This window comes from Ochotona curzoniae, unplaced genomic scaffold (assembly GCF_017591425.1).
Source record: "Ochotona curzoniae isolate NIBS_2020 unplaced genomic scaffold, NIBS_Ocur_1.0 contig_2754, whole genome shotgun sequence".
In the NCBI taxonomy this organism is placed as follows: Eukaryota; Metazoa; Chordata; class Mammalia; order Lagomorpha; family Ochotonidae; genus Ochotona; species Ochotona curzoniae.
This window is the reverse complement of record NW_024465582.1, coordinates 13,357,775-13,479,670: the sequence shown is the minus strand read 5'-3', so window position 1 is coordinate 13,479,670 and position 121,896 is coordinate 13,357,775. Positions and strand designations below refer to the sequence as shown.

General features: G+C 39.8%; 1 protein-coding gene across 2 annotated transcripts; it reads right to left on the bottom strand.

The window, feature by feature from the left end:
* Window positions 1-7,203: 7,203 nt before the first annotated feature.
* Window positions 7,204-65,302, bottom strand: CDH6 (cadherin 6). 2 transcript variants are annotated; one of them, XM_040977654.1, is made up of 11 exons: window positions 65,075-65,302; window positions 32,363-32,657; window positions 28,740-28,859; window positions 26,758-26,925; window positions 23,998-24,185; window positions 21,814-22,067; window positions 16,963-17,099; window positions 13,913-14,034; window positions 12,802-12,919; window positions 12,405-12,656; window positions 7,204-8,302 (listed from the first exon to the last, which is right to left on the bottom strand). In XM_040977654.1, exons 1-11 carry the CDS (start codon window positions 65,300-65,302, stop codon window positions 7,812-7,814), a joined length of 2,373 nt encoding a protein of 790 aa, XP_040833588.1. In that variant the 3' UTR covers window positions 7,204-7,811. The 2 variants fall into 2 exon arrangements, with proteins under 2 accessions (XP_040833588.1, XP_040833589.1); XM_040977655.1 differs by lacking the exon at window positions 28,740-28,859 and having other exon boundaries at window positions 65,075-65,143.
* Window positions 65,303-121,896: the final 56,594 nt, after the last annotated feature.

Here is a 121,896-nt window from a genome sequence, read left to right as displayed (position 1 = left end):
GGAGATTGTGGATTTTTTCCATTGTGGGTGTTAGGGTTGCTTACTCTGATACACACATACTAAAAATTATTATGGAGTGGGGGTGGTTTGTTATGCTGACTGGAAAGGGTTTCCCATATCTACGTGTTTATAGTACTCGGCTTCTTGAAATCTCACTGTGTTTGTTGACTGTGTTATCACTGGGTCAGGGAACTTTCCCAGTGTCCTACAGATTCTGGTGGCTCTATCTGCCTCAGAGGAGCCATGGTCTTACAGGTTGTACAAAGTTGGAGCTGTGTGGGGTGGGGGGGGGGGCTTGACTCTAGAGCAGTATGCATTTTATTCATACAATGCATGTATCCTTCAAAAATCTAATATCTGCATACTTAAAGATTTTCATTTATTTGAGGAAGAGAGAAAATGAGAATGCACTCACACTTACTGGCGTACTGTATGAATTGTAGCCTATGGCTGGGACTGAGAAGAGTGGAAGCCAGTAGCCAAAAACTCAATGCCGGTATCAAATCCTTGAAGCATCACCTGAATTTAATTGCCTGTGCCATCACCATTCCCTCCCTCCCACACCTTAAGTCTGCATTAGCCAGGGGCTGGAGTCAGGAGAGAACTGGGACTCAAACTGAGGCACTGCAGGGTGGGTTATGGGTATCTTTACTGCTGGCTTAACCACTAAATCAGTTGCTGGCCCATGTAGTATGTATATTTGACCATGTTATTGCCTTCTCTGGGTTTCAGTTTCCAACCAAGTTGAATTTAAACCAAATGTCAAAAACCAAAAGCTGGGGCTGGGGCTGGGGCCATGGCACAACATGTTAGGCCTCTGCTTGCAGCACCAGCATTCCATATGGGCACTGGGTTGACCTTGGCTGGTCTACTTCTATCCAGCTCACTACTAGCATGCCTGGAAAGGCAGTGGAGTATGGCCCAAGTGCCTGGGCTCCTGCACATTGCGGGAAACCCAGAGGAAGCTCCTGGTTTTGGACAGTTCCAGCTCTGGCCATTGTGGCCATTTGGGGAATGAACCTATGGATGGGAGTTCTTTCTGTCTCTCTTTCTTTCTCTGCTGTAACTCTGCTTTTTAAATAAAAATAAAATGAATATAAAAAAATGGCAAACCAAAAAGTGTCTAGCTTGCATGGTTTCAAGATCCTCCTGTTCTGATGCTGCGTGACCAGTTACATTGCTAATGTAGCCTCTCTTTTGTCCTGCTATTCTTTCAGATTTCTTGCCTGCTTGATCTCAGTTTCAGTCATTCTTAAGCACCTACTCCCAGCCCCTCCCCATCCTTCAGTCCTTCCCCATCCTCCGCCCCCTCCCCACCTGGCAGAATACTGTCATCTTCCTACAAGGCCTCTCTGAAGACTTTTTCCCAGTGGGTATGGACGTTGTGAGATTGTGGCCCCACCTCCTCAACCAGGAGCTTCCAGGGAGGAGGGAAACCCTCCTCCTGTGGCTTCTTGTCCTGTGGCACACCACGCAGCAGGGTACCCAATAGATATGGAAGCCATGAATGCATATTGGAAAATCTCCTTCGCAAAGCAATGAATTTTCCCAGTTTTTTTTTTTTAAATTATAAAATAGCCTCTGTAGGCAGGAGAAGCAGCTGAAAAGAACGAACATGTAAAATATGATAGCTCTGAATATGCTAACAACATTTTATTTACTCATAATATCAGAAGGTTAGGAGAATTTGCTTCGTATTTCAATCTGATCTGGCTCTTGCTTTTGCTTTTGTTAAATCAGAGATCCACAGACAGTTGTTTTCATGGGAGCGAAATAAAGGGTGGAGATTTGGGAGGAGCAAAATGTATACAACTGTCCTTTTTTTTCCCCCTTTGTTTTATCCAAAGCAATTACCATGAGGATAAACAGCTTTCTTCTTAATACAGCACCATCATAAATAACAATAGAATTCTTCATGTCCCAGCAATAAGAAGTCTGGCGGGCAGTACCAGTGATACATGTTGCTGGCTGGGAGAAGCTATTGTTTACAAGCTAATTACCGTATAACAAGTCTGCTTTAGTTAGCTAGCTGAGAGGTTAGAACAGCAGATTCAGAAAGATAAAGTATGTCAGTGTGAATATTAAAAAAAAAAAACCTGTGATTACAAACAATGGTTTGAGAGAATTGCAAAAAAAAAAAAAAAAACCCAGATAGAAAAAAAACAGTTTATTAAGGAGTATCATATAAATAACTTGTTACAAAAATTGATTTGCAAAAGGCATATTTACTGTATGAGCAATTGCTTTTTAAATCGCATTCTGTTCAAATTCATAAGTCTAAGAAAACAAAGCAAAATGAAAGAAGCCATTTGAAGGAGTGTATATTTGCCATTGGACTACGAACAAAAGACCCGGCCACGCTAACAGGCAACTGTCGCGACCCCATTCTTCTGGTGCACAAACTTTCTCATGGACGCCGTGAAGTGATGAGATTCTCCCTAACAGGGACCGTGGATGGAAGCTGAGCAGGAATGTTTGTCCACCCGGCCTCATGTTGCCTAAGACTTGAGCGACACTGGAAAAGGCAACATGAACGCAGCACCCTGTTCATCTTCATTGGTGGCATCAGGCTCAATTGATACATGGAAGTGTTTCTCATTAAAAATAATCGATACCAAAGAGCTTTTATTTCCTGGGTTGAAAATCACAAATCACAGTGGGAGAATGCCAAGTTGCTTTAGCTCTGTACTACTGGAGACGCGCATAGCATTTATTATAAGGCCTATCCCTACGCAGTTTACTCTCATGGCAATGAAAATAATCACAAACAAAACAGTGCGGTGGGTCAGAAGTGTTCCTGTGTTTCTTCTGAGCCAGATCTGTGGTGTATTTGCTACACAGCATCACCCCCAAATGCCTAGTGAGTCTATACATTTGATTCTTTAATAAAGACTAAACTAATAAGATCATAGAAAACTAAAAGCTTATAGAAGGTGCCTGCAGACATATTTACATAAATAGCATAGTCTCACAAGAAAGACCAAGATCTCATTATAGCAGAAGGCTTTTTCCACAATGCTGGGTCCATGCCTCATTTGTCAAATTAACCCCAGTGGAGGAGGAGAAATTTGAGTTTGTGGTCTATGGTTTTTTTTTTTTTTTTAAATGGAATTAAAGCAACTTGTAAAAGCCCTTTTTAAAATTAATCTAATTACCTAGTGGCTCATTGGCTAAGTGCCCCGGTCCTGTCTGAAATATCGTGGGTAATGGCCTTTGTTTTCATCTGACCTCCTTGCTACATGTTCATCCATGGCTCTGTCGGACCACTGTGCCCACCCCAAATTAAAAAACGAAAATGCATCATAAATAAGATATTACAAAATGGGGAGTGGATTAAAGATTGTCTCAGCAATGTTTAAATTAAATCAACGATGCAGAGACCATAAACTTGTGGCTTTAAAAATGAGCTATTTCTTTATTAACTTTTAACAAGTGTATGAGTCAATGTATTTCCTTTCTCAGAGTGTTTTGCTCTCCATGTTAAATATGGCTGGGGCCTGATATTTTTAGTAGAGAATTATCCCTCTAGAAAATCATCCCATAAAGATGCCAAAGGGAGATTAAAAATGCTGCAGCTGTAATAGCCACCGAACTTTTAAGGAGACCACGCTGTAATTCCGCATTCTCTGGAAAGGAAAGCTGCTTGTTAGAGCCTGGGAGACAGTCCATCTTCCTGAAGAATCATCAACCGCACCTTTTCTACTTTTGAGATATGATAAAGAAGGCTGGGCCCTCGTGTGTTAAGCTGAACACTACAGGCTGCTTGGATTTTGAATCCCCTGCCAGAATGTCACCATTCAAGAAAAGATTTCAAGAGAATTAAAATGGTGCTAACATGATCCGTTTCAGAGGCTACACTTTAAAATGCTGGGGATCATGTTTTTGCAGAGTGTTCTTTCAGAGTAATTGTACCGCGGCACAACCAGTGGCTAGGAAAGGAAAATGTGTTTCTGTTCCTGGAGAGGGTGCATTCAGACGATGGAGTGCCTGATCGGAATGCTCCTTTTGCTTCTAGGAACCAACCCCACTCTTGCCTTTCAGCTGTGTTCTTTTTCTGGTTCTCAAGGAAACAGAATCTAGGAGTGCCACATTCTTAGTCTGCTTCTCTCTCCTCCTAGGAAATCTGTGTTTCAAAGCCAACCATTTGATGGAAGATACTATTGAGCAAATCACGACATCTAAAATTTAGGTACTTAAAAATGAAAGTAATGAAAGCATTCTGAAGTTGTTTTGGGACCATAAAATTTGGATGTTCCTAGGACACAGATTCAATTTTGAAGACTATCTTGGACAGCTTTTCAGGAGCTGAAAAATGAAAATGAAACTACATGCTTTTATACTGGGTTAAAATCGAGTCACAACATTTGTTGTACTCGAAAATGGAGCAAGGTGGTAGCTGAACCTTGGGAAAAGTCTTAAACTAGAAAGAAAGGAAGAAAGGAAGAGAGAAAGGAAAAAAGGAAGGAAGGAAGAGAGGAAGGAAGGAAGAAAACAGAAAAGAAAGAAAGGAAAGAAAGAAGAAAGAAAGACGTCCCATGTTTACTCTGACTTGATTCTCCCTCTCTCTGATTCTGGGGGACACCACTGTTGCTTCATTTTCTTACCTGGGGACAAACACATTTCATCTCTCATTTGCTTTGTTATCTGGGGACAAGTGTTTTTAAGGCTTTTCGGGTCCCAAAGTGAAGGGGTCTGCAGTGGGAAAATGGTTTCAAAATTTCAGCTTGTTCCACAGGATATGCTAATGAGTTAAGAAACAGGCCAAAAAAAAAAAAAAAAAAGCCTCTTCCCTTAGAAGAGAGGGGAAAAGTGTCAGAAAGGTCTTAACATCTTCTGAAGCAACAACATGTAAGCACGTGTAAAAGCAGCCTGCTTGTGTTGAGTGAGTTTATGCTTCTCGGTAGTTCAGGCACATTTGAACATTTTTGTTCCATTGAAACATTTCTGTTTCCATCTTTTTTGCATCACTGCCATCTGAAATCAGGGCACAAACTTGTGAAAACTGAGCCAAAGACTTTTTTCCTCTCCAGAAACCAGCAATTTTCCAAATTTGCCCAAGGCCGTGTGTGTGTGTGTGTGTGTGAGTATGGAATGGTATTTGGACCTGCTGTTTTGGTGAGACGGAGCTGCAAGAGGGAGCTTGATGGAACTGTGGCTGTTATTTCCATGATGCTCGAGTGTTAAAGGGAAATATCACTCCAGCTTGATACTTACAGGACCCTAGTATGAGATATTCTGTTCCGGTTTCAAATGATCCAATTTCCTGTAGATTTACTTCATAATCTACAGCTTTTGTAACAAAGAGATGAAACAAGTATTTCAATATTTAGTCATATTTAGTATACTCTTCTTAGTATCCTGTGTCATCTTCAGGGATGGATAAAATACCCTGCCAGTTACATCTCAAATATTCTGCTATACAGCGACTTATTTTCACTTATAAGAGAAAATAAAGTTTAATTTGGAACTCTAGTGTCAACTCTCGGAAATTCCATTTAGTGTCAAAAGTTTGAACAGATAAACTTTTGATGATATCTTACTTTATAGGAGACTGTCCTTGTTTCCTTTATCACCTCTCAGGAAACATAGCATAAAGTACCCTTTAATTTATAGTAAACAATGTGATCAAGGTGCTATTCTATTGAAATAAATGACTAATTCGTTTTAATTTTACTAAACTATTTTTCTTCCAACACTTACCTGTGACTTTGATATGTATACAGATTCATTACAGTGAAGCTTTCTAGTAGTGGTTTATTTGCATTTCTTGTGTGTATATATGTGTGTGTGTCTTTGTATTTGAACTAAAAAAGAAAACCACAGAAAGAAGATATAGCCCAGACATGAAACATGTGATAATATTCAGGGCCATCTGTTACAAAGTAAGAAAGCATTCAGGAAAGTGAAGGAATAATATGTTTGTAAAATGATTTCGCTCTTACTGAGTGACCCAAGGTTCTCTTGCTTGGAAGGTGCGGTGCTTACTTGCTGGAGAGCGTATCTATGGAAAACTTGGCAACAGTGCGTTTCCAAACAGAAAATAAGTTCAGAGAAGACGTTACCCCAAGTGGAAATGACTTTGAGATTATCTGAAGAAAAGGAACATTAAAAATAAATCCCTAAGACTAATAAGTGAAGCCAGCCTATTCTTGAGTATATTATATATATATATATGTAGCATATATATATGTACAAAGTCTTTAAAGTTTGAAAAACAAGGATGTTTTCATTACAGTACTTTGGAAATTTCTGATGACTGCACAATCTGAGATTCTAATGATGAAAGCCATTAGAACAACCACATGAAATAAATGATTTGAACCTGATGACACAATAGTTCAGTTCAGTTGGGGCCCTCTGGATCATAAGTGGCTATGCTGCTACTTGCATAATTAGAGAAATAATAGGTTGACTGGATTTTGCATTACTGTTTCTGTTGTAGTTTGAGATCATTTCCTTATCATTAACTCAAACACAAGGTTGGCACAGTTGCCAGGGAAACGAAGTTAAAAACAATGAAGTTATATTGATACTGTTGAAAGTCAACTCTCAGTTTAATCATTTGAAATGCTGTTTTTGAAGGGAATGCACTTTCCTGTTGTAAGCATTTTCTGAACATGGACTGTGAAGCTTTCACCACGATCTGCATGTGTTCATGCACATCTTTGTTGGTACAAAAATAAGCAGAGGTTTCTGGCTGTAATGAGCTGGAACTTCTAAGGTGGCGCTAACCTCTTCATTGAACTTGGAGAAAAGGCTTGAATTTTTTTTTTTTTTTGATTTTCCTAATTCAACATAATTGGGTAAGAAGTATCTGGAAAATACGAAATATACCTCACACTGCTACTTTCAAGTCTAATAGAATAATACTGATGACAACTACAGACAGGGAGTTAAATTTGTCTCAGGAAAATTCCCTTATGATCTTAAACACACTCATTTGTCATTAACCTACTAGTAGTTGAAAGAATTTCAAGTGATCCATGATATATTTGGTGGCCAAAAGTTGAAGTATGCTAAATGTTTCCTTTGTTAATATTATTAGCTGTTCTCTTTCCCTTTCTAAAATATAACAGCAGACTTTTGCAAGTCTAATGTATAACAGATTATGACTTTGTAGCAAGAAATGAGGACTTGTTAAATTTTTGTTGTTGTCTTTCAATGTTACCAATCAGTTTGCTTGTACCTTTTTTTTTTAGGGGAATAGGAAGCTTAAACAGTGGTGATTTTGATGTTTGAAATGGTAGTTGGCGCCAGAAAGAGTTCTTGAAGAGCAAACAGGATGGGCAGATGTCACTTTAGGTTCTTTGTGACAGAAACACACACCCTCCCAGAGCTCATTCCAACCTTGCGAGCTGACACATCAGGAGCGACTCCACCGTTATCCCTCACTTATTTGTATTTCCCCAATAAAGCACACCCCCTTGTCCCATTGGCTTGTAGAATGTACAGTCAGAGCAGTTAGCTGACCTGAGTTGGAGTGTGTGAAACTCCAGGCCAGTGTTAATGAGCATGTTCTAAACCTGTCCCCAGACAGTACAGGAGAAGGCAGCTCCTTGGTCCCTCCTCCGGCTCGCACCTGTTGCACTGACTTGGTTAACAGGATGCACTAAAAAATAAAAATTTGCCTCGTGGAAGCTCATAAAAGTGTACTAGAAAAAAGTCTCTAACATTGGATCCGCGGGGACTGCAGCCATTGGCTTTTGGATCGGGCTGGAATAGAGAACCCTTCACAGAGTACTGGATAAATAGAAGGAAATAGCCATGTCACATATTTCAGTGTCGTACTGGAAAATGAAAAAGGCAACAGATTAGGAGTCTTTGTCACTGTCCACCCCTCCATACATATCTGCCAGCTTTTTGAATCGAGGGCCCCAGTCACTAAGATAATCATAGTCCTGGTCTCCATCTGTGGTCACCGACTCCAGCGAGCTCAGGGAATCGGCCACGGAGCCAGTGCCCTCATAGGCATAGGTGGCCAAGGAGTCGTAGGGCGGAGCGGTGGGGTCTGTGTCATTTTCCTTTAACCTTTGGTTAATGAAATCTCTGACGTCGGTGTTGTCACGTGCTGTTGGAGTCCGTCGGGGTAGAAAAAGGGTTTCGGGCACGATGTCCCTGCGTAATTTGTTGTCCTCTATGGCTTCGGGATTCCTCAGGGTACCGATATCAAAGGCCTGAGTGTCCTCTTCTCCACCACCTTCATCATTGTAGCTGACAATGTTATCTCTGATGTCCTCTTTGGAAATGATCAAAGGTTCTTTTTTTCTCTGCCGCCTCAGAGCTGCAAACAACACCACTGTCACTGGATGCAGAAAAACAAAACAGAAAGAGAAGGGAGAGTTAATTTGGCACCCAATTAATGTCAGCAAAAAAATACTGTGTTCAAATGTGAAGTTTTTCAAGTTTTCTAGAAAAGACAAACTCAACTTTGGTTTCTCTAAGGATGTACTTGCCTCCATCCATAATCAAAGGAGCAGCCGGAAGATGGAGTAAATATTTGCAGGAAGGTTATGATTTAGGTAGGGGATAAAACATTGTCACATTTGATCAGTAGTGTCTTTTTGCTTTGAATTGGCACATCCGTTTCAAGGTAAGGAAAAATCAAATCATAATAGAAAGCTCAGCTACAGTGAAAGTATCGTGAGAAGCGTGCAAATTATACTGAACACCTACAAAGCTCTGACACTGGTTATGAGGACAAGACTGGCACCTTGAGGGATGTGTGAGGGCTTTGCATAACTCCACACCTAAAATAACTTTTGCACTATGCTCTTTTTTTCCCCCTTTTTGTGACAAGTATAAAATTGGTTGAAAACTCAAAGTACAGATATTAATATTTACAAAGCACAGATGTGAGTATGAGCACATCTTTCCAACACATAAAGTAACATTACAGGTAATACTTAAATCCAGAAGGCAGTGAGAACTTTATTTTTCAAAGGTTCATGTTTTTTTTTTTATAAGTTTGTTGCCCCAAATGTTTGTTCTTTTTTTTTTTTTCTGCTCCTAACACAAATTAGAGGCAACTCAAGAGTTGTGTTGAAAGAATTCCTGATCTTTCGTCACAGTCAGTTTAGTATAACACCAAACACTATGCCACCGGTAGAAAGACATATCTGTCTACAGATGGGTGGATGTATGGTTGGGGAGATAAGAAAACAAAGCAACAGCTTCAAGTGAAAAAAGCCACCCAGGGCTGAAAATGCATTTATCCTAGGGAGTTTATCACAGGGAACACTAGTAACATCTTTTTACAATCTCCCCCATAAATGCCCCAAGGTTTATGAGCTGGAAAAACTGAATTATCACACCAAGAATCATAATAATGACTTCTTCATGGTGAGTGTATCTGTCTGCCTAATAGGCAGGTGTGTGCATTCTTACATATCTCCGTGTTACATTTCCGACATTAATGGTATGAATCATTCCAACTAGTTTCCTCTTGAGGACCTTCTGGGTGCCAAGTACTGTGTTCAGTGCTCCAATGTACTGAATCTCATTTAGTTATTCTAATAACTGTACAGAGAAGGTGCCATCATGTATAATGCCATTCCATTTAGGAGGAAATTGATGTTTAGAGATGTCATAAGTACAAGCAATGCAAATCCACGTTGGTCACTCTCAAATACCCACCCTCTTAAGGGACTTGCATCCTCAAAGCATGTTGCAGGCATATACTATTTCTGAAGGAAATGCAATTTTCCCATTGTGTTGAGTAATTATACACATTCTCTTTTGGTGCCAAAGAGTATCCTAACACCCCATTTGTCACATCCACTCAAGACATTCAAGAAAGAAACCCCATTTGTCACATCCACTCAAGACATTCAAGAAAGAAATGGCATTCTTTCAAGAAATGGTAGGTAGTGACCATTCTGTACCTTGTGTGGTTCTAGGCACCATCAATGGGAAACATGGAAAAAGAGCAAGTTGGTGGAGGGAGCAGTGGGATGGAGACATGAAATAAATGCCAGGTAAATAAGCAAGGAAAGTATTAGAAGATGGTGAGTGGAACATAAACAAGAAAGTAGGGAGGGTGGGGAGTGCTTCTGTGTGTGGTTGAGGGGATGATTATGCTGTTTGTGCAGAGTTTGCATCACCTGAGCAGAGTCAGGGAGAGTTATCCAAGAGCTTTCTGGAATGTGCCTGGCATGTTTGGGAAGAAGCCAGGATCCCTGCTGCTGGGTCAGAGGGAACTGGGCAGTGGTAGGGAGGAGAGAGGGGTTGCATCCCTGGCCCTTGGAGACTTCTGTGTACCACTCACCTTCTGCAGGGGAATGGGGGTTGGGGGACAGAGAACCACAGCCTTCCCTTCTGGTTCTGATGTGATGTATACATGTCTTAACTAGTGCTGCAACCCCTAGGCCAAATAGCTGTCCCTAAAGTTTACTTTTTATTTTTCTGTGAAATTCTTGAAATATCCTGGTAAATGTGAAAGTTTTGCAAATGTTAAGACACCAGGTAGACATGAAATGTAGTACTTTAATTGTATTATTATTTATTTTTTATAAAAACAAGATGCCACACAATCCACTTTTTTGACTCTATATTTTTTTCATATATCAATGTCTGTCTTCTCTTACAAATGCTCATATTTCTCTCTCTTTTCTTCAGTCATCCCATTCCAACTCTGGGCTCCCTTTCAGCCTTGGAAATTGCCCTACATTCTGTAAACTTACAACTCAGAGGAAAGGCCCATGTGGCAGAAGAGCAGGGCTTGGAACTTAGTTGTATCACCTGTTAGAATTGGCTGCATGGTTCTCTATCTTGGAGCCTCAGTTTGCATATTTAAGATGCAGATAAATATACACCAGATGGCTCTGAGGATTAGGCATGAAACAAAGCGTTCATACCTTAGTTGGACCTATAGTGTGAACTCAGTAAAAGGTTAAGTTCTGTTTTCCTCCTTTTTTATTAGGTACTGACTACCAAAGAGATGAGACAAGTTGTGAGAAGCATTGAGGCCAATTAGCAGGGATGAAGAGACAGTGAATTCATTGCAGGAGGGAAATAAAAGGGAAAGACAGAGTTGGTTGGGAGGAAGGGGGAAGATGATGAGGGGAAGAGTCACCTTTGTCAGATGAGACTCAACTCTCCTTCCATGGATCATCCATGGGGTCCATGGCTTCCATTTGGGAAAATCCCTGAAGATCCAGGGCTTCCAAAAAAGAACCATTTTGATCAAAAAGAACATTCATATGCTCCTCTTCCAAAAGAATTTTTACAGACTCACACCATTAGAAACACTGATTTGTCTTTGCACACTGTCAGTTTTTATTTAACCTCGTATCTTAAAATACTTTCCCCAAATCTTAGTTGACAAAAAGAATCACAGTTCTCCAGTTGAGTTTCAAGGTGTCTGCTATAATTAGCAAGGTTGATTGGGAATGTGACGTTCTCGAGCAGGGATCCCTTGGTATTCATTCTTTTCTTGGTGAAATGAAGGTCCTCTTCGACTTTTCTGAGAGTTATTCTGTCTTTATTGCCTTTTGGAAAAAGTTTTCTTCTTTGTCATCTAAGTTAACTTTAATATCTTACTTTTTTTCTTTTCCTTTGAATAGGCATGCTTTGCAGATCTTGCTTTTATTTTTGAAAGGACTGTATTATTAAGTTACATTTTGATTTCTCAGTTCACAATGGTCAAGGGCCTTTTGAGCAATTAAGAGTTCAATTTGTAAGCTTAATTAGTTGGCTGGGGATAGAAATTTCATTGAATCATTTCATTTTTTATTACATTCATTTCTTTGGGGTCCCAGATTTATTTCTCTAATCACAGGTATTTTGTATGAGAGTCCAAGATATGAGTATAATAGACATTATGTGGTAATCAGCGAACAGTGGTTTCTTATTAGTAGACTTGAAGTAGATAGATTAAAATAAATTTGCCAGGCTAAAGAGCATTTCATAGCTTACTTTCCTGCAGGAGAGAGAAAAAGTCAATATACTCCTCTTCCTACTTTCCTATTGATCTTGAAACTTTACCTTTGTAGAAAGGGCTTCTTCATAAGTCTCCATGCTGGACAACTTTCACTCTTTAAAATTTAACAATGTTTGCTAAGTTAAATGTTAAACAACAAACAAAATGAAAAGGACATATTTATATTGTTCTCAAATCCTTTTGAGATTCACTCCCAGACTGATACACGAAAGTTTCTTTGGGTAGGATGATTCCAAAGGCAAGCAAAAACAGGTAAGGTCCACATCTGTTCATTCTCCAAAGCCATTTTTTTTTTCCAAGAAAGAAATAAGTTCATCATTGAACAATATAGATTCTCAGCATTTGACACTACTCACCTAGATCAGGCTGTAAGCCTTAATGGGGGAGGCAGAAAAATCTAGAGTGTCACAGTAACAGTGGGTGCCCCTTCCCATGGAGAGATAGGATGCAGGGAGAAGCAGTTTACCTAGTAGGATCACGATGCACAGAAGGATGGCAACCAGAGCCCCCGTGCTCAGTCCCGTGGGGTGGATGAGGGCCTCAGCATGGCAGGACTGCATGTTCCCGTGGTGGTCACATGCACAGACCCGGACAGTCACTGTCCCAGTGCTGCTTTGAACTGGGTAGTCGTTGTCCGAAATGACCACAGGCAGCAGGTAGGTGCTCATCTCGTGTCTGTTATAGCCATTTTTCCGAGTTAGGATTCCTGCAGTGTTGTCTGGAACCGGAAAGCAAATTGGTAAATATGTGCGAACATGGCATTGTATATTGGACCCGTTGCTCTAGGGAATGTTTGTTTATACACACACATACAGGTGTTGATCTAGCTGTACAGAGAGCAGAGGTAACGTGAGCTTCTTTACCTTTGTTGTCTCGAATGGTAAAGTTTGAACCAGCAGCTGCTTCAGGGGCCAAAGAGAATGAGAATTGGTGCCCACTGAATGGGTCATCCTTGTCAACAGCACGGAGGGTCTGAATCAACTACAAAAAAGCCATAAAGCTGTGATCAAACTTTGCGAACTCAACAATATTTCTTAAATAGTTTTCCAGCAAATGACTTGACTGAAGAGTGTTAGTTGTAATGAAAGATGATAGCCTTTGAAACAATACAATGAATCTGCTCTATCAGTAAGCCTATGGATCAGGAAGTTACATACAAAGCAATAACCCTTTGTTGTACAGGAGTGCCCGGTGTGACCATCAAAAATGTCTTCAAATGTTCCTAAAGATTGCTGGGGAACGAAATCGCTGTGGTGGAGAAACATGACCCTAGAGGGATTCAAGACTATAAAACATTGTGACAATCTGTGATAGCTTTGCCAATTAACAAAACAGAGGCACCTCTTGGACAGCCTGCCCAGAAGAGCAATCTTGGCATAAGCATAAATTATCAGATGGCAAAAAAGCTAAAGAGCAAATGAAAATTCCAAACACAGTTAACTTTGGCTTCCCATTCGCTTATACACTTTGGTAGCGCATATGCTGTGACATAATTTTTATATCACTGGCAGCAAGGACTTATTTCAGGTAGGGACAAATGTGTAAGATAGTAAAACATTCATGAATTTGTATTACTTGTACAGATGGGCCATGTAAATAAGTGAAACTGAATTATAGGCAATTGCAAAATATATTCTAGTTATTACTCTCAAGTACATATGGTAATTAAGCTATCTGTTCACCAATAAGGATTTTTCCAGTAAAGCTGAGACTAATGTATTTTAATGAAAAGTTAAGAAGAATTTGGAATTGGTATCTGTCTTGGAGACTGATGAGCTTGCAGTGCTTAAAAACTGTTTGCCCTCTTATACAAGTTAAACACTCGTGCTGGCTCTTATTTATCGTATTCATTTTCTTAGCATCCCCTTCATAGATAATTCAAAACTAGTTCTCAGTTCTGTGTATCATCTGAGTCCTTAGCAGGGATAAGTTAACCCGACTCTGACCATGAACATGCCTGTCTGGGAGACTTACCTGGTCTGCCTTGGCTTTTTCACAAACAAAGGTTTCGTAGAACTCAGCAAATTCTGGGGCGTTGTCATTCACGTCTAGAACTTTAATGTAGAGAGGTACTCGGCTGCTCTGCTTTGGGTTATCTATCACATGCCAAAAGAAACACATAAGCATCTCTGTATGTTAACTGCCTGTGTCCTTGAAACAACATTCATTCACTCATGCCCAATTTCCAAAAGCTGCTGCAAATAATACAGGACATTAAGTAGCCATGTGGTGGCAAAAAAAAAAAAATTAGATTATTTGATACTTCTGGAGTTGGATACACCTACAGAAATGTCCAGAAAACAAAACTCCTCATGTTGATATCCTACAACTGCATAATAAGCCCTGAAGTAACACCAAGTCAAAAAGGGATTGTTGGGGGTAGGTTTTTAAGGAAGCAGGCACATGAAAAAAAATATGGCCAAAAGGAAAAAAAAGTAGGGAACAAATGACCCAGCAGGAGATCAAAGCATGGTTTTCCAGTCTGAGTAGTGAATAAGCAAGTGCTGGGTACTATGCTGAGTGCTTTGTTGTACTGTCTTAATGAACCCTGACAGAATTCTAAGGTTGACAGTTACTATCCCAACTTTTTATATGAGAAAACTGAGGCAAAAAGTTCAGGTATCTGCGCTCATAGAGTTAATGTGGGGTGTTAGCTAGATCTGTCTGACTCCAACACCCTGGCGTTCGCCCAAAATAATAATTCAAGGGTACTTCCAAAAGTTCCTAAAAGAAAATTTCCAGGAAAAGTTCATTTTTTTTTGTAAGAAAATAAACACAAGTTTTGATTTCAGTTTTCCACAGACTTTGAAGTCTGCTTATATCAGTGGAAGAACCGAGATGAGAAAGTGGTCTTCTGTGCTAATCTCCTGGGTTGCCTGAGATATAAGAAAGAGACCTTGGAATCACTCCTCTCCGTGCTCTTCACTTACTCTACTCATGTGTTTCTTCACTTGATAAATATTTAAATGCTTTCAAGCAGTCAGCTCCGTTTGCCCCAGCATTCAGAGCCTGACAGAAGACTTTTTCTCCTAGAAAATGAATCAGTTTCTATGCTGCAAGTTCACTCCTGAAATGGAACACAGGGACTAATGAAATTGTTATTGTGCAGTAATTTTAGATATTACTCCATAAGGTATTTTAATAATAGAATCTAGCTAGTGATCATCTAATGCCCATTATGTGCTGGCCAATAGTTGAAGTGCGGTGACCACAGGGAACACAGCAAAAACACATTGCTCCAGGAGCTTTGCTCTTCTGGGAGTAGACAAACTGGAGTCACAGAGATGCACAGTAAACAAAGGTACATGATGCAGAGACATCAAAAAAGAAAAACAGGCTTGAGAGAGACAGGTGCTGTGATGAATGGGATGTGTACAGATGATCTCTCTGATAAGCATTTGGCTCAGCCAGAGACATAGATGTAGAGAAAGACAGAGTCTGGTGAGTATTTCTGGCTCTTCAGGTAGAGGAACAGCAAGTGGAAAGGCCTGGGGAGGGAGTGCGCTGGCGTTACGCAAGCTCTGGATTCAGTGACATCAGAGGCCCCTTGCAGGTTTGACAATAGGACTCCTAAGAGCTCTTGCATCTGTAATTCTAAAGTTAGAGCTGCTGAATATGAACTTTTAAAAGGTCTTAGTTCTGGGATTCAGTTGCACAGAAGAGAAACTACAGATAATGTTAATGTAGTGTGTATTTCTGTATTTGAAAGAACCAGAGGACAGAATTTTGTGTTTTCACCATAAAGAAATGTTAAATGTTTGGGCAGATAATATATTTACCCTGATTTGACATTGTTCAGCATATATAGATGCCAAAATATCACATAGTACCCCAAAAAGCTGTAATAACTTTTATATCTGTTAGATTCAAAAACTATTAAAAGGATCTTAATCACTAATTCTTTAACATATACCATAGAAACTTTAAATCTAATACATTTTCAGACATACAGCTCAAAGTATTTATGAAATGATTATTCATTGAAATGTAAAATTTCATACTAAAACGGCTCTTTTCAGTGGGAGATTTCATGATTTTAAAGTTTTAAGGGTCTGCTTTTATTGGTATGCACAACACTACCTTGGCAAAAATTCTGAAGAGCAAATTCCCATCTAAAAGTGTCTAATGAGGTATCCTTTTCACTTTCAAAAAGCAAAGCCTTGTTTTTGCCTGTGTTGGATATTTATTTTTCTACCCAGTATACTTCAGCCACTTCCAATCTCATGTGTTATTTTGAAAAACAATACAACTGAAAAACCGTTTTATGTGGAACATTTCATTCTAGAAACTCACTGAGATAACAATGTTTAGAACTTTTAATATTAAAAAACCCATAACATAAGCCATGATTTAGCTCTGCTTTTAAACATCAAAGTACCATTTAAAATATAATTTTCCTTTAAATACTTCATTGCATGCATTGTTTGTAATATGCATTCATATTCATTGTGTATAATCAATTTATTTGCCCTGTGTTTCATGGAGACTACCATAAAATTCATCCTAAACATTTTATTGATTACCTTGTAGCTTATATTGCTTACATTGTTATACCACAGCTAAGTAAGGCTCTGTGTCTCTTATGACTGCAAAGACTTTGAAATTACATTTTGTAGAAAGTGGGAGAATAACCAAAGGCTTCTAAATAATGCCCATATTTTAGAATCTATGCAACCCCTCTTGTGCCTTACTCCTATACATAATGGCTGAGAGTCCATTTTTCTTCCTAGCTTTTTCAGTAACGCTCTGATTTAAAAGCTTTTAGGAAAAAAAATCCTACAAGTACCAATTTAATCTCATTGGTATATATGAGAGATAAATACACCAGTGCATTGTCTCCCTACTGCAGAACTTCCATGGCTTTCTCTGCATTTATGATTGAATAGAAGGAATGGCACTGCACACCACACTAGGGCTCTTTCCCTCATCGCCATGTGCTGATTGGTCTCCACCACGCTCCTTAGCCCATGCTGGGACACTCACTCCACCAGTCCAGGAAGGCAGCTGCATGAGGTCACACTTACTAATTTCTGTTGCAATCACGGTAATGTTGTGCCACAACAGTGTTTCTCGGTCAAGAAGTTTCGATGTAAAAATGGAGCCATTTCCAGAATCAATGTTGAATATTCTGTCCATATCTGTGTGTCGATCCACAGAGTACCTGAAAATGCAGAACGGAATTTGGAAAGACTTTGTATTTGCTGTTCTCACATCTTACAACCATTCCCAGAATGTATGTGAAGAGATTTTCCCCACTACTTGCAGGGTATATTGAACATCTGTAATTTTACATCAACTTAAATATTCTGAGCAATATGTTGTTTAAAGATGAGCTCGTAGCAGTAAACACACTGTATGAGTTGCATCATTTTGAAAATCACCACTAAGTTTCTTTTTTAAAATCTATATTTTGGATCATGTTTATGTATTCATTCTTAAAGTTTTAACACAAACTTTTAAGCAGAATGTGTGTGTGTGTGTGTGTGTGTGTGTGTGCGCGCTTGTGTAGAATACTGGCTTTTATTCTGTTAGCCATTTTATTGTAAACATCATAGTATTGAAAGAGGGCAAAGATGACCAGGATGGCTAATGTAAGGGATTGAAGAGAGATCCAGAATCCAGACTGCAGAAGATTGGCTGGCTATGGAGAGGAGACGGACTTGATCCTAAAGGCAAAGTAACTCCAAGAGCACTCTAAGTAGGGAAATGGCACAATCTAAACACTGTTTAACAGAGACCACTGGGTGACTTGAGAAGAACGGACAGTTGGCACCAATACAAACTGATGGAAGAGAAGTGTTGAAAAACTCTTCTTGGGGAAGACCCTGAATTCTGTTTTTCATAATTTTGAGGCTGAGGTGCCCGAATAAAATCTAGGAGGAGTTAGTCTGTAGCTTAACAGAAATGTCTGAGTTAACCTAGATTTCCTACTCAATTGTCCAGGAAAGGCTGCCCACCGAGGAGAGAGAAATATCAGGACAGGGTCCCCTGGAGCACCTCCGGAGACAGAGAGCTCCAGGAGGGCAAAGAGCAGAGTGAGTCCTGGGCAGAGTGAGGACATGTTGGAAAAGGAGTTTGTAGAAATTCTAAGAAAACCAAGAGAGGTATCAGAGAAACTGAAGAGGGGCATTCTTCAACCCTGAAACTGATGAGCAGATTTGGAGAAATGTTATGTTGTTTGTAAACACATCATTTATTTTTAGAACAGGCATGGAAGGGGAAAAACATATGTATACATTTATGAATGAGAGAATGCATCGAAGAGAAAAGTCTGAGGAAAGTTGTTAAGCCGTTAGAAAAAAATGCCCATTTCAATTAAATTCTCAAAACCTATTATGATAGGTTTTAAAATGTCATCTTGGTGGAAATACAATTTAAAGCAAATGACATAATGAGCCAAACAAGTGTAGAATCGCTTTAGATATCCTAAGGAAAATAGTAATTCACAATAGCATACTATGTAAAAAATTCTAGTTAAATTCTTTGTTTTTGCTTGAAATATGGTAAAGTTATAATAAATAATGCTTCATCTTAATAAAATGTACTTTTGGCACTTATGCAGATGATCAAATGAAATAACATCCAATTATTATAGAATATGTCAATCTAATTTTAAAGAGAATAAAGTTCACAGGGATATATGTGTGTGTTCGTATATCCCATTGGTTGAAATTTTGGTTTTGATGTATATAAATTAATTTGTTTTTTTTTTCCAGAAAGATTAAAACAGCTAGAACAGCTAGTGACCTTTTGTTAACACTTGTGGAGTGAATCAACATTTATTAAGGATTTAAGTAATAGCATTGATCTTACTTGGTCACCTACCTCCAATTTTAATTCGAGGATGATAAATACTTATGACACATAGTCACCAATAAAAGAAAACTCAATATTATGGGACATCGTGAGAAATTTAATAATTATCTTTGCACATTTCATTCTGCTGATGAAAAAAGACAAACTGAAGATGCACGCTCCTTTTGTTTATGCACATCGCTCTCATCTACAGCAAGAACGTCATTTTCTTTTGTCTGTTTTCTTCCTTTATAGTTTTATGTTTTATGAGTTTCACTTTCCCATCAAGGGTAAGAGGTGAGCTTTAGGTGAGGGCAGCTTTGATTTCAAAGGGAAAGCAACTACTTAGAAAACACCAATATTTGGTGTCATTTCCCCCCCCCCTTAGATTTAAAAATTATTAGGAAACCTAAGATGCCCCCATCATTCGGGAGAGGGGCTTGCACACAAAGTGTTACTTATTTGTCATTTCCTTCCAAAAGTAGTTCCAATGCGTGGCAGGAGTATCATCTGTGCTAAGGACAGTTCCTGTTCGCTCTCATTAATGGTGAGCATCTTGGCTCAGGAACAAAGTGATTGATGTCATCATGATTACAGTGGATCTTCTGGCCAGTGCAGCTCTTCGCTTTTCTTCTGGGATGTCTCTTGCTCTGTTATTTAAATTATCTGCTAGCATATCTTCAAGTCAGGAAGATGTGTGTGTTGAGAAAGAAAGTCTGGTTGCATGTAACATTTTCATAAAATGTACTTAGGATGATGTAAAACTTTCATGGATATCAGAGTATTTCTGGTAAAGTTACTGTAAAAATAATTTATGTAATTGAAGAGTTAAAGGCTTATGCCTCCAAAACAGCAAGTCAGTATTTGAAGAAAATTTTCTAAAAGATTAACTGCACATCTAACAAATTGTCTAATGCCTACTTGTTTGATATATGTGTCTTGGATAACCAAAAACCATGTATGCATGTACTTTCCAAAATAAGAATGAATTTTATCTTATAAAGGAAATTGCTGGAGTAAGCATTGATATGCCAATATATCTGTGCACATTTCTAGCCTTATATCTAAATCTGTATGCCAAATTCACATGCACTAAGGGAAAGCTGGCAGCAAAAAAATTTTCAAAATTAGCTAACAGCCAACCTAATCTGACACCCTATTTTCTTTCATAAAATGTAAAGTAACATAGTGGGTAAAAATGGTGTTTGGTATGAAAAGTAATATAGACATGGAAAGAAATACAGCCCGAATTCTCAGAACACATAATCTCTTTCCATTAACATCATGTTGCTGTATCAAAAGGTAAAGGAAGCACCTATTTGTAAACCTCTAGCATTAACACCTTTAAATTGGATTTGATACTGGTCTCCTACTACATTTTCTTTGTGTAAACTCCAAATGAGAGAACAGTTGTGAAATTAAAGTCTGTGTGCCATATGAATAAAGGTACATGTAAATGGAGAAACATATGGAGCTCCCACACGACTTTGCTGGTCACAGTTCAGATGCAAGGACTTCTTGAGATTCTAGTAGACTGATCAAACATATCTGATTGCCCAGGGATTTAAAATTATTTTCTGAAAGTAAGCTGGCATTTTTTACGTCTGAAGTATAGAGTTTATCATAAAGTTTCATTTTAAGAAAAAGTTCAGAAGTTAGAAAATGATGGCCTTGGACCTTCACATTTATTTACCTGTAATAACATGTTGTCAATTAATATGAATAATATTAATATCTATAGTTCTTATCCATCAGTCAGTGTGATCCTTTAAAGATGAAATCTTTGATAATTCTTCAACTCAAATCTTTTCAATAGCTTTTCCCCTCCATCAGAATAGATTTTAGCTTTTGTGTGGCAAAGCCCTGTAGCACATGCTACACTCACCACTTACCAAGCCCTCCCTGTTGCCTCCTGCTCCATCAATCCTTCCTGTAACTGAGTCCTCTTGCTCCATCAATCCTGCATCTAACTGTGCAGTTCTCCTTACTACTCCAACTTGCCAAGCCAGCCCCGATAGCACATCATATCCTTGCTCATTCCTCTTGGAATGGCCTTTTCCCAGCTAGAAGGCTGAGCTTGACCACATGATCTAAAATAGTATCACAGGTACTTTTCACTCCTATACTCCACTTAGCATTGTTTTCCACTTCAACCATTTCTCCAACACATACTTATGGCTGAGTGATTTCTGTCTGCTATAATAGGTATGTAAAATCTATGAAATCAGGACTTGCCACTTGCCACATTCCATAGTGTAGAATATGTCTGTCTCATGACAGGTGCCCTGGTCAGAAGATACTTATGTAATCACTAGCAAGAGTTTCTCTAACTTTTCTGTTTATTTATGGGGAAAATTTACACAGCATTTGGATTTGATGTTTTTCCATTTTGTCAACCAAGTCACTGATTCCAGTGTTTTCATGAGAACATTCTAGAACACCCAAGAGTTTGCCCTTCCAAAGAGCAAGGAGAATTTATTTTTACACCGTGATATACAAGTCAGGTGTAAGGAAAGCACAGGGAAAACAGTTTGCATACCCAGCATAAATTTGGATTCTAGTCTATTACTTTTCCCAGGATTTCACAGACATATATCATCATAGAGCTTGTTTTCCCACCGGTCTCCAAGAGGAAAACATGTATCCAAACGGAGCATTGTTCTGCCTCTAAGTGTTACATCGTAGGTTTTTCCACACTTGAAAAACAAGCTCTCAAGTTTGTGCCTGGCTGGTTTGTTTCTTTACAACACTGCTTGGGAAAGCTCAAGCCCGAGAAAAGTCTCCTCTTTGGAACAGAATTCTAGGCCATTCAGCTACCGCACTACCTTCTTTTGCATGTATGCAGGCAACAAACTCCTGGTAACTGGCCTTTGCCCTGTCACATTAGGTCTTTTGGATTTCTGTGGCTACTAAAATAATACATATATGCAATGAGAAATGGAGGTGAAAAGTGCTTTGTAGAGGAGTCTTTTAGGAAAACAAGATGGTCTGCTTAGAAAGAAAAGATTTCTCTTGAGTACAGACAGCTGACCACAAACTGATTGTAGCTTACTAGGAGATATGCAGCCCGTGGAGCTTACCGGACAGGATTCCTGGTAGCGTCTGGATCCTGAGCTGCGACTGAACCTATTGTAGTGTTCACTTGAGCATCTTCTCTCACTTGCATGACATAGGCTGTTTTGCTGAAGACAGGAGGCTCATCTACATCCTCCACCATGATTCTGACTGTGGCTGAATCTTTGAATGGACCCAGGCGGTCGAACTTGGGCTCCACGTAAGGATTGTAGGCATCCACCTTGAAAGTGTATATTTTCTTCTTTTCGAAGTCTAAGAGCTTGGGGAGGAAAGTGACATGATTACAGTGGCCAATGCAAGAAAGTCAAGCTACTAGTCATGTTTGGCACAAGTCACAGATCAGTACATTGTGATCAGATCGCTTAGGGAAATCTACTACCAGAGTGGGATATGAGACAAAGGCAGGGAAGACAAGGAGTGATGGCTTTCCCTGGTCTGAATGGAAGTTGGCCTGAAACCAAGCCTGCTCTTAACAGTGGTTGCCAAAGCACAGGGCATGGCACTGGGAAGGTTGGGTGAGGGGACAAAGGGGAGCAAAGAGGGAGCAGGGATTAGTTAGGGCAACTCTGGCTGCTTTGAAAAACTCCGTATTTGAGTGTATTTCCAAAAGTTCACGGAAAATAGAATTCAAAGGTATATTTATTTTGGTGCAGAGTATTTGAAGTACGTGCATTTTCTCACACTGTGCATTCCCCAGGAACTTTTGGAAGATCCGTCATATTTGACTGGGGGAATGACCAGGGCTAAATGGCAACTATGCAGAGTGTTCCAGGTCAGATGTTCTCGCATCTGACTTTAGTTGCCTCACCCTGCACCTTCACCCACTGCATCTGAGATGGAGAAGATAATCTTATCCTCAAATCCTTCTTGAGTCTTCTAAGTTGCAGCCAACATTGTGAGCCTTGGGTTTTTCCTTTTCCTCACTGAGACTAAATGACTTTTTTTCTCTTTTTACATGGAGTAAAACAATATTGCACATGGCACTCTGATAAGGGCCTGGGCTAATTATTTACTAGAGAAAGCAACGATCCCTGTTGTCAGGAGTCTGTAGGAAATCTCTGCTTTGTGGAGACACGGTAAAGTGGAGGCTTATCGCTGACTTGAAGTTTTCGAGGGTAACATGACGAGGCTCCCTGGGAACACAGTTCATCTGGATGTTAGTGCATGTGATTTCGTCAGCTAGGCAAAATTTCAGTTTGAATCTGATAAGGCCCCAAGAAAATTAAAAAGGTTAATGCACACTAATGGGCTGCCTAATTATATTATTTTACAAAGCACCGGTCTTATTGCATTTCTAGATACTAAGATATGTAATCCAAGGCTTAATGGGAAAATTTTTTCTTGTTTTTTTTTTTTTTACATCTACTTATATTTATTCTAAAACATGATAGTGCTAAAGGAGAGATGCTATACCATGCATTTTGAGAGTAAAATGGAAAAACATAATACTGTTATTCTGAGGTTTAATGCACACTGCTGCTGATTTTAAAATTTTTGCCATAGTCTTTATATATTGCTCTGTGATGCTGATTAATTTTGGGGGTCAAGTAACGCCTGAGTACACTGGAGAAAAATGCCAATTGTGTTCCACTAAGTAGCTAAAGAGTTTTCAGCAAATATCTGTAATAGAATTCAAATCTGTGTTCATTATACACTTCATTCAGGTCATCTTGACTATGGCTTGCATCCCTCTTCCTTCAGAGGAAGTGTCACAATTTGCAGTTAGACAATTGTTTATTTGTCCACTTCCTTCTTTATCTTTTTCCTCCTTGGACTGAAGGATCCATGGGAGAACAGGTCATCTGTTGTAGGTACCACGATTCCTCCAGTTCCCCTTAGCAGTGTCAGGCCCTGTGTATGTCTGTTCATTGTTCATCTATGTTATTTAGTTCATGCATCCATATATATATATATATATATATACACACACATAAAATATGCCATTGGTTTATATTACTCATTTACTTACAGAGCTCTAAATGAAACATTATTGAAAAGATAAAGTTAATAAGTGGATAAGATTACCGTGGGCCACAAAAAACAAGCTCGAATACCACAGTGTAATTAAGTCAGTGTTTTTAAGAGCAAAGCTAGTGAAATAAGAATTGCCAGGAATGTCCTTGTCCCTGGTCCTTTGGAAAACATAGTCACACACATTTGCTTGCATAATATTTAAGATGTGGCATTACCTTTTTGACGGTTATAATCCCTTCCTGGGTTTCCTTGTCAGTGATGACATCAAACATGCCCAGGCCCTCTTCGTCTGTAATGCTATACACAATTTCAGCATTTTCTCCCTCGTCAGCATCACTGGCTTTGATTCTGCCAATTTGTGTACCAGGTGGAGAAGATTCAGGGGTTTTAAACTCATAGGTACCTATCAATTACCAGAAAGACAGAAGTCAAGTCCAAATTAAATGTACATTATCAGAATACAGCAGTGGACCCTTGTCATCCCTCAGAGATGCATTCCACGACCCCTGATACACGCCGGAAGCTGGGTCATGCCTGACCCTCTACACAATATACTATGCTTGTAGACATACTTTTAATAAAGCTTAATTTATGAATCAGGCATATCAAGGGTTGACAATAGTGGTTATTAGTGAAAATGATTATGACGATATATTGTAATAAAAGTTATTTAAAACTTAGAAATTCAGAGGAATTACCATGGATGCAGGCAGATTGATGCTTTTCCCAAAATAATTAGCATCATCTCCTATGTGTTTTACTATTTAAGAACATACTGATGTATTTGAGTGGGAGAAAGGAGAGAAGGGTCTCAAATGGTGCAACAACTAGGGTTGAGCCAGGCTAAAGTCAGGAGCCAGGAGCTTAATTCAGGCTCTCAAAATGGGTGGAGGGGGCACAAGGACTTGGCTGTCCCTGCCGCCTCCTGGGATCTGTGTTAAGGAAGAAGCTGGAGTGAGATACTGGAGGCAGGAATTGAACCTAGGCACTCTGACATGGACACTGTTGTCTTAAGTACCAGTACAAATGCCTGCCCCTCAAATTGTTTCTTTCATGATTGTTAAGATCGATTCTTCTATTTCATAACAAGTTTCCTTGCTAGTGGGGAGTGCTTTTGTCATCCTGTATTCAGGCTTCCACATTTATGGTGCAGTTATGGGAATGACTGAACCTCTAGAGGAAGCTACAGAAAGTTTCAAAGCTCCCTGGTAACATGATGTTACAGAAGGGAGAAAGAAGAATTTAACCTGAATTGCCACTTGAAGCCAATTACTAGGTATTCATTAAAACAGTTCTTTCTGCTACTGCTAATAATAGCTGAAGGCGGAAATAAATTGCAGCACTTTGGAGAATGTACCCAAGAAAGGACCTTTTTCCACTCTCACGTAGAACTGGCTCTAGTTAGAGTCAGACACAGCTAAATACACCGAGTGATAAAGCTCTTAATTTATTTTTCATATACTCATTCTTTGAAAGATTATGGCAGTGTTTTGCCATGCTTAGGCTTCTCTCATATGCATATTTTTATATTAATAATTCAAAATCTGTGGCTCATAGATAGAAACTTAGGTATTCTGGTTACACAATTCATTTAAGATGAGTGCCACTGAATTTTAGTTAAGACCTGGCAGGTCAACATGTACTTACAACCCCCCAAAATAAAAAAAACTTGATCTATTCTCTTGTATTACACTTTCATACAAATGATTTTGGAGAAAAACTTTAGCTATGCTACCATTGAAAAATAGGCCTTCAGTAATGCTAATTCCCTAAGTATTTTGCTGACCCTTGGCAAAGTAATAAAAGGGGGTAGTTATTTTCCAATGTGTCCAGCTTCGATTTCCAAGGCCACATGTTCCTTTTCTTCTTCTCCTTTTCCTCCCCTCCCTTGCCTTGGCACCTTGTCCAGTAAACAAGTCACAGGCTAATAAGAGATGAATAGGGTAAGCTGCAAATCCACCTGGTACCAAGTAGATGATGAGTATTATACTCCCCAGGGCATCTCATTGCTGAAAAAGAAGTTTAGGGGGAGCAAAGTACTGTTGATTTTGTCATTTTCATTTTGGTCCTCTGTGGCGGAAATATGAAGGCTTACAAAACCTTTCTATTACTCATTGTATAGAAAGTAATTGTTACTCTGTGTTTAACTAACCAGGATTAAGTACGAGAAATACACAAAAGAAAGCTGTTCTATTGATCTGTGCCTGTGTACTTCCATCCTAAAGGGATCTCATATTAGCCGACCACCTTGTGAAGAGGCTGGGATACAGTGAGCAGATTTCTACTGAATTGCTGAGATAATTTCTTAGGAGATCATGGTCAGAAAGAAATTTTGTTTGTAGCGAAAAACCTGCATTAAAGCCAGTTTCCACTTGGGCAGCTCTTTGTGAAAGAGTCTAATTCTTGCTGTTTTTTTTCTTCTGCTCTAATCACGAGAGCCAACGATTTAAAAGATGATTTTCAGCATCTCAGTTGGTTGGAATGTGGAAAATGATTTATGATTACAAATGGATTAAGGACATAGTTGCTTCCACAGTTGTATTTTTAGAAACAGGAAAGTGATAAATCCTCCCCTTACAAAGCTTTGCGAGGATTTAGAAGAGATTACATGCCTGATTAAGTTCTGAAAACATAAAGTCAAATTTTTTCTAACAAATAGCAGCATGCTTGTATACATATGTTTTGCACAAGCAAATTTATGTCCATGGTAGTCTGATTATTAAGAAAGAATAGAACAGCGATGTTGCATTTTAAACCATGGCCATATCAAAAATCGTTCAGCCGATTACCAATAGAAGAACGTGAATGTTCACATTTTCATGGATCTAAGTAAGCAGTGTTGTCAACTAATTGTTAATCAAAGTGTCATGTCTTATTAAGTCCGTGAATTTTGCCAACAACAATGACAATGGAAAAAAAGATGTTCTTTTTCACATAAGTGCATCGAAGACGCTCATTCAAGCCAATGTTCCTACCATGGGTGAAGCGAGGAGGGTTGTCGTTGACATCAGTCAGCGTGATGTTGACCGTGGTGGTCCCCGACAAGCCGCCCATCTGGCCCCCCATGTCCTTGGCCTGGATGACCACTTGGTATTGCTCTCTGTTTTCTCGATCCATGTTGAGCAAAGCTGTCTTGATGATACCTATAGATGTGAATTTAGGAGTGGAAGGAGATGCATTAAGGTTACATTATGGAATCATTTACTTATACATAGACTTCTCTTATAATGTACAAAATGCTACAGAGATCATGGTGATAGAAAGACGATAACATATCACATTTACACCGAAGGATATTATAACCACATATGGGAGATAGACTTTTTTTTTTAAATCCCATATTATAAGAAACTGAATGTAAGTACTGCTTATAGTTCAATCCTGCAACCATACAGATTACATATGGCATAAAGTGTTACAACAATGATACAGCCAAGTGTAACTTGGCATACTTCATAGAGGTATATTATGGTAATTGTTATATAAAAGGCATTTAGGTATATTATGAGGAAATTGCTTAAGAAAGCCATATCCTTGAATTGACTCTGGAGTTTAAAGAATACTGATTTGGCTGATTGCTTCTCACATACACCTGTCGTAATGAACGTTCTGAGGATTTTCTCAGCCACGCAACTATGGTTTTACAAAAACACAGGATCAGTTCTTTCACAGTTATCTCCTGTCAGAACCTAGAGAATTTCAGTTTTCCTGAAGTTGATGTGAACATTAGTTCAACTGCTCCCAACGGGAAGCAACATTTTAAAGTTAGGTTCAGTTTATCTCTCTTGTTAAGTAGCTACAAAACAATTAGCTGAAAGAACTTCTAAAAGTTTTCCTAAATTCATTGTAGGGTGCACGTTTAAATTAGCTTTAACAAGCAGCCCATTCCAGTGCTTTATAACTACTGACTCTGAAAATGCCTTCTCTTGCTTTTCCCAAGAATACTTTAGACAGCAGGTCGATTTTCTTTCTGTAGTCCTAATTTCAGTGAAAGTACCTCTATTTTCTCTTCTCCAAATAATACTATTTCTCTGTTTAAAAACAGATAACCTTAGCCTTTTGTCTTTTAAGTTGAACAATTCTGATCTTTCATCCTCATTGTTTTTCATTTCAATGTTTTCTTTTTTCTTGGGATTCTTTTCAAGTTAACTGCACCCTTAAACTACAGATCCCCAATTTCCTAGGAAGGTATTGATTTCTAACAGTAATGAATAAATGAAACTGTGTAAAGTAGTTTCTATTGTGATAGCAAAAGTATGCATAGAGTCTAGTACACAATATAAATGCTAACGAAAAAATAAACCACAGACAGTATGCTAATTAGTAGAGAAAAAATAGAAAATTAGGGTTAAGGTAGGCTAGACAATGATGTGGTAGCAAACAATGCAAAATCCCAGTGACAAAATAGAGCTAAAACTTATTTTTTGCTCGTGCTCTGAGCAGGCACCCAGGGAGCCATGCTCATGATAACAGGCAGACAACCAGCCTGGGGATCCCATCTCAACAGCGGTTTCCATGATCACCATGGCCAGCAATTATGCCAGGGCTTTACACTGTCTCCAAAAGTTCTGCCATCTGCTGTTTGCTCAAATGATTCACATGCCTTTGTATAGTGAAACAGGGTCATCCATTTCTAACACGTAACTGGGAAAAGAGGAATCCAAATATCTGTGGGTAGCTCGAATAGCTGTTCAGAAGGGCTGGTCTTTTATGCTCACCCAAAATGAAACAATAATAAAGCAGTATGTAATTTCACTGAATGAATAAAAGGGTCGTTGCCATATTTCTGAATTGAAATGATCCAAGCATTGTGTTTACAAATATATCTTTGGTGTTTGACAGATGAATACAAGGCAGTTCAGTCACACGGATTATAGTTTACTAAAAAACACGCTTGCTCAGCTAAGCATGTCAACTAAAATCATACATAGTACAAAAGATCAAGAAAGATTCCTACCTGTTTCTGATTCCACTGAAAAATAGGGCTGTCCTTGTAGTATGCTATACACAACTTTAGCGCTGTTCCCATATGTTGGATCATCAGCATCAGTAGCGGTGACCTGGACAACAAATGTGCCTACAATGACAGAGACATACACTCAGAACAGAGGAAGGGCCCATTGTGATTCCTGATATGTGGACATAAAAAGAAGAAATGATATTCAGTCTGCTCAAAACTGTCAGGTGAGGGAAATGATGAACTGGAGTGGGAGGCCAGGTTAAAAATCCTTGGATTCCTCACTTGGACAGAGTGTGATCAACACTGATGGATGTTGTAAGGATTAAACTGAGGAAAAGCATGGCAGTGATCATGACCTTGTGTGGGACTGATTTCAACCCATCTCCCACACTGAGATTTGGCCAAGTTCTTGTTACAGTGGCTTTTTCAAATTATGCAAAAACCAAGCTTAGAATTTTGTATTACTTTTTCCTATAGGAAATAGTTTAGGGATTGTTTAAGAGCCAGGAATGATTTTTCTGGAAATTCTATGCCATTGATGTTCTTTTTCTTTGTACTCCAATGAGATTATGTGAAGCCCCAAATGCAGAAACTGTGCCCAGTAGAGGACAAGGCTCAGTCAGAAACGTACAGAGAAAACGTTTCAAATCAAGTCATGCTCAAAGCCCCCTCTCCCTGGGGATTTAATTAACAAATAATCAGTAAATACTTTAACTATCTGAGCCACTTTGACTTTGATTTCCTGTTAGTTGCTAATAAAAGCATCCTAAATGATAAAAGTATTTGATTTTTCTAAAGAGTTGAAGGCTTTGAACCTTATATCGTTGTAAGGATTCTCCTGAATATTGAAGTATATAAAAAAATTAATTGGACCAGCAGACCCTACATGTGTGAAAGCTGTAATTCAAAAACTGATTGTAGCTAAAGATACAAAATACATAATGCATTTTAAATCAGCATTCTTATTTCAGGAATGACATTTGCTTACTAACCATCAAAGTATCTTTACCCCCGCTGAAATGCTGCACAAATTTTCAAGTGCATGCTTCTATGTCTGTTGAAGAGACAGTCCCCAGATTTCATCTGATTCCCAAAGAGATCTGTGGCTTCTAAAAAGGATAAAACCCTTTGAATAAAATCATTTTGTAGCTGACTGTTGATATTTGAATCAGATAAGCAGTAAGCATGCTGCCAGAGTTCTGTCCACGAAAAGGCCAGGGAAGATCCTTCCAGGCAACATTGACATTTTTACCCTAATTTTAAAGATTATTTAACCAAGGTGGCTCCGTGGTGTGATGGATAGTGCATTGGGCTTCCAGAGGCTGGAGGCATTCAAAGATTATTTAACCAATTTCACTCATTGAACAAATAGACTGTACTATGTTAGGGTTGGATGCTCTGGATGTATGCTGAGCACCCCGCTTGTAATTTGTCAGGGGTGGTGGGGGAATGAAAGCACCGTATGGAGAGCTAACAGAAGTCAACAACACCCAGTTACTTATTAATATAAAGTTGGATTGCTTCGGAATATGATTATCCAGATGTTGTAGGTGCCTATTAATTGCCAGATTCTGTACCAGGGCTCTTCACCTGTTTCCTCCCCTAATCCTCAAGATAACCCATGCAAGTGAGCATTTATTATCTATTTTTCATAGATACAGTACCGGAGGATCAAAGACTCAAGGATCAGAGGAATCAAATAATTTGCCCAAGGCTACACAGGTGGTTATGAGTGGAGAGTTTCAAAGTTAGGTTGATTGAGACCCACATCTATTTTTACCCCCTTTGGCTGTCCTACTGCCTTTATGTATTTTCTTTGAGGAGTGTATGTATTTGCATATTTATATGTATTACAACAATGGCATGCTAATTAGTGATATACTATATGTCAACACCACTGAATCTTAGTGCACATTGGAAAATGACTCCTCCTTTTCAAGATATTGCTGTCAGTTTCCTCTGAATATTTGTCATCCCAGCTTAATTCAATAATGACTTCAAAAGGGACTAACAGCCTTAGTTATGTAGTGCACGACCTGTACATCTGTTACGGTCTCCTAGGCGGTGCTAATGGCAAGACTAGCCTTCAGGAATTTTGCCTTTCATTTCCAAAAGAGAAAAAACGTATAGTTTCCTAGTAAACTTTGCTCTTTAGGAAATTTCACCCTCCACCCCCTTTTTATTTGATAATGGCTTTGATTTTTGTAACAGAATGGAGTGGTTTCCAGTCATGAGAACAGCAGTTTCTTCTTGAGAAAAATTCAGATGTTTTACAATCATTTCTACAGGGTGGATATTTTCTAAGCCTTGGATTTGTGAGCTGGTATCTGACTGAGTCACAGATGCGCAATTTCAGTCTTTTTGAATTTTATACAGTGAAAATAAGAACACACAAGATCTTTATATGAGTTATCTGAAGTATTTTCATGTGGCTAAGAGTAGTGTCAGTAGGATTGTAGTACCTTTTTAAAATTAATTTAAATTACGTGTACTTTCTAATTTAAATGTTAACTCCATATACAAAATTCAAAATTTCTATCATCATTGTACATCACATCTTAATGTGGTATATTCAGGTCGTGAAAGTCTCTTAATTTTTACTATTTTGTAAAAACTACACTCCCCAGGCATCACCTCACTGTGGTTTATGGGGTTTTGCAGAAAATTTCCTTTTCTTTTTAGCTTCTTTCTCACATACACAGTTGCTTAAAGTAACTATAGCTACTCTTTATTTTTTTAAAGTTGAGATTATTTATTTATTTGAACAATAGAGAGAGAGAGAGAGAGAGAGAGACAGAAAGAGAGTGAGAGAAAAAGGAAGAAATCCTTGATCTGCTGTTTTGCTCCTCAAATGCCTCCAATGCGCAGGAATGGATGAGGTTGAATCAAGGAACTCCATATAGACCTCCCAGCTTGGCAGCAAGGACTTAAACACTTGTACCATGATTTTTTGCCACCCAGTCACATTAGCAGGAAGCTAGTTTCAAAGCAGAGATAGGATTCAGTCCCAGGCCCTCCAGTATGGAGTGTGGCTATCCCAGCGAGCGGCTTCCTTCCTGTGCCACAGCATCTGATGCAAATGCAGGCTGTATTTTTAAAAATATATATAATAGTACAAGTTTTAAAAAATTTAATTGTCTAAAGTGAACAATTTCATATATTTCACAATATGGATTTAGGAGCAGATGCTGCTTCCCACCCTGCCCTATCTCCTAGCAGGCTATATTTTTCAGAGGAGGTCCTCAGTTGGAGTGCAGTACCAGTGAAGGAAAAACAGAGAAATGGAGATGGTGGCTGTCCGGCATTGAATACAAACAAACAAACAAACAAAGATTTGGTAGAAGAGAAAGTACTCAGGCTCCCACCTCACCTGCTGTTTCTAATAACTGCATCATTAGAGAAAATGCTGTCATCTTAAGAAAATTAGTAAAATGAGACAAGAGTAGTATTAGGAACCATGGTGCACTTAAAAGAGGACACATGGCCATTGTTTGAAATAGGATACCTTTGGACATTAGCATCTAAATCCTTCCAGCTCCATGAAACTGACTCTTAGGAATCTTTCCCTGGGGGATGTGTGAGGAAGAATCAGTTTGTGTTTGAAATCAAGTCTCACTCACCAACATCGGACATTTCTGGCACAGTCGCCGTGTAAACCTCCTTGGTAAAAATTGGTTCATTGTCATTGATGTCATGGATCTTGATAATGAATTCAGATTCAGGCTCCACGGGTTTCCCTGTCTTTCTGTTGATGGCTTGAGCACGAAGGATGTAGACGGGTTTTTCTTCCCTGTCCAGCCTCTTGGTGGCCTGTATGTCGCCTGTGTTTTCATTGATAATGAAGAGATCTCCTGCTCCATCTCCTGAAAGGATATATTTAAGTGATCCATCTCCTCTATCTTGGTCTGAATGTAACTAGTGTAGAAAAAAAAAATTAAAGAAAGTAAAAGTCAAGCATGTGATCCTAAAACTGCATTTGTCTTTACCATACATGTTAACGTTCATTAAATCTTTTGTAAGCCATAGTTTTTTTTTTTTTAAGTTTTATGCTTTCCTAGTCAAATAACCTGTCAGTTACAAATGCCATTCATTTATGAGTACATTTCCTTATAATCTTCAACTTTTCCAGAGCTAGAACAGAATTTGGGGGAAATTAGGTAATTTTTAAATTGCTTTTAGTTTGAGGAAGAAAAGATTAAAGGCTACAGCAAGAGCAAGATGACCACAGATATATTATCTTCATAGTAATGAAACTATTTTTACTTTTTTGATGGTGTGTGTGTGTGTGTGTGTGTGTGTGTGTGTGTGTGTGTGTGTGGTGGTGTGGAGGGGCTGGAGATCTTCCATCTGCTTCCAAATGCCCACAGCCGCCTTAAGGCAGGAGTTAGGAACTCCATCTGGGTCTTTCATGTGGTTGGCAAGGACCCAAGAACACGAGCCATTACTTGCCACCTCCTAGGGTGTGCATTAGCAGATATTTGGATGGGAAGTGGTGTTGGGATTCAGTCTTGTACAGTCTGATATTGTATTCGGGTACCTTAGGTAGCATCTTAGCCTGCTGTGCAACAACACTCCACACCTGGCCTAAATGAAACTATTTTTGTTACAAATTTTAGATTCTAAAATACAATCACCTCCATGCTTGTATACACACAGATATGTTATTCAGAATCAGAGAGAGCTAGATATACTCTCCATTTACACTTTACTATCTTGGTGAATTTAGGGAAGGTAGGAAGTCTCCTTGAGTCTACAGTGATGGGGATGCAATCTTTTTCTCAAAGATGTGATATTTATTTACTTATGAAATTCAACCCAACACATTTGAAAAACTTTGTGAGTACTTTTATGGATAACACCTCAAAAACCAACTGACCAAATCATGCTGAAGGTCACTTGGAACAGCAAGATTTAACATTCAGATTGCAGCACAGCTAGGAAAGGGCCTCTAATGCTGAGAGCCATCCTAAAATGGCAATAGTCTGCTTTATTAGGCAACGACTTCCCTGCTTCTGCAGAAAATCAAGCAGAAGCTCAGATGATTAACCCATTTCTTTCAAAGACATGAATGGGTGTGCATGAGGGATTGAAATAAATGAATACTAGGATCCAGGGACAGACACCGATCGTAACTTGGATGATGGGTTCCATGTTTTCTGGATTGAAGATTGTGTTCACAATGTGGTTTTCATGTTATTTCCTTAACTTTGCTTTTCCCTCACCCAGTAGAAATTCAGACAATATGTTACAGATCTTTAGATAATTTACTGTCTATCATATATTCACAAGTTTTCAAAATGTGCTTTTAATTGAGGAAGGCTATTCATAAGTGCAAGTCTGATACCAGTGACATCAGACAAGTTTGTAATAATGGGAAGGCTGTTGATATCTACCCTGTGTCAGTTCCATCTGAACACAGAGAGGGTTGTATTGTAACAACAGATAAACCAATTCTGTGTCTCTTGACTAAAAGGAGCAAGGGGCAGGATTTATCGAAGGGGATGGCACATTGCCAGGTGTAAGTGTGGGCAACCTCATTCGCCAGGAAGGAAGGAAGGACTTCTGCCCCTGCCCTCCCACACAGGAATAAGGTTGTGAGGCATAAGACTCAGGTGCTGGAAATCTCTCAGCACCTCCTTGCTTACTGGCCATATCATCTGCTGACCTTTATTTAGTCTTGTCCTTAAATCCTTTTCTCTCTTTGGGGAAAGAACTTGGAAAAAAGCCTAGCTGGAGGTCAAATTTATCACCACCCAACCTCCCCCACTCCCCCCGCCGCCCTGAATAATTACTCAGACTGCAGGGCAAAAGGGGATTACCAAATGATCTTACCCAGCCTTTCTAAAAGTGTATATATTGGAATATCATTTATACAAGATGCTAGAGAGAGTTCTGTGAGCCAGTACATTTGTAAAATGCATCCTATTCTGCCACTTTCTTGGAGTCATCGTTCACGTAAAGGTCATGAATTGCGGCTGTTTGAAACTATATTTACCTTGTTTGTAATCTAGGCATTCTACAACTTTCTTGTTTACAAAATCTTTTTCTGGGTGTGATTGATATCTACCTTGACTAGTTTTCCAAGAAATACACTTCAGAAAACATGAGCTAATTTAGTCCACCCTTGTACAGTGAAAAAACCCTCAAGGCTTCAGTTCATACACTGCTTCCAAAAATCAGACAGTTCACATGAAGGGGCCAGAGGATTAGAGTCGGAGGACGCATGGAGATGGTTAGGCTAGTTGATGCAATTTCTTGTGCTTAGTGATAGATAAAAGAACAGCACTCCATGATTGTGACATGCTAAGGAAACCATGATGACACACAAACAGCCACCAGGGAAAGTTTAAGTCTCCATTGCCAAGTGCTGATGACTGCAGAGTGCTCTGAAAAAGTGATTTCATCAACTCCTGAGTAAAACAGCCCATGCCACTGCCCTTCCATTCTTTGCTCCAGGGCAGCTGTGGCCAGCAGCCTCGCATGATGCAGGGAGCACTGCACCCCATCCTAAGTACAGGTCATGTTCATTCTCTGTCACTCACCAAGTGCAAGGCCACAGCAGAGTCAATTAACCTCTGTGAGTCAGAATCCTTACAAAGATGATAAGAGCTGTAAGGCCATTGTCAGGATCTAATTAGAGACCACGGACAGATACTACATTAATCACCCCGTAAACATGCAATAAAAGCCCACTGAGTTCTATACATAATAAGCATCTTCCTAACTAAGGATATGGCTACCATCATTAGCTCCTGATTCATTATCAGCCTGCTGTTGCTCTTATTTTGACTTTGAGAATTTTGTTCTAAGGACTTTGACAATCCAGTTTTACAAACACATGATCTCTCAAAGATGAAATCTGTTATCCAAAGCCAGTATTCTACCTGGTGGCAAGTGCTGTCTTAGCAGGTGATTTAGTACGCTCCACATTCCACTAGATTATATATTTTCCTTGGCTGGTTCTTTCATCACTTTCAATATGTAATTGTTGCACACTTAGTAGGTGAGTACCACATCTGGTTACAAGATTTATTCAGGTAAAAGTAATCAGAAACTTATTTTTAGCTGTCAGGAGAAACCATTTGGATGACTTATAGAACAAACACCCGAGACAACAGACTAGCACGGAGGAAGTGCCAAAAGAGTATGAACAGGAATGGTGTTGAAGATCACGATTCTGATTCATTGTATTTGAGCGCTAGTGAGAAGATGCCCTGTGTACTCAGGCATTGTCTGACACTTTCACAGTGTAACCTGCTCTCCCCCCAAAAGCCTGCCCTCAGAGCGTATTTTCTGGGTCACACAGTACACACGGCAGAATCCCTGCACCCTCCACCACATGTTGACCCTGCTCCCCTTCCTGTCATCCCCCTCTTTGGGGCCAGTACTTTTTCTCTATTCTTGGGGAAAGAGGATACGTAAGACATCGTGCCTGGGAAAGCAATGGTGACAGGCACACATTAGGGGTTTATTGAGCACGTAGATTGTAATTAGATTTTTTCCTTTTGTGGGGTTATTCATCACTGCCACTGTAAAAGACAGAAGTTAAACAACAACAAATAAAAGCTTGCAGGCTGCCCGAGGCATGTTTTTACTAATTTCAGTTTAATGTGTCTGTTCCATTAAGTTTAATCATCTGGTTCGCTTCTAATGATGCACCATCAAATAGAAATTATCCCGTTTCCTCAGAAACTAGTGTCGCACCTGTAGCTAGCAAGAATTTTATTTTTACTGCTATTCCTTGAGCATTTCATGCCCAAATGAACCTCTCCTGTCCCTCTAATATCTTTTCTTAAAAAAAAATGAAATCAGCACTGGTAAATAAATACAGGTATGTGTGATTGCTGCCACTGCCCAGTGGAGGCTGGCACCAAGTGACAGCGGCATCTTTGGCTGCTGGGTGATGTGCCTTCCTGGAAGATTGGAATCCTTCCATCTGGCACATGCGCCAACTCCCAACTTGAAGGTATAACACTAAGTGTACAGACTTGTAGTGATTGATGAGGCCAGCTAATGCTGTCATTTTCTTACCCTTTCCTGTGTGTCAACTAAGCACTACTGAATCAGTGACCAAATGGAATCTTGCAAGGAAATGATCAATAGAAGCTAACCTGGGGAATACATATAGGAAAGGTCCCTGCGACAGGGTCTTAGGGAAGCAGTATTGACATGGCAGGCAGTGAGCTAGTGAGCAGCAAGCTGAGAGGCTGCCAGAAGCCTCTGTGCTGCTCCCCTGCACCCTCTACATCCCCACCCCCATTCTGAGCTGATCCAGTGTGGCCTCAGGCTTGGCAAACTCATTCTCCATCACACACTTAAACGTCACTTCTGAGCCTTATGCACGAGATGCCATAGGACCACATGCATGCCACAGTACCAAGTGGGGCTGCAGTGACATTTCCTGGAGGTCACTAGGTCAGTGTACCCTAACTGAACTCCACCTCATGTCAAATATTCACTTAGGACACTAACCTCTACCTGATATTTACTCCCAACCTTGCCTGGGGACAGCAGCTCTGCCTTTCCTAAGGAGAGTTTGCTCACATTTACATTTGAATGTATACCATTTTAAAATAAATTTTCCCTGCTTCTACCTCTATCCATAGCTCTGCTTTAGAATTAACCTAGCTGAGGACCCTGTTACCCACAGCAATATGTGATGTGTGGCCCGAACGGATAATGGGATTAAAGCTGCTATACTTGCAGAGTGTACTGCCAGTGTAATGTGGTCCTCTAAGAAATGTTATGGTTGTGAATCTGAGATATCATAGGGCAATCAGAGAGCAGATTTAGGAAAAAACGTTATGTGACTGGCATAGTGATGTAGAAAGTGTTGTTACGATAGAGAGGACACCTTTATGTTAAATAAGTAGGAAATTATTTCAAGTTAGCAAAGTAACTGTATGATTAGATTAGGCCAAATTAAGGTTCAAATGAATTAAGTAGCTCTCTACATATAGTTTGCATTCAAGCTTTTGCGTACATCTTTATGATACATGCATACACAATGGAAAATCAACACACTCAGTGTGAAGGTGTGGAGGGCTTGTTGGGTAGCCTTTATGTCAGCAAGAAACGGACTCCTGCTCGCACTCCTTGATAGGGATTAGAAGTTACTTCTGTTTTAGAGATTATAGGATTAGGCAAATAAGAATATCTTTTAATAAAATTTCAGACCACCTGTTTCACGATGCTCTATTTGAATGTTAATGATTGAGTATGAGCTAACTAATTTGTACCTGATGATTATTTTGTACATTATGAGGAAGATTTGTGCAAGCAGATTGTGGCAGGTGTGTGGTTCACATGACAATTGGCTGTTGAACTTTGTGAGAAAGTTATCATAATGTAATATGCATAAGTGCAAAGGGTGCAGCTTCAGTATTCATTGGCTTAACCTTGGCTAGCTTGCCACAGACATTGCTTTTCATTTTTCCCCACAGGCTGTAATCTAAGTGAGGCGGGAATCTGGCTTCCACCAGACTAGTGATGGCAGTGCCTGAGGCACAGGCAGAACCATAAAGTGGAAGGAACCTAGGATCTGAATAATTTCCTATCTCACCACTCCATATCATAATGCAAACACAGACAACTGGGGATGGGTATGCAGCCTAGCTCCTAGGCTTCTGTTCCACCAGAGAGTGACTGGGTACCGTTCTCAGCTTCCTGTCAATGCAGACCCTGGAAAGCACTTGTCAAGGCCCTCGAGATTTTGTTCTTGCCTTCCGAGTGGGAGACCTGGATGGTGATTGTGGCTCCTGGTTCCCGACTCTGACTGTGGCCTTGATCCAGCCTTGGCCACTGTAGACATTTGGGGAATGAATCAACGAATTTGGAGCTTTGGGTCTCTTCCCCAAGTCTTTGCTTTTTTTTTTTTTTATTACTAAAATAATTTAGAAGATCTTATTTTAGATCTTGTATCTTTTAAGAGTGGGTTTTCTTTGTTGTTGCAGTAATTCTGCTTTTATCCTCACAGTGGTTATCAATGTTTGGTCCCTGAACCAACAGTGTGGGCATGACCTGGGAACAAGTTGTCTGCAGAATCAGAAGCTCAGTGGGGGAGGGCTGGCAGAGGTCACTCAGCAATCTGTGTTCCAAGAAGTGTTCCAGATAATTCTGGTGACTGTCCAAGTTTAGCAGCACTGCTGTAACCAGTAAAATAATAATGACTCAAAGCATGGACTTAGGAGGATAAAGAAACAGATGTACATTCAGGACATGTACTAACTTATAACAATGGGGGAACTTAACTTCTTCAAGTCTCATTCTCCTTATTCAAATGATAGAAAGAATGATAATAATGCTTCATTTACAAGTAGGTTTGCCTGAAAATAATAAAATCATGTACATAAAATGTTCAGTAATGGGTCCAGTTCAGAGAAAACCTTCAATAGGCTACCCCTATACTCGTAAACCTTCAGATGATGGATGTTGAAACTGAAGATTAGGGTCTGAACTTTGATTCCTGTTTCTATTGATTTTACTTCTGTCTTATATAAGAAAGAAACCATAATAAATCAATTTTGCCAGCTCTATCATGTCTACCTGCCCCTTATACACTAGTGGCTATTCCTAGGACCCTGTTTTTTTTTTCTCATTTCACACACACACACACACACACACACACACACACACACACCAATGAGATCATCTACCCATAGATTTAACAGCTGTCTACTTGCAATCCATACCCAAATCTATACAGAACCCTGGGGAAGACCATTTTCTTTGAGATCTGGAGTCAAGGATATAATTGTCTCTCAGGCAAGTCTCTTAAGTCATTTGCACTCATTATGTCCCAGCTGATAACTTGATTTACAGCTGTTTTCCCTTCTAGATTGCAATCCTGCCCATTTACGTCTGTATTCTGAGCACCTTACATGCTGGTGCATGACAGGTCCGCAAAAGTGATACATGGTCTGTAATGAACAATCTGGGGCAGTAATTCAATTTGCTGCTTCGGATCTGAATAGTTTTCTTCAATAACCAATTAAACCTCAATTAAATAATAAATCTGCATCAGACTTGTTGGCAAGAATAGACCAGTTATAAGTCCACTGAGATCACTGGCCATGATAAATGTGTAGGGTTTATTTAATGGCAAAACATTTGCAAGACTCTGCGCAGCTGTATTTTGAATGTCATTCTTGTAGAAAATAGTGGAAAATGGTCCATTTCACAGAAATGTGACTTCATGCTTAAAATTTTGACTCTGCCAATCAAGATCATTTTTAAAAAACTGTAGTGGCTGGAAGAGATGTATAAGGTAATGAATAAAATATATTTAACAACTGCCTTCTACAGACTTGTAATTTAGGCTTGGAAATACTAGAATAGAAGTAGAAATTAGACAGCTGAGTACTGTTATTAAGTATTAGTTAGAAATAATGTGGTAAGTGGAAAACTGGAGAGCAGCACAGAGGGAGCCCCTGAGTTGAATAAGATGGAATCAGAGAACGTAAAACCTTGATGGATGAGAAAGAGTTGGAGGAGCTTGGATCACTGATGGGAGAAAATGAGGTAGCAACCATGAGCCCGTGGCATGGTGTCAAGGCTCAGTGTGGGAGAAAATCAGAGGAGGCCTTGAGTATGTGTTTGTGTGGCAAAAGTCATAAAGTCAGCAAAAATAGGGGCACTCTTTTCCTTGCATGGTCACATATTTTCTCACAAAGCACCCCGATGTGCAAGGGAACATGCAGCTCTTAAATGTTTTTATTGCTATCCCTCAAGCCCTAATCACATTGACTATTAAAGATGCAATGTGGATTGAATGTTGCCAATAACTCAGCACAATCCAGTAGAAATGTGACTGATTCAATAGCACAGTCTATTTAGATAACGTGTAGATAAATCTTGATCTTTCTGGTTTCTCTTTGCTCCTGTCAGATCCAGCTCAAGATGACAAGGGCTTTAGGGAAGGGGTGGAACTCATGGGCTCAGTGTCAGTGGGATATTCTGGGGACTTGGGGAGCCAAGGACAGTCCTGCTGTTCTGCTTTGACCTTCTGGTCTTAAGTTCATATCCTCACCCATTACTCTCCTTTCTGGTGGTTGTACTTTTGGCAGGTGGAATCACACCTTGTCTTTCCAGGATCCGTGGTAACAGCTTTCATCCTACTTCCCACGCTCTGCTATAATTCCCGTATGACTTTCAGTGTCTGTGGCTTGTTTGTTGTTCTGGGCACATGCTATCCTAGCTATAGGCTTACTTTGTTCTTGGTAGGAACCATCAGTGGGTCAACCCACCTCCTGTCACCCTAAAAGACAGGAAGCCTCCTGGGAATGAAGCAGGAGTTCTTCTATCTTGCATGGCTGCCCACAGGAAGGGAAAATCTGCTTTCCTGTCACAGCTTTACTGCTGTCCCCTGGATGTGAGTCTTCAGTGTATGTGTCTCCCCGCAGTAGGATTGAGATTTTTGTCTTTGTGTACTCAAGTACCAGGAAAGCAAAATCCCTTCTTTGGTTTCAGCAATGCCCCACTGTATGAGTTTAGTTGGAAGAAAGAGCCAATTTCTACTATAACAGCCAAGAAAATAACTATGTGGGTGGGGGTAGGTGGAAACATGACCTACAGCCCACAGCCTGGCACAAATAATGTTTTGGTGATTGCATTTACAGATGTGAGGGAGAGTTTTACTTTGGTTAGTCAGACCTATTTCTTGATAGTTAAACCAACTATAAAGAAACTAAAAAAATTTTTTTTAATTCTCCCCCTCTGGGATCAAGCTGCTTCCATATTCCTGGTTATTTTATAATGATATTTGTGTTGCTTCTGATGGTCTCTACAAGGTGCTGTTTTTTATATACAATATAAACGAGTTAATTAATTTTTCTAACAGTGGTAATATTTTTATCTTCAGAACATTGTCTTCATGATTTGTCTGTTGGCAATGGGTTTGGCTGGGATTCGAGAAAATACCAACCCCAGATATTTATTAAACCCATGCTGTGAGCTAGAAGATTTACCAACCAAGCACATAGATTCTGTAACTTGTTGCTCATCATGAGCCTATTCCTATCCCCATCTGAATTTATAAGTAAACTGAGGCAACACAGGATGCAAGACACTTGTCAGCATCCCACAGCATGGTTTGATTTCCTGTGGATCTGTTCATTCCGTTATAGAAATAGTGACTAAAAGCTTATGCCACATCAATCAGTCTTTTAAGTGCCAAGCAACTATGTAACCCATTGCTTTCAACTTCTGCACTTTCACTTTTTTTTCTCACCATGTACCTTCTAACCCTGAAAACACACATAAACAATAACATAACGAATTCTGCATTTGCAGACATTCAGTATGACCCTGCACAATCCAATCTTTTGTTAAACTTAATAAACACCAAAACAGGCTTTGTGTTATGTGGAAGAGAATTTTTTGACAAAGTGCTAAAAGCAAAAGAATTTTAAGTTTAAACACGGGGGAAATGTATTAATTCCCTTGACACTTAACTTCACACTCAATATGTAGAATTCAGTGTCACAAGTACAAGAGTAACTACTCAATGAATGAACTTCAGTGCTTTCATAGTTTTGGAGGAAAGAAGATTGCCTTAGACCCTCTCCCCATCCCAAGATAGCCACATGCTATTTCCTGGAAACTGTAACTATGTACCTAGCAGGCAATAAGGACTTTGCATATTAAGACTAAGATAGGGAATTTTAAGATAAATAATATAAGAGAGAACCCTGTCTATTCACAGGGTCCTTATAATGGAAAGGGGAATGGAGGGTTGGGATGTGTGTGTGTGTGTGGGGGGGGGGGAGAGAGAGAGAGAGAGAGAGGAAGGGAGAGGAAGGGAGGGGGAAAGGGTTGGGAGAAGCAGAAAGAGAATGAATGAATATAAATATGAGGATGCTAAGCTGCTGGCTTTAAAGATGGAAGAAGTCACCTTGTAGACCACCTGATTTCAGCCCAGGGAATCCCATTTTGGATGAATGACTTTCAAAGGTACAATTCTTAGAATCTAAGATGAGAGCTATATGTCATTTAAAGCCACTCAATATATTTGTTATAGCAGCAATAGGAAACGAAAGAAGTAGTTCCTTAGCTCTGGAATGCACAGAAAACTAAAACTGCAGGTGCTACTTCAAGAATCTTGGCATAGAGAGAAAAAAAAAATGAACTCTTATTGAATTCTTGCGACATACCAGGCACTGCAAGATGTTTTGTGTATCACATCAGATAATTCTTGTGATCACTCCAGGAGAGAATCTTTTCTCCAGTTTTATATGGTAAAAAAAACCTGAGGTCTTCAGTAGTTTAAAAATTAAGTACCTTTATGGGCAGAACCAGGGAGGAGAATCAAGATGGTGGAATAGGGTAAGGACACATTTAAATGGATGGAGAAACATTTAATCAGGATGAAGCAGAGAGAACACATTCCAGGAAATAGGACAGGACAGAACAACAGCAGAGGGGTGCCTGGAGACTGTCAGACACAGGAAAGCAGTGAAAACAGCAGTGCAGTGTTGCAGTGACTGATAATCCAGCAGCATTCAGCTAGTGGGGATCTGAGCTCCACCAGCAGCCGGAACTCCACCAGAAACCAGGTGGGAAGGGACTTTCACTGGGAGCTTAGGAGGTGAACCCAGACAAAGAACTGTCTGTCCTGCTGGTCCATTTGATTTGACCAGGAGCAGAGACAGAGTGGCAGATCACAGATGGGCAGTGTGAGAACAGGGTAGATTTCACAGCCCAGTCACCCCCTAGAGCTGAATTGGACGCCATTTTGCCTAAGGAGGCAAAAGCAACAGAAAGGGCTGAGCATACCCCAAGCTGGGAGTGCACTCATTTCTGACTCAGTGAATTGCAGCAATATGGCATTCTGCTAGTCCCACGCAAGAAAGGTCTGGGTAGCCCTCAGACCTGATGGCTGGCAGATCAAGAACTCTAGTAGTGGCAAGTCAGGCGCCATTTTGTACAGTGTGGCAAAAATTTTAGGACTGCAGGGACAACAGTGAACTGTGCATGTGCTGAGCTTGTGAGAACTCACTGAGTTCAGCTGATTGCACTGGTCCCGCAGGAAAATAATTTCGACTGTGGCATCATATGGATCAAAATAGGTCCGTGTGGCACCCAGACCTAATGTCCAACAGGTTCTGGCAAGATCAGTGCCACCAACAACCTAGCTATATAGGACACCTGGTGTCTCCCTAATCCTGGGACCTGCTCCAACCAGAAGTGGGAGAAAGGCTGCAGAGACAACAGTGCAAACTTAGCATGATATTACAGGAGGTAGAGATTGGTGAGCCAGGAGCTGGGGCTGTGGAGACCATGGTGGAAATCTAAAATAACAACCCAGACCTGGAACTCGCTGGAGGGAGCGGCACAACTCACTGTAAACGAAGAGTTGTGTACCAACTGCAGTAAGTAAAATCAAACCGTAGGCCTATGGGTGACACAGTTTAGAAACCTGCCCCAAGGAGAAGACTCTGCTAACCAGAAGTACAATAACCAAGAGCAAAATGAATATTACTGAAGACTCCTCTGTGAAGGAGCAAAATCCTATGTCAACCGCAGAGTTAACTGAGGATGACATCGTGAAAATGGGGGACACAGAATTCAGAAAACTCATTACAAAGCTTCAGATCAACAATGAAAAGCTCATACAAGAGTTCAAAAAATTTAGGGAATATATTAAGTAGGAAATAGCAGCAATAAAGTAAATTAAGGCTGACATATCAGAAATCAAGAACACAGTAGAACAAATTAAAAGTACAGTGGAGAGTCTCCAAAATAGAATGAAGCAAGCAGAAGAAAGAATCTCAAAATTAGAAGACATTTCCTGTCACCAGGAGGAAGCAAACAAAAAGCTGAAAGCAGAACTGGTTCAGGCCAAAAAAACTATTCAAGAACTGAAAGACACTATTAAGAGGCCAAATCTAAGAGTTATGGGAGTCCCAGAAGGTGCAGAAAGAGAAACTGGCTTTATAAATATATTTAATGAAACAAGGGAAAATTTCCCTAATCTGGAGAAAGAATTGGGAAACAAGATACAGGAGGGGCACAGAACTCCTAACAGGCTTGATCAAAAGTGATCTTCACCACGACACATGATCATCAAGCTCTCTTTAATTGAACATAAGGAAAAGGTCCTTAAATGTGCACCTGAAAAAAATCAGTTGACATATAAAGGAATGCCAGTTAAACTCACAGGAGACCTCTCACAGGAAACTCTACAGGCAAGAAGAGAATGGAGTGACATATTCCAGATTCTAAAAGAAAAAATTGTCGGCCTAGGATAACATATCCAGCAAAACTTTCTTTTGTGTCTGAAAATGAAATAAAATTTTTCCACAGTAAAGAAAAGTCAAAAGAATTTGCCTCTTCCAAACCTGCCCTGCAAATGACACTTCAAGATGTTCTCTTGACAGAGAAGAGGAATAGCACCCAACAAAACCAAAGGCAAATGTGAAGAACATCCCAGCAAAATGACAACAGAAGACTAAATCAACGAACAACCCATTACTAAAATGACAGGACCAAAGTACCACCCTTACATATTAACCCTGAATGTAAATGGCTTAAGCTCAATCAAACATCATAGATTAGTAGACTGGATTAAAAAACAAGACCCATCTATTTGTTGCCTACAGGAGACACACTTCACCAACAAAAATCAGCAGAAACTGTATCATGAATTTTGATGTTTTTGTTTTTGTTAGTTTCATCTCTTCAAAGCAGTTTCTTCTGATTAAATTCCTCAATGACTCATAGATCATACAGTAGCATCATTTTCAAGAAGGTTCTTGATTTTCTTTTTCATTTTTTCAGCAACACATTAGTCATTCAGTAGCATGTTATTTAACTTCATGGCATGGTTAATTTCTTTTTTCTTCCTGTTGTTGGTTTTATTTTGTGGCTTTTTATTTAAAGGGATGTTTAGTAACTGTGTAATGGAGACTGTCATAAATAGTAACATGTTGTTTAACTTCATGGCATTGTAAATTTCTGTTTTTCTTTCTGTTGTTGATTTTGTACTGTGACTTTTCATTTAAGGGGATGTACAGTAATTGTGAAATGGAGACTGACAATCCAGATGTGAGGATACAATGTGGTATGCATCTCTACAACCAGGCAAAGATGGACTTACAATGAAACTGTTCAGTATATCAATAGGTTGCTGGACTCTGCCATTGTCCATGCCTGCAATGATGGACATATGACTGTATATGAAGAACTATACTTTAGTGATCATATAGGGGAACTAGGTGAGGGGGGGATTGGGGAGGGGATAATGGAAATCCCAGGAGCATCTTTAACTGTATCATAAAATGATAATAATAATAATGATAATAAAAAAAGATTAAAAAAAGAAGGCCAGAACCAGGAAGGACACCAAGATCTGCCTGACTCCCAAGGTTGTGCTTGTTGTCATCAGAGCAAGTTACTAAAGCAGCACTTCCCACAATGACTACAGATATTTCTGGAGTCATTATATTTATTACATTAGACCTCAGGCTAAGTTATTTGTAAATTCTGTTGGCACAAATGATACAAACTGTAATAGATGTTATTGTTCATTTGGGATTTATTAATTAAACAAATGCTTTTTGCTTTATTAAATGCATGAAGTTGTTTCCCCAAGAAGGCTATGTTTACTGTCTTTTGCTTGGCTTTTGAAGCCCAAGGTCTGGGTTGTCTTGGCATACAAGGACATTAGTCTCAGATCCTGCTTAGTCTAAGATTTTCATTTTCAAAAAGCCGGTGGTAAATCAAGCTGAGAGCCTGAAACCTAGTCAAAGGCTGATTTAGTACAGCATTGTAACTCACCACTTAAAATTTGCCTTGCAGTATGATCTCTTCAGCAATTGCCAGCAGTCTCCTCACCCCTACTCCCTGCTGTGGCCCCTGACTCTTCTCTCTCCCTCTCTCTTTTTCTGACATATACACCTTGGAGGAAAACATTAATAGATAAAATGAGACATCTGAGACCTGAGGGTGCAAATGACAGAAATTTAAAAAACTGTTCCTTGCTAGCTAATTGATTTTTTTCCAAAATGCATTTTTCGTCCAAGCTTAAAAATATATCAGATGTAATATTCTTAACTTTTGATTCTTACTTAAGATCTGAAAAGTTAAAGCAATACCTTTACAAAATAAGTACTTTTATCTATTTATTTGACAGTAACTTTTTATTTTGGACTTTATGATACACTTATGTGTGGTCTGGGATTCCCCCCAAATTTCCACCCCCTGACTGATTTTCCTCATGTTGTAATGATAGTATAGGCCTTCACAACAAGTTATAATTCCATCCGTCTGTTATTTAAGTGTGTCCCAACATTGCTGGTACAATGTCAGGTGATCCAGTATCCCATTTTCTAGATATATTTCATTGGGAGTACATCTTTGATTTGTAAGTAGGGATGCATATTATATCGTATCCTCACATCTGGATATGGTAGTGTCTGTTACTCCATCACTCTACATTCCTTTAAGTGAGAAGCCACAAAATAAGATTGACAACAGATATGAAGTTAAAACAAAGTCAGAATGAAAAAAGGAAAAAAAACACAGCACCATAGAGTAGAAAAAACACGTCGCTGAATAACCAACGCATGGGTGACGAAAAAAAAAAAAAACCACAAAAGCCTAATTTGCATCATGTTTTCTTTATATTAGAGAGAATATATGGCATTTGTCCTTTTGGATTTGACTTATTTCACCGAGGATGATGGTCTCTAGTTGGGTTCATCTAGTTGCAAGTGGTATGATTTCATTCTTTTTAATGGCTGAATAATAATCTATGGAGTAGATGTACCACAGTTTCTTTAACCACCCCTCTTTGGATGGGCATCTGGATTGTTTCCATTTCTTTGCTATTGTAGATTGTGCTGCTGTAAACATAGGATGACAGATTCCTTTCTCATATGTAGTTTTCATTTCCTTTGAGTACTTTTCTTCAAGGAGAGACTATTTCTTCTTCAAGTTCCTAGCTTTTAAGCATTCTGAATGTGTACAATAAATGAAGTTGCCTTTGAAATCCGTAGCCTGCTCACACAGATAGAAACTAATGATGGATGCTACTGGGAAAGAATATAGTGGAAAGGTGAGCAAGATGATAGAATATAGGGAGGGCAGGTTAAAACAGGGAAGGATTAGCTGAGGAGAAGCAGAGAGGGTGCGATCATGGCTATAGGAGAGGGCAGGTCATGGCAGAGGGGCACCTGGAGACCCATGGGCACTGGGAAGCAGCAGAGATAGCAGGGTCGTACTACTACAGATACTCCTGTGGCGATTGGAGCTCCAACGGAGATCAGGTGGGAAGTGGAGATCACCGGGAGCTCAGGACATGGATCTAGCCATAGAACTGCGGGCTCTGCTGATTTTAAAAATCCACTCACACGCAGAAGCAGTGGCAGAGCTGGAACGGGTGAGTGTGGGTAACAGCTGATTTCGTAGCCAGACCCTGACAATGGTCACATTAGGCACCATTTTGAATTCTATGGCAAAGGCTCTGGAGCGGGACAACAAGGAGTTATACATGTAATAAGTACGGCAGAACTCATCTCTGGCTCAATACATTGCATTGTTTCCACTGGAACAATAATATGGCTTGGCATCCCATGCCCCAAACACAAGATCACAATGGGTGGAGAGTGGCAACTCAGGAGCTGTGGTTGTGGAGGCCATGGTAGAAGAGCAGCATGGGAGTCCAGGACTGAAAATTTCCAGAGGAAGTGGCATGAGTGATGGTCAACAGAGAACCAGGCACTGAATGGGATTAGTAAAGTCCACACATGGACCTGTGGATGACACAGCTTTAAAAAAAAGCCCCAAGGAGAAGAAACTCTTAGAGTTGCAATGGCCAAAGTGGCAAAAGAGCTAAAGGCACGATGAAATGAAGTTACTGACACATCCCTTGCAAAGGAGCAAAAGACCATGTCAATCTCAGAGTTAACTGAAAAAGAAATTGAGGAACTGCCAGATAAAGAATTTTAAAAAGTTATTATAAAGCTGTTTACAACAACAAGAAACACATACAGGAGTTTAAGGAAATATGTTACACGGGAAACAACAACATTGAAATAAAATCAAACTGAATTATTAGAAATGAGGAATACAATGCAGCAATTTAAAAATTCAGTGGAAAGTGTCAATAATAGAATGAGTAAGGCAGATGAGAGAAACTCAAAATTGGAAGACATCTCCTGTAAAAATGCTGAAACAGTCAAAAAGTTGGAAGAGTAACTGTGTAAAGCTAAAAAACGCATCCAAGAATTAAGAGATTCCATCAAAAGGCCAAATGAAAGAATTGTAGGAGTTCCTAAAGGTACAGAAGGAGAAGCTGGGTTAAAAGATGTGTTCAAGAAATAATAATTGAGAACTTCCCTATCATGGAGAAAGATTCAGGAAACCGAACTCCACAGAACTCTAAATAGAGTAGATCAAAAATGATCTTTGACATGACACATCACAATCAAGCTATCTTTGGTTGAACATAAAAGATATTTAAATATGCACATGAGAGAAAAGTCAATTAACTTGCAGAAAAACTCCGGTGAGACTCACAGCTGACCTCTCAGGGGAAACCTTTATAGGCAAGAAGAGAATGGAGTGACATATTCCAGATCCTAATAGAAAAAGATTTGTCAGCTTGGAATACAAGCTTTGCTTTGTATTTTAAAATGAAATAAAATACTTCCAAATCAAACAAAAGCTGAAAAGGCTTTGCCTCTACCAGACCTGCCCTACAAATGTTGCTTACAAATGTGCTATAGACAGGGAAAAAAAAAATAATACCTGTGTAATCCAAGGACAAACATGGATAACATTTCAATATAACTACAAAAGAAAACTAAATCAACCAATGAGAGACACATTGCTAAAGTGGCTGGACCAAATCACTTCCTGTTGCCATTAAACATGAATGTAAATAGATTAAGTTATCAGTCAAATCACAGAAAAATGCATTGGATCAAAAAACAGGACTCATGTAACTTTTCCAAATGGAGATACATCTTGTCGATAGAGATATGCAAAAACTGAAAGTAAAAGGATGGAAATGATATTCCAGGCTAATGGAAAGGGAAGAAAAAGCTGGTGTAGCCGTACTAATATCAGATAATAGAGACTTTGACATGAAAAGCACTGAGAGATGAAGAGCACCACATGATGATCAAGGGATCCATTTGACAAGAAGAAATCACTGTAATAAATGTATATGGAACAAATGCCAGGGCTCCTAGCTACATGAAAAAAATATTAATGCATTTCTAGAAGAAATATATTTCAATAAAATAATAATGGGGAACCTTAACATCCAACTAACCTCAATGAGAGAGACAGAAACTCAGCAAGAAAACAACAGAGCTCACCCAGACAATAGAACAAATGGACTTAACTGATATCTACAGTGTCTTTCGTCCTGCAGACACACAATCCACTTTTTTTCATCAGTACATGGAAACTTCTCCAGGAATTATTACATTAAACACTACAAAACAAGCCTCAGCAAATTAAAAAATCAAAATCAAGCCAAGTAAATGAGCTAACCATATATGTGAAGGAGTTGGGAAAATAACAGCAAAGTAGTTCCAAGATTAGCAGAAAAAAAAAGAAATAATCAAAATAAAGGAGAAAATAAATCCAAGTGAGATCAAAAGAACAATACATAAGATGAATGGATCAAAGAGCTGGTTTTTAGGGAAAACCAACAATCAGAAACAAAAAAGAAAATATAACAAGATATCTCAGAAATACATAGAATAATGAGGACCTATTTTAAGCAACTATGTGCCAGCAAATCAGAAGACCTAGAAGAAATGGGTAGATTTTGGGGCATATACAATTTACCAAAACTGAATCATAAGGTAATTAAAATCTAAATTGAGCTATAATCAGGACAGAGATTGAATCAGTAATGAAATCCCTCCCAACAAAGAGAAGCCCAGGACTAAATGGTTTCACTACTGAATTCCACCAAAGGTTCCAAAAAGAATTTACTCCAGTTCTCCATGAACTACTCCGAACAATGGAAAATGCAGACAGTCCTTCTAAACTCTTTTTGTGAAGCCAGCATCATCTCAGTACCGAAGTCAGAGATACAACAGAGAACGAGAACTGCAGACTGATTTCTCTGATGAACACAGATGCAGAAATCCTCACCTAATAACTAGCCAATACATCAGACAGGCCATTTGTTGGGGACAGCTAAGATTCATCTCTGGTATGCAGGAATGGTCTAACATATGCAAATCAATAAATGTTGCAGAACACATCCACAAATTGAAAAACAAAAACTGGATGATCATTTCAATAGATACACAGAAGACATTTGAGAAAATCCAAGCACTTCATGCTAAAAACCCTGAGCAAAATAGGCATACAAGGAATATTCTACAACACAGTCAAAGCAATATACAAATCCCAATTCCAGTATAATACTGAATGAGGAAACTGGAAGCTTTTCTACAAAGATCTGGAACTAGAAAAGGATGTTCACTTTCACCACTACATATTCAACATAGTATTGGAAGTCCTCACTAGAGTTATAAAAAAAAAATTAAATAAATTAAAATCAGAAATGAGGATTTAGACTATTCCTGTTTGTAGTTCCAAAAGATTCAATAAAGAAGAGAATTTGGCAGGATAGCATGGTACAAAATTAATGTACTTAAATTGATGATACTAGCATACACAAATAACTCCATGGCTGAGAAGGGACTTGTAAGTACAGATCACTTTGCAATAGCAGAGAAGAATCATAAATACCATGGAATAAACCTAACCAAAGATGTGGAAGGGCTCTATGATGAAAATTACAAACCATTAGAAAAAGTAATAAGACGATGGAGAAATTTACCATGTTCCTAGATCAGCAGGATCAACATAATCAAAATGACCATAATACCAAAAGTAATATACACACTCAGTGCAATCCCAATCAAAATCCAAACAACATTCTTCTCAGAAATAGAAAAAAATGATACGAAAGTTCATTTGGAAACACAAGAGACTGTGAATAGCTAAAGTTGTTCTGAAGAATAAAAATCAAGTTGGAAGAATCATAATTTCAGACCTCAAGACATACTACAGGGCAGCGGTCATTAGAACAATTTGGTACTAGTAGAGAAAAAGAGAAGATCAATGCCAACAAAATAAAAACCCCAAACGGGAGCCTACACATGCACAGCCAACTCATCCTCTACAAGAGAACTGAAAATAATCCAGGGGAAAAATCTGGTCTCCTTCAACAAATGTAGTTGGAATAATTGGATAGCAGCCTGCAGGGGTAAAAAGCAAGATCCCCACTACTCACTTTATACAGAAAAGAACTCTAAATGGATCAAGAACCAAAATCTGTACCCAGAAACTATCAAACTGTTAACGGGAAAACATAGGAAACATGCTACAAGATATAAGAATTGGGAAAACTTAGAAAGTCATCAAAGCATAGGCAGTTAAATCCAAAATAAATAAATGGGACTACATCAAACTAAGAATCTTCTGTACAGTAAAGGAAATGATCAACAAAGTGTATATGCAACCAACAGAGTGGGAGAAAATCTTAGCACACTATACAGCAGATAGTGGACTAGTATCCAGGAATTACAAAGAGCTTTAGAACCTCAATGACAGCAAAACAAACAAACCTGTGAAGAAATGGGACAAAGAAATGGACAGTCATTTTCAAACGAACAAATTCAAATGGCTAATAGACAAATGAAAAAAAATGCTCAGGCTCCCTAGGTATCAGGGAAATACAAGTAAAAACCACACTGAGGTTTCAACGAACACAGAAATCTAATAATACCTGCTGACGTGGATGTACATGGAACATATACCACTTCATTGTTGGTGGGAGTGTAGACTAGTGCAGCTGCTATGGAAGTCAGTATGGGGAGTGTTAAGAGAACTGAAAATGTATTTACCATGTGACCTAGCTAACCCACTCCTGGGGATATGTCCAAAGGACACAAAATCTGCAAATGAAAAAGTGATCCACAACTCTGTGTCTTCAGCAAATCTAAAAAAATCTAAACAAGGCATGGAAACAACCCATCTGAAAGAGTGGATTGACAATGAAGCTGTAGTACATCTACTGTATGGAATACTGCTCAGCAATTAAAAAGAATGAAACTATCATTTGCAACAAAATGGTGCCAACTTGAGACCATTATGCTCAGTGAAACAAATCTTCCCAAAAGGACAAATACTATATGTTCTGTCTGATATCAGGCAACCTTCATGCAAAATACAGGATAAATAGATGTACAGGTGAATATGTATATACATATATTCTGATAGAGGAACTGTATAATGGAGACTAGGATATAGAGAAGTGAAGATACCTTTCAGTATGCATCTCTACTTATGAATCAAGGAGGACTCCCAGTGAAACTTGAATACACCTTGATCATAAGATGGTAGACCATCCACGCAACAAGGTGGAGGAATCCACCATGTGGGGGAGGATTATGGGAGGGGTGGGGGGAATCCCAGTACCTATAAAACTGTGTCACATAATACAATGTTATTAATTAAAAAAAAGATGGTAGACCATCTACCATTTTCTATACCTATAATGCCATGCTACACTTAAATAGCAGAATGTTGGACCTGTGACTGTTGCTGAAGGAATATACCACTGTAATAATATGGGGAAAATAGTGAGGGGCTGGGAATTGGTGGGTTGAGGGGGGATCCCTGGGCCGTTGGGACTGTATCATGAAAAGCAATGAGAAAAATGTTTAAAAAGTTATAAAATGGAAAGAGCATTGTGAATTCAGTCATTAGGATTTTTTTTTTTTTTTTTGCTTTAGAACCAGCTTATAAGGTCTTAAATGATTTCAAAAGAGTGTTTCCATCTGCGTTAAAGAAACTAAATGGATAGAAATGATGAATGAAGAGAAATAGGTATTGTCTGATGGCCACACCAGGTGATGTATCCTCACTCTGATGTCAGTGCTGTGAACTTGGGTGCTCTTCTAGCCTCCTCCACCTAAGCATTTGTGCCGTTGTTCTATTTGTCCACCTTGTATAAAACAGTCCCTCAGTGATGTAGTGTATGGAAAGAGTTATTCCGTAAAATAGCTGGGCTCCAGTCCCAGCTCTGGCGCTCTGCTGACCATGGCTGTGTGATCCTTAAAGTCCTGTTAGATTCTGTGTCCTCAAGTGCAACAGAATGGACTTGAGGAAGTCCTGTTAGATTCTGTGTCCTCAAGTGCAATAGAATGGACTTGAGGAACGCAAAACGTTTTATAAACCATTAAGCCATCAACACCATGGAAAATGCTATTATTACTCCTTATCTCTAGAAATTTTATGCAATTAAAATGCTGGGGAAAAAAACTCTTCATCCTTGATAGCCTGTTAGGAGATGATTTCCCTCTCTCTCGCGCTCTCTCTGTCTTTTGCGGTTCCTCCCCATCCAGAACCCTCCCCTTGTCAAGATTCTCTCACACTTTTATGGTAACATTCAAGTGAGGTATGTTGAAGCTGCTGAAAGGAGATAAAATTGGATAAAATACTACCATGCAGCTTTGCCCATGTCACTTAATTTTCTTGACCTGGTTTTAAAAATGCCTTTCCTTTTAAGAGGCAAATGAATAGGAGACCACTAAGGTAGTGGCTTTGCTACGAGGCAAACAGCCCCTCCTGTCCTCTCTTTACACTGGGTGGCTAGAAGGAACATTCAAGACAGGGATGTGATTTTAAAAAAGGTGGCTCTACTTGACACTTAAAGGGGAGGACCAGTTCCTGGAAGCTATTTACCATCATTGGGTTTCTCTCTTCCCTTCCCAAATTTTCCATATCAACTAAGGAAAAGCATTTATGGTGCATGAAAATTAAACCATCAAGCATATTAAAGTGCTGCGTAACTAGTTAAAAGCAGAACTTTACCAATTCTCTTGCATATTCCTCTTATAAATTATACTCATAAGTGGTGGAAAGAAGGAAGGTGAGATTGCTTTTCAGAAATGATTTTTCTCTGGAGAACTCTAACTCAGTTGATCAGAATACAAAGCTGGTTAAAAAAAGAGAATGAGTCATTATATGGGTTTTTTTTTCTGTGTCTGCGTTATCAATTTTCTCTACAGTTGATTTTATTTTGGGGGGAGCATTACAATCAACATTCTCAGATTCTAAATGATTTCTTTTCTCCTGAACATTTGTCTGTGTAAAGTAGCTTCTGAGGAATTTTAAGAAAAAGAAATTGCTTTAAATGGCTTTTGCTCATTTTGTTTCAAATGTTCTTCTAAGACTCTAAATAATGTCTGATTTTTATTTGTGAGAGACTTAATGGGGCCAAATTTGGTGATATGGTATATTTGTTATGTGTTATGTGTTTTCTTTTTTTAAGGAGGGTTAGTTTATGCATGTATAATTGTGTTTTCATTTTTTGCTTCTGGCTTACATATTAAGCTTGAGGTTTCTTCTGTTATATCATGCAATAATTGTGTTGCTTTGAAGTGAAATTTCCAGAGGTAGTTTCTTCAGATTTTGAGTTGTTAACTCAGTGACACAAAACACTCTTCATAATGTGTTAATCAGACCGTAGCATCAATACATTGGAAGGCATGGAGAAATACATATCTTGCTATGTAATTAATGAAGCTGTATTATAATCTGAAAACTGACAGAGACAATCCATGTTCTCATCACATAGATACTTGTGGTAACTGTTTGACTCTAGTGTAACTATATCTTAGTTACCATAATTGTAGCTATCATTTCATCTATCAAATGTTACACTCTTTAAATATATGCAATTTTTAACTTGTGTAATACATTTAATAAAGTTGGGGATAAATTGGGAGGCTGTTTAGATAACAAGATGACTTTGTATCTGTATGGCGTTTGCATCTTGGTCATTTCCATTACGCAAAATCTGTGCTAGATGAGTAAGATATGTAGTTTAGGGTTTTGAAGGATTTACAAAGGTCTAAATATTCACAGGTTTAACTTCAGTATATCAACTGCTAATAGAAAGAGCAGCCGTGGGAGTGAATAAAAAATTCAACTCAACATATTTAAGGCCAGATTTCCACCTTAAAGAGGAATGAATTACTTTGCCTGTAAAAAGGTAAAATTGTAAAATTTACAGGGCAATCAAATAACTAAATCAACTCTAATTTCTCCACAATAAAACTTTGGTTCAATAATAGGAAGCGATATTAATTTTAACTTTCTATCCAGCTTTTCTATCAGAAGATGTAAGATGTTGGAGTGACTGAGTGGTGCAGGAGGGAAGAGGCTGCTTGGGAGCTCGGCTTTCCCATTCCTGTTTCCTGCTAGTGTACAACTAGAGTGTAACAATTCATATACTTTGTCTCTGCCAACCATATGGGACACCCAGGTTGAGTTAGAGGATAGCAGCTTAAGCCACATCCAGTCCTGGCTGTAGCCAGCATTTGGGTGTGTACAACTGGAAGAAGAGGTTTCTGTTTCTTTCTCTCTCTTCATCTTTCTGCGTTTCAAATAGACAAAAGGAAAAAAAAAACTACTAGTTTTTTTTTTTTTAAAGGAAAGGAAGAAGGCCTAACTTACTCTAACATTTCATTGCAACTGAAATGATACAACTCAAAGTAGTAAAGTGTTGATATTTTCCAATTAAATAATGGAAAGCCTTAATAACAAGAAGCTACCAAAACTGTCCAGGCTCCAATCTTGTAAGGTATGCTGTATGTTTTCTTTTGCTTTTGCTTTTGGTGATAAAAGAAAATGCCTTCACTCCCCCCATCCTTAGCACAGTGAAGTGTAGTTGATAAGTCATTTCTCAGCTGCTTTAGTCAGGCCTGTAATACTTAAATTGACTTCACAGAACCTTGGGACCCCAAGGGGGTGGTCATGTATTCACCCTGTTTTCCCTGTCTCCGCCTATTTCCCCCATCTGAAGAACACTGCACACTTTATAACACACTGGCTTACCTCCTGACCAAGCAGTCTTGCCTCGGGTCCTTACTGGGAAGCATGACATGCTAGGTTCTATTCTGTGTGTTTTCTGGGTCTTCAGTTATTTAATCCTCACCACAATCATTTTTTTTTAACTCCTCTCATCAAACAGTTGAGGACTTTCTGACAATACCCAGGTAGTCAACATATAGCTGGGACTCAGACAGTCTGCCTAGCTATTAACTCAGACTTTTGAGTGAATAATCATTGAGTAAATGAAAAGCATTTTATTTCTAAATTTATTCAAAAAATACCACAGCGTAGACAACTCTTTCAGTTGCCTTCTTAACTCCAATCTCTGCTCCCTTTAGTGATGCAGAATGATTTCAGACTTCTGGCTCTGCCTCTGCTACTCCCCTCAAGTCCTTTGAAACACACTGACTCGCCTAATATATGTATTCATGTATTTCACACATGTACACATTTTAATCTTCAAAAATGCCTCTTTTCTTAGGTTTATGTATTCTCTGTGAAGAGAAAACTGGAATGGACTATAAATATTTCCCCTGTGAAAAATTTTAGGAAGCTCCTTTTTTCCCCCCCTTATTCCAGGTCACATAATTTCAAATTTGATTCCGTACTGTGTCTTTAGAGAACACTTGTTATTTTTATTCATTTATCAATAATAGCAGTAAAAAAAATTTTTTTTTTCTGAGTCTCTTATGGGGAACTCTGTGTTCCTTTTTAGCTTCTTCTCTGATGCAGGCTGGAAAGAGAGTCTTACAAAGAATGCTAGCATGTTTCCCATCTTCATGAGGATCAAATTTAGCATCTTTGTGATGGGCAGCCTAGATACCTATAGGCAATGCATTTGACTACCAGTAGCCAACACCTGCATAGAAGCGGTTGCCTTCCTGAGTTTCCAGTGGAGCACTAAAATCTAAACATGATTGCTAGTCTTGATTAAGGTGATTAAAAGAAGAATACTGTACCAGCATCCTATTTAGTTTATGATAAAACACAGAGAGAGCATAATGAAGACACCTTTTAATTTTGGCTAGATAGGTGGAGGAGTCTAAAAGTTAAATTTATGATTCTGGTCTTGGTGTATCCCAGGCATATCTATGGATGTGAAAAAAGGGAATGGTTTTAGTATCTCTTGGCATTGAAAAAAATATTACTTCTTTCTTTATTAATGCATTTGAAAGGGAGAGAGAGAGAAAGAGAAAGAAAAAGAGAATGAGAGTGCTAATTCTCTAGGTCACTCCCTAAATACCTATAAGAGCTGGGGTTGAGAGAGAGAGAGAGAGAGAGAGAGAGAGAGAGAGAGAGAGAGAGAGAGAGAGAGAGACACGAGCACCCTGGGATTTGGTGTTAGGTCAAAACCAGGAGCCCTGAACTCAACTTAAATCTCCCAGCCAGGGGGGCAGATCCAACCACTAGAGCTGTGATCTGTTGTCCCCCCACCCCCGGATGGGAATTATAAAAAAGTTGGATTCAGCAATGCAGCCGAGCCTTGAACCCAGGCATTTCGACATGGGACTTGGGCACCTCATGTGGCGTTTAACCCCCATGCCCAACATTCAGCACTCAGTTGACAGTTGATTACCATGTGTTAGGAATTTAGTATCTATTCTTCAAATAGCTCCACTGAACAAAGATAAGAACTCTTAATTCTCTTTCATTCACCTCGATCCCTCTGCTTTGGTTCAACAAATTGTAATCAGGCAGGAGGCCCTAGGATTCCGCAGGAAATAGTGACATGAAAGTTGGAATATTTGGAGTTGGTCATTATTTACCATTTTCTGTGTTTCTTTGCTGTTTCTGTTGCTTGGGCAGTTAAATATTTGCCTTTGATCTGACCAAGGTCACACATTCTAAATGCACTCTGCATGAGCTATGGTGCATGGGCGGGGGTGGTTAAAGAGTCATAAAATTGCTACATACCGTATTTTCTTAGCATCAAATGGTACACTGAAGCTTTTGTCAATATGAAAGGGATATCAGCAGAAATAAAATGAGGATTCCTGCCACTATTCACAGCTGTTAACTTTACTATTTTTTAAAAGTACATTTGATGATTGAGTGCAAGCTCATACTTGCTCTTAAATACACTTACCAGTTGAAATATAAAAATGCTAAATGGCTCAGCATAAAATTTAAATGATGAAGAAGAAAGATGTGCCCAAGGCACTTGCTCTGTCTCCAGGAGAAAAGATGATTGCAGGCCATTGAACCAGAACAGAAATTTTGAGAAGGTTATCAAGGGAAAGAAAAAGTTACATGTTAAAAATCACAATGGCCAACAACATCACTAATTGCATATCTAATTTAAAAAGTCTCAGATATAACTATTTTGAATATCACCAATGTATTCTGGGAACTAAAATCAAGAAAAAGTAAAAGGAACGTGCACAATAATAACTCATATATAATAATAATTGTGTGGTTTCGCAAGTAGTTTTTTTAAACTTTCTTTTTCTTGCCTCGCTTGGATTCCACACAGTAGGTTCTCAGAAGACACTGCAGAGATGGCCATCTCTGAACGCCTTAGTGTGGTTAGAGGTGTCTTTCTCAAGTACAGCCTGAATGGCTGTGTGAGGTGATGGACACATGGGGAAGGGAGAGTGCTGAGTGGTCAGGCGATTGAGGTTTAGTGTCAGGTTCCCAGCAGTGGGAGACACTGGGCTGACAAACTCTGCACCTCAGGGGACTCCTTTGCAGAACGGGGAATAGAAATAATATTTTCATATCAGGGTTGTTGTGCAGATCAGTTGGAGCTCATTTTCGGTTGTTTGTGATAGAAAACTTGAGATTTCTTTTGGCTCATGGTTCTGGAGGCTGCTAGTCCAGGGCAGTGATGCCAGCCTCTACTCAGGTTATGGTGAGGGACCCAGGCTGCTAAAGCTCATGAGCAAGCACAGGGGACAGAGGTGGCCACATGTTTGATGACACCCAGTTTTGTGATAATGACCCTGGCTGGATGGTAATTACTTCAATCCCTTTAGGAGGACAGGGCTCCCATGACCACAGCTCAGCATGTTACAGAGCAATTAAATTCTAGCCTGAGGTTTGCTGGGCCCAAACCACAGCCAAACCACAGTTGGATCCAATGAAATAGTGCACTTGAAGCAGGGAGCTTCCAGGATATTTCTATTGTTAAGTTTATGCCCCTTTTAATAATAATACTAGTGATAATAAAATGATAATAATTGAATAAAAGAAAACAATATTTTAATGACTGCATCTTTCAAAAACTCTATCAGAATGGGTAATATAGTGCTTCATGTTTGTTGAAATTGAAGCATGTAATTATAGGAACAAATAATTGTTTATCCTTAATTGTAAAGGGGTTTATGGCTGACAACTTTTGTTTTTATGGGCCATTAAGACATTATTGTCTAGTTATCTTGAGAAAAGTAGCTTCACTGAATTGGGTAGGTGCTCACTTCAAGAGCTCAGGAGAATGCTGTATTAGGAAAGCTGTATTAACAACCTTAAATAAAACATACCTTTTCATAATATTTGTAAAAACCAGCATATCAAATTTGTGCAAAAGTCCCAAAAAAGAAACTCTTCACCGACTTTCAGAAATCTAACACTGGAAGATATCTATGAATGTACAAGTATGTAGTTGATCATATTCTACCTCCCTCAATTCCCAGATCCCCTGGTACACTGGTAAAATGGAAACATCTCAAATGCTTCAGTTGGAGAAACTCTTCTATAAACATTATCCAAGAAGAGAGGCTGAACAATAACGATAAGGAATCAAGGGAATCAGACAAAGGGTGTTTGACGAGAATGTCTAAATCTTGCTGAAAACTAGGCATAATTCTGAGATTTTAAACATATTCATCTTGCTATTGTGGATGTTCACATCTTCAAAATCTCACCTGGACCTACATCCACCTGTGTTCTTTTTCATATAAAACATAATCTTAGGCCCTGTATCAGTCATTGTGCAGGAATTGTGTATTTCCTCTGTCAAGTTGGCAGAAGAGGTTAAAAGATTTCTGTTACATTACTGCCCTTGAGCCTTTCTATTAAGGTAACACAAACCAAACCTTAAATGCATTTGTGCAAAACCAAAGACTCTTCCCCTATGCCTGTGATAAGAAAGCCCCTACCTACGTGTGTTTTCTCTATTGGTCGAAACTCCTTTCACTCTGGTGATTATGTGCGTCTTTACCCCCTGAACCTTTGAACTTCTCTTTTGACTCTTGCAGCCCATTAACTGGACAGTCCTGGCCTTTTCTTCGCCCAAGTGAGAGCTGATTCTCTGCTTATCCTTCAGGACAGTATTCAAACAGCATCACCTCCTTTAGGAAGCTCTGTGAAATGCCAGAGCCCACTTGGCCCCTCTCCTTTGTTTTGAAGCTGTTTCTGTGAATCCCCATTTTGTCATTGAACTTGCCACACTTTGTTATCATACTTGGCAATGATATCCTCGTAGGGCAGCAGTTCTCAAGTTTTGCAATATATTAGAATCATAAATACTTAATTAAAGCCCAAATCTCTGGGGAGGCAAGGCCCAGGCAAGGCATTTTCAAAAGCAGCATTTCCAAACTTTAATGTACCCATGGCTCACCTGGGAATCTTGTTAAAATGTAGATTTAGATATAATAAGATCTTGGGGACAAAGGGGCAAAGTTCTGCCTCTCTAACAAGTGTCCATGCAATTGTTATATACTACTTATGGCAAAACATCTCTAAGTGGCTTCCAAATAATCAAGCCTTTTAGGAAAGCTATCCTATCTGTATCCACATCTGTGTCTCAAGCCAACAAACTCTCTCCATAGGCAGGGTCCCTTCTGCCTACCCGGCAGCTCTTTCTTAACCCTGCTTGTGTTGTCCATTTTAGGTGTGAAGTGCCGAGATTTCCTCCAGCATCAGAATTTGGTGTGGCAACATATCAGCTCTAATAGGCCTTCAGCACTTTCCCTTCCCAGCTGTCACTTGTACATGTTTGTGCACCAGGGAGTATTAACACAGGAGGAGGAGGAAGCGCCTTTGCCAAGTACCATCTCGTCCTCACTCTTCTGCCACTGGCTCCTGCACCTGCACTCCCTGTTTTGCTTCTGTTTTCCCCTGTGGGTCTCCCTATTTTCTCTCCTCTATACCTGCATGTCCCCACATGATGTCTCACTTTGTCCTGAGTCTGCCATGGCCTGAACCCACGGTAACTAGAACAAATCACAGATAAAGAGGTTGACAGTGTGACCCTGTCTTTCCTCCACTGCGAGTGCTGCTTGCTCAGCTACAGTACTAGGTCACAGTCAACTCTGTCCTTCAGGAATACAAGTCTGGCTTACCCACTCTAAGCAAGGATTCTAGTACCAGAATCCTATACAAGTCCAGAGTTTCAACGGTAGGTGGCGCTGCATTCCTGTTGACAGTGTCGTTATATTGAGTTTGGGTTTTGAGTAATTGCTGCAGTAAAAAGCAATCATAGTACCCAAGTCAGTGTAGACAAGGAAACAACTGAGAAACTGTGCAATGCCTAATGCAATCACATGTTCCACTTGTAAGTAACTAGTTATTTAAAAGTAAAATAAAATACAGATTTTTTTTTTCTGTCAATTTGTATTAGTTTTTCAAGTGGTTATAGGTTGTTGGAACAGATTAAATTGTTTACACCTCACTGTCTATACAAGGAACTATTTGGTGTTTCTCTTAGCCTGCAGACACTGTGAAAATAGACTCTGAGAACCAAGAAAGGTTTGGGAACTTTTTCTTCTCCCAATGATTCCTGACCTAGTGGGGCTGCATGATAACCCCAGGAGTCTGTTCCATTCCAAGTCATTCAGAAGTGGTCCAGTGTGTTGCTACAAGGGAGGAGAAAATCCTTGTCTTCTCATTTGGGGCTTATTGTCTCTTTCTATTCTTAGCTGCAGTGGAAAAACACTGTGGACTAATCCTTTTGTCTGTTGAGATCACTTAACTTCCAAAGACAGTTTTGGGGAAATTCCAAAGCTATTGTTTTAGGAACACTTTTTAAACATATCTGACAGGGCAGTGCAAGCAGGTGAGACTGACATTCTCCCAGGAGAAGCTAAGAGAGCAGCAGGGAGTGGCTCACAGGCTGGTAAGGTAGGAAAAGTTGCATGGAATATTCAAATCCAGCTAAAGCTGTGGCTGTGAAGGGATTTTGTCACAATTCTCTACATTCCCCACTCACAGAGAGATTCCTTAATTAGCCCATTTCATTTCTGCAGTGATTAAAAAGTCAGTATTCCTCTTTAGTAAGTTACATGTTGAATTCATTGAACACACACCCCACACACCAGGAATTTTTTTTGTCCCGCTAGTAATGACCTTGTATACCTACTATGCACCAAATGCCAGTGCCTGTCTCAAACACACAGTGACTCCACCAGCTAGACACTGCTGTGTGCACATTCTGGAAAGGCCCTTAACCTGCCCAGTCGCAAAATTGGCAAGTGGTGGCACATCACTGCATTCTTGGATCTGCTGGAGTTTGCAAGCTGCAACTGCAGCCCTGGCTGTGCTACAACTCCTAGCAATCACTGTTAACAACTCCAGTGCTGGCTCCATGGCCCCAAACATCCTCGCCCTGCTTCTAGACTAAACAGTATAGTTAAGTAAACTGGCATCACACCTTCATAAGAAAAGCAGGCAGGGAAAAGCGGGGGGGGGGGGGGAGGTGATCAACCTTTGAGATAAAACACTTTTGGGGGGCCCGGCGCGGTGGCGCAAGTGGTTAAGTCCTCGCCTTGCACGCCCGGGATCCCATATGGGCGCCGGTTCTAGTCCCGGCAGCCCCACTTCCCTTCCAGCTCCCTGCCTGTGGCCTGGGAAAGCAGTTGAGGACGGCCCAAGGCTTTGGGACACTGCGCCCGCGTGGGAGACCCGGAAGAGGCTCCTGGCTTCGGATCGGCATAGTATCGGCCCGTTGCGGCTCACTTGGGGAGTGAATCATCGGACGGAAGATCTTCCTCTCTGTCTCTCCTCTCTGTATATCCGCCTTTCCAATGAAAAAATAATAAAAATAAATCTTTAAAAAAAAAAAACACTTTTGGAAAAAAAAAACCTGTGACAATAATGCCACATTGTTGTGAGATGTGCTTTAAAGAATTTAAGACTTTTTTAGAACCATCAGTTTATTATCTTCTCGTTATTCAGACTTCAGAAAGGATGTGAAGTAAGGGAGTTGTCGTCAGTATTCACACAGTGTGTGAATTTCTCGGCAGGTATGTGGCTAGATCCTTGGGGACCTGAGTTGATGTTCGCCCTTTTGCTCAGTACGTCCTCTCCTACTTTATTCCACATTAATAATTTACTTCAATGGAACACTGACGAGTTGCCGCAGCTCAAGTCATAGATGGGTTGTCTTCATTCGCAGTGGTAAATACTTGACAAGAACTATTTGTATACAGATATTCAGAGCTATTTGATGACAGAGTGAAGTGTAACATGAAGCTCTTGCAATCTGCAAATTTGAAATTATTTGCATACTGTCCTAAGAAAGATATTTTAAAAAGCCTCAGAGCTACACTCCCAAATGCAGACATTTGATCTTCTGTATTTTTACATTCATCGTCAGTCTGTGCATTCAAGAGATGAGTGACAGTAACTTTTCTTATCTGTATTACCACATGAAACCTAGAACCTGCAAAGTACAAAGAGCCCTGTTCTGTTTTGGATTGTGGCAGTATGCAGATATTCTGGAACAAGAACGTAGCAGCTGGTCAAGTTTCAGGGACCCCCGTGATGACAGTCCACGCGAGCCACTTGCCTGACTCTGTGCGAGCTACAGTTAGTGATTTTTTCCTGGTTGGCTTTCTGAGTCAACAAAATCTTGGATGATACTCAGAAATAGTACGTTTATGTAACCGTTTTTCTCTTTTGTAAGCCTTACTACAATTAAATCACAAGGCTTTGAAATGCTGGGCTCTTGCCAGTTAGGAGTAATCATCATTGTATCAGCAGCAGCGGCCCCCAGACTAAGGCAATGGGGGGTTTTGGCTGCGAAGGACTCTTAGGTCAGAGAGATTGGACACACCCAGAAGCCAGCAGTAGGGAGAAACAGTGAGGATGGAACTGGCCAAAGGAGTCAAGTGTAGGATGTTTGCTTTCAGAAAGAGGCAAGGGAGCCTAACTTTCCTTACAGCTTAATCACCCAGTGCCTATTTTTAGTACATCTTCCTTCATTGAATAGTTAGGCTACGTTTTTTAGGCTGCAATAAAAATTAAAGGATTTGTGATAATCCTATGTGGATGGTTGTGGGTGTTTCATTTGCAGTAGGAACATTTTCTCTTCCTTTGTTGCAGTGTTAACATTTCTAAGCTCCTTGCTACAGTCATCTTCCTGAAACTACTCAAGTAGAAAGAAAAAAAAGGTCTTCCTAGATCAGCAAGGATTCTTACTCTATTGGGAAGAGTTCACACCCTCCCAGTCTATTTATAAGCAATAACTTCTTCAGACTTTTAAATGCAGACTGTCAACACACCCAAAGGAATCTTACCTTGCCCACGTACTGGTAGTCGGATCCTGTGTATTCCTCCAGCAGAAAGAACTGATTCCACATCCAACTCCTTTTGGAACGGTTCAGCTCATTTTTGCTGTTTCCGGAGATCTCCAGGGCCTTTTTCTTGGCTGGAAAACCACTAGTCCTCTCAGATAACGGAGCTGAAAATGTTGGGTAGGGCTGACCAACCCAAAAGAGCAGCAAGAAGTAGTGGTAAGTTCTCATGCTGATGGCACAGTCAAGTCTCTGGCTGGGGAGCCTCCTCTTGTCGAAGCGCTTGTTCTCACTGCACCGTGGCCAGCCTCATTTCCCTTTCTTTCCTTAATGTTCTCCACTTGGCTCTCAGAGGATATCTGGAAAGAATAATAACATATCAAGCATTTTTAGAGATGCTTAAAATTCAGTGTTAGAGCAAATAGGCTGGAAAAAGAGGACAGAAATCTGAATAGCAAAGCAACAACAGAGAAAGTTGGCTATCCATTTCGAATTGAAGAAAATGGTCTTTCAGCTCTGCTGAGTGGAAGGCACATACCGTGTAGGAAGCTTCTGTTTCCTTTCTCCTTTCCTATCACTTAAAAATTCTATTTTAAGTAGCAGTGTTGGTACAGGTCAACCTGCCAGAAGGGATTCTTTCACTATTTTCTTACCTCGGAGTACGTGGGCTGAGATCTGGTTAGAAGAAACCAGTTTGTGTTTTTGATTCTATTTGCATACCTATCCTCGTGAACAGGGCTAGGGCAAGGGCTATCAACAGACAATTCCCATGCAGTTGGAAGTGGATAATGCGAGAGCTCCACCGGGACGTATTGAACACTTCCATAGGAGCCAACGCAGAGCCTGATCTGCAGACTCTTGGCTTCAGCGAGATGCTGCGATAGAACACTTTGGGTCAAACGAGGTTGGAAAAAACCTTACACTTCGCTTCAGAATGCAGGTTTACATACTGAAGTTGCGGAAGAGAGATTTTTGCCACGATGATAACAAGCCTGTATGGAACCCAGCATTTCCTGAGTGTGACCAGAAGCATCTTGTCCACCTTGTAGTAACAGTACAGGATGGATTAATGAACAACCTATAGTATTTAATAGGATAGAAATGAGGGGAGCAATTCTACCTAAATATCTTTAGGAAATCCTGGGTGCTCACATAAAATTTCATTCGTCTTATAAATAATCAAGTATGTAAGTGAACGGTCAAAGAGTTTCCATGTGATTTCCACAGAAATGGCTCAGTATCGCAGTGAGAGCCATCCAGGGCAGGGCATTCTGAAAATTCAGCTATTGTTCTCACTGGAAATAATTTTCCAAGGCAGACACTGATTTACAAGAAAGCAGCCTACTGTTTAAGACATCTTGAAGCCAGGCTGCTTGGCAAAAAATCCAAGTTGGTTTACTAACATGTAATTCAAGTCAAATATGCTTTTATCTCCTTTGTACACTTTTCCAATGTGTTGGGGAGTAGAGGAAAACAGCAAGTTTACCTTGGCATTTCATATAGAAAAAAATGACTCAGAGAATACTAATACTCTGCTTCCCCAGGGATCCTGGTCTCCCATTTGAGGTTTCCCGGTCTCTCTCCGGGGACCTCAGGGTACAGATTCTTACCACTACAGTAAAAGGGCATTTTGAAAAATATTTATTTTATTTTTATTTGAAAGGCAGAATTATAGAGAGAAGGAGAGATGAAGAGAGAGAGATAAAGACTGATTTTCCATTTGCTGATTTACTCCCAGAATGGCCAGAGCTGAGCTGATGGAAAGCCAGGAGCCAGGAACTTCTTCCAGGTTTTCTGTGTAGGTGTTGGGTCTTAAGGTTTTGGATCTTCCTTGTCTGCCTTTCTAAGTCATAAGTAAGGAGCCGGATCAGAATTGGAATAGCCAAAACACGAACCAGCTTCCCTATGGGGTGCCAGCACTGCAGATAAAGGCTTATTCTACTAAGCCACAGTGCTGGCCCAAGGATGTATTTTTTTTTAAAGTAGAACATAACAGTAATTGAACTGGCATATTTATTCCAAAGCATGCTGATAAAAATGCATTTTAGATAATCTGGTGAGTGTTTTTTCCATTGGTGCCAGGGAAGATCAGCTCCCATGATTCCATTCTTTTATTGGGTCTTTGTTGTTGTTTACTATTTTTCTCCCCAGTGATGAACAATGGCAACTATCTAATACATGGCTTAGGGAAAGCTTTTGGGTAGATGATAAGTGGAGTATTTCAGGGTATTCAGCATTTTGAAACCTTTATACCATTATTATGCATCTTCTTGACAGCAGGCTGGGGAACTTGAAAATTCCACAGGTGAGCAAATGAATACTGGCACAATTAATCACACTGGAAAAATGCCAGGCAACACTATGCTTGGCAGGATGAGACTCTGGCACAGGTGCGGGCAGAGTGACGATCAAATAGACGACCCGATTCTTCCATTTCCTGGTGGCTGGTGCCTACGGGCGTCTGTAAGGGCATATGGAGAAAAGCCCTAAGAAGGCTTCTATTCAATTTTGGGAGTAGATATTACACTGAGGTTGAGTCGGTGGAAATTACATCTTTTCTTAATTTCCCACATTCCCCATTATTTGCAAAGACAAATCCTGCAGTGAAGAATTACACGTCTGCCGCCGCACTCCGCATGCGCCCCATGACGCTGGCAGCAGAGGGGGAAGCAAGAGAATGGAGGTGTCAGCTCTTTCAAAGGCAGACTCGAAAGGCCATTTCACGGGAAAGTTGATCCCTGGGGGTGTTGTGTGCAAACTCTTCAAGCTGTTGCCACTTGAATATTAAATATTAGTTCTTTTTTAATATCACAGATACCAAAATGTCAAGTATTCTATTTTTTTTCCCCCGAGTTGATAATGAGCTAGTAAAGTGATGCAAATTTAAGCAGTTATTTCCAACTATGCTATAACATCTAGTTTTGCTTCATCCCAGTTCTTTTTGTATTAATTTGACAGGGTGAAGCCTTGTTCAAATTTCAACATGTAAGTCTGAATTACTGTGATCTGCTCGGATCTGATGCTGGCTTTTTAGAGGGCCGCTTTTCCCTGTGAAATGCTATGGTTAAATATCCCCTCTAAACAGCTGAACATGTAAGTTAGCCATTCTCTTTTATTATTTCTTAGTAGATAAGATTGCAATAAGCTCAAAATCATTGGTGCTGTAACCAGACTGCCCGAGTTCAACTGGAGGCTCTTGGGATCTCCATGGTGGCATGCTGCAATAAGCTGCTCCTTGCAATGGTGACAGCCCATATTGGGGTGCTTGTTTGCATCCCAGCTGTTCCATCTCTGCTCCAGCTTCTTGCTCACTTCTTGGGAGGCATTGTAGGATGGCCAGGGTACTCAGGCCCACTATGCTTGAGGGAGACCAGGGTGGAGCTCCTTACCTTTGGCTTCATCCTGGCCCCAGTCCTGGCTGTTGTGACCGTTTGTGAAACGAATCAGCTTCTCTGTCTTTTAAACAGATAAAATAGGCAAGCATGCACAAGAGATGTAGTTGCTTGCAATTTAATCTCTTGAACTTGAGAAAATGGCTTCATTTCATTGCACTTCTGGCCTCATGTGTAAAGGTAGACAGATACAGCAGCTATCTCCTGGGAAGGGTGTGGTACTGATTAAATGAGTCACCACATGTGAAACACTTAGCAGATGCCAGGCACTTACAGGCATTAATAAGTATCAACATGTATTACTATTGTTTCTGTTGCTTCTATTGCGTGGTGAGCCATCTGTAACACATTGAAGCAGTTTGTAGAAGATCACTTGGTTCTTAGGCCTAAGTAGGTTTTTGCTGTTCAGAGTCTCCAAACAAATAAGAATTCTTTTACAATTAAGAATAGAAGAACTTTAAAAATCAGAATGAATTAATGTGCTAATTGTTTTGCTTTGCAAGCCTTTAACAGTGGTAGTATGGCAAGAAGCAGAGAAAGCAGTTACCCCGTTGCTGCCATCTGTCTACATGAAGAAGGCAGAAGCAGAAGCTCACTACGCAGTGAGCCACTCATAGAATTGAAGTTATTTATCTTTGCATTTTATTGTTAAAAAAACTTATTTTTATTTGAAAGGCAGATATCTACAGATAGAGAAGTCTTCCTTCCGTTAGTTCATTCTCCACAGGGCTGCAATGGTCAGAGCTGAGTTGATCCGAAGCCAGGAGCCAGGAGCCAGGAGCCAGGAGCTTCTTCCAGGTCTCACACACAGGTGTATCGTCTGCAGCTTTCCTAGGCCATACACAGGGAACTGGATCAGAGGTGGAGCAGCTGGGATGCAGCAGGACACGAATTGGTGCCCAAATGGGATGCGGACACTGCAGGTCTGCTGTGCCACTCACTGCACTGGTCTCTGTTATGTTAAAATGTTAAAAAAAAATCATCTTGATTCAGATTGAACAAAAGTTAATTCTGTCTTTGTAAGCATGGGACAAGTGACAAATATGCTGATATAATCCTAATGTTATATCAGATGAAAATTTTATGCAATTAAAATGAATGGTGTCTCAGTGGCGGCATGATGGACTTATGAAAACTCATGAAAGACACGCATGCTAAGACTGGAGGGGAGGATGGAGGAAGAGAGGGAACTTGGGGAGGGGAAAGGGAGACCCCAGGACCTAATAAAATATGTCATAAAATTTAAAAAAAATCTTTAAAAAATAAGGCAAAAACTGAAAATAAAACTAATGGTGTATATAGTTTAGATTTTACTTCATAAAAGATGAAATTAAAAAAAAACCCAGCAAATTATAATACACTAAAATCCTGTTCAAAGATACAAAAATCCATCTGTGAAGGGTCTAAATGGTCTCAAGTTGCAGTGGTGGAGGGCAGGGCGCAGGTGCAGGGCAGCCTTGAGAAGGCAGGGATGCTGTGGATTTCTGGGTGGTGGAAAGGCAAGAGGACAGTATGTGGCCGGGAGGAATCAGCGGAAATGGGGGCTCATCTGGGAGATGCTGAACTGAAGTGACTAAGAAGTGGGGGCAGAGGCAGATAGAATTCTGAAATAGTAGACTTGGCTATTCCATCAGGAAAGAGCAAGGAGGTGAGAGAGTGAGAGGGAGAAGCAACACAAAGAGTAGATGTGTTCCTGCTCACCCTGCCCTCCTGGACATTAGGGCCGATCAGAATCCACAGCCACAGCTCTGTAAAGATCAAAAGTGAGCTGCCTAATTAGTCTAATGACCCTCTCACAGTGGACTTAACAGACACATACACCATGTCTCTCTAACTTTAGTGTTTTTGTTTTTCACTGGGAGCTGGATATTTTTCTAGGAGGGGCATTTTCTGTTTATTGAATACAATCATTTGTGTGCTTTGAAATTCAGTATGCAGTAGTGGTTGATTCAGGAAACAAGTTCACATATTTGCAGCTACCTTACCTTACTGATGTGTAGGAGGTGATTAAGATGTGTATGGATGGTGGGAGAAGGCCCAAGTTGCCTTGATAATTGTATACCTCGGCAGGTTATTTTCCTGTTGGCGAATAAACATACACGCTTTCATGTGCACAAGATGACTTCATCAAGTCCAGGTTTTGTTTAATATGTGTCATTTAGGGTGAGCCTAGACCTTATTAATTCAAGTTTTTCTAATCTAGAATATGTGATAATTAATGCAGAAGCCAGGCTGAAGTTTTTCTTTGATTAGCAAAACCTTTCCCCCACATTATTAGAAATGAATAATGTAGAAATATCTCATAGTATTCGTAGAATGAGAAGACAAACTACAATGTCTTCAAGTTCCCTAGAGTACTTTGAAATCACCTTTTATTCACAAATAATTAATATGCTAATTAGAATATTTCCCGATTGATTGAATTGCTTCTCTAGTGACTGGTGTTTGCTAACAGTTTTGAAGATTCAACTGCATTATTTTGTTTTGAGATACTGATTCCATCACACTGTTTACAGATCAACAAGTAAATATTAGGTTTGAAAGCGATATAATTTCAAATTCCACATTGTAAAATAAGAAAATAAAGAAGATTCACAGTTGGCATACCTTTGTTCTGATAGTTCTGATTAATTCTCAGTAGTGTTCTGTGACTAAAATGCTACCTAGGGTTACAGATTAAACCAAGCACATTCGTTCTTTGGTAGGCAAAGCCTGAACTTTGGCATTGGAAGCAAAGCTAGCATTCAGTAATGCAGCATAGGAAGAGAATGCTTTAAAGTCTGCTGTTACATTGTTTCTTAGGTAAATGGTGTTGCTTGGCAGCGTGATCCTTTAAATGATGCTCCTCAGAACCAAATGTTTCCATAAACATGAAAGTGTTTCACAAGATTCATGAAAATGGAAAATGGAATTTGAAAATTAGTTTATTTTGTGCAAGAAAGTTTGAAATTCATGCAGTTTTTTTTTTATTACGTTTCATTTTATGACAGTTTTATAGGCTCTGGGATTCCCCCAACCCCTCGCTGTACTCTCCCCCCATGGTGGATTACTCCACCTTATTGCGCTATTACTGTTCAAATCAAGTCACGATTCTTTCATTCATGCTTAGTATTTTTTCAAGTAAATCTTTAAATGATTTTTTAAAGACCCCTACGTTGACAATACTGTGGGCATCCCAACCCACTGAACAACTTACACATACCCCATCGAACTCTGACTCCTACGCGGTGTTTAAGGCATACTTATGACAAATGTTTTTGTAATTTTGGACACAGTGTCTCACTTTATACAATGGAGCTAAAAATAGCTCGTGATTTGCTATTACTGTTTAACTTCTCATTCCTTCAGGCTTCCACTCTCAGCCTGAAATTTTCTCATCTGTTTTTGGGTGCAGAGGCAATTAGTATGGTGTTGACTCCACTGAAGTCTCTCCGATCAGGGCAGGCATTTGGCCTGGTGGTAAAGCTGCTGTTTGAGACGTCTGCGAGCCATGTCGCACCGTGCTGTGAGTTTGAGGCCTAGCTCTGACTCCTGGTTTCCTGTTCATGCAAACCCTGGGAGGCAGAGATGATGGCTCAAGTCCACGGGTTCCTGCCACTCACATGGTAGCTGTGGATAGAATTCCTGGCTCCAGCTTTGGCTTGGCATCGTCCCGGCACCTGCGGCAATCAGGGACTGATCTCGGAAACGAGTTCCCTTTTTCTGTACCTCCTGTCTATCTCTGCCTCTCAGAGAAATGCATTTTAAAATGTCAAAGCAAAGCAGACAAGTATCTAATATCTGTGAACAAATATCTAATAAGTTAAAATGAATCACATGTTATGATGAATTAAGCTGAATGAAGCCATAGGGTAACATGACTTCCCATGGGCAAATCTTTAAAGGTGCCTATGTTATATCTTCTGAGAGAAGAGTTTTATTGCTAATTAAATCTGTGCAGGATCAGTTTTCTGATTACCCAAGAACCTTTGTTTTTAATAGCTTGTCACCTGCTGTGCATAAAGATGTATCTTCAAGTAGGTGTTGTGGTGCAGTGGGTTAAGCCACTGCTTGGGGGCATTTGCATTCTCTATTGGAGTGCCCGTTTGAGTGTGGGCTACTACATTTCTAATTCAGCTTTCTTTTAATACATCTTTAGAGGCCACAGGGCTTGGGCCCTTGTCATTCACATGGGAGACCTGGCTGCGGTTCTGGCTCCCTGGCTCTGGCCTGACACAGCTCTAGGTGTTGCAGGCATTCCGGTGCTGAAGCAGTGCATGATGTCTCTCTCTGCTGTCCCCGTTCCCCCATTCCCGTCTCTGCCTTTCAAGCAAAATAAACATTTAAGAATCTACATTTACTATTGTTGACACCTACACTTAGATAGTGTACTGCTGGCCTTGTGACTTCTGCTGAAGAGCAATGGTATTGTAATAACAAGGGAGAAAACAGTGAGGTGCGGAGAACAGAGAGGGTGGAGGGGAACTCCCTGTGCCTGTGGAACCATATCATGAAGAATAGAAAAAACCCATACATATGAATGTATATAAAAGAATGTATCTGTAGGACATGGTAGATCTAGCAGTGGCAACCCCAGGACAGAATCTGTTTATGCTTTCACATGAAGTCTTCATTTCTAAACCTCCGTTTTATTTTTCTGTGACTGTCAAAGTCACTGTTGAGTAAAATTGGTTCCGTTCTCTGTGTGTAATGAACTCCACTGAAATGTGTCAAACAGCTTTGGCGCTTTTCACCATGTTGCATTGCTCTTATGCCAATGAATCATTATGGCAACAGTCATCAGATGATGCCTGATTTTTTTCATAAATGTTTATATTTGTGGATAATATGCCAATCTGTTTGCAGACTGATGTATCTCCAGATGAAGCTATTTCAACAATATTATCCTTGCTCTCAAATCACATTCCACACATTGCATTAATGAAGATAAAATCAAATGGGTTACAGCATATAAAATGGGATTTTATACATAGTTTAGGTTCAAGGAATATTTGCTTTGAAATACTCACATAGGACAAAACAAACAAACAAACACAACTTGAATTCCAACTGTGGAAAAAGTTCATCTTCCACAGAGGGGAAAAGTTCAGGCTGTCTTATTGTAGAGGGAAGAATCAGGATGTGTTTGAGAGCAGTGGCAGAACCCAGGGGTAGGTTAGAACCCCAGCTCTGCCCAGTGCAATCTGCAGACACATCATTCGGCCCCTCGGTGTCTTCATGGAGTGGAATGATAGTAACAGTGCCTACCTTGTGGAATGGCTGTGAGGATAAAAGGCATGAATTCATGTGAGGGCTTAGCTGCTATGTAACAGTGGCTGTAACTCCTTGTACCATCAGAGAACCCAAGTGGAAGATACATACATATAGGCCATTTCTAGGCCATGTTTACCCCCTTGGACATTTTTTTGTTTTGTTTTGTCTTTTACAGGTTAATAACTAAACAAATTGCTCAGCTTCATAGGCCCATAGTTCTTGTTTCTGAATTAACTCAAAATGGCCAAAGTTCTGGCAACACTTGATTTCTAGAGTGGAAGGAGCTGCCTCCCGGTACTTTGGAGCCACTGGCCTGCTTGCCATGTTTCCTGCCACGCCTGATTGTACTTACTGCTGAACCCTCGCGGCAGCCAGCCGTTCGCAATCTCACTGTCACTGTGATTGTGTCTGTGTCTTTTAATCTGTCGGAGTCATTCCTTGATGCATTCTGATGGCCTTTTAGCTTGTGGATCCCAACTTTTCCATAAAAGATTTACTCGTGTTAACAAAGGAGGAAGCATTTTATGGTTTTAACTAGGTGTCAGGGCGTGGACTGTAAGCATTGCTGTAGCACAGTGCATGTTTAAGTTATGGAGACACACTAGGTTCATATTACTCCCTGTATATGGTAGTTTCTTTGGCAGCCATGTTAACTTTTTGACAAGCTTATACAAGTGGGAGATAGCAGAAAACCATTTACCAATTAGCGTGAATTCTTCCAGAGCTTTCTCTTCTTTGAACAGCTCAGTGGCAGGACAGCCAGCGAGCACTGTCTGTGAGTAATGGGCCAGCAGGAAATAAGAGTTTCTTACTGGGAATATGGAGTTCAAAGCCAATTTTAACCTCATTCAAGTGCAGAAGGAGTCCTGTGGTTGGGCTTACTATGAGGTAATTGTGAATTTGACACATCACAGATGGTTTTAAACGATTTCTACTGTGTAAAATGTCCTGATGAATGCAGATATTTTATTTATTTTTGCTGATATGGTATCTAAGTCTCTTTTTTGAAGTCACTTATAGGACATTTAAGTCCCACATGGTAATGCTGGTTAACATTTGCTGTGTTTCCTTGCTGAGCTTCTGTGTGGTAGGCACCATGCTAAGTACATCACAAAGGTGCCCTCCTTTAATTTCCAGATGGCCCCGTAAAGTGGATAATATTCTTTGAGCTTCTGCAGATAAGAAATTGAAGCATGGAGAGGTTGAATGACATGTGCAAGGTCATGCAGTGAGTATGTAATGAGCCACATGCTCAATGAAGCCTCAAACTAGGCTGTCCTCACTGTGAACCCACTGCAGTGACACTCAGGCCGCTGCCCACACATTAAGTTCTCAATATAGATGCGACCTGAGACTCCCTGAAAAAAATAACTCCAGGGTAGGTTTTGGTAAGATGAGTATAGCTGTCCCACAGTGTATGAACTAAATAAGAGCATACAAGGGTTTCCTCTTTACCCAAGTAGTGGGATAAGTGTTTTATGTATGTGTAAATCTGACAATAGTCCTTTGCAATGGGGACCGATTCTCCACTTTAGAGATGACAAGCTCATGCTCAGAGGGCCTGAGTACTTCCAATGGTTCATGGCTAGTGAGCAGTAGGAACTGGACAAACCTCGCTGCTTCTGATGTTTCTTCTGAACCCTAACCCTCACTGTCTCCTTGAAGTTTTGCTCATGGAAACAGCATATGGATCTTATTGATTCTTATTTCAGACAAGATCAGGACAACTTTACAGTTTTTTTAATCCCCAACAAACCGAAGGCATGAGGCAAGGAATGCTGGAGACTTGGATTATCCACATGAGCGGAAAAGAATAGCTCTAAGGTTCAGGGAGAGAAGCTGCAAGAGGCAGCAGAGTAATTGAAGACAGGATGGAGTGTGTCAGAATCTGGCCTTGGTAGACTAACGGAGTCCTGCCATCATATGTCACGAATAGGACTTGACGTAATAATACCAGAAAAACATGAGTGAAGTAAGGGCATGTGGGATGAATGCATGCAGACTGGATCCAAGAAGGACTGCCTGCCTGAATGAGCGATGGCAGACTTGTAACTGTTAAGGCTGACCAGGTGAATGCCCAACAGTATTTGTGTGTATTGCCATGTTGCCAGTGCAGCACATGGATTCTCATGCTGATGACGTAAGAGGACAAAGAAAAAAAAATCCACGTTCTGCTGTGCGTTTGGCTTGAAAATGCAATGGGCTGCCTACTGTGAGGGAAATTACCGTCAAAAGTTGTGGGAGGATTGTCGTGCTAGGTTCTTTTTCTCTTAAACTATTCCATGTCTCTGAGCTTTGGATTTTTATGTAAGAAATTAGGGCCAACACCCAGGACAGAAAGACATACTGGAGCAATTTTTTTTCCCATTTAGATTCCAGAATCAGTATTTATTAAGCATGAGACATTGGCAAGTCACTTGATAGAGTCCAGTTCAAATTCTTCATCTTTATATTAAGAAATATAAAGTTTTTGGGTTTCAGTGCCATATAAATAGCATTCCCTTTCCCAAACTCCAGCGAAATTAAGAAATAAGGAAGTATTAGGCCACTACAAAATGTTTCCTTTATTCCTATGGGAATAAATGAGGAGCTAGTGTTGTGTGAGAGTTTAAGCTACTGCATGTGATTACAGACTCCCATCTGGACATTAGTTCAAGTACCAATTGCACCATTTCTGATCCAGCTTTCTGCCAGTGCTCCTGGGAAAGTAGTGGTAGATGGTACAAGTATGTATATTATATAATAGATACAATTATGTATATTATATGCTAATGTATAATATATATGATTAATGAAACAGGCTGAAAGGGTGGCTGAATGGGAATTACATGGGCTTGCCAAATAAACTCCCAAACTGGGCCAGTTCCTGTGGCATCAGAATCTCACTACATCTTGCTCTTTCTTTCACAAAGGCAGAAGCAGTTTCCAACCCTGAATTATAGACAGCAGGTGTACAGCTCAGAGCAGAGGTGTGACTTTCTGTCCCATCCTTGGCCAGCTCAGATGCAGAACCCAAAGTCTGAAGAAAACAATCTGTAGGATTCTGTTTTAATCTCTTCTAATTCAAAAAGATCCTTATAGATATCTGTGATCCTAGCAGCTAGTCACTTATGGCTTACAGACAATTCTTTTATTCAAAGCTTTGCTTTGTGGGTTTGTTTACAACATCACTAAAAGGAAAAAAGAGTGAATAATTTAAAGATAAAAGTTTAAAGGATTCCTAAAAATATCTTTTGCTGCAGGTCAATCAATGCATTACAAGTAAAATGAATTTTTTTCCACTCACCTTGCCTTTCCCACAGGGCACATGTACACACACACACACACACACACACACACACACACACACACACAGACACCAAATAATAATGATTCAGGTGTTATTTTTGGTGCTTCAGTCATTTGCTTGCTAGCTCTGGAAAGCTGCCAAGGCAAGCCTCACCCAGAGGGGTGGGTAGCAGTGTGTACGGGAAGTCATCACAGGGAGAAGTCACCAGAGGCCCCTGGCTATGTAAGTAGCTTTGTGCACCCACTGTGTTTTATGTAACAACTTATCTACAGAGGATTCATAAGCTAACTCAGATGCTTCTCATACTGTCTTGGTGTAATAACTTCAGATAAACTTTGTTTAATAAATGTTACACAACCACTTCCAGTGGCATTGGGACACTAAAGGTGTTTTTCCCTGGGATCAGTGGAATAGGAGGTTGCTTGTAAAGGTGGGGGACATCTTATTTAATTTAGGCAGATGTTAACTGGCCATCAAATTAAACTCATGTTAGGAAGGCAAATGTTCTTGAATGGCATGCTGGTATATATACTTAAAAACTTTCTAATTTAAAATCTTTAATTAGAACTTCTGTTTATAGGAGTCAAATTCCACATAAAATTTGTGCAAAGCATTTTTAGAGAGAATTTTAACTATATCACCAAAGAAATCCCCATTTCTAATTGAACAACTATGCTGTCACAGTACACACGTGTAATTGCAAACAGTTGGGCACTAAGACCCAATGCAGGGAAATGCACTGGAAATTATTGTTCAAGATAATTGCTTATTGTTGTTGGATGTTCTGTAGCCATCAAAGCAAGCATTTTTCAACTTTATCCAACCATGTATTTGCTCGATATTGGTTTTTTTAATAGGCCACTGATATGGACTTTTAATTATTTAAAATACAGAAAAATGACTTTTTATAGATGGAACATATGTGCATACAAAATGTGAATGGTATTGAGCTTTTAGTTCTAATTTTAATGCATCTAAAACTGTCTCATCTGGTCATTTAGATTCCCTGTTTTCCTTATCTGTTTAAACGACCATTACTTATGCAGTGAAGGTTGATCTTGAAAAGCAGTAGATGATCAGCAAAATGTTATCAACCTTTCTGAGATATGCCCTGAGGTCTCAATAACTTTATAAAAATTTAGAAAATATAACCAAACCAATTTTGAAAACTTTTGGGAGAGATACAATGAAAACATCCCTTTATCACCAACTTTATTAGTAAATTTATTTTCCTGAACAGTATAGCAAGTGTTTACTGTTTGTCTTTTTTTTTTTTAAAGGGTAGACCATTTTAAGATCTACTTGTTAAATATCCCAGACTCTTTTTCTGCAAACTCTTCTGATACTGACAATTCATATGGAAGACCTGGTAAAACCTACACCAGTTCTGTTATAATTGATTCTCATATTGCTGAAATTGATCACCACAGTCCTGAAATGTACCAAGTTCTACTGCATCTTTTCTGGTCTGGGGAACGGCAGTGACTTGGGTGTAGAACTCCCAGAAGTCGTACTTGATACTACTCTAGTTGAGACAGTTGAGTTAGGTTTCTCCTAAGCTTAACTGTTTAACAAATTAATTGTGGGGGCTCGTGTTGTGGTGTTATAGGTTAAGCTGCTTCCTACAACACTGGTACCCCGTAGGGGCACTGATTTTGAGTTCTGGCTGCTCCACATCCAAGCTAACCTCTGAGCTTGGGAAGGCACAGAAGAAGGCCCAAGTACCTGAGCATCTGACACCCACAGGAGAGACCCAGATATGGTTTTCTCGGCTTGCTAGCTTTGGCATAGTCCATCCTTGGTCATTGTGGTCATTTTGGGAAAAAATCAGTAGATTTTTCTCTGTGTGTCCCTCTCTCACTCTCTAATCTGTCTTTCAAACTAAGTAAATCTTTTAAAAAAAAATTAGATAGATACAGTACTATAGACTGGATTCAGTAGCCTGGCACATCTCATAATTTGAAATCAAACCCCCAATGTGATCATTATTGGAGAGGGTGATTCACTAGGTTATGAGGGCAGAGCCTATCATGAATGGAGTTAGGGACCTTATTAAAGTAACAGTCATAACTACAATACCCAGATGGTATGCCTCCTTCCACCATGTGAGAAAACAGAAAAGCTAGCGCTCACCAAAGTACCCACTCTGCATGTTCTTTGATTTTGAACTTTCCAGACTCCAGATATCTGAGGTGTAAATCTCATTGCTCAATGATACTGTCCTTATAGCAGCCACATAAACTGAGATAATGTGGTCTGTAAAACACTTAGTGCATTGTCACAAATGCAGCAAATACATGAAGGCCAGAACTGGTTTTGATATTGCCTACTAAAAGCAATGTGCAAATAATACACACTGTGATCCATTTTCTTTGAAGCCAGTTAATATCAGTAAAGTAAATTAAGTCAAAGTTTCACAAAAGACAGCCTTCTTAAACAATGAATGAGGCAAAAATCTCTTTCTTCCATGTGTTATTTTTCTCTTAAAAAAAAAAGCATGTTTTGGTACTTAAGAATGCTATTGACTTGTTTTTTTAATTTCAGCTAGCAAGGGAAATAGAATTTCCCAGTGTATTTTTCCTTATGAAATAAGAACCTAAAGTCCTAGCATATTTGCACACATACCAATTATGGAATTCCTTTTTCCTGAATATGAAAACTAAGCCAAAATATAACTTAGCCCATAAGTGTGTGTCAAACTCAGCTCAGGTCCCATTTGGAGCATCCAGGATTACTATTTGATTAGCAATTGCCTTATGGACTGTAATGCAGATTTTTTTTTTTTTTGACACAGTAAAAAGTCTTTGTGCAGTGAGCATTTTTTTGAAGAACATATATATATATACACATGCACACATTCATACAGTCCAGTACATCTGAAAACATATTTGGCAGTCAAGTGTTTCTGGCTCCTGACTTTAAAAGATTCCATGGCTCTGCGGTGAATGTAGAATTTCTTTCTTATGACTGTAAATAATAGTCAGGTATCCATGGTTATAAATACCCCATTTCAAATTTTCTTTCATTACAGCAAAAAAATTCAATTAATTGAATAGCAGCCAACCACAAATAATGCCAGAAGTGCAATACTTGGTGCTCCAGGTCATGGACAACCATTAATTAAGATGCAAAGGATCAGCACTAAACACCCTCAATATGGGATTTTCTTTTGTCCCGGATTTCTTTTTTTTTTTTTTTTTTGGATAGGTTTGAGCTAACACATGTAAAAATGTAGCTTTAGCTCTAAAGGAAAGGAGGAATTAGGTGTACTTTTTTTTTCTTTATTGGAAATTTTTGATAGAACAGTGTCATTTATTAAAATGAAAAATGTTATTTCAGAATTTTAATCTTTTAGTTTAAAACGATTATTTTCCAAAAGGTTGATTTATTTGAAAAGAGGAGAGACTGATTTCATCCATCTGCTTGTTCACTCTGCAAATGGCTGTAATACCTGGGGCTGAGCCAGGCTGAAGCCAGGAACCACGAGTTCCCTTTGGGATTTTCACCTAAGTGGTGGGGTTCCGAGCACATGGCCATAATCAGTTGCCTTCCCAGGTGTATTAACAGAAAGCTGGATTGGAAGTGCTACAGCCAGAACTCAAACCAGTACCCCAGTATCGGGTGTCATGTTGTACACAGTGGCTTAACTCACCGTGCAGCAAATTTGGCCCTGGATTGCTATTTTAAGCTTAATAAGCAATCTGTTTATAATAACAAGAAAGGGCAACTTCCCTGATAAGATAGGTATGCATGTGAATATATATAAGGAATCTTTAGGAAGTTCATGCAAAGTCTGTATTACAAAAAACTATGTATGGATTTCAACATCTTCCCCCCCCCCCCAAATAAACCAATGTTTAATTCCATTTTTTAGGAACTTTGTAAGTACCCTCTCATACGAAAATGCTAATAACATGGTAATACTTGGATTCATTGCTCAGTGATTTCATGGAGTTATTATTCTGACTATGCAAAGCTGTTTTCTCTGTTGAGAGAGAAAGTTATACAGGAAGCTACTCTGAATTACAGATAAGTGCGTGTAGCATCAATTCCCAAGAGCTGTATGGGGAAGGAATCTGGGTTCCTATTTCCAGCTGCCAGAGCTCAGATCGAGTTTTGTCATGAGCTCACAGGAAACACAAATACAGAAACCCTGTCCCTATTTTCTACCCACCACTGGTCTTCAGATATGACATTTTTGGACATATCCCCCTTCATCTTGTTCTCCTGGACTTAGTTCAGTTCTAGTTGGTGTGTTAGTCAGAATGCTCAGAAAGCGGCAAATGCAAGGAGGAGGTCACATGTGCTGTGAAAACGGTCTGCTGCTGCAGGATTGGCTTCATGACCCAGTGGGCATAGCTGCTACAGGTGGAACAGACTCGAGTGCAGGCAGAAGTTCATGGCTGTCCACAGAACAACGTGAGAACCTGCCTTTTGGGATTGTGATGGGTCAATGCTTTATCTTCTGTCACTGTTTCCTTCATACAGCATGTCCTGTGTTCAGTCTCCCTGGTGGCCCACTGCTGCTGCTTGCAAAGCAGGGAGGCCTATATAGTTGGGGTGGCCAAAGGTTGTCTTCCTCTTCCTCGGGTGCTGCCCTGGTGAGCCTAGCAGCATGAGAAACAGAGGCTGCCATTGGTCCTCCATGAGGGGTACTTCTGGTTGAGTCCCTTCCCTGTGGGTCTGGATTCAGGAAGGCTGTGCATTCTCCTAAAACTCTGGTGGCTACCCAGAGTGGATGTGAAAGCCTAGAGGGGTGTGCAGAATGTAGGGTGGCTGCTCCAGCAGTTGAGCTTGCTCTTAAAGTTGGTAGGGCTTGCCGCTATCACAGCGGAGGCTCAGTTGGGGTGGCTGCCTTGAGTGCCTCTTCTCTACTGCCCACTGGACCCTTCTGCCCCGAGGCCTCTCAATGACCATCTCTTCAGGCAGAATGTATCTCTCTGGCTCAGACTCTGCTGCTTAGGGTTGTCCAAATGAATTGAGTTCTCAAGGGCAGAGCTGCCAGGCCCCTGTGTTCACAGCCCTTGCTAGGAGCCCTTCCTTTGGGTGGGGCCCAGAAAGGGATCTGAAATGGTGCTTGACTCCATAGATGGATGATGTTGATGTGTGACTTCTTGATGTCAGAGGAAGCTGAATGATCTCTTGCCACAGCCTGTGTGGGCTGGAACACCCACGGTCCTGGCAGGTGGTGAAAGAGCTGGCACCCAATGACCATTACTGGAGGTAAGAAGGTGATGGCAGCTGCCGAGGGCAATGTATAGGATAGGTTCCCTTGCTCCAGCTGCACAGCCTTGTGAAGACACTGACTTGGACCTTCTGCCAGGGAATTCCAAGGTCCAACTCTGCTTTGGTCTGGGTGCAAGTTCTTCTGAAACCATACCTAAATTCAGGGTTTGGGGATGCCCGCTGGTTTAATCAGTTCTTCCCTGGTAGCACTTCAGAGCTTTGAAGGGAGATAGTGATTTGGGTGTCAAAGGTGGATGCTGCCTTTGTCTGCCACCTGGAGATCAAGACTGAGGTTGGACCTGTGTCTGGAGCTGCTCTTCTCCGGGGGAAGCTCCAGATCTAAGTCGACTGATTCAGGTCTGGGGTTCTCTGGCTGTGAAACAAAAAGCGTTTCCTAGGCTTGAAAATGCCGGTTTCTTTATGCAGCTTTTCTCTGATAGTTAAACCATGGTATTGGGGGCGTGGAGTTGTGTGTTAAAAGAAAGCTTGCAAACCAATTCTTTTTAGACTTGGATTCAAAAAACTCAGCACCATTAAAATTCACTGGGGGAGACTGGCATGAAGAGTTTGTTAAGGGTCACCTGGATTCCATAGAGCAACTCCTGGAAATCAGGGTTCAGCAGGATTCAGCAAAGCCCATGCACCACTTCAGTGCTTTCCAAGGTTAGGACCTCCAGTTCAATATTTAAGGCCTGGGACAGACTCAGAGGACACAGCAGAAGTTGAATTTTAAGTGGAAGTACAGATGCTTCTAGGTAGTTTTGCATCTTTCATAACACTTTTCCAAATGTGACTGTGATTCTGACTCTTTAGTTTCGAGGTTTGCAAACAGTTTGTTTTATATTCAAGCACTCTTGTTTCTGTGTTAAAATCCAAGGCCACAGGATAGCCAAGACCAAGAGTCTCTCCCTTGTACATGCTCTTGTATACATTCCTTGGTTTCCCCAGGTCACTTTTGTTTCATTGTCAAATCAGTTGGTTAATGTCAGTGGTGTGACATGGAGGAAAAATTATTATGTTGGCTTTTTCCCAGAGTCACACCATGGATAGTACCAAGCAGGATTGCCCATGGACAGAAGGTAAGGGACCTAATGCAATTACAAAGTGTGGCAAATCTCTTTATGCTGAGAGGTTCCTCCCATGCTTTTTTTCTTCCCTTCCTTTCATCAGTCCTTTCTTTTCCCTCTCTCCCTTTCTCTACCCACTGCTTTCCTCTAATTAAATTGTCTGTACTAACAGGTAGAACTGTACGTATTGATCTTGTACAATAGGATATCTGAAGCAGATGATAAGTACACATACTATAGAATGGTTAAAGTTAGCTCTTTTTTTTTTACATGTTGGTATTTTATTTTAATCTCTAGAAGGGAGCACTATCTGAGGGACCAGAGGAGGCAACTAGGAGCTCTTTGAAATGGCTAAAGCTGCTAAATGTAAGATTTATAAACTATGACATACCTTACTGAGAATTTTACCCCAAAATGTCTTTCCATTTTGACCTGGCAAGAGCTCCATAGAAATGATTTTCAAGTAAATAAGCCACAGTGTATGTTTATATTAATGTCTAGATTTTTTTGGGCAACATAGTATTGTGCATTTGTTTTACTTTTGTGAGGTTGCTGGAGCATAGTTATTTCTTCATAATGCCTTATGTTGGTTGAGTTCAAACAAGCAGAATTCTGAAGAAAGTATCACAACTTGTTAGCCTCCAATTTACCATCCACCTATCCAAGATTTAAATGTAGTGTTAACCTGAAGTCTCAAGAATAATTATCGTCTAAAACATATCCTTAAAGTAAAGAGATGAAAAGAACTGTATCAAGGGATGATTGTCATGAAATAGAAATTGCACAAGTCAGGGGACTTTCATCGTGTTGAGTAAGTACTTTACTACGGGATTCTTTTTTAAATTAGGGTGCCTAAGTAAGTTGGATGAAAATAAAATATGTATGATTAGCAGGAAATACCTTGGCCCAGAATAGTTGGAAATGAGTGGGGAAAAAAAGACTCCCACCGCCCCCCTCAAGTCATTACCAGTTTTAGTTCACAGAAAAGTTATTTCAAATACTAGCTTTGAAAGACGGCTTTGAGGTCTGCTTTTAATTTTAACAGTTAAATATCATATTCATGCCAATGAATCCTTTTTCTTGTTTTAATATCATTAGGAAGAAAGCTTTCTTGGCCAGAGTGAATAGTGTAATTGCTTAAAAGAGGAAATATATAACACACATATTTAATAAAAGCCTTTAAAACAGTTTCCTGATGTTGGCGAGGTACCTTAGTGTACATAAGATAGACTTTAGTTTTTAAGACTAAATTACATTGAACCACATGGAAAAAAAAATCTCTTGAACAAGATGTTAGCAAATAAAAAGCTCTCCCAGCTCTTTGTTATTGAACCTTCTCTGTTCTATCTATTTGGGCTGCAGGGTAATTTTGCAGGGATCCTTTATTTTGCTAATACAATTAGAGTAAGTCACACTCAATATAAGACCCAGACAACTGCTAAGAATAAGTTAGGGGGTCACCATAAAGCTTTGGCCATAAATTCTGTAGTGCAAGTGCACTGGAATGCTACTATGGATTCTGTTGCAACAGGAGTATATTTGTTTTCATTTAAAATGAAATCAAAAGTTTTTAAAAATATGAATCCCTTTTTTCATAACTCAGCAGCTCAACAGTTTGACTGTCTGCGTGTATGACATTTCCTGGTGCTTACAAGTAAAGAGAAATGACTTTGGCATTTTATCTTTTTGATGAGAGATTGAAGCTGCAATTGTCCTATGAGACACCAGGACACCTGCCACAGCATCTCTGGCTGTTTCCTGGTCCAAGGCAGTGTTCTCCAATCAGTGTGGGGATGCCAAGCAATATGCTACCAAATAGAAGCAGATGGAATGTTCTGCTTAAGAGAATAGGCTTTGAAATCACCCAGATACAGGTGGAAATGTTTCCTTTCCTTTAAGCAGACTTTAATCGCTACAATTATGTAATGTGTTGTATTTTCCACCTGCAGGCTGGTGATGACTATCTTCCAGTGCTATGTTATAAGGTGAAGATGAAATGCTCAAGTGTACAGCGTCTATCCATAGCTCATAGCTATTATCATGTCATGTTTTGGTGAATTAAAACCTTTTTGACCATTGATAATTTATGCTTTTATGGTAGCCAGTTCAATCTTTCTACAAAGCTCTTTGGCAGGTAGGGTAGAATGTAAAATGTGAACTTTTAGTCTATAACTTTATCTTCAACATCTACATATATAGTTTTATTACCAAAAACATCTTTGTTCCTCAAATTTTGTTTTCATAAATTCCTGATTCTGATGTCACTCTCACAAAGACTTTACCTCATTCCAATTCTGAGCATGAGACACCTCACCTGAGGTATCCACAGTACAAGTGACAGGTGTCACTCCCTTCTTCTGACCACCACACTCACATCACAAATTGAAACATAGAGTAGGTTCGTACTTATAGTTTATTCATGCCACTTTTATTAAAATTTTTAACTCATTTGATTGAAGAATGGTTTTGATGGGGTAGGGATGGGAAGGCCAGTTTCCATTCTTTAGCGGACAAAATGGAAGAAGATATGAATAAGTAATACATATACAAGCATAGAAATGTGTGTGTGTGTATGTGGGGGGGGTCTTTTTTACATATTCATGTTTTGGAGTCTTTCAAGAACATATTAAGATAACCTAGTAAAATATTGGGTATTTAAGAAAATATTTAGCTAGATTTAGGAGAATTGCTCTAGAATTTACAGTATATACTCTGTAGAGGTTGAATTTTATCCAAGAAACCTAAGGAAATTTGTAGGTTGTTTTGAAAATTCAGTGGGAAGAAGATTGGAAAAAAAGTGATTTCGGAGGCTGGATATACAGGCAACTAGATTATTTGCTTAGAATAAATTGCACTCTTTTTAAAATAAAAGTCCATGGTAAAGAACACTTATAGTTTGCATTGCTTCTCAACTTTCTGGCACAGTGAGTGATTAAAATACTCTTTAACTTATCAACAAAAGCCACAAGGCTTCTCCTACTAGCCAGCAGTCATTCTAACCCCATGATCTGGGACACAAAGGGTGAAGGAATTGCAGAGGTAGGAGGGTGCTGCTAACATTTCATCCAGGACAAAAGCCACTAAAGTGCATGGGAGAGAGGAAGGAAAACAGAGAAAGTAAGGGTGCATTAGAGCAAACTCAGCGAGGGTCCATTTATAATAATAATGACCGGCAAAAGAATGGAAATCTAAATGCCAACTTACCTACCACTGTCTGCTGAAATTTATGAGGTGGATGTAATGTTTACTCGCTCCTGGTGCCCATGGCTATTTTCCCCTTGCTTATTTCATAGGCTGCCGTCTATGAAAGCAGTAATTAGGCTGTGTCACAGCCATGCAGCCATCAAAGGTTGACGCTTGGCTGGGTGTGCCCCTCCCTGCCTTCCTGGATTTGCTTCCTGCTACAAATCTGCACTGTTTTTCAGTTCTGTCTCTGGGCTCCTGGCTCCCCAGTTCATTAGCTTTCTGTTGCATGCTGATGTTGAAGATGCTAGTGGAGAAGCATGATGAGGTCTTGGGACACTGCTTTGCTTTCTGAACCTGGCATATCGTTCAAGCTTGTGTTTCTGTTTCTATGATTACAATGGATGTGTCCTCTCTGGAGTCCCCTAACTCTGGCTCATTTTCTTACAGTTCCCTTGCCCCAAGCATGCATCATTCTATACAGGTTGGCCTCCAAGGACTCCTTTGGTAAGATCTGGGCACTTCTAAAGGTCTACCAAAGCTGCATTACCCTTGCAGGAAGTGCTACTGAACGGAGCCCAAGGTGACCCCATACTAGCTCATCCCTGAGTGGCCTGTACCACATCCTGAGGAAGCTGTTACATATTTCTCTGCCGACAAACTGCCCAGTCCCGGTGAGGAAAGCATATCCCTGGCTCTGTCACCTATGTGATGAGGCAGTCCCTTTCTCGAACTCCAGCCTAGCATGCTGTGTTCTCTGCAGCAAGTGTCAGAACCCAGACCCAGGAAACACATTTCCCAGCTCTCTGGGTGATCCCATTGGGGCTCCCTTAATATTGGGGTCTTCCTTAAGTGATGATAGGATTTGGATGGGAGGAGTCCCTCTTACAAAGACTGGGCAGCAACAGGGCTGTTCAAAGCAATCTCCTCCTTCATTTCATCTCCGAATCCTCCCGCTGAATCCCCATTTCTTTGCCTTGATCTGATGAGATTTTGCCTCACCCCATCTGTAAATTCTACCTATGGAAAGAAAGAGTGAGCTCTGTGTCCTTGCCTACGTTATCTCAACAGTTCACTCCTCCTAACGATTAAGTCTTAACTCAGGAAAAACCAACAAGCTCTCTGTAATAAATAAAATGTAAAAATATGTAAACGTCACTTCAGACTCAGCCACAGCAATGTATTTAACTTCTCTGGGCAGGTGATTCAGTACTTGGAGTTTGATTTCATCATAAAAACAAATCTGTACAAATCGATCTGAAGTTGTCATGTAAAGAACCTTCCTTACAGCTGTATCAAACTCACATTGTGAACTTTTCTTTTAAACCTAATGTTTATAAGGTTGATGCCTAATCTGTGAGACTAAAAACAAACAATTCCTTCTTCAGTCATTTTCACGTGATGTCTCTCATTACTTTGGGCAGAAAGTGGGCAAATAACAGGTTTGCTATAGGCTTGGGTGCAGGGTCCCCACATTTAAGCAGGAGTTGTGTTTTCTCTGGGATCACACAGGTCTGAATGTGTGTGGGAGACCCCTGGGGTTGACCTGCCCATGATGTTTGGGCTTGACGTACCATGATACCTCCCAGGAGAGAAGTATTCCTAAGGGGAGAAGATGTCAGGATGGCAAACTCAAACCAGAAACGAAGCCTCTGTGTCAGATTGGAAGGCCAATTCTGAGCACAATATGATGCTGCCATTTGGATGTGTCTTTCCAGGGGATTCAGGTTTGAGTACCACAAGAGAGGGCATTGCAAGTAGAAACTGAAAGAGCTATTTTCACCAAGATCTTCAGAGACACGGAGGTATTAAATGACGCGAATGTTGTAAAATCCCAGTTGCCCCGTGTATCATCCTTGCTGGCCAAATAGGCCTTCCTTCTCTGCCCATTGGCACTTGACACAGAAAGTATAGTTTAGAGAAGGTCCTGTTACCCCAGTTACCTGGCAAGGGGGTGGTGGCCTCCTTATGTCCCCATCTCACCAGCCCCTACTGCCTTAGACCCGAATTCAGTAGGAGACATCAACAGGCTGCATGAGAAGATCCAAGAGAAGCAGGCTCTGATATGAGAAGAAAGAAGATCTTTCTATGGAATATGTGTGGGAATGGATTGTGAGAGCATTTTGCCAGGTGGAGAGGAGTGTACAATTTCAGATGGGGCATGTGTCTGCTTACCAGGGTATTCTTGGTTGTGTTGTTCAAAGGTATAAGTATCATACATTAATCCAAAACCAAAATCACATTGTATCCCATAAATAGCAAGAATTATTATTTGCTACTTAAAAACTATTGAGTTCAGAGGCTACAAATTGTTGGTATAACATGGTAGGAGGAATCCAGACCTAGTGGGATAGGAAGCTGAAATGCTGCTATCTTTTGTGACAGTCCATCTACCATAACTAGGGAGCCTCCTTTCCCCAGCCCCCAGGTGTCCCTGCATCCTTCAAGTGCTGCAAGTATTGTTCTCTGTGGTAATGATTTATGGAGGTGCCACCCCTAAAAGGGGGTTCTTAGTTGACCGGGTGCTTATACAGTTCAATCTGTGGCATCAAGAGAGGTACCCTATCCAGAGTGGTGAATGGAGAGAGATGACCCTTGGAAATCTTTGCTGGTGAGCGATGGACCATAGAGCGCTTAAGCGTGAGGTAGAAAATCTACCTAGGTCTCCTTGATGTGTAGAGCTGAAAAATCACATTCTGCCATCAGAGCTCACATGTAGAGCCCAGATCACTAACGACATTACATGATTCCAGATGCTCCTTGGACCAGGTACACTGAATGAAGAGAAAGTGTAATATCTCTGAGGTCAGACCCATTGCAGATCCTATTTCCCCAAGGGACTCATGGCCATTTACCAGTGTCGCTAGTAATGTTTGGGGTCTATAAAACACTATGGTGCACTGGTCAGAATGAGAACTTCTGGGATTAAACAGAAATTGGTATTTGGGGACTAAGCCCATCTGTCTGTGGGCACAGTAAGCCCATCGGTGTGGGGACTCATACTGTGATTATTTTCTTAATGTAGGTAGTTAAATTGAATCACTCTATGAACTGATTAGGATTGGGGAGCTTGGGTCCTCTTTAAAGTTATAGAGCATAAGCAGAGAATTAATTGAAGCATCATGGCCAAACAGGGTCTATTTGTCTGTCAAACCCAAAGAAATTCTGATCATTCCAAGGAGAGGATCAGGCAATAGTTGGGTCGCAGGTTAGTTCCTGCAGAGTGTTTCCCTTCTGGAACAGAACTGCTTTCCCTGCACACCAAGATTCAGCCAATAATCCTCTCCATAATCTTAAATTGCAGGTTTATTGATCATGGGATTCTGGTTTTTTTTTTAAAAAACACTTTTATTTATTTGTTTATTTTACTAATTGATTACTCAGAGCAGCTATCTTTAAAGAAGAGTAGGTTTCCCATTGAACTCTTTGTCATAGCCATGGTTGAATGACAACACTGGGGATTTGGGTGACATTTCTAGTTGCTTTGACCTAGTGGCTAACATAGGGTACAGTTTCTCTAAAGACAGAATGCATGGGATAGAATGACAGCTCTCAGCATTATCTCTAAATAGCCTCTGCAGTAAATATTTTATTGTCCAATCTTACACATTGAAGCTTTGTTGTTGGTTTAAAGATCTCTGGGTAGAGAAAAGTGGTTCCACTAGAAGATGTAACAATGGATCTATCTAATTGCATCTTGAGACTTACACATGGGGTGTGAATCAGGAAATGGAGAATTTCTCTCTCTCTCTCTCTCTCTGTCTGTCTCTGTCTCTCTTCTGCACCCACCCCAATCCACCCCATGTTTGTCCATCTCCCTATCACTCTGAAAGTAATTTAAAAAACCCCAAAACCAAAACAAACAAACAAACAAAAAACTCTTAAAAATAAATTCCCACGCAATCCGCTGCAGTCTAATTCCTCTGTGGTTGAACATGACAACCCCAGAACTCGATACAGAGAAGGACCCTGATGTGGACAGAAAGGGCTGAGATACCCAAAGGTCAGCATTGTTTTACCAAGAACATCCTCTTTGGGCTTAATTTAAATAAGAAATCAGCTGAATTTTCAGGTTTATCTGTTAAGGCAGCTAGCACTACCCAAAGTAGTTCCGAATCTCTTAAAAACATGATTTTTCTATAGTGCAACAGTAACCATCACAGGACAATGCTTTAACAACTGTTTTTCCATCAGGAAGTGATACTTTCTAGATGAGAGGGTGCAAGTAGCCAAAGACTACAGGAGATGAAATCCCAAGAGTTGGAAGAGGCTGAGATGGAGTGGGCTGTCAATATTAGTAAGTTGTGCACTTGGCAGTTTTTGCCAGATACCTAAAAACTGTCACTTTGCTTTCATGTGGGAACATTATTTGAACGTTATTTAGCCTGCCAAACAGACAGTTTTGAAGACAAGCAGATGTACACCAAGAGATCCTGTGATGACCAGGAAGACAAGAGATACTTTCTTGGTCTATCTGTCTCCTTTTTGTATCTGATGAGGAGAACAGAACAAACCCATTATGGGGCAGGAGTGAGAAAGAAACAGCCTCTTTCAGGTCAATGTTCCTGGGACTGTCACTTAGCCGAGTCCAAGGACTCAAAAGAGTTTTTGATAGGATATGGACAGGATTAAAAAATGACAAGGCATCTGGAAAGTAATGGAACTTGCCCAAGATACAGGGTGGAGAATTGAGATTCAAGAGAGCTTGAAAAAATGTAGCAGGTGGAGAAAATGTTAAGAAAAAAAAGGTCGATTTCATACTGTTCAAGTCTGTTGCACACAACTTAGTGTAGCACTATCATCATCCAACTCATTTATCTACTTCTCCCTCTGCGATGCCAGATGAGCATGGAGAATAACTGGAATGAACCCTAGCAGTGTTTCATAATCATAACAAAGATGCATTCCTATTCATAAAAAAATGCTGAGTTCATTCTGGACAGTGAGAAGAGTGAGGTTTTGCATAATGGAGGGAGGCAGTATTGATGGAGCTGTGTCATTTATTCAACATCATTAATGATCCGTGTCCTAAAACACTATGACTGGATGAAGGTCAAGGTGCCTCTGAGACATATTCATGAACATGTGGGCGAGGTGCACTCGCCTCCTCCTCTTTGCTGCAAATGGACAGTGAGATATATGAAGTCACTCTTTCCTGACTGTTTTCTGTGGCACTCTGGTTCTATGGGTTGCTCACAGAAGCAAAATTTGTGATGGGAAGTGGCTTGGGGAAAGCTAGATTAAACTAAAGGGGATGAATTTTTCTTTTTCCTGTTCCTAATCTTAAGTACGCTGAAGTGTGGTTCTCAATCCAGTGCCAACAGCAGAGTTTCCCAGACTTCTTTATGCTAGCTGCCCCAGATTGTTTCGGAGAATGGAGTGCTCATCAGTCCATACTTTGAGACCTGCTGGTCCAATTCATTCTCCCACTTTGCAGAAAAATTCACAGGTAATGAATTCATGTGAATAAAAAGATGGTAATATCCTATTCATTTACCTGAAAGACTATTTGAAGAATTATCTGTGTTAAAATTATAAGCCTTTTCCCTAGACTAGAGAGAGAAGCCAGATCATCCCTTGATAAAGTGGAGGCTCGTGAAGCTGCAAAGTGCGTTTCATCCCAGCGCCAAAGAGCTCGGGCTGCCTCTGTGACTCTGCTGATAGATAACCTTTGTGGGAGCGAGTCTGAAAATGAACAGCATGCCTTTGCCTTGTCAGATGCTTCAGTTTGCTTCACATGCTCCACCTTTAAACTGCCCAGGAGGAGAAGAGGAGCAGCACTTGAATCAGGGCAAACCCTAAATCCACACATACCTATAGCTTAATTTTCTCTGTATGTTAATATTTATTAGTTGTAAAAGGAGAGGGGAGGAGAGGAAGAAAGGGAGGGAGGGTGAGTTTGATGTAAAGTCCACTGTCCAAATGCCCAAATCATACAACAGACAGGATTGGGCCAGGTCAAAGCCAGGGGCCATGGATTACATCTGGGTCTCCCAAGTAGTTGGAAGGAATCCATGTCGCTTAGGATACATAGTAACAGGAAACTGGAATTGGGAACAGCCAGGAACTCATACCAGGCAGTCTAGTGTGGAAGGCAGGTGTTCCTAATATTGTTTTTAGCTGCTACATCAAATAGCTACCTCTACCTTGCTTTCAAAGTTAGTTTCCATAGGCACTCATTTATGAATGCATATTTCCATATGCTCCCAGGAATGTTTCCTTGTATCACTTTATATATCTTTATATCATTTTTTTTCCTAATGAGTGAGATAGACTTCATTAAAAACCCTTCTGAACATAAATAAAAAATAAATTTCCAGTGAAATAATATGGATTAGGAATATGATGTAAGGAATCACTGGAGGTATCTGAACAATAATTAAATTAAAATTCACTTCTTGCTACTTATGAAGTGAAATAAATCTGTACTCAGAGTCAGGAAGTTGAGTTTCCATTTTGCCTGTGTTCCTAATAGGTTCTGTGTGGCCCTTGGCAAGTTTCTTCACTTCTCGAGGCCTCAGTTTCCTCAACTGTAAAATGAGAGGGGGTAGAGATGATGTCTTCTGGGGACTTGTCATGCTGTAAAATTCTGAGTCTCATGCTGATTTTCCTCCAATTTCTCCATTTAGTAGGTTTCATTATCACTGTGATGCCCTGCAGAAGAATGCTTATGACCCCCAGAGCTACACATCCATGCTATGTTGAAATAGATGACCTACCCAGCAATATCATACCTCATTGTTTTCAGTCTAAACCAGCTTGGTTTTCCCAGCTGTTGGTCAAAATTGTCTTTGAGCATTTGGCTACTTAAGTGTGTCATTCTTTTCACCCCTCAATGTATACAGAGAAGTAAATGTGTGATCCTCAATTCAGATTAGCTTTTAAACTTCTGCCTATCCTACAGTGAAGTGAGGCACAAGATTAGAGAAGAGCAGACACATGCATAGCACTGAGAAGAGACAAAATCCTCCAGAGCTATGCTGACCAGTGTGGCGGCCGTTAGCTACGTGGGCCTGTGGATCTCTTGAGATCTTGTTGGTTTGAATTTAGATACACACACAACACACACACATGATTTTGAAGACTCGGTGCAGGAAAATTAAACTCTATCACTATTAATTGAATTTGCATTTGGTAGCATTAGTTTAAATACAATATAGTATTAAAACGAATCTTGTTTCTTTTTTTTGCTTTTTAAAGGTGATTACTAGAAATTTAGTTACAAATAGGATTTTCATTGTATTTCTAGTGGACAGCAATGTTGTAAGAGATTTTGCACTGTAAAGATGCTTCAGATGGTAATACTGTACTCTGCTTTAATCCCATACAAACTTTCATCAAGGGAATATGCATTTGATTTATTGATTCAGTTGACTGCATAAGGCATGGGTTCAGTTTCCAGCAGTGGCTCCTGTCAGTGCTGACCCCTGGAAGCTGTGGTGGCTGCTCACTGGCTTGTGCTCCTGCTAACCGGGAGGGAATTGTGTATGGCATTGGCAACTCCGCTCTCCAAGCAAGGTCCTACCGTGGCTGTCGCAGGCATTTGAGAAGTGAACTAGCAGATGGGAACTTGCTCACTGTCTCGCTATATTTTACTCTCTCTATCTGCTTCTCAAACAAAACAAACAGAAGAGAAATGTTAACAAGTACAAGTGACTCCTAATTTCTAAATAGGCCACGTTCCAGAATTTTATGTAATTTCTGTCTCATTTGGAATAGAAATAATATGAAATTTTAACAGTAATGCAATTAAGAAAGATAGGTTGGTTTCCCAGATCAGCTCTAAAGCTTATTTAAACTTTACAATTAGAATATTGCAAAGAAGGAATAAAAATATTAGAAAAGGTTGCCATTAAGTTGACCATTATTTAATTAAATATGAAAGGAATTTTAAAATCATATTCATTGTTTACACTTGAGTCATTTCTGTCTAATTCTGTCAGTTCTGAAGATGGAGACCTTTCCTGTGGACTTTGGGGATATTTCCAAAGACTTAAACCATCTTCTCTGTGTGTCTGTTTTCATTTCAAAATTTGTGTTTTTCATCTCCTCTTAGACAAACAAGTATATGATCCTTTTAATACTCTCTCCTCATTGTCATGATTGCAGTAGCTATTTTGATCTACAGTCATAAGCACAAAAAAATCTAGAGAGATAGTTCTTTCTGCCTTCACAGGAACTACCGGGCCAGGATAACTTGGTTTGGTTTAGGGAGACGTATATCAGCTTTGGGGCGAGAGGGTATGGGAAGAGGTGGAAGTGAAGGCCACTTGTATGTTTGCCTTTTCTATCTTTGAACTTGACCTTTGCGGCGGGTGCATTTCAGTTCTTGCAGGGAGCATGCAGCATTCCGCTCAAGCTGCAGAGCAGTTCTCTCATTAGATTATTTTCCAAAATGCTTAAAATGCACAACGGAACCTGACTAAATTTTCCTCAACTGCCACTATCTGACAGTTATATTCCAGACTGAAAAATCCTTAAATGTAAAACTAAGGTAATTTAAAAACTCAATTTGCTAGTTATTTAAAAAGCCAAATACAAGAATACCTGAACAAAGAAAGATTTCAGTGGTCCTAATTTTGGAGTGTATCTTGTTTTTTTTTTTCCCGCTGTAAATTTACCATTTGGAGAACCTCAGAAAGAAAGAAATTATCGTCCATGGAATGATTTCTATGTGCAAAGCATTATCGAGGGTGGTTGAACGTAGCTAGGATTCTTGTGAAGCAATTCTACACAAGGTGGACGTGATGATCTTCATTGACTAACGAAGAAATCAGGACTCTGATCTTTCTAAGAAGTTGAATAAATGACCCACGTTTGCACCTTATGTGATATAAGGGTCAGAAATGGATTCTATGTCCTCTGACCCTGAATCTCATTTTATCTGGCTACTTCACATGTTTTATCTCCCAGGAAAGAGTGTAAGGCGAAACGCATGGCATACAAGAGAGGAATGTAGGATGTGAAACATATTTTACATGGGAAGAAATACTGGGGGAAGAAAGAGGTCATATCCATTCTTCTACCTCTGTCTCAAGAATGAAAAGTCAATTTTTAATTATATGGGAAAGGTTGCCTGGGGGCGAATGCATCAAAAATGCTGAGTTCAGGTTATGGAGTAAATATGGAGAAAGGCTCAGATTTATTACTGCTTATGGGAGAATAAAACTTTTTTTTTTTTTTTTTTGCCAGGTAGAGACTGGAATCTCTCTGCCTCTAGCCTGCCCTTGACTCTGATGTTAGCAATGTGGAGTATTCTCCCTGAACAATAAATAAATAATTCATGGTACAAAGTGGGTGCCATATATTCCAAGGTGCTGTTAGCATGCGGGGAGTCACAGGCCACTAGCATCTGCTGACACTTCCATCCTGTGCTGGGGTCACGGGGGTTGCTCTGGTCGGAGAGCATCTATGATAGTCTCCTGAGAGCCTGTTCATGCCTTGTGGTAACATATGTCAGTGCTAAATTCACCACCTACGTCATTCGTTTCCAGACAACTTGCCTCTGATGACTTAGCCACTTATTTACATGATTCCTTACACTACCTGTCTTGTTCTGCTGCCTCCAATCCTCTCTGGAGCAAGGCAAGATTTAAATAAACAAATTGGGTTCATTTATTCTTAAACACACTCTCATGCCAGAAAGCTCTATTTCTGCATGTTCAAAAAATATAAGACGGCTAAATGGCAGTGTATTTTTCAACATACAAATCTATGTGGATTTCCTTCCAAAATGAGATAAATTTTGCTCTTTACCATCTTATCAGCGTGATTCCACAGTACTCCCCGAGCATCAGAAATCACATCGAATCAGTCAGTAACTGTGATAAAAGACAGTGAGTGCATCGGGACCCTTTCCCCCATTCAGACGTTGGGCACCAATATTGGCTTTAAATCCTAGCACCAGGGACCAGATTTTTCAAATTCTGCTGATCAAAACAGGTTCATCGCCAGAGCATACTCAAGTTCATGTAGAGGACACAGCAACACTGGGTATGAGTTCTTCCAAGCAGAGCCTTCCTTTTATCCCCAGTAGTGTTGTAGCAGATTAAAGCAGCAGTGCCAGTCAAGGAAGCTGGAAAGAGTTTGATGGTGTTTGTTGGCAGGACAGAGCAGTGGCAGTGCACGTGGCCTGAGGTCACCACATGCCTGAGCCTGAGAACTAACTGGATCATACAGGGAAACGCCTCAGGTCCCTGCCTCGCCTCACACTGCATCCCCTTCATGTTTCATAAGCTACAGCAGAAATACAGTTGCATGATTTGTTTTAATGAAAGACACCATGATTGAAGTAGTTGTTAGGAAGCTGTAAATTACAATGATGATTATTGGTGTGGGTTCTGTCACTATATAGAGAATGTCTTTAAATTCTATAATTTTCCTGTGATTAAACAAAATGTAACCATTTGAATATAGAATAAAAACATCGTTGGCCATAGTATAAAATTACTATACTACACATATTTAAATGTAAACCTTGTAATAGATTATTGCAGATTATTGCATATTTTTAGACATCTGGTTCTTGCTCAGATATTTAACAAATGTTTTCAAGTGAATGCCAAAAAAGAATAAATTATTAGAAATGGAAAGGAAATAAAATGCAAATATCAATTATATTAGCAAAACCAAAAGGTATAAATTAATACAAATAAGTTGAATTAGTGTCTTGAAATAGCCACAGCTTCCTTCTGGTCAAAAGAATAAAAAGACTATAAAATAGTTATTTTATAAAAAAATTAGATTCCATAATTTTCTTAATATTTTATAATATAACTAAAGTATTGCTTCTTGCATGTGGAATATTGTACCTGAATGCAGCTTTTGGTCTTTCTTTTTGAGTTAAAAAAAAAAAAACAAACAAAACGGAAAATGTTTGGAAATGAGACTTTCATTTGTTCCCTGAAAACAAGAAGTTATTCACTTGATTTTTATTGCCACAAATAAATTACTCATTTGGGGCTTCTTTCTCTAAAATGAAGGTTTTATGCAGCCAGTCATGCATAAAATTTGATATTTTCCCCCCGTTTAATCTGGGAACTGCTTGAAGGGAAACCCCATGAGTAGTTAGTTTTTGCTATCATTACAGCAAACCGGAGACAGAGAAGAGTGGGAGAATAGTAGAAACCAAATAGGGGAAAACTCTAAATGTGCCATGAAGGCAGACAGCAATATAATGTCGGCTTTGAAATGAAATCACAGAACAATATTTCCTTATAAATATATGGGCACAGAGAAACCACTCTCAGATCACAAAATTACTTTTCTGTTGTTAGCTCTGATGTAACATATTGACTGAAAAAGTGAAATTTTTCTAACTTTGGGTTTGAGATAATGGCACATACAAAGCCAAAAAAGAAAGAAAGAAAGAACACAGTATTGTAAAAATGTGGTTCTCTCAAAGAGAAAGAGGTTAGACAATATAAGAGCCCACGTTGAAAGAGTGATTGGAAGATTTCTTTCCACTCAGGAGCCTCAACTACTGATACTTTCAGAATTGCTAACAAGTTAAGGCACTTGACAGACAGGATTGACTTACTGTGGCCAATTTGCTTCCACAGGGATGCCATGGGGCCCTTGTGTCCAGACCCATGGAGAATGGGGTGCTTGAGCATATGAGGCAGAGGGTTACAGAGGCCGATAGACAAGAATACAAAAGAGCTTTTATGTAGGTTTAATATAATCACACACACATGCATTTGTATGTATATGCACAGACAAGCATGTGTGTGTACACGTGTGAGTCCAAATATCTTCTCATTATCACTCTGTGATTGTTTGCTAGTTAAGGATCTGAGTTAATTTGCAGACAGACATATACTCAATGTAAGACTCTGAAGTCACAGTAGTTCCTCCAGAACAAAAGAATGGTCTTTTCAAATATTATCCTAGAAATGTACAGGTTTACAAATATTCTTTTCCAAATCTGTTTTAGCATAATGTTTGAGTGTATTTAAAAGTTAGTGAATCGTAAGTTCTTGATACAATACTGGATAAGAGTGATACATTAAATGTACCCTTAAAGGCAAGTATCATTAGGCTAAAGATGGAAACATTTTCATACTTTGAAATATGGTACTTAAGAAGTGTTTAAGAATATACTACAGACAGAATAGCATTATGAAAAAAGGAGCTTTGGGATTTTTGGTGATTAGCATATGTTTTTTTTTCTCACTTGAAACTCCAATAGAATTAACAATTTAATACTTCAGTCATTTGTTGGGGTGTAGCTTTGGAGTTCTTAATATGTCCTGGTTTGTGGAGTTGACATCTAGTAGAAGGGACAGACAGGACTCTGAGCAATATCATGATAGGTAGGTAATAGGTGTTTGAATCACTGATAAAGCTGATGTAGATAAAATGGATGGGGCTGTGGGTCCTGAGTGGCAGAGTGAGGTGGTAGTATTTCAGAGAAGGACTTCTCTATGAGGAAACAAGAATCATGGCAATGAGCCTGTTGTGGGATGAACTGGTGGCAGTTTCTAGCAGTGGAAATAACAAGTACCAGAGCCATGGAGAAACAAACTTTCAGTGGTCGGTCTCAAAAAGGAGGCTACCAGAGTACCCACAGGTGAGTCCAGGGTGGGACAACCAGAAGCTATTATGACAATGACAAGTGATAATGAGAAAACATGATGAACAAAGCTTATGGATGGCCATGTTGGTTAACTTGTGTTTCTGCTCTTTTACTTGTCATAGCTTAAAATGTGCTTTTGGCATAAAATGTGCTCTTTATGTATTCTCTCTATATGCACATGTCTACATATGTGCATAGCTGATGTGAATTTGTGCACACATGTGTGTATAGATGTGTCTGTACATACAAGTTGCATGTATTTGTATAGTCAGTTGCCCATTGCATGGGAAGAAACAACACTTTTCAGTCTATGTTGGGTGGTCTGTGTCTTCCAGCTCTGTGGCCTTTGAAAGGTTATTTAACCTCTCTGTGCCTTTTTCCTCATTGTACAAAGGAGAGAATTAAATTAGGTTATCCCTTTGCATCTCTGCATTCAGCTGATTATGGAGAGAAAAATCTTCAGGAATATCCCTGTGTCTGCCTACATGCATAAACTTCATGTCCCTGTACCTAAACAAGCCAACTATTTCTATGGCACTTACATTGTTGTAGATATCTAGGTAACCAAGAGATGATTTAAAGTGTATGGAAGAACGTACACTGGTTTTATGCAAATACAGCCCCATTTTATATATGAGGAATTTGAGCATACTGAGAGCTTGGTGTTCTGGAGCCAATATCCTAAGAAGGTGCTTTCTTTGGAAGCGTATTGCGAGGATTAAATGAATCAATCTCTGTAAAGCTCTTAGGACAGTGCTCAGCTCCTGGCATATGTGGCACACAGCCCAAGTGCTGTATAAATGTTGCTTCTGAGTGTCCTCAACAAATAACATTTTATCAAAATGACAAGATTAGAATATAATCATTAATTCCGATTTACACTGGCAGAATAAAACTAATAATCATAACATCTGACTTGCTATTTTTTCACTGACTGATTCATTTACTTGACAAGTTTGGATTTTCATTTCTTTTTGGACTATTTCTAGCTTAAAGAAGAATCCTCTTCTGCTTTTAGGTAGGGACAACTCAGTGTTGCGGTCCCGGACAGGGTCGTGTAAGTTCTTGTGCATAAAGGTGCATCAAATGTGTGTCCACTTGAGGGAGCTCTAAGATTTCACCTAGCTGTGGTCTTACTCAGGACAGGGCACCAACACTGGGCTTAGCTTATGTAAACTGTTGCGAATTTTTTGAACTTCCAGAATTAAAATTTGAATAAAAACAAAGTGTGTACTGTAAGATGGATACTTACTTTACTGTTTTCCAGTTATGTATTTAATTGAGGGGAACAGAAACACTTTCTTGAGAACCTCAAACATCCCAGCTGGAAGCATGGAATTAGCATAAAGTGAAATATTTATGGGAACTTAATACTGTTTAAGACTCATTTTCTCGATGCCTTAAGAAGTCAAATTAACCAGTTCTAATTAAAGAGCTGGAAATAAAGTACTGTAAGATCAGAAGTAGGAGCTAAATGGCAAATTCTAAGTTGTGAAGTGTGAAAAAGTCATTTGACTTGGGGTCAGGGATGGGAAGATACAAAACAATCTCCACAGAACAAGAGGAAAAAGTGTGGTTTGAAAAGAAAAGTCGTTATGAGAAGCTTACAATACTCTTTCGAATGAATATTTTTTTTTTCTTCCAAAGGCAGTTAGTTATATACCTGCCTGAACAGGGAATACCACGCTTTGTCTCTTCCCATTGATGACGGAGCTACAAAGGAAATGACCAAAAAAGTGTTAAAATGAGCTAAAGTCTCTTTAAATATTTTCCGTGGGAATTTTGGCCTGGGAAAACTGCCGTGTGTAAACACATGAAGAGCAGAATTCCCAGAGGACAATGAAGGCGTAACTCCGAAGGGTCTGTGCCACTCTTTCTTGCCTTATTTCTAAACTACTGTGGAGGTACACAATGGTTTTTCTTAAAATATCAATTGCATGACATATTTCAACTTTAATTGTATCATGGGTGAGCTCTTAAAAAGAGTTTGAACATTTGGCCCCTAAATCATCACAGGCTGAGTCATCAAAAGGTTGAAAATATGGCAAGGTAAGCTGCTATTCTGAGGACAAGGAAAATACTGCATTTGGGTTGATGCTCAGCAAACGGGAGCTGTAATGAAAATATAATCATGTGATCAGGAAATGAAAAATGAAAATGAAAATGGGCCAAGTGTGCCTTCTGTATATTCTTTGTATGCTTAGATCTTAAATTTTAAAGAGCTTGTCCCCCTTACCGTATTTTAAGGCATCTTGTGCAAAGACTCTTGTTAATCCTTTCGTACAGTGTATGGAATCTGCCCCAGGTGCTTCTTTACTGATGAACATAACTGTATTCATACCTGAAAGCTATGTTGAGTGTTTAACCTTCCTTCATATGCATCTTAAGTTTCTCTTCAGCCTTATTTTAATTTTAAATAAACTGCATTTGGCTTTGTTGTTTTGAGAAAGGATTTTTTTAAAATCATAGATTGCCTTCTAAAAAATATTTCCAGTTTTTATAGAGAACTTTTGTTTTGCTTTGCCTACAAATGTCTTCTCTCATTTTTTCATTAAGCACATCAGCTCTAGCCTTAACACTTAAGACTTCTTCATTTGAAAGGGAGAGTGACACAGAAGGCCATATTTTCCATCTAGTCAATTTTGCTCCCCAAATGCCGACAACAGTCAGGAACCAGGAACCTCATCCTGGTCTCTCTCTTAGGGCCTGGTTGGCAGGTGCCCAATACTTGGCCCATCTTCTGCTGCTTTCCCGGGAACACCGGAAGCACAGTAATCCAAACTCCAGCATTTTGATCCAGGATGCTGGCATTGGAAGTGGCAGCTTAACCTGCTGGACCACACAGAACGCTGGTTTGGAGGAGTATCTGAAGAGATGGATCTGCAGAGGAAGCCTAACCTAAAGCCCCCGAATTTCCTCCTAACAAGCAAGTTGAAAGTGTGTAATGATGATGTTTAGTGCAAAGAGCTTACTGCATACTCACAGAGCTATATGCTGCCAAGTGAGCAGAAATGGGCTGGACTTCTTGTCCCTGTCAGATTTGTCTATGTGTGATGATGGCTGTATAGACAAGCCTGTGTGTCCGTTGCTTAAGCACATTGTCCTTCAGTAAGTTTCCTTCCTCTTTGGAGAGATCCTCAACTGGACAGAGAGGACTTCTCTCCCATTTGGTTGAGCTGATCTTTTAATTTGCGGTGGGAGACCCCAGCATCACGTGACGGGAACCCAGAGGGCTCTGTAAGCCCTTGGCTTCTTAACCACTGATTCTCAGCTGGGACGTGAGGGCTCTTTCTACGTTGCAGTGAGAAAGCAGCGTCTGTTCAGCCACAGATTCTGCAGTGAGTGGGACCATTGTTGTCCTGACTTTGTTGTGGAGACAAGCTGTGGTGGCAGCAGAAATAGCATCTGCCAGTTAAATGCCAACACAGCGTTCAAAGGATATGGAAGATAGAATTTAATTATGAAACAGACAACACTACTCAATCCTAATTGATATACCAGGATCCGAGTCACTGGCTTGTTCATTACCAGTCAGGAGGACAGATAGCTGAGTGCCTTGTGTCCCTTCAGGATGAAGGCCTCAGGCCATAATTACAGTGCCCTTTAATAATCCCAATTAGGTGCCACAACTATAAAAACAACTAGAAGTGTCTTCCTATTTCCTGTAACCTGAAATCCTGGGAAGTGTTTATTTGGTGACTAAGATGGCAGCAATTTCCTTAGGTGGGACTCTGAAGTTTCTTGAATTTTCTCAAGTGTTTTCAGAGTTACTATCCTTTATAAATAAAAATAATTAACTGCAGTTATTGGTGTAGCCATTAATATCAAGGGAACCAAAGATCTATCAAAGCTTCCAAATTGGCAGCCATGCGGTCGTAAGAGCCAAGCTGCCTTAACAACTTGTTACAAATGCCGAACGGCTCCAGAGAGGAAATATTTCCCTGAGCTTACAGTTTCTCTTTCTGCTTTGCTTTACTGCTTGCTTCACAAAGATAATGGGCAATATGCTTCATTTCCTGCACACCAACCTATGCAGGGCAAACATTTAATTTCTGAGCAGTGCGGTAACCACAAGTGGAAAATAAGAGGCCTGGTATATAAAACAGAAATGATGAGATTTGGAATCAGATACAGTAAGTCTCCCTTCTCTCAGGAGAGTACGTTCTAAGACTCCCAGTGGATCTCTAAAACCGTGGCTTCTACTGATTTTTATACATGATTTTTTCCCCTTACATATCTGTTTTTTCATATGTATCCCTGATAAAGCTTAATGCATAAATCAGGCATAGTAAGCACTGAACAACAATAACGAATCAGAAGATAGAACAATTGTAACAATATACCGTAAAGAAGGGCTATGTGAATGTGATCTGTCACTTTCTCAGAATGTATAACTATACTTTCACCTTTTCACTTGCAGGAAACACTTAATGCTGGCATTTCTATTCTTTCCCTTTTGGACTTCTGTTAAGTAAAATAAAGTTGCGTGAAGACAAGCACTGTGTTACTGATAGTCCCATCTGCTGAGATGGCTGTTCAGGGACCAATGAGAGGGTAGAATGTATAATGTGGATAAAGCAAGGGCAAAAGGATGATTCACATTCTGGGCATAATGATATGAAATTTCACTACCTGCATGAGAAGGACGCACAATTTACAACTTAGGACCTGGTATTTTTATAATTTTCCTTTGATATTTTTAGGCTACAAACAGCTGTAACCTTGCAAAGCAAAAGTATGGATAAAAGGGCTTTCTGTGCTTGGTGGGTGGTCATTGCTTTGTGCCCCATCCTTTCTTATCAAGTCCCTGGACTATCAATTGATTCGCGTTTTGGAGATGTGTAAGAGCTGTGGGCTGTTGTGTAGATAAGACATGATGACAAGGTGAGGACACTTGCTAACTTTGGAAATGCAAATAATTATTACTACAAGAGATTAGAGCAAGGAATCTAACCTTTACTGTGCATTTGCTAAAAGTCTGTCTTTATGTGGCTATTTCTTTGTTCTTTTTATATCTTAAGAGAGAGCTATTATTTTTTTTTCCATCTTGAATGAGGAGAAACAATGATGGAGAGATTAAATCACATGACTAAAATGTATATAGCTTTGTTACTTGCAAAGCTGGGATGGGAATCCATATAATGTTTGACCCTGGGATCCTGATTTTCTCTGTCCCTTAAAGTTTAGAATCAAAATGAGCACAGCTTCCTTTTTCGGCTGAATCATCTCCCGAGCCTTGAGGACCTGCTCCTCTCAGATATGTCCCTGTCCCAGTCCAAGGGCCTGTGTTACCTGATATGATAAAAGGAATTTTGCAGATGTGATAAAGTTAAGGCGCTTCTGCTAGGGGATTCTCCTTGGATCACTGGAGTGGATTTAGTGTCATCATTATAAATTGTTCTAAGAGGAAGGAAGGAACATTGGTCAAGGACGTGTGTCGACACGGCTTGTTTCAGAGATCGGAAGATGCTGTAATGTGGTCTTTGATGATGGAGGAAGGGGCCGTAGCCCAGCAATGTAGGTGATGGCCGGAAGTAGGAGATGTAAAGAAATGGATTCTCCACTGGAGCTTCTGAAAGGAATTCAACCACACCAACAGGCTGATTTTAGTCCAGTGAGACATCTGACGTATAGAATGTCTGGGAATACACTTGTTCCTTAAGCTTTAAGCTGTGGTAATGTGTTACAGTAGCAAGAGGCAGCCTTTACCGAGTCTGTCTTTTCTGGGATCCCTATCATCTGCTTGTTCAGCTGTAGGTGGTTGATGTAGATTCTCTTAAATCACAAGGTGGGATGGGTCATGGGGGTCAAGCATGTGGACAGGGCATATCTGAGGAGCACAGCCACAGCTTGTGGCTGGGACAGGATCCCTGTAATGGATGTTTTACAAAAATAAGTACAGGATTGGAGACCATAGGGGTGCACATTCTGGAGGAACCTTGCTGAAACCTTGACTGTGAAATTTGCCAGGTGAAGGCAAGAGGATGTTTGCCTCTGCTGCACTGCCAGGGAGCTGGAAAAGACCCAGGAAATGCTTGTGTTCTGCAGCCTGGAGAGCAGCAGCCTTCAGACACTACAAATCAAACAGCCCCCAGATGCGCCAGTTGTAAGGAGTACTTTGTACTAATGTCGAATGTTGTAGTGTAGCACTGGGCAAAAAAAATATTAATTGAAAGCATATGCACACACACATATATACAAACATATATGTGTGCATATAACATATATTCTTGTGTATATGTATATGTAATTCTGTGTATGCATATTTTTGAACTTAGGGACTTATGTAATTTGAGCAAGCTCCCCAATTTGAAAGGTGATTAGATGATAATTTTTTTTTCCTATTTGATCCCGAGGAATATAAATACTCCAGAAATCCTGAGTTAGTTTCACAAAGTGGTCTGATGGCATAAAACTGAGAACTTGGGGGTTTCACTAACTCATCTTTCTTCTCTGAAGCCCTAATTTGTCACAATATATTTGCAGTCCTAAATAGTTTCTGTAAACAGAAACGTGTGTATCTGCTTTGTGAAAAGATATGAAAAGGTGTCCACCCGCAGTGTTGCTGTGAACAGCTGCATACGCCACACAGATAGCACACGTCCAGGACGGACGCTGAGTGCTCTAACGCAAAGCCTGGAGTTAGAATACAAAGCCACGTGAAGTCATGATGATCAGGAAAATCACTCACTCGCAGCTGCTTAAAATACAGCTTCACGGTTTTAGTAATATCAACTCAGGGCAGGTATTTTAATGCGGGGGCTATCCCGTGCATGGGGGGGGGATATTGTGTTTTTCCCCCTGGTTTCTACTCACTAGAAATAGCAGCATCTCTCAGTTGTGACAGTCCCCAAGAGCCCCAAGACACTGCCAGATGTTTCCCTGGGGGAAGAATCACCCTTGCTTGCAAGTCACTGCCTGAAATTCACAAGCTTAAAACATACAGGGAGCTTGAATGAAAGATAAATTTTGTGAGATTCCTTGTCATAAGGCTAAAAGCATGAGTGTGGTTAGGATTTTGTCCCCTCAAGAGGTTAACTGTTTCTATCCAAGTAATCTAGATAATTTACATAATCTCCTAGAGTTTAAGTTTCTTCTTGGGTGAAATAGGGAGAAAATTCATGCATATAGGGTTATTGTGAAGATTATAATTTCTGCTACTATCATCATAACTGGTAGATCCTTCTCGAAAGAGAAGGGCACCATCCCACAATCATAAAGGATAGCTTTACAGATGAGTTATTTGGGTAAATTTTGATTTTTTTTTCTGTTTCTTTATAGGATTTCAAATTTCAGTCTCCTGAATAAAAGGCGCATCAAAATCTCCATTCTTTTCTCTTTTGACTCATTCATTCATTAGCAATGATTCTATTGGACACAGTTAAATATGCATTTCATCTAGTAATGCCCACAGGGAACCCATTGCAGTATACACCACCCAAACCAAAATGTAATGTTAATGGAAATTAACAAAAGACAAATCATTCTATGGCACACTAATTAGTTTCTTAAGAATTAAATCACCAAGAGCTGCACATTCTATAATAACTTAAAAAAGAATAAAATAAGAATCTCATTAAATTGTTTAAACAAAATACTGGATTTATAAAACTCCTAAGTTCCATATTAGAGAACACAGGTATGTTTCCCAGAAGGAAAGATAATGTTACAAAGCTTCCATTTTTCTGAGACCCTAATTTTATTAGTAGCAAAGTAATTAATTTTTGTGACAACAAATTCTTCAAGGAGGAATAAATACTAAGTTGGAGATATGTGAGCAATGCAGTTGACAAAAAGGACAGGAAAATGTATCAAGTGAATCTTGAGAGCAAATTGTATCCCTCACTGTGGATCTATGTCTTTAAAAGCTGGTTCATTTTCAAAAAGGCTTCTAAACAAATCTCCTCGGCTCAAAAGATCCATATGGCATCAGTGAGCTTGAGCTTAGTCTACTGGGAAAGAAAATGTGAGGCATTTTTTTTTTCAGGTACTAAAACATACTGTGTAGGTTGAAGTGAAAGCTATACGAAAAAACTGCAGGAGAGAGAGAAAGGAGAGAAAAGAGAGACAGGGAGGGAAGAGATAGAAAAGATTTCACCGTTTTGAAACATGAAGATGTTGCAAGAAAACAGTCGTTTAAGAAGCTAAGAGTCATCGTAGTAAGAGTCAGGTTAGGGCCTCAAACTAATGAAACAGCAAATGAGCTAAAATTCAGATTAGCTGGGCTTAATTTAATTCCTGCCATGTGCAGTTAATGGATAGAGGCTTTGTGGGCTTTGCAATAGGTTATCAAACCATCACTGAGAGAAGGGTATTTGATGAGTTTGTTAAGGGGTTGCTCCAGGCACCCACATCCCCTGTTGATATGCTGGTCTCATTCTAGCTTCTCCACTTCCAATCCAGGTTCCTGCTAATGTGCACCCTGGGAGGTACACAGCACTAATGCTCAAATAGCTGGGTCTCTGCCACTCATATGGGAAATCCAGATTGATTTCTGGGTTCTTGCCTTTATAGGGCTCAGCTGTGGCTGCTGTGGGCATTTTTTTTTTAACCCTTAACTACATACCATCAGCGGCCGCATCTGTATAATGAGTTGACTGATGATGAGGCCTGAGTGAAATGAAGTTTGAGGCTTGAGCTTGGCATCAAAAAGGTCAGTCTGCACTGACATCTGAATCATCAAATGAAAATGGCTTCACGTTGAGCTTAATTTAATGTGTACATTGGAAGGTTTTGTTTTTAATTAAACTCTGTAGCACTATCCTAGACAAAATAAAAATGCATACACCTTGATATGTATGAGAAATTGGAAAAATAACTGACATATCTAAATCACTGTCTTATTTCCATGCAGGGCTAACTTTATATCTACATCAATCATTCTTATAAGATGACAAGATTACATTCTTAGAGTCAGGGAAAAAATGGTATTATAGAATTTCACTTGATAGTGAGTTTGGTCCCTGTATATCATTTGTTTAAAGCAATGTATCTCCAATATAAAGCATCTCTTGAGCGTTCATATCCAAAATCAGTTGTCACTCTTGGATTTATTTCTCTTTTAAGGAGTTTTACAGAAAATCTGTTTGGGGAAGTTTCTCCTATTCTTAAAACCACAGCAGGAAAAGATATTTTACGAGTTTTTTTTTTTAAATGCTAGTAAGTAAAAGAAAGGCAAACTAGCACACACTGGAAACTTACTGTCTGAGAAAAAGGTGCTCCCAGTGCTTTTCTACCTGGCTTCTCGCATAATCCACACTAGAAATCGAGCAGCTTTGATCTCTACTTTTATAGATGGAAAAACTCTCGTTTGCACAACTCAAGGAACTGCTTGCCTCAAAAAATCTCATCACTCCCACGATCAGGTTGGAAATCTAATTCTCTAAAATTCAAAGTTTACCACCACATCATGTTTTGTTTAACGACTTTTCCCTAATACCTGAAACACTATTTTCATTAACTAATTAATGTGCCTACCTCTGTTAATGAACAGCTTTCCTTAGAAAAGATGATATTTAACATATTTTCTAGATGAGCAAATGAGCAATAAAAGAAATTAAGAACAAGGTGGCACAAAGTCGTCTCAGCAGGTACGCAGGGTCACCAAATTCTATCATGCCTCAGGCTCGTTTTCTGATTTCAGTTCCTTCCGGGCATCATTGATCCTTGACAAGTCTTCTAGGTATATTTAATAATATGTTTAATCTAGGCCACTGGAAAACAATACCCCTGAAAAAGTAAACAATGAGATACATTTTCTTTGCATCTGGAGGGTAACTCCTCTTATAACTCCAAGCTTTTGTGGCTTGGAGTTATTCATACATTATTTCCTTCTGGATAGAAACGAGGCTGATTTCCAATGACTTACATCACTGTAGGCTGGGAACAAGACTCAGAGGAAGTTTCTTATTTGTCCTACAAAATCAACGCTTCTGGTATGTAAAGAAAAGGACTATTGATTCCATCTATCCATTCAGAAGTGTTTGCTCACTAAAGGTTTCTGTCAGCAGGCTAGAGGCTTGAGGAATGAGTGAGGAGTGATTGGGGACAAACCCAGTTGCTGCAGTTGACAAAGAACTTCGTCAATGTGCAGCGTGGCTGTGCTTGCATAATGAACGAGCAGCACATCTATTAAATTGAATGCTGTTCAAAAGATTCTATTTGCATGACCAACTACATGGTTTCCATTCAAATGTCTGCCTCTGCAGATACCCCATGTCCAGGATAGGGTGAGAATCGAGATAAGACAGAGTCTTAGCCAAGGGCTAAAGCAAAAAAAAAAAAAAAAAAAAAAAAAATTCCAAAGATGTTGGGGATGACTCTCTGTGAAAAGACTCACTCGGTTGTTGGAGCAAACATTGTTCCTATCAGTCCTTACTCCTACTGCCCTCTTCCCGGTGTTCCCGCCACCTCCATCTCCTCTGGTTCTCCTTTTCGTCCTTCAGATTTTGTAATAAAATAGCCTGGCTTCACAGGCCTTTCATGACCTCGCTCTCTGAGAATGTGCTTCCCCAGTCAGTCTCTGTCTCTCTAGCCAGGACCATCTCCTGCACAGCACATCTAAAATACAGATTAAAATAACGTGACTGTGAGCTGGTAGACTTGCTTAGCCCATTTCTCCTTTTCTACCAAATTGTAAGCTTTCCAAGGGCAGGGAATATGTCTGTTTTACTCATTATTGTGTACTTACCACCTAGCTCACATAGGGTACTTAACAATGTTTCCTAATTTAAAAAGAATATTGTATTCTTTTTTATTGTATTGTATTGAATATGTATTCTAAGAACCATACTATCAGATGATATGAGAGCTGAGGAATTAGGTATAATTTGCTTATGAAGTTAAAATATTCCAAACACCTTTAAAAGTGGAGTGAGCTAATCTTTTTGGAACTGGTTCTGCTTCCTGAGTTCTCACATTTGAAAAAAATCAGGATTTTGTTTTGATTTTGGCAATATGGATAGTGTTGTCTCATCAATTCTAAACAGAAATCGATTCGCAGGAAAAGCCTCCATATCTGTGTCTAAATGCCGACAAGACCTCTAGTGCTCTCCGACATAGATTTGTAATAGAAAAAATAAAACAAAAGAACTATTTTTCATTTGTAGAAGTTGACAAAGGAACAGTAAAGGTCTTGTTCCAACTAAGAGACTTTCTGGACTAAACCATGCAAAAGAGAAATTTAGGATAATTTTTGTATCTTTGTTTATCTGAGTTTTTCTTTCCATTTGTGATATAAGTGCTGGAGTGGGTGGTTGGTGCTGTGTGGTTGAGATGCTGGATGGGACACTGACATCCTGAGTTCACTTTCTACTCTGCTTCCAAGTTCAGGTTCCTGCTAGTGAGCACTCTGGGAGGCAGACAGGTGATAGTTCAAGCATATCAACACAGGAGTTGTGGATTGAAATCTTGGCTTTGGACTGTCTTAGTTCAAACAGGATTTGAGGAATGAACTGGCAGATGGAGTATGTCTCTCCCATTCTCCGCTCCCATTCAAAGGAAATGAAAATAAATAAATAAATAAATTTTTTAAGGATGTAAGATTAGCTTTAACTACGAATGAGAATCACACGTATTGCAGGTCATATTAACTAGCTTTTCTCATACTTACTCTGTAGACCAACAGGTGACTGACCCCTTGGACTAAATAAATTCTGATGCTTGACAGTGTTCAAGAAATAACTTGAACTTTAACAGAAATGCTTCTCTAATTTAGGCATTGATTCAATCAAAGTCTATTATGCCCAGGCATTATTGTGGGTGCTGAGGACCCAACAGGAAACACAACAGAACAGATATTTTTTCCTCTCAGGACTTGGGCTCCACCAGGACATAAAGCAGCCAATGTACAAGTAAGTGGGTAACCATGAGTTATGTTAGTGAGAAGTTCCGTGCAGGGAATCAATTACAGAGGAGATGTGATGGCACGTTTGGGGTGAGCTGCTTTGAGCTGAAACATGAATGGTGTGAAGCAACCAGGTGTAAACTGTGTCTGGGAATACAGATGCAGAGACAGGGGTAAGCAAAGGAATTAAAGTGAGAGCAGGTTGGGCATGTTTGGGGCATGTATGTGAATGTGTGCATGTGTGGAGAGAGAAGGAGAGAGGAGTGGCAGGGAGAGAGAGAGAGACTTTAAGGAACTGCCTCATAGAATTTGGATGGAGTTTTGATGAGTCAAATATAATCTGATGGGGTAAGCAAGTGAGCTGGAGGCTCAATAAAGAGTTGCAGGTTAAGTTGAAAGGGCACCTACTGGCAGAATTCCTTCTTGTTTCTCCCTACTTGTGTACAGCCTTTGTTCTACTATAGTCCCAAGCATATCATAGAGGCAAATTCACTTTATTCAAAGTCCACTCACTTTAATATTAATCTCACCTGCAAAATCTACCTTCATAGAACACTGGGAATGTTTGTCTAAATATCTGAACACATTGTCCCAGCCAAGTCGACACATAAAATTATCTTTACATTTGGGAAGGAAAAAACAAACAGACAAACACAAAAAACCGTGCTGACGTGACTAAAGTGCAGTGACATAAAGGATGGTGCAAGACAGGTGCAGAGGAATGCCATGGGAACCATAGATGTGTTAGAGGAACCATGAAGGGGCATGTTTTGATTTAAGTCTCACAGATGATTGTTTCTGTAGGGCCATGGGAACCACAGAAGTGACAGACAGTGGGAAGGGTAGGGGAATGAGCAAAGGAGCAACTCCAAGGTTTCTGCAGGAAGGCGTGGTGCTTTGGACTTGGGTTCTGAAGTGTACAGAGTAGAAAGGAGCTGGATGGTGAGCGTATCCGGGAGGTAGAGAGAACTGGGCTCTCCCGGCCTGAACAGGGGGCAGTCAGAGGGATCCAGCCCTGATCAACATGGGGAAATTGAAGGAAGCATTGTGCGTCAAAATGGACAGGAATAGATATAATTCCTGTTAAAAACAGGGGGGAAAACACCCTTGTGCTTAGTCACATCCACAATTGAATACAAGTAAAATAAGTCTTTTGCTAAATGGATGAAATTGCAGTGCATTTGGAATTACCTAACCATGTTTTACTTTAATTAGCTATAAATCTTTAAGACATTTAAGATAAACTTCTTTCAGGTACAGCATTCTTTGGTTATAATTTTAAATGCAACAATCGGTATTGTGTCCTTTTTGTGTCTCTGTGAAGTTTTCTACTTACAAAATATCTAATTGCTTCATTGGATAATATAATTAAACTTAAAATAGTATTCATTGCAAAAAATAGGTGAATTTCAAGTTGGTATTTTCATGATTACATATGCTCTGAAGTTTCAAATGGATAATAATAATATAGTGATAATGATATCATTGTTTTTCAGTTTGGTTATAAGATGAATTAAAAAACTCCAAACTGTTAGTAACAATGGAAGAGACTAGCACTTTTTCTACTTAAATAAATATTTTTAAAAAAACCTAATTCCAGGTTCCTTTCTAGGTATACTCAAGTCATACCAGTGTTTAAGGTAAATGCAGATAACAAGTTTTTCTTTCTTTTTTTTAATTTTCAAAAATTGGTTTAAATTTTGGGAAGTTAACTAAATAGCATCACAGGAAACTAAGCCCTAAATCCAAAACTAGTTAAAATATTAGTTATTAGATGCAAAGCTTGACCTGGGACTGAGATTTATTTTCTTATTGCTAGAGATGTCTTTCTGTAACTGGTGTATACTGTATCTTACAGAGCTTCTTAGAATCAGGCACAGTGTTCAAATTTGTGGAAAAGTTTCCAAATGAGAGGCACAGAGATTGTGTGGGCAAATTGAAGCCACATTGGCCATTCAGTACACACAATGTAGGAAGAAATGGATCCCACTTCATTTAACACAGATTTATATGCTGTACACTAAGGCCCTCTCCTAAACACTGCAAGGAGTATCAAAATGTGCAGCAAAAGGCCCCTCTGCTGGAGGAATGTGAGGGCAGACATGGAGAAAAGCCCTCAGCCTATGCCAGTGTGCAACTGAGGTCCTTCAACATAAATGATTGGGGCAGTCTTGCCTTCCTATCCTCTGTAACTTACAGCCACCTATTTCCAGACATCATCATTCACACTCTGAACACCGTAGTTCAAATAAATTAAAAATTAATCAGCATTTGTGGCCTAGCCTACCACATTGCCATTTATTTTTGCTGTCCTTGTGTGTGTATTTATTTATTTGAAAGGCAGAGCTATACAGAAAGAAGAAGAGATAAAGAAAGAGGAATATTTCATCCACTGGGTCACTTTCCAAGTGGCTAAAACAGCCAGGTCTGGAATAGGCCTAAGCTAGGAGCCAGAAACTCCTCTTTCATCTCCCATGTGGCTTTCAGGGACTCAAGCACTTAGGCCATCTTCTACTGCCTTCCCAGGTGCATTAATAGGAAGCTGCTTCAGAAACAGAGTAGCCAGGACTTGAATCAACACTCTTGCTATGGGATGCTGGCTTTGTAATGTGCTGCTTGTTGTACTACCATGCTGGTCCAAATATTTTTTCCCCAGAAATTTAATGTAATATTTTTGAACAACTGAAACCAAAAAGTAAACTTTAGAAACAAACTTCTTAAACCCAGAAATAATCACATTCAAAGTAAAAACAGAGGAAGACATTTGTTAGTTAAGGCACTACTTGGACTCAGGTACCCCATGTCGGAGTGCCTGATGTAGACTCCTGGCTCTGCTCTGGTTCTGCCTTCCTGCTGATGCACATCCTGGGAGGCTGCTGCAGGTGATGGCTCAAGTCTTTGTGTTCCTTGTCTATGTGGAAGATCGAGATTCAGTTCCAAGCTCCTGACTTTTGCCCTAGAAACTGTTGATGGGGGCACGTGGGGTGTATACTAGTGAATGGAAGATCTGGTTCTCTCCTTGTCTGTCTCTCTTCCTTACAGATAAAAATACAGCCCAGCTGCCAAAGCAAATCAGATGTTTTATATGTTCTCAAACTATATTACATGTGTAAACAAATGGGTGATTTAAATAATACAATAGACTCTGATAGAAATTATAAATATGTATGACCCCTATATGCTTCTGTGGTAGGAGGTGGCATATTTTGAAAAGGCAAAGAATGTTCTGCTTGTTCTGCAGCAGTAACTATGCTTGGCATCTAGTCATTGCCAGGAAGTACAGGTTTTATGTCATCAGTCTCCTGACACCCATGGAGAACTTTGCTTTGCGTTGTTATACCAGAAGATTCAGGTTTGATTCTATGTGGAGAGCTGGTTTCCTGAAGGATGGGTGATGTGTGTGTGTGTGTGTGTGTGTGTGTGTGTGTGTGTGTGTGTGAATAATATTATCAAAATGGCTCAGACTGAGTTAAAAGGGAAAGTGACAAGGAAAAAATGATTGAGTGGCCTGTCAAGCTCACATTGCTGATAAGGCACCTAGATGGAGACTTGGCCTCCTAGGATAGTATCCGCTCTTGATCTGTATGTACAAGGGATTCTGGAAAGTACACGGAAAATGGAATTTCAGAATACTTTATTTTGGGTTAAAAATGTTAAATCCATGGATTTTTTTTTCATAATATATATTTTACCTTAAACTTTTATTTTTTTTAAATTCGGCCGTCTGAGAAGCAGATGCTGGTGGAGTGGGGAGCTCTCCATCCACTGCTTTATTTCCAAATAAATGCAATAGTTAAGGCTAGAGTAGGACACTGCCAGGACGTTGAATGAGTTCAAGGTCTCCCTGGCGAGTGGCAGAAAACCTAATACTTGTGCCATCTCTGTGGCCTCCCACGGTCCACATTAGCAGACAGCTGGAGTCAGGAGCCAACGTCAAGTACTAAGTCCAGAAAATCCAATGTGACTCATAGCTGGTGTCTTACTTATTAGAAAAAATACCTGCCTTGCCCGTGGACTTTTGAAAACTCCTATTACCATATATGGAAATATCCTTTCATCTAGGGATTGAAACATTAAGTGATCGTTTTGTAACAACAAATGAGTCCTGTACACCGGGCAAAGAACTTCCAATTTACCTGACTCTGAATTATATCCTCTTACGCTACATCTTCAAAGCATTGGTTTGCTGCAATCAGTGATTATTTTCTATAGTAGAACAGCGTTGGCCCCAAGCTCTTTGGTTTCTATGTTTTCTATTACCTAGGTTTTGGTGTCACTCCAAAACCTATTTCTTTCCCTGCATTTTTAAAGGCATGATTAGCAAAAACAGAAAATGAAATGTCTTAAATGATTTCTGGGATCCAGTGCAGGAGCTATATTGAATCATGAGGTGAATAGTATTCATACCCACAGCTGTTTATTGTGGCTCAGTGAATGTAGTATCTAATTCTATGTGCTATTCTATTTAAAGGATTTAAAAAAATTCATTCCGTATTTTCAATAAAAAAGCAAAGTGCCATAGAAAGCTTCACTAACTAGTTGATGGGTGCTCACAAAAAGAATTTTCTTGTAATTGTAGCTGAAGATATATTAAAGTTAATGATAGGCATCGTTCAAGAGAATACTCAGTGAGAATTACTGTAGGAAGGAGTTGCCAATTTATCCTAAATTGGTTGGATATTGTCCCAGCGACAGGACTGTAATTTTAATTGTAGCAGCTGGATTGAAAAAAAAAGTCAAATCTAATTATCATATATATGTCTTGATCCATTGATGTGGACTTCATGAATGAGCTAATATCAGTTGTGACGCTTTCCTTATCAAAGTTTCAAACTAGACATTTTGAAAATAGCAAGAAAATACAAAATCATTTGAAGATAGAAGCTCATATAAATTTCCAAAACTGTACCATGGCATGCTCACATTTTTTCCCCTATTAATTTCTGGTCAAGATTTATCTGCAATCAGTCAAAAAGGCAGTGTGGTTCCAGTACCAACTGCCTTGGCTGCAAATGTCATTTTCTTTCAACTTGATTTCTTTCAGAGTCAATATAATTTCTTCCTGATCTTGAGCATGTGGGCCTATGCTAATATGGAGCGGTGCCTTGGAAAGGTTATTTTTGTTTTCTGCAGGAAGCAGTCAGCCTTTGACCTACATTCAATATGTGACACAGATCTGATCGTGCAACAACCATTAGCCTCATCCAAATCCCCTGGTTGGAGGCTGGGGCTTTAGGTCACAGACTATTACTCTTGGGTGTCAGAGCTAAACCCAATTAATGCCTTTTAACAATATATGGGTGGTATTTTGTTCTCCTTAGGATGTATGAAAATGGCCTGCAGAATTTAATCCTGAAAAATGTTAAAAGATTGCTTGAGCTGTATGACATACCCCTGTGACCTCTTTTCTGAAGTCAGCAGCATTACCCAGTGTATTTGGCATTCTCTCCCTGCTTGCTACCTGGTCAGTTGATTTGAAAGGTGCACATTCCTTTCTGTACCTTTCTGGCCCTCAAGCCCCCTTCTAGTAAGTCATGGGCCTCTGAAGATGGACCGTTCCTTCTTCCACTTTGCAGAATCCAGGCAGTGATTCTGAATGTAGCATGGCTTGGACTCAGAGTCAGTTTCTATGACGCCAAGGGGCAGAAGAGAGAACTCTCCTTAGACACTGGTGCAAAGATGTTTAGGAATCATTTGTCAATGAAACTTGGCAGTTGCCTGCCAGGATGGGGGGTGTTATGTCAGCACAGGTGTCAGAGAATGAGAGAGGCTTCTGAAGGAAGTAATTGGCAAATCAGATAGGGCTGGGCCTGCGGAGAGGAAGAGGTCAGTATGTCGCTCAGCAGATAGCTTTAGAAATCATTTTTAATAAACATTATTTAAGAACCTTTTAGAAAGCAGACCCCTCCCCTCGCAGGCCTCTGACAGCTGACAGTCCAACAGGAAAAGAGGGAACTGTTTCTGAAATGGCTTAAGAAAAAAAAAAGACTTTTAGAGGCTGTTAAGAAGACATACAATCACATCCCATGTAAGCCTGTTTAGGCAACGGTTTATTCCTTAGCCTGGACTGAGTCTTTCACTGAATTGTCTGCTGTTTTCTTTCTCCCATCAACCTGCAACCCAGCATGGAGCTCATGCAAGAGCTCAGTAGCACCTCACTTTCCCCCTGAAGGTTGTGTAGAATTGAGACACCGAGAGCACAACTAGATTTCGCCCTTGCGTGGAATCCAGGGATGTGGCTGCTCTGTGAGACTTTCACTCTTGAGGTGCTTTGCCCTCTGCCTCCCATCTGCGTATCTGCGATGTGTGCTTCATGGAAGACTTTCTGATGTGTTTGCCCCAGCCCCCGTTCTATACCGCCCTTGTTTGCACAGATGCTACCATTCTCCCCCTAACCCCCGTCATCTGTTAGCAAGCTGCGAGGTAACTTGCACCCTGAGCTTTCGGATTTGAGGGAATGTGCATTCAGTATATCCTCTGTGATTCCTTTTGTTGAGAATTTTCCAGGAAATGTAAAGCTTGCCACTGAAGCAAAGGGATTATGGTTATCATCGTATCTGCTATGACTCACACATGGTAGCCAACCACTCAATAGTTATTGGAAACTGAGGGTGAATAAATGAATGACTGATTTGCAGACAAGCTGAGAGTGGAAAGGGAGGACTGCGGAGGCACAGGTTGGGCTGAAAACCAGTCTTGGCCAGTTGGTGGCCTTGACCTCTGGAGTCGTAAACTCTTCCTCATTTTATGCGAGGTGTTTCTGGCTAACGGAGCTGCGCTGTGATGTTTGTGCGCGTGTGTTTTTGGTAACATTGCTGTTATCTCTTGACTTCTTCCAGTCATTACCACCTGGGCTGACAAACTGGTCACAGTATTTGTAACAGAAGTCACATATTCCATTCTGGTTTCATTGTGGCCATAGAAATTCATACGTTTACAAGCCCCAAGGAGCCTGACTCAGGGTGTAAATTTCCTGGGAAGGGTGCTGAAGAGGCTCGGAGAAGTTCTAAGTAGAAGCCACATTTGGTGCATTCACTGTGTCAGCCAAAACACGTTGTAGCGAGTAGAATTATGGGCACAGTGCCCCAGTGGCAAATTACAGTGTTACTTGAAAGAAATGTGCAGCCCTGTTCCATTTAGCAAAATGTAAAAAAAAAAAAAAAAAAAAAAAAAAAGCAGGACACTTAAAATACCCAAGACTCCCAAGTTGACTGCAACCTTGGGAAAAACAGTGATGACAATGCAATGACAGCAGCAGCAACAGCTAATATTTTGGGATACTGCCTAAAGCATAGGTAACATATCAAAGTGCTTTTCAGCATTATCTTAGTGACTCTTCTCGGCACCTTGATAAAGTTAGAACTAGCATGATCCTCACTTGCTTGGAGGAAAATGCATTTAGAAAAATGTCTGGGGCCCGGTGTGGTAGCCCAGCAGCTAAAGTCGTCGCCTTGAACTCAGCAGGATCCCATATGGGTGTGGGTTTGTGTCCCAGTTTGCCCCACTTTCCATCCAGCTCCCTGCTTGTAGCCTTGGAAAGCAGTCGAGGATGGCCCAAAGCCTTGGGATCCTGCACCCATGTGGGAGACCTGGAAGAAGTTCCTGACTCCTGGCTTTGGATCAGTTCAGTGCTCGCTGTTGGGGTCACTTGGGGAGTGAATCAGCAGATGAAGACCTTCCTTCTTCTCTGTCTCTGTCAGACTAGGTAATCTTTGTCCCTACACAGTCAGTCTGAAACTCCTGTAGGCATACCTAAGAAGGGCAGTTTTAAAGTTCAATGACAAAGATGCCCCTTCTTCATATTTCATATTCAAGAGTCCTTCAGAGTCCAAGGGTGAGTTTGTTTTGGTGTAAAAAAAATGTTTTGAAACCAAGGCATGTTTTTTCATAATAAACATCTTCCATGGTGGTTTAAAAATTTGACCCCTAGTATATACTCAAAAATCAAAAGGAAGGCATTTGTCCCTAATGGCTAAATTTCTCACCTTGCATGTGCTGGGATCTCATAAAGTCGCCGGTTTATATCCCAGTAGCCCCACTTCCCTTCCAGCTCCCTGCTTGTGGCCTGAGAAAGCAGTCGAGGACGGCCCAAAGCCTTGGGACCCTGAACACGTGTGAGAGACCTGGAAGAGGCTCCGGGCTCCTAGCTTGAGACCTATGCAGCTTTGGCCGTTGTGGCTGCTTGGGGAGTAAAGATTTTCCCCTTTGTTTCTCCTCTTCTCTGTATATCTTACTTTCAAATAAAAATAAATAACTCTTTTTAAAAAGAAAATCATTTTTGTTATATTTGTAAGGAAATCAATTCACATTTTGGCAAGGTCAGTTATAAGAGGATATATATATATATATATAAGGTTAGAAAAAATTCACATCTTAGATTTTATCACATTTCAAGAACTTACTTTTGTGTGACATATGTCACATTAGTATAAATGCATGTCCAAAACAGGTAACCCTAAAAACCTTAGTTTTACCTAAAATTACCCATAAAATGGGTATAGAATTCTTCTAGCTTCTCATTTTACATCTTATAATTAATTGTGAAACTGTTTTGCTAAACACTTGCATTTAAGCATGTTTGCCTTACACAAAAACCTTAAAGAAAAAAAAAACACCTTCTAACAGGATTTAGGATATTTACAGTAAGAAATAAAAAATAAGACTTGTTTTGTGACACTGTTTTTAAAGAATGATTTTTTAAAATTTCTTAAGGCTCCAGTGGTTAAGATAGGGCTAAAGGCAAAAATGTTGCTTAAGAAAACACTTTAGAATATGCTAGAAAAGCTGAGGCCCAAGTCAGGCCCCCCAGGAACCAGGCAAGTGTTCATATGGCTTATATTCTGTGAATCTCTTAGGGTTATTTTCTAAATGAGCCTATGAGAACAAAATGAAATTATATTTCCCTTCCAGCTAGTTAAGCCTCAAATCCCCAGATGAAAAAAAAAAAATGTTTTCTTTTTTGGACAGTGATGTATTTCTAGTCTGTTCTCAAGCACACATACTAAAACCCATTTCACGCACAGCCTGGAAGATGGGAACAGGCTATTCTCATGGTTAAGGATTGCTCTAAATTGCCATTTTGCCGGTAACTGTCACTCAGCAGAATAGGTGGGTAGGTTTGATCTTGTTATCTATTACCTCTAAAGCTATAGTTTATTAAACTGAATGCCAGTGAATCCCTCACTTATATAATGCTTCACGTAGAGAAATATTGATTCTATGTGACTGAGTTTTGGTGGATGGTGCTGGCTGATTGCCCAAGTTGCCTTTCCTACCTTCCCTCTTCCTAATAGAATTCGAGGTTTGTTCAAGTCTCTCTCTCTCTCCTCTGTGTGTATTGGAGAGGGAAGAGAGAAAGAAGGGAAAGAGAGAGAGAGAGGAGAGAGAGAATGCATACACAAACATTCATATGGAATTTAAGCAATAAAAAACATTCTGTACCTAGGATTTTTCAAAATTAATATTGTAGTGAAGGTGGTCACATGACCTGATCTGATTCAATGAGACCAAAAGGCATTTACTGCTACTTCTTTTTTTTGAAAATATTTATTTATTTATTTACTTATTTTTGTTGGAAAGGCAGATTTTACAGAGAGAAGAGATAGAAATATCTTTCATCTGCTGATTCACTCCCCAAATGGCCACAACTGAGCTGATCTGAAACTGTGAGCCAAGAACCTCTTCTGGGTTTCCCTTGTGGGTGTAGGGTGGCACAGACTTGGGCCGTCCTCCACTGCTTTCCCAGGTCAAAAACAATGAGCTAGATCAGAACTGGAATATCCAGGAAATGAACTGGCACTACTATGGAATGCTAGTACTGGTAGGTTGAGGATTAGCCAGTAGGGCCATTTCAGCAGCCTGGGGAAATATCCTTAATCTTTGTTAAGATATATATTTTTTTCTTCTACAAGAACAAGTAAGGAAGGAGCTTCAACTGTTGCTGGTAGCCAAGTGAAACTCTGAAGTAAATTACCCAATAAAAACTTGGATGCCTAGGACAGCAGGAAGAAGACAGAAAGATTTCCAGTTTTGCATTCCTACCACTGATCTACAGAAAACTTGGTGTCTGCATTCCTATGGATTGTTCATTATGTAAAGTAGTCATTTAATTGATTTTAAAATCCAGTTGGAGAGGGAATTTTTCTAGCTATACTAGTAGACTGGAGACAGTGAAGTAATGTGTAACCAGACCTTAAGGATGCTGAGCGTAAATGCTCTAGCCTGCCTTTCTGATTCTTTCCCTGTAAAGAGGGTCCCACTTTGGCCTCCCCTTTACTCCCATTAGCTTAATCATTTGTGGAGATCTTTTAATTCTGTACTTCCTGTTTTAAAGTTGGGGATGAGCAGTGTGGGAGAGTTTTGCCCTTTAGCTAGCTTATGTTACTCCTGTTAATGAGAGAGGTTACTGATTGGAAGGGGTTAATCAAGGGGCTGGCACAGGGACATTAAAGTAATATTGGGAATCAGTGTTCCAATTTTCTTGCACCCACTGTTTCTACTCCTCTTGTGAGTTAATATTTCCCATCGTAATCAGATACAATGGGAAAGCTTGCCAGAAGGTGTCATGATACCTATTTTAGTCTAGGAAAGCTATTTATGTAAAGAAAAAAAAAAGCTAATTTTATTCTATTGATTAGTAGGCTCAAAATTCTTTATGCAGCTTTGACTTCAGGCTGAAGGATTTCACATTAAGCAGGGGGAGTATAAGGAGCAATATCCAAACCTCTCCCACTCCATCTCACAACTTTACAAAACATTTGGCATGCTAAGATAGAATTTGGCTGCGCTGCATATTTCATTGCCAAGCAATATTCATGAAGATCCTATTCCATGCATTGACGGCCACTTAAGGAATGAAACAGGACTACATAATCAGTTGAATTGAATTCAATCTATTTAGTATGGTTATGCTCAAGGTTACAGCAAGGTACTTAGAAGCTGACGTTTGACTCTGTAGAAGCCCAAAAAAACATTTCTAAGGTGGGAGTTTAAG

Bases quoted from the DNA above. Each gene is read 5' to 3' on its own strand.
- CDH6 (XM_040977654.1), bottom strand. From the start codon at position 65,302: ATGAGAACTTACCACTACTTCTTGCTGCTCTTTTGGGTTGGTCAGCCC. The intron at 26,926-28,739 runs GTAGGAATCTTT...TCACATCTATAG, and splicing joins TTCAGTGGAATCAGAAACAG to GTATCATCAAGACAGCTTTG. The intron at 12,920-13,912 runs GTAAGTCTCCCA...GCTTTTTTGTAG, and splicing joins AAAAAGCCAAGGCAGACCAG to TTGATTCAGACCCTCCGTGC.